Here is a 144,179-nt window from a genome sequence, read left to right as displayed (position 1 = left end):
TCAGCAAAAGTACTCGAAACTTGCAAATTGTTTCTTTGGCTCTTTTAGAGTCCAAAGTAGTCCGTTTTACCAATAAACCCATGACTTCAAGCACACAACCGCATTTCCAAATGTAAGTCATGGAAACACTACACCTTTCCACATACCGCGAAGCACCACGTACCTGTTGTATCCCCATATCGCTCGGTGTTCCATTATGGCCGCATTCCTCTTTCCCTTTGCTGCAATTGTTCTTTCCTGTGTTTCCACATGTATGTTGCGTCCGTTTATCCAATGGTGATGCTGTGATTGGTTCGCCTATTCGGCATGCAGCTCCCAGGGTCAGCAGACGACCTGGCGGGATTCGCAAATAAAGGGGTCGCTTTTTAGATGGACTATAGGTGTGACTAGACGCCGTCAAAATTCATGACTCCGCGGCGAGCAGATGCGGGAACGTTAAGGTGGAGTCGCTCACCACCTGTCGTTCGTTTTTCGCGCTTTTTTTCTTCTTTTTTGCTTACCAAGCTTCCTATCATGTCAGAACGGCTTAGTTTAAACATACTAACCTAATATAATGTCCCTTTGTAATAAAGGAAACATGTTGTGTGTTTGGTTTCCGTTTTCTGTCTGTCAGTGCCGTGTTGCACATAAGCGTGTTCACATAAGTTTTTTTGGTGCCAGTGCCATGCTGTGCACATAAGCGTGTTCGCTCCAACGAACAGCTTGTTGGGCGTCGATATTAAAGCTTGGCCAGTCTTCACGTATCAGCGGGACAGGTCGCTTGTACAATCTAGAATGTGCACTCTAGCCAAAGCTAACTTGGCCTAACTTAACCTGTGCTCTGTGTCTCGTCCTCCTCATCGCTGCCAACGCGTTTGACGAATATAGACTGTGGCTCAAAAAGCGAACACCTTTTGTCTGCTCTTTTGGTCGTTTTCGTGGTCGTTGGGCGGACACAGCAAGAAAAACGCTCGGTCTCTCGCTCTATCTCTCATTCGCTCGTTCGTTCGTTCGTTCGTTCGTTCGTTCGTTCGTTCGTTCGTCTGTCGTTCGTTCGTTCGCTCGTTCGCTCGCTCGCTCGCTCGTTCGTTCGTTCGTTCGTTCGTTCGTTCGTTCGTTCGTTCGTTCGTTCGTTCGTTCGTTCGTTCGTTCGTTCGTTCGTTCGTTCGTTCGTTCGTTCGTTCGTTCGTTCGTTCGTTCGTTCGTTCGTTCGTTCGTTCGTTCGTTCGTTCGTTCGTTCGTTCGTTCGTTCGTTCGTTCGTTCGTTCGTTCGTTCGTTCGTTCGTTCGTTCGTTCGTTCGTTCGTTCGTTCGTTCGTTCGTTCGTTCGTTCGTTCGTTCGTTCGTTCGTTCGTTCGTTCGTTCGTTCGTTCGTTCGTTCGTTCGTTCGTTCGTTCGTTCGTTCGTTCGTTCGTTCGTTCGTTCGTTCGTTCGTTCGTTCGTTCGTTCGTTCGTTCGTTCGTTCGTTCGTTCGTTCGTTCGTTCGTTCGTTCGTTCGTTCGTTCGTTCGTTCGTTCGTTCGTTCGTTCGTTCGTTCGTTCGTTCGTTCGTTCGTTCGTTCGTTCGTTCGTTCGTTCGTTCGTTCGTTCGTTCGTTCGTTCGTTCGTTCGTTCGTTCGTTCGTTCGTTCGTTCGTTCGTTCGTTCGTTCGTTCGTTCGTTCGTTCGTTCGTTCGTTCGTTCGTTCGTTCGTTCGTTCGTTCGTTCGTTCGTTCGTTCGTTCGTTCGTTCGTTCGTTCGTTCGTTCGTTCGTTCGTTCGTTCGTTCGTTCGTTCGTTCGTTCGTTCGTTCGTTCGTTCGTTCGTTCGTTCGTTCGTTCGTTCGTTCGTTCGTTCGTTCGTTCGTTCGTTCGTTCGTTCGTTCGTTCGTTCGTTCGTTCGTTCGTTCGTTCGTTCGTTCGTTCGTTCGTTCGTTCGTTCGTTCGTTCGTTCGTTCGTTCGTTCGTTCGTTCGTTCGTTCGTTCGTTCGTTCGTTCGTTCGTTCGTTCGTTCGTTCGTTCGTTCGTTCGTTCGTTCGTTCGTTCGTTCGTTCGTTCGTTCGTTCGTTCGTTCGTTCGTTCGTTCGTTCGTTCGTTCGTTCGTTCGTTCGTTCGTTCGTTCGTTCGTTCGTTCGTTCGTTCGTTCGTTCGTTCGTTCGTTCGTTCGTTCGTTCGTTCGTTCGTTCGTTCGTTCGTTTACATTGACACTTATCAACGATGGCTTCTGCAAAACCTTTTTTTAAAGCCGCGGGGTGACTTACGCGTGCACGTCTCCGGGACACTGTCGTTCCACGTGTTTCCACGGAGGCACACCAGCGTCCTGGTGTCCATCTGCGTGTCGTTGAACATATGGTCCTTGCAGCACTTGTACAGCGCCGTCTCCTCAGCGCGGTGCACCAGGTATCCCAGCCGAGGAGCCGGCGGCGTCGGACAACCCATGACTGCGAGAACCAATTCGAGCAACAGGTGAATAAGTGCGTATACCAGTCAATGCATTAGCATACAACGGTAGCGGCTGTGTATTATTTTGGCTCTTGATGAGTCCGCACACCGCAAAGGAATGGGACACGCCTGACTTAAAAGAGCAAGAAGAAGAAGAAGCATCGGTTGTGATAGCGAGACAGTAGACAGCTTTGCGAAGCAAGGATAGTAGCTTTAGCGGCCGCATAGGTTCGTGAAAATTTGCTTACCATATAAATTAAGAAGCATGGTGCCACGCGCGCACAAGCAAACAGAAACACATCTCGCTCTATGAGCGCGGACACTCGCTGTCAAAACGCTGGCGTGAGGAAGAGCGGCAGCAGCAGCGAGCGAACTGACCTTCTTGCTGCCTCTCGCTTCAATGCGAGCGAAGTGGCAAGAACATAGCACACACGAAGCTATGAGCCCTCGGCGCACGTAGCCTCTGCACTCATCGCTGATCGCTTTCAAGATGCTGTCTCTACTCATCGCAGATAGCTTTCAAGATAGGGCTTAGCCACCGCCGTAGTAGAATCCCTTCCCCCTCCCCCAGTGCCTTGCGCGCGGTAGACGGCGTGCTTTTCCCCACCTTCCTCCCTTGCGTTCGCGAAACCTAGAACGCTTTGAGTCGCACCTGCGCCATGGGGAGCGCGGCCACGTTGTTGCCGCACTTTGACTTTATACGGAACATTACGGCGACGCCGACGGCGGAAATGCGCCTGGAGTGTACGTACAACTGCTATCGCAATAAGACAGTTCTTAGCTTTCCTGAGATGGCAAAGCCGTAGGTACAGCAAGGGTAAACACGCTTGTGCACACTACAGAGCCCTGCACATTAGCGGGATGTGCCATGAATGCAGCGGCCAATGCCTTTCGGGTGGAACTGGCATACATTAGACCGGCTCATGGCTCATTGATATTCTCGTAATGCAAGCACGTATCCTTTCCTCGCGCAACGCCAGGCTAAGATGGTCGTTCACTTCTCACCGCGTGTTTCTGTTGCTTCTTGACACTGCACTTTTCAGTTTCCATGCTTTGCACTTTCCAAAGCTGTCGTGAAATGAAACGTGAATGATTAATTTACCTGTAGAAAACTACATATGTAAGTGCAAACTCTGTTCTATAGACAAGAAGTAACAAGCACAGTATTATTGTGCCAACATATTCTTCTGTCGCGTTAATAAAAAGGGGGAACAAATACCTCCGCAGATGTATGCAAATCAGAACAAACTCGTACACTACACCAAAGACAGCGATACTGCCATAAGGGAGTTTTCAATCCCTTCGGAAGTCATACAGGGAAGCTGCTTTGCCACTGCCCGATATCTATGAAAAGACTACAAACGCTTCACTATATTCAGCACGAATTGTCCGCTATACGCGAGTATATTCAAGCGATTAACTTTATCTGAGCTTAGTACTTCTACACTCTCCGCTATATCCGATGGATGTTTCTGCATTTTGCATCGGCTTCACTGCATCGGCTCCACTCTCTAGAATGCCACTGTGCCTTCTCACTTCTCGCTTCTCACCGACCACGCGTCCACGTGTTCCCGACGCCACACGAAAACCGCCATTAAACTCTTCCACGCAGCATCGCAGCTGTGTGCACTAAATATTAGGGCGAAAGCCTGAGATCTCCATGTTTCAAGGTCGCGTTTCGAGGTACAGAAAATCAAAGCGCTTCCGCCGCTGCTCGCGCGTTCGTCGTCGTCCTCTTCCCAGTCCTCTTCCTAATCGCTTCTTCCACATTTCTGCCACACTGATGCCACATTGATGCCGCTAATCATGCCAGAAATTTAGCAACGTGGAAAGTTGGGCTAGTTGGTGAGTGATCATAGTACCTTGCTGGTGAAGCAGCGCACAAACACGGACACAGTGAAGACAAGCAGGAATAGACGACACTCGCTTTGCTGCAATTGTCGCAGCGAGTGTCGTCTATTCCCGCTTGTCTTCACTGTGTCCGTGTTTGTGCGCCGCTTCACCAGCAAGGTACTATGATCATGCCAGAAATGCACAGTTAATTATTATAGAGGTAATTACGGCATTCGATCCTACGACCTTTGGTGAAAGTCGAACCCACGAGCTTTGGTGTTAATTTGGGCAGTGTTAATTGAGGCAGAGTTAATTAAGGTAAATTTAATTATGGCACTCGAACACACGACCTTTAGTGGGACAAAACAAATAATAAAAAGTAAGAACGCATTCGAATGAGAACGTCAAGTGATTCAATGGATGTCTCTTGAGTAAGCAGCCTTTTGCCTTCACCCTCTTTAGCGTATGCTAAAGTGACTGTCAATTTTTTTTAACACCCTTATGTGTGTATAAAGGGTGCTACGGTTTTCCGTACGGCTAACGCCATTACCTTTACGGGATCTTACCTACTTTTCGAGTTCCTGCTAGGGGAAATTGAAGTTTTGTTCTTCATACTTTTTGTGGCAAGTATAAACAAGAAGATAGGTGAGACACACGACAGAAAAAATAACTTCATGAAATATATTCTAATAGCTATCGTTGTCAAACTCTGCTGTCGAATATCTTGCTGATTACCAGGTGGTAAGAATTATTACAATTTTTCAACTACGGCTTCTCTCGCCGCAGGCATAGCTCGAGATCGCTGTCGTAGAGAATAAAATAATCTGATATCCTCAAAATCCAATTGCAATGAAACTTCATTTTGGCTATATTGGTTACACGTGAGTAGTATACATACTACTGAAGCAATATCGGCAAAACTTTACGGCTCGTATTTGCCCAACGTTCTTATTAGCACCCTTTGAATAGGATCTATGCAAACGTCGCGTGCCCTTCGTGGTTAGTGCATGTCACGTAAACCCCAACGCGCCGCCTCCACGATTTGTCAGCGCGCCGCGGGCTGCAACGGACGACACCCAATCTCGGAGGTCATACTGAAAAGCCGCGCTCGCTGTCAACGTTCTGGGTCAAGCGTCACTTCCAGCAAGCGGTGGCGGCGGCGTTGTTTTCTTTTCATTGCGACAGCAATTGTATGGACCCTCCAGGCGCATTTGTACCGTTGGTGTCGCCGTCACCGCGGTGGTCCAAGGGTGACAACACCGTCGCCGTGCGCTGTATGCTGTATGTGCGAGTGAAAATGTGCGAGGGTGAGCTGACGATCGTGACTAAATCTCGAGGGGTAGAAGCGCCCGTCTGCCGCCGCGCGCAAGGAACTGTGGGGAGGGCAAGTAGGGGTGCGTTGTACTTCGGCAGCAACTGCGTATAGCGCGCGTTCACGCGTACTTTATCTTGAAAGCCATTGCTTGGGGGGGGGGGGGGGGGCACAGTCTACGTGAGGCGACGGCTCATAGCTTTGCGAGTGCTGTGTTCTTGCCGCTCAGTTTTCCTTGAAGCGATAGGCAGCACGAAGGTCACTTCGCTCGCTGCAGCTGCCGCGCATCTTCACACCAGCGTTTTCAGAGCGAGTGTCCGCGGTCAGAGAGTGTGATGTGTTTGTGTTTGCCTGTGCACGCTGGCACTTTGCTTGTTAACTTAGTAAGCGAATGTTTACAAGTTTATACGACCGATAAAACTACCATCTCTACTTCGTACGGCTGTCTAATGATTTGGTATCGCAATCAATGCTTCACCTTTCTGGCGGAACTGTGACTATTTTTTTCGTTTCTTTTCAGGTATACACCATAAGCAGTGTCAATTTTTGTAAGATCTTCGTGGTCAATCTACTCGTCGTTCAAATGTAAAACATTGCATGGAGGCAAGTACATATATATGCCTACAGTATCTGAAAGTAGCTTTTTATCCCAGTCCAAAATTTTGTTGTAATTGGCCTCTAATGGAACAAATCCATTAAGGGTGTAACAAACTGTTAAGGTTGTAGCACATGTTTTTTTTTACAGTAATATAGAAGGTTGCGTGACTCTCACACTTGTACTTGAGCAGGAACCCTCTGGCCGGCACGAAGCTCCTGGTGCGGAAGCGGACCACTAGTCGGCGCCCCGTGGAACGCAGGGTTCGAAGGCTGAGCCGTGACTCCCCGCAGGCGACCAGCAGTGGCCGGCCGGACTCCAGCACGCTCAAAGCATCTTCGATGCAGTCGGACTCGCTCAGCGAGTCGAGCAGTGGTCCCGGAGCGCCGGGCTGCAAGAACCAGAGATCGCTAAGTTGCTCAGTCGAATTATTCGTGACGGCAGAACGTTATCCGAATACGCAATCTACATAGACTCAGCGTCTGTAATCAGGACTGAGTGACTGAACGATATCCCCGGTGGACTTTGTTTAATCTTTCCGTCCTCGTTTCCCTTTCCCCAGTGTAGGGTAGCCAACCGGGCACAGTCCTGGTTAACCTCCCTACCTTTCATTTATCATTTGCTCTCTCTCTCTACATAGACTCCGACCATGGTAAGCCTGATTAAGGTGAACATGTATACGTCGTTAACCTCTGAGGAAATCTGAATTGGCTCCCAGAAGCTTCGTGTTTTTATAAATTCTCTATTGAGTTGGAGACGTTCAAGAATAATTTCATTAATTATCCCAGCCAGCCAGGTTATTCGGTAAAAAAAAATTATAGCCTCCAAAACTGGCTCGTTTTGCACACAGTCTACTCACCCTGGGCGGCCTGATGGACACGTCGAGTATCCTGAGCACGATGGTCTGTCCCGGCGACGCCTCCAGGAGCCAGGAGCAGTTGGACAGCGCAGGGTAGAAGTGCGGGAAACCGGGGGAGGACAGGTAGCCCTCGGTCGGAGAACGCAAGTGGGTGCCACACTTTTGCATCAGCGAGCGCTCTGCACAAAGAAGTTGGTTTCACACGAGTTATACATCCGAGGCTAGGCTGACCGGGTTTTTGAGGACCGGGTTAGCCAGCCTTTCACCATGCTGCAGAGCGTGAGTCCGGACAAAGGACGCAAACGATCTAGTGGGGCAGACGAGTGCTACAGACAACGTCTCAGACAGACGTATATTAGTGGCCAATAGTTAGACGTGAAGTGGTTCGCGCGCAATTCAGTGCCATGGTAGAGGCCTTCGTCCTGCAGTGAACATTCAGTGCCCGCGTTTTCAATAATACAGGGTGGTGATGATGATGATGATGATGATGATGATGATGACGACGACGACGACGACGACGACGACGACGACGACGACGACGACGACGACGGTGGTGGTGGTGGTGGTGGTGGTGGTGGTGGTGGTGGTTTTCCCGTGCAACAAGTAGAGCCGTCCTTTCTGTCTAACTAGCGATTTGAGGCTTTCGGATCATTTGCCGTCAGATTGCGCGCGAAGGCGCTTGTACGATACACGACGCAATCGTCAAGGTGAACCTGCCGTACAACCAAGCACGAAATTTTTAAAACTCTATAATTTGCTCGACAACTAACACCACTCGTTTTAGACAAGCGGTAAGATTAAACGTTTTTATTTTTATAAACTGACCGATACCGCGAAGTTAATATGAATCTATAAAATATAAGTTCATGCTGATAAGCAAAGTAATGAGAACGTTGCCATCAGCATAAACTCAGACGCCAAGTAGAAAATCCCTGGAGTGATTTGCTGCATTTCCCAATTCACCTGGGCTCGTGCGACGTAAGGGTTCTTTTCGTTCGATTCTATTCGTTCGTTGTCGCCCATCGCAGAGAGCGACCGATACCAGCAGTAACTAATGCGCGGCGTCCTGCCAGACCGTGACGAAGGACCAAAAGAATGAGAAAGGACGAGAACCGTTACGCAATGCGACCACCATACCTGCGACCGTGGTTGAACTGAGGCTCCTAAATGTACACTAGTGACTTTGAAATCGCTTATAAGCAGACCACAGTGCGACTGTACATCGAACTCCCATGTAATAACGCGTATAGCACGCTTTCTGGTAAGTTTATTAGTGCCCGCGTTTTCAATCTTGTGCTGATTGTACATTCTTTGAAGGACGCGAGACCATCCAGTACAGCGGAGAAGGCGGGTCCAAGCTTGGTTCACTGCATGTAATTCTGCGCCTAGCCATAACGATAACCCTGTTATAACCATCAATTTTAGGGAGGTTTCTTCGGGGGGGGGGGGGGGGGGAGGGGGGCATCGCGATGAGCGAATTGCACTATTGAATTACCCTATGCGTGGAGTGGGAAAAAAAAGAGAGAATGAAGGAAAACGATACACGTGGCGTGACCTGGCGTTGAGGAAAGCAGAGGTCGGATTAAGCACGGGCGCCGTTTATAGTATCAGTCGGCAAAAAGAAAACCATAATACAGGGAGCACTTTGTTATTCCTCGATGCCGTTGGCGGCTTCCTGTTTGTCGCCCATGTCTCGTTTAGGCGAGCGCGGGCGAGAGAGGACGCTTTAGAGAAGTCAGCTTTTCCTCTTACTCGAGTCGGCCGCGGCAAACGTCAGCGCGCCGACGTAATTCTAGCAACTGCAATAACATGTCATGCAAAAGGATAGACAGTTGGGCGAGTTGGTACGGTAACATGATACGGTAACAACCCAAGATCACGTAATAATTTCATAGGAGTGGCAACTGACCCCTTTGTTCTGTCGAAGGGTTAACGGTTACCCCACTCTAAGGAAAAGTTTACACCCTCGGTGGGCTTTCTTTTTATTGAAATGAAAATGAAAGAAAGAGACGTAGTCGCCTTATAATGGCGACGGCTACTCCTTTTCTCGTAGCAGAAACAACAACATAAAAAAACATGTAGGAAAATAAAAAAAAAATAAAAAAGCACTTCATACGGTGAGAAAGCCACAGCACAGTCCTCTACGCCTATGAACATAACAGTGTAAAAGCCAAATGCAAGTTGCACCACAATGAGTTCGTAAATAAAGTCACAAACACACACAAACGGCCGTGATGTAGACTTCGATGAGCATATAAACAGATGAGGAATTACAGTGTTAAAATAATTCACGCACAAAAAAATGTGTAACACGTAATATACAAGCACTAATAAGTACAAATAGAAGAATGTTTTAGTGACATCGCGTGATTGTTCAATGCAATACCCAGTATTTGCTGAGGATGCCTGTGTCTTCATAAAAATGTTCAATTGCGTTCAATGCTTTTCGCTGTGCTATTTTCGATGGCCATGCATGGGCCCAGTAATTTTGCGAGTGAGGAAGGCCGGTGAGAATCGATGGAGTGTAGCTCTTGTTCTAGCTGCTGTCTTTGTATCTCGTATATGGGGCATTCGAGGAGTCGATGGCGACCATCCTCATCGTCGTGGCCACAGGAGCAAGCCGGGGAAGGAGCCCATTTGATGCGATGCAGGAAATGTTTGGTGTATGCTGTCTCAAGGCGCAGTCGGTGAATTAGTGTCTCGGTACTTTTAGAAAGTTCAACATACAGCTGGTATTCGAGTTGAGGGTCTACTTCGTGAAGTATTGGTTCCTTAGTGCTTTCATTAAACCATGTTGACATACACAAGTCTTTCTTTAATACTCTCAATATCTGTTTTGTGTCCATTGGTGATAAAGGGACGAGTTCAGTTTCTGCATCTTTATGGGCTGATTTTGCCAACGAGTCCGCTAGTTCATTGCCTGCTATACCAGCATGGCCCGGGACCCACTGTATAATATCACTTCATGTTTCCTTTCATCAGCCTGACTTAATCTGCTAAGTATTGCGTATATTATTCGTGCGTGTGGTTGGCTGCATCAATATTTTCAAGGCATGCTAAAGCCGATAAGGAGTCCGTGCAAATTACCCACGTTGTTGGTGTCTCATATCTTTTGATACAATGAGTGGCTTGGAGAATTGCCACTAATCCCACTATTGTTAGTGACGACGTGTGTCCTAGTCGACAAGCATACTCTACATCTAAGGATGGTATAACATAAGCTTTGTGGGCTTATCTTGTCCCACAACAATCAACCAAGAGAAGAGACTGTAGCTTCAGGAAGGGATATTCCACGATGAACACCGTCCGTGTCGTCAGTCGGATAACTGAGAAATCTACGGAGCACAATCAACCTCTTGAGGTGTGACTTTCACAGTACGTGAAAAGCCGTGCTATTCATCAGAGATACCAGCAGTCACTGAGGCACTGCGGAATCGAAAAACTGCCTTCACAAATGCGCATTTTTGCACTGCATAAACCCTCAATCGACAGGCAATCTGCCGTGCACTTTGGCATCTTATGGCAGCCACTGAAACAGTCAGTATTGCAGAGATGGCAGTTCTCTGACGTCCTCGACTACGCTTCCCTTCTGTTAGCACCCACTTTATAACTCTTAACAGACCACCGGTTATGTGTTCTACATGACCTGCCAAGCTCCATTTTTTTTCCCCTCCTATATCAACTAGAATGTCGGCTACACCACCTTTTGCTGCGACGTGTTTTACGATAGCACTCACAACGAACAGTCGTGTTATGGCAGCGGGGATGACGATAGATAGCGAAAGGAGTTATCGCTCTATTAGGAACAAGAAATGCGAGACGCGAATTAAAGGAAACTGATTTTACCGGTACGTTACCTTCAGTTAGCACAGCCAACCCAACTTTCATCAAAACAGAGTTAGTAGCAAGCGCTCTGAAAAACACTCCTTTCGCGTGTGCCCAAAGACCCACAATTTAGTAGTAGTAGTAGTAGTAGTAGTAGTAGTAGTAGTAGTAGTAGTAGTAGTAGTAGTAGTAGTAGTAGTAGTAGTAGTAGTAGTAGTAGTAGTAGTAGTAGTAATAATAATAATAATAATAATAATAAGCAGAAGAAGAAGAAGAAGAGGAGGAGGAAGCAAAAGAAGAAGAAGAACAACAACAATTGCGCTCTCGGTGCCTGTAAGAGCTGAGGTTTGCCGCAAAGGCCAACTTCCAGGTGTAGATTGAAAGGGTTTGCCCCCGAGCCGACGCTTCCGCAAAGTTTATACGAGCGCAATATGAAAAACATGACGAGGCATCACGTAATTCCATTTCCGGGTATCCACACAGATCGCACGTGCTGCACGTTTCCCGACAGTTGGCGACACAGCTGCGTAGCTGGGTTACGAGAAAACAAATTGAAAAAAGTAGAAGAGCGCGGTTTAGAGGGCGCGACAGGTTCATCACGTCGCCGCAGTTCGCTGCCTCTCACTCTCGAATGGCTCGCGCAGAATAACACGAACATGGCGAGTCTGTGGCACCCTTGGCAGGATATCGTATGCCTACACGCAATTCACAGCGCCCTCCTCTTGACATATTTTGTTTAGAATACTGTCGGAGAACCCCGACGCAACAGGCCTCTTTTTCCTGTAGACGCTCGCGTACCCAGTGGTGGTAAATGGGCCAAGAGGCGTTCTTGGGACAGGTTCTTGTAGCACGCAAACATGATCCTTTTGAGCAGTTTTTTTGTAGCAGTCAACAACGACGATTCTGAACGGTTGTCGGCCGGCCACTACTCATGCGCATCAAAAGATGGTTCCAGACAACCAGCGAACCTCATTACAAATATTCTCGGTGGAGATAATCCACGCACGCGGTCACTCAACAACAAATTACAACCATCACGCGGCTGCATTGAGTCAACCAGCACGGTCGAAGCAGAAAATACCATAATCCACAAAAAGGCACACAAAAATAAATAACTCGCGGCGATACAGTCACAAGGTACGCTGGACGACCATTCGAGCAATTTTCATTTTAGGGATAAAGTCGTCTAGCTAGTAAAACGACTATGCTACAAATCCGCTGCGTTACGAGCGCACACAGCTAAAACGCAACACAGCAAAGCAGCTAATTACATGCGAGGGTGTAAGTTCCAGTTTGCTCGAGCGCCACGACACAGCCGCCGCGCCGAACACGTCAAGAGTGCGTCGTTGGTTGAGAAACACCTCTTTCACCAGGGTCACACAGTACGAACGGGGGACATGACAACAAATTGGAATGTACCGAACGGGCCAGAACTAAGCCCAACATACTAACTTCCTTCTGAGGTATGCGCACAACTGGCGAATATGACACATAGTTCGCAAATGGCGGACCACGAACGTGCGGGAGTGCGTACTGGATTGGATTAACTCAGTGACCCTTTTAGCTAATTTAGCTTTATGAATGGTTGCAGACGCAACGGCACTCTTGGCACATGGTGATGTTGACCACCACTTGGCGCTGCCCACAACTCCTCTTCGCAGTGGCCACCGAGAGCTTTAGAGCAGCTTGGGGGCATGCAGTTTCTCTCGTATATGTAGCCTGGATGTTGCAGCTCTAGCGGAATGCAGCGGATTGGAGCCATTGTAGCAGTATTCCCTCCACTGGATACGTAGTGCAACTGTAAACGTGATGTTTGACATTCATCGCACTGGAGAATTCAGAGGATCCATAGGACAAGGGCGGGGGGGGGGGGAGGCGACAACCCGCTCTCCCTTCCCCCTATAGACATGCTGCTGGCACTTCAGCGGTAACAGTATGGAGTTTGACGTGAGCCCCCACCCCTTTTCCTCTCCCATTTACTGCATAGTTTGACGAGGTCCCAGCTTGAGGCTGACCTAAATCCGCCCCTGAACAGTGCAGTTCCCTAGTCCGCGTGCTCTGTGAGCTATGTGCGTATGGGGACGTTTAACATATTAAAGCACTGCTCACCTTCCATAATGCTGTAGCTAAAAATGGCGGCTAAGGGCGGCGTACAAACGAACTCCCATGTAGGCCTTCTCGCGGGGAAGTTAAAGCGAGAGGGAAAAAAAAAAGTATCGGGCTCCAGAAGGCAAGTGCGCCCACACAATGCGAAAGTGCTGCAAGTGCTAAGTACGCAGCTACCAGAAAGATCGATCGTGATCGCCATCTCCAGACTAACCAAGGCGTGCAGAGAGCCGCCTACTAATCTGACTGATCGAACATTTAGGAACACTCCGCACCCAAAGCCTCGCGTCCAAGCCGGTTTACAGATTATGGGCGCTATAACGTAAAACTATTCCAAACTTTTCTATTCCAATTCTGTTATCAGCCCTCCATGATTGGTCAAAAACTTTTTTCGACCACCCCCACTTCACCGGTCTGTCACGCGACGTCATGAAAACCGCGATACCTCCCCTTCTGATATGAAGTGTACACACTGATTATGCATGATTTGACAGAAAAAGGAAAAGCAGTTACTTCTGATTCGACCCCTTTTCGCCATTAGTCCTCGGCTATTGGTAAAAAGCTTTCGGGCTGCACCCACTTCACCTGCCTGTCACGCGACGTCACAAAACCGCAAGAACTCACCGCGTCAAAGTGACGTGTACACGATAAAGATGCATTAATATGCCGAACAAAACTGAATTTTCTTCGGAATAACCGCAGGCTGCCCCGTTCCGAAAGGAATAAAAGATCGCTGCCGCCGATCGCTAAGACGCTGGCTACTCGCACCTGCCGGAGAGCATGGTTGTATTTGCGTATAATAAAACTTCTTGCGTGGCCGTGTAACGTTTTCGAGCACTTGTGGCACATTTACCCCCTCATTCTGCCAACTCTTCTTTGCTGATGGTCCGTTTTAGCGTCATTCTTGAGCTTCCGTTGCATGCCGCCGCGATTTTCGACCAGCCACCGCAAGGTAAGTAAGGGAAAGCCGGCCAATCGTAGACGCCGGCACCACCCTCTTCATCCGGTTATCGACTTTCAATGCAGTGGCTCGGCCCCATCGAATCCCTCTCCACTTGAGCGTTCTCCTCGCCTCTTGTCAGCCAATTAGATACGACAAGCCGCTCAGTGTAGGCAATGTTATTCGTTTTTCAAGCAAACAAAAGTGATCTCCTATGAACGAGGAGAGCGTTTGATTGGTCTGTTCATACAACCCTGCGGATAACCGCCTAGTGCTTGCGTTGGTGGTTACGCAAAGTTGACGTCAGAAGATTGGAATAGAAACATATTGGAATAGTTTTACGTTATAGGGCCCTATGTCTGTTTTACACAAATGATGAATGCACACGCACAATGACCGGAATGCCTGCGGCGTTGCGAAAGGGGTGCGAAAACCTTGATAGCTGCGTATTGCCACGGCCGCTCGCATTGCGTTGGAGTAAGGCGCCTTAAAGGGAAACGACAACAACAGCAATAATAATAATAATAATAATAATAATAATAATAATAATAATAATAATAATAATAATAATGAAGGAAGAAATGCATACACTAGATCGTCAGCTGAGAAAACTCGTACTTTCTAATGGGCAAGTGCTGAACTGTGACTTCGGAGCGGAAACGTGACGCTCACTCGAGCGGCACCACGCCTCAAGTCACGTGGCTTCTACGCGCTAAAACATATTCCTTCGTTTGAAGTGCAGCTGTGCAGACGGCAACTTCTTCGGTGCGCAGTAACGTACGATAGCGCGCAATTCAACAGCGACAGTTTCTCAACAGTGCTTCACGCCATAAATGTTCGGCGGGCATAAGCGACAACACCCCTTCCCCCTCCCCCACAAAAAAGAAGCAAAGAAACACAGGGGCTGAAATTACAAATCCCTTTGATGGTTCGTAAGTGTTCGTTGCCATTGGACGGTCACCTTGGTTAATAATATGCCCAGCATCAGGATTGGCTGTGACTTTCTCTTACGTACAATTCTAACGTAAGAGCGTTCTGTCAATACGGGCCCACCAGTGGATTGATGGTGCACGATTTTTATACTTTCTTTCTTTATTAGAGTCGTCGCATATGGCAGCTGCGCTTGCTGGCCGCTGCACGCAATTCGTGCGCGGCGCTGAATGCGAAGGGCCGTAAAGCACGCGTGGTCGATACCTGTACGCGCGGAAGCAACGAGCGTCTTAATCCGAGGTCGTATGCATATATATAACGTTTCCAAAAGTACGTGCGCGTTATGTGTGCACACGGGATTTGGCCGCACGGGCTCGGCTTTGTGCACGCCAGGGGGCGCGCCGAGGGCTGATTAACGGAGCCCGCTGATCCGTTCCAGACGAGGCCGTTCGACGCAGACGACCAGGCGTTCCAGGCTCATCGACTGTCGTCTGCTCTAATGAACGAAGCCTATCTGCGGTGCTGAAGGGCTCGCGTTATCCCGAAAGCAAACTCAACCAAAAGAAGGTTTTTCTTCCCATCTATCGCACGCTTAACTTTCTTAATTTTCTTTATTAACTTGGAAGACACAAGCATCCGTTAGCGTCCGGGAAAGACCCGCCATCGCTGCTGCAGCGTTGCACGACACTGACGAGCGGCATTTTCTCAGATTCAGTGCCGAGATAATTTCTGTACGTCACACCGAGGTAGACGTCTGCTACGGAAAGGAGTTGCGTTGCAGAGGCATCCAGCAGGTGCTGCATTTTTCAGACGATAGAGCTAGCGATGGGACGCCGATAACGAACAAGCAATGAATACTTTTAGTGGCGACGTACAGTATAACGACAGGTAAGGTTATAAGCAAGCTAAGCCTGGAAACAAAATGTATGATTTTCGTCTCTTCGTGTCTTTCCAGCGCAGACAGAACCAACATTTCACGAACTCGATCCTAATGCCAGATTAAAAAGCCACGGCTTAGTGATGGCTAAGCTGTACATAGCTTAGTTATGTGCAATTCCATGGCGCACGAGCGACGCGAGGCTATGCAGGATGCATCAGGCTCAATTAAAACATATTATGGGGTTTAACGTCCCGAAACTACATAGTGAATGGAACTACACACCTTAGCGAATGGATCTGAGTTATTTTCACAGCTGCGTCTTTTTTTTCTTTTTTTTTCTTTTTTTACATGCACCCAAAGCATGGTACACGAATGCTTCTGCATTCCGCCCACATCGAAATGCGACCGCCGTGGCAGGAAAACGATCCCTCAACCTCGTACTTGGCAGTACAACGCCTTAGCCACTAAGTTAACGTGTTGGGTCACGCACAAGACAAACAATCACGCTACAACAAATATTCTATGAAGGTAATGCATATAAGACTTGGTATAGAGATGGTTGCGCACTGCTCAAAACCAATAATCTAGAATAGACAAAAGTGCGTGTTTACGAGGGAGAAACAAATGCATTTGTTTTCGATAAAACACTCCGACGTGCATATCTTGCATTCTGATACAAATTCTGAATGGGTCAGCTAAATGTGGCTGGTTGTCAACCGCTTCTGGCGATTCTCACATACGCTGTCTTCTTTTTCAATCTTCAGCACAAAATTATGCACAGGGAGAGCACGTTCTAGCCTTACGATACTACAAGGAGACTTCTGCAATACTTTCGTGGCTTTGTTGACAATTTATATTTGTGTAATACTGGTTTATTGCTACAGTCCTGCGGACGCGAGTAATGAGTCGCCGATAGGGATAATCTATGTCTAATGTGTTCCTTTTAAGAATTACCTGAAAAGACCCGATACATTGTGAGCACGATAGACACTGTGAACGCCCGGAGCGATGTTAGTCATAAACTTTCTTCAGAATATGCATCCGCAAGGAAACGTCTACTCATATGATATTCCATCTTCTCGACCTAAAAAGTCATCTCTGTACATCGAGGACGGACGTATCAGTCTCGGTTAATTAGTTTCAAGTGTAATATATTGCATGGGTAGAAATTACAGCTCTAGGACCAATTGTAATAACTAATTAAACACTATTAAAGAAGTTCTAATCACTAATTAAACATTATTAGAGCAGTTGCTAAAAAATGAGAAAAAATGAATAATAAACAAATGGAAGTACACAGGGTCAGTAAAATGGGGAAAATTACCAGAAACTTAAGACATGTAGGTCCAGCAATTATTTAAAAGATATTAAGCATGTAAGGACTTGATTGCAGGTGGTCGTTTTAAGTTTCCTGGATTAGAATCAAATTGCTTGCTTCCCACAATTTGTAGGAAGCATCGGAGGGAGAGAAAACTTTATTGCTACTCAGCAGATATTCTGAAGGAGCAGGCGACCGCAGACCAGGCAACCTCTGTCAGTGTACATGGTGATGTATGCTGCCAGGTACCATCGGAAAAAGACCACTATGACTGGAAAATTTAAGGTAATTGCAATGAATGATCGTGTCTATGACGTGCAAAGCGTCAAAACCACGAATCAGACGGTAAGCGATTTGAACGTACAGATAATAACCAATGAGGTGAATAAATGGTAAAATTTTAACTCAACTGTTTTATATGAAGAACAATATTCTTTGCGAATTCATTTAACCCTTATATGCTTTCCGATATGGGAAAGTTTATCTTCTTATTATTTAATTTATTTATGTTTATTTCTCTTACTTCTTTTTCTTCTGTTCATTCACTGCGGAATATACACGTTAATTCGCTCACTCAATGTGGGATTTCTGAAAAGAAAATAGGGGAGAGTTTTATTTTCTAATTTATTTCTGTTTATTTCTCTGGCTTCTATTTCTTCTGTTCATTCACTGCGGAATAGATACGTTAATTCACTCACTCAATTTGGGATTTCTGAAAAACAAAATGGGGAGAGCGATGTATAGGACGCACTGTGAGTGCTGATTGGCTCAGCTTGACGTTGAATGCGTTGTGACGCGAGATAGGCGTGTGTGGTACGTCACACGCCGTGTGGGTAAGTGGGTACCCACCGTTCAAGCAGCGGTATCGCACCAGCAGCGAGCCCTCGCCTCGGCAACGCCGCTCGGCCTGGTCCCGGCTCAGGCTGAACAGGCAGTGCACCTCGCCTGAACACCTGCGCACAGAGAGAGAGATATGTGCGGTTGGAAACGCTGAATGATCAGCTTCTTTCGGAGAAATGGTTATTGATAATTACTGAGATTGACGGAGACACGGATTATGACCCGAATGATCGATAGAGACAGACAGACAGACAGACAGACAGACAGACAGACAGACAGACAGACAGACAGACAGACAGACAGACAGACAGACAGACAGACAGACAGACATAGATAGATAGATAGATAGATAGATAGATAGATAGATAGATAGATAGATAGATAGATAGATAGATAGATAGATAGATAGATAGATAGATAGATAGATAGATAGATAGATAGATAGATAGATAGATAGATAGATAGATAGATAGATAGATAGATAGATAGATAGATAGATAGATAGATAGATAGATAGATAGATAGATAGATAGATAGATAGATAGATAGATAGATAGATAGATAGATAGATAGATAGATAGATAGATAGATAGATAGATAGATAGATAGATAGATAGATAGATAGATAGATAGATAGATAGATAGATAGATAGCCGTACAAAAGACAAACTGCGTGCATTGGTAGTCCCGAAATAGGCTCATATGTATACAGTGGGCAGTCAACGGGCTCCTCGGGCGATAGGGGTTCGAAGAGATATCAGTCTCCGGCACTCATACGGCACTCACCTTTGCGATTAATTGTTTACACTTGGACCATCTTACATGGACGATCCCGCGATCAAATTACTGACGCTGATCTCGATTTCTTCCCGAATGGAGCCTATATAACACGAGAGGGCTCGACCAGATCTCGGACGGTGACTATAGCAGCTTTCTGACTTGTGAATCACCTGCCTGCAGCTCTTTAAAAGAAAGGCAGGCTTGTTTTTTTTCTGCTAAATAAACGCGATGATTATACTTACGACGGCCGACAAGAAAGTTGGATGAAGTGCCCTTAACAAAGGTATAAAATAGAGAAAGAAGTCTGAAGGATAATAAAAATACCAGAGAAGCAAGCGAGAGCACTTACACCTCGAGCCCCGGCCGATCCCACCTTCGTGGGTGCGTGCCAAATTTCACAGGCAACAACAACAACAGCAGCAATAACAACAACGGACCGAGCCACATCTCATCGACAGGAGTATAACCCGTTCGGAGAGGGTGCACACTGGCGGGGGGGGGGGGAGGGTGGTATAATGTGGCATCTCACACTGAGAACGGCCGTTGTGCGGTGCCGTCGCAGGTGATTCATAAACAACGGTGATTTAAGAGTTCGTTCCACCCGGCAGCTCTTTAAAAGAAACGCGTGACCGCCACACCCCTTTGAACAGCGCCTCGCCGGCTCGGCTGGATATAGCTATAGCGCTGCGGCGGCGAACGGTTCGATTACACGCCAGTTATGCGCGGCATGCCTACGGGCCGTTGAGAGTGCTCGCTCTTCTTCCTCGTTGTGCACAGACACGAACGACCATTAACCGCGGTAATACGCCCGGTAGTGAGGAGAGCTATCGAGATCGGCGTTAAAGATACCGAGAGAGCTAGTGAACGCAAGTAAAAAAAAAGATGGATGTCAAACGTAGATGGATCGCGGTGCAGCCTTGCCAGCATAAAAGACTGCGTTGCTATAGGCAAGTTCGTTCATGTTATAAAGATTTTAAAAAACAGTGCGGCAGATCCAGCGCACCTTGTTGAAATCTCCATACAGCGAAGTTTTATTTAGATGCATAAGGAATGCTGGAAACCTGCGCTAGTTTCCCCCAGTGTAGGGTAGCAGACCGGACGTGCGCCTAGTTAACCTTCCTGCCTCTCTCTCTCTCTCTCTCTCTCTACGTTAGTTTCTACGTTATTGCAACGTCACTTCCAGGTCGTACCGAAGGCCCTCGCCCGAACCACGTCATGCACGTTACGGGATGCCCAAGAGCAACCCCTTCGCATCTGCTCGGGTGCGCGCGCATGCGCTCTCGATCACCCGTGTGACGCAATGTGGTAACACGCGACGGCCATGTTGGCGTTTGCATGATAGAAGCGTACGTGTGATTGGGGCGCGATGGTTCGGGTGGCTGTGCAGCGGGACCGAGGTCGATACCATCTTCGGTCACGTAATTCATTTTACTTTTTTTACCATAAATTATAACAACAGAGGTAGCCACAAAAAAGGTGCTACCACGAGCAGCACGATCGGGGCAGACACCCCTGTATTGACAGCAAGAGCAATCTCGAAGACATAATAATAAAGATAGTTGTGTGGCTGTTACTTTCAGACTTTTACAGACGAGATCCTACCTAACCGCTAGAGCGCTGAGTTGGATAGACCCGAACTTCCCGCAGTCGTGCTCCAAATGCATTCACGCGTGCTGCTCCTTCGACCACATGCTCTGGCTGTGCCCGTGCAACGCGGGCTCCGACTTTCATAACAAGTCCAAGCGGGACGCCTTGCTGAAGAGTTCGGATTTCACAAACCAACTACAGGCCGTCCAGAGGGCCCGCGACGTCGCGGAGAGTCACCACCTCCTTGTCCCGTCGTGGGCGGAGCCACCAACTTGATCGGGGAGCCTTCGGTCCCCCCAATCGAGTTCCTCAGGACACTTTAATAAAGTTCTTGTCACTGTCACTGCGTGCAAAATTATGTGTCGCAAGCGCTTGGCTAACATGCGAGATTTCGCAATTTTGGCTGTCAAGTCAATTCATGTATGCAAGTCAAGCACGATTAGATTCATAAATACCATTTATACACAAAAATACGTCCTCATTTACGCAAAAAAAGAAGACATCTGAAAAAATACAGGCACATCTTGCCTCATACTTGCTGGAGGGACTACTTGCTGGAGAGACCATAGCCTATTGCGAAGGTGATCAAAATTATCTCACCTCCTTCAACTGAGGCGTATTTCGTAGTCGTAGAATTACTGTATATGCTAATAAAGCTACCTTTTGTAGCAGTAGTTTTACATTGCCCCTACGTCGCATCAAGACTTGGACTCCATCAATCAATCAGTATTCTACAGCGTATGTGACTGAAACAAGCGCGTGGCCGCTAAAACACTTGCATTTTGCTTTATTTCTGTATCTCACATCCAATTTATTTCTGCATTTCGTACATGAGAAACGCAAAGAGCGGAGCTTGACGAGGGATCCCTGCAACCCTACAGGCAGCCAATGGCAGCAATACATTGACACAGCTAACAGTAGTTAAACATGTTACAACGGATGAAAACTTCAACGCTAACAAAAATGCAAAATATCACTTACAAAATACAAAAAGGAGGAGGGGGGGCACAGGTAAACGTATAGTGAAGTACAAAAAGAAAAGTACTGCCTTCCACAAGTTCAGTACGTTTTGTCCGTCTGCTCATATAACTAGCAAACGTTGTGGAAAAGCTCGCGACACGGTTGCGAGCATCCCTAATACAATAGAACTTCCTCTGCACGCCGGCGCCTGTCCTTCGTAACATACCACATACGCCTTGGAACATTATTGTTGGCGCGGTGAAAAGAGAGAGAGAGAGAGAGAAAGAAGGGATAGATGGTGTCTCGCACTCCGTTAAGGATCATTAATCAACCTATGTGACATTGTAACCCCTGCACGTTATTTGTTGAAAAAGAAAATCCACTGTCTACGCAAGATAAATGGCGTCACTTTTCGCAATACAAGCTCCCCCCCAATACATTCATGTCATCGTGTATTTGTGAACAGCGAGTGACGTCATAGCATTGAGCAGTGTGATTGAAGTGTTCGCCTTACACGCCCACTGCAGCCTACGAGCTCTTGTAACTTCTAGGAGCAAGCCAGCTTCTCGTCTTCCACAGTGAAGCCCGTTATCTCACCATCTCGTCAAAACAAACGACTGCAGAGAGCAGATTCTGGGTGAGTGAGTGAGTGAGTGAGTGAGTGAGTGAGTGAGTGAGTGAGTGAGTGAGTGAGTGAGTGAGTGAGTGAGCGAGCGAGCGAGTGAGTGAGTGAGTGAGTGAGTGAGTGAGTGAGTGAGTGAGTGAGTGAGTGAGTGAGTGAGTGAGTGAGTGAGTGAGTGAGTGAGTGAGTGAGTGAGTGAGTGAGTGAGTGTTAATGAGAAGGTGGGACTGCGGGAGTAACTGAATAAGCGAACGAATGAGTGAGTTAGTGTGTGGGAGAGAGTGAATGAGTGAGTTGGAGTTAGTGAACGAGTGAGTAGGAGTAAGTGAGCGAGCGACTGAGTGTGCGTTTGACTAATTGATGGGCTGAGCAATTTGAACGCCTTCATTAGAGGTACCTTCAATCGAAGCTGTCTTAGTTATTCAAACGCCATTAGGAGCCAGTCTCATTAAGAAAGCTTCATTAGAGACGTTCATTAGAAGTCAAGAAGAAAGTACACCCAAAACTACCACGGACGAAGAAAACTTCAGCAGTTGCTCCGGTCGCTGAAACTGGCCCGCTTTGATGCTACGCAAGCTCCGAGAGCTTCTTGCACAGGCGATAAAATCGTCCCTCTGCTGTGCCGGCGACGACATAACGTTTTCTTCACCCGTCATTCCCCACTGCTTCAACACGTATACGTACGTATGCAGGAAAGTGCCCGCCTCAACACCTCCGTGGTGAAGGGAGACCGGGGCTGGTGTAACCACTATGTCTCACGACCGCTTCAGCTTCGCCTGTGGGTGCACCGTGCTGTTTATTTTGAAACAGAGCTCGTGTTCGTTCATTCGAGTTGTATCCTTACGACGCGAAGGCAAAACGACGCGAGGTTATCAAACGCAGCTGGGAGTTCGTTGATGAAACCATGTACAGGACTGTCTCTGACCTCTACCTGCGCCATCAACGCTCAAGTCCTCCAATGGGACATCGCCGCAACCTAGTGTTCAGGATTTGCGCGTCGTCTCACAAGATCTGCTTTGATATGGCGCCGACATCCCCGTCCCCCTTCATCGCGCGGGGCGTGGTTCCACCTGCGAAGCGGAACGCTCGGGAAAAATGGCTGGCGGCAGAAGGGTGTAGAAACTAGCCTGCCATCAAAGATGGCCGCGGCGACGCTGTACTTGACAAAGCTAGCCTCCTCGCACAGAGGAGCGGGCGGATGTGGCCGAGTTCTGCATACTGGCACGTGCCCGTTCTGCCGTCGCCGTACGTGAAGCGACGTCGCCGTCTCCCGCACGTTGTGCTAAACACCGTGGCAGCCTGCCAGCCCGCTACCCTCCCCTCCCCCAACCTCACCCACCGCCCCCCTTTGCAGGTGGTCCATCACTCACCCACACCTACCTACCTATCCGCCTCTCCTTTTGTCACTGCGCGTAATAAACGTCTGTCGCTCGTTCACTATGCGATCTCGCGGGTTTGTTGGGGGGCTTGGGGCGGGAGGAGAGGGGGGTGGAAGGGGTGGGGTACGCGAGTGTCGTGCGGGTTGCGTCGTCGTGTCCGTTGGCTCACGAAAATGGAGCTATTTCACCCACTTGAGACTGGCGCAAAATAACAGAGTAAAGACGAAACAAAAACGAAACAAAAATGTCGAAAACGAATGTGAGGGCTCCGACGTTGTCGCGACAAGTATTCCCGGAAGAGGCGGAAATGCAGTATACGGTCCCCCTTCGCTCTGCGAAAAAGAAGTAGGAAACGAAAGCTCACGGAGGTGCCTGGCCAGCTTACGGCGCCACGGGGGAGGTGTGACGCCTACCGTTGCAAAACGACACCACGGAAAAAAATGCGCTTCCCAGGAGAGAGCGGAACGGTACGTCGTCGTCTACGGGGTGAGTCAGCGATCCGGAAGCAGGGGGAGACCGGAAGAGGCTTCAAGAGGAAGTGGGCCATTTGTACTGTTTTCGCTTCGCGTTGCGACCGCGAAGCGCGAACGGTAAACAAGTCGAGCATTCTTCCTGCATGCGCTCAGACGCTCCTGTCTGTCACGGCCGACTGAGAAAAGCGCCCTAACTTCCGCGCAGTTACGTCCTCTCGGTTTTTCTTTCCTTAACACCGACGGCGTGGGTGCCTGAATTGACCATAATATGAATGAATGAAGTAATGAATGAGTCAAAATTAAGGAACTAAGGAATTAATGAGAAAAAAGAACGAATGAATGAATGAATGAATGAATGAATGAATGAATGAATGAATGAATGAATGAATGAATGAATGAATGTGACCTTCGTGCTTTATACAGCGTCTATTCTGTAGGACAAACTCAATGCGACGTTAAGAAGTACTGAACGAATCATAAGTATTCTTTCAAAACTGTTTTACTTTATTTCGCGTCCTGCTCAAACGTTCTGCATGTCCTTCCATCAAAATTGCTTATTTTCGGCATAATTCTTGCGGAATCTATACGTATTACATATAAATTCCCTCTAATTCCACCAAGAATCGTGCAGAAAACATGGAGAACTGTTAGATTGGATAATGAAGGTCTCAAAGGGCGGTGAAAAGTAGTTTACTATTAGATACCAAAAATGAAGGCCGGGCGTTTCTCTTTTTCTTGAATTTCGCGCCGAAGCCTCAGCGCCGGCACGACAGCGTGACATCAGTGACCTCAAAGTATTTTTTTTCGTGTTTGAGTAGGTGGGGCGTATTATATAACGCTATCCACAAGAAAACTAGGAAGTAACCTATAAAGAAAGGAGTCGGGCAAGGCGACACAATCTCTCCAATGCTACTCAGTGTATGCTTAGAAGTACGTTCCAGTTACGTGTGTGCTTCAGAGCACAAAACGACGTTTTGTTAACAAATTAACTGGAACGCCAATGCATTTCTCCGTTAAGTTCGGGAATTATATATCTCGAAACCGATGTCATCTTGAAAATTGGTTCCAAGAGGATCCGCCTAGCGAACTCCACGGCTACTATTTGTAAATTGCAACATGGGCCATAATGTAATTAGTTAGAAGCTTGATTAGTGACTTTTTATTCATTAGTCGATTTTGCATTTCAATTTTTTGTGCCAGTATTGTCCGCCGCTTCGAGTAGACCAGTTCATAAACTGGAATTGTGATATCTGCCACTGGCAACATTTAATGATTTTCGAAAGTGTTCGCTGAAACACCATATATATATATATATGGCTGGCCGTACTTTACTTAATCACGTGATGCTGTCATTTGCCGGCGATCTCCTATGTCGACTATCTACATACGCCAACACGAACTCACATACTTACTCGCACACACATACGAACATGTGAAATATGAGTGAAAGAACTTTATCGAAAACACGTGATATGTGTACATATACACGTACATTCCACCACGAAAGTTTACGGACCACGGAATCTAAGAAAAAGCTGAATGTCTTAGCAGCCTCACAACGTGCTTGATATCCACATTTCCAGCATATTTTAACATATGCGAACAACATTACGATTCACGGTTTTACTGGCTGCTGTCACGGGCTGCTCGGAAATTGAACGTTTTCTGAGATCCCGTGTGATGCGTAAGCTTTTGCGATCCACTGTGTACCTATACATAGTATGTATAACATAATTTACGCGCACACGCACACTGACCTGCTATTTAGCGCGAGGCGGAGGTCCTGCTGGCACGGGCTTGCAGCTGAGGCTACGGATGTGGCCGTGGCTCCGTCTTCGGTAGTCTCGAAGACCGATCCGCAGCCAGGTCTCGGTGGTGGCGCGTCCGGTGGCGGTTCGCTGGCGTACATGGCGTCGTGGATCGCCACCAGCTCTCCCTCGTCGCATCGGAGCCGCATCTCGTAGCGGCTGCACACGTGCTTCGCCAACAGTTCCGCTTCCGTTTCCGGCTGCGCGGTCACGGCCACTCGTCCTTGTCCCGCTACTACTGCCGCTGCTGCTACCATTACTGCTCCTGCGCACAATGATGAAAAAAAGTGAGAAAGGAAAGAGAAAACTTTGGAAGGCGGTTCGATCTCTAGTTGACTCAAAGGTGTAGTGTCTTCCTGAGAGAGTTGGGGATGACAATACGGCGGAGTCGCGCCAAGCAGACGACACAAGAAGAGACGCGGATAAGCGCTCGTCCGCGTCTATTCTTGTGTCGTCTGTTCGGCGCTTTAGTACTTCGGTAAAATGTGCCAACTAGCCAAACAAAAAGTTATGCTTGAGTACAGTGTCTTTCTGAGAGAGTTAGCGGTAAGAATAGGGCGGAGTCACTGCGCGTCGCACTCTATCATGTCATCCCTCGCGTGAGGGGAGTATAGCAGGAGCGTTGGACCAATAAAGTTTTCGAACTGCACCACCTTCGGGATTGGCCCACGAAAGAGGCTAGAAACACGCATATATCCGACACGGGAAGTTGAGGGCTGACTCGCTAACAAAGACGTCCTTATACAAAGTGAACACGGAAATAACATCAACTCTCTAATAATGCTTGAGAAGCCACGACGTTTACGTGGACCACGTTTACGACATTCAAACGACATTGTTTCACAAAATGGTACCTTTATCCCTTGTGGCTGCAAGTATGATTTTGCAGGTAAAAAAGTACACGACCCTTCACGGCGACCATGCCACCTGTGGCGCAGAAGCGCTGGAGTTCGGTTTAGTCCAATACGCTATGCATGTGGAGTTAATAAATAACAATAATTGTTCCAAGGACGATTGTTGTCGAGCAACAGTTCAAAAGTCTAATACTACGTTAAAAAAATGTTGTCGCAGAAATCGTCAAGAATGTATAACATTTTAGCGCCAACCGACAAGCACAATATGAGACGTAGACAACACTACGCGCTTCGTGGTGCCTACATCTCCCCTTTTCTCCTTAATAAACCGCTGGCGCTAAAATGCTGCGCAAGTTCACATACCAACACATCGAACACGCAGCAGTGCTACGTCAAAGATGATTGCCGGATAAGGGAATAGCTACGCGGGCCGCAGAGGCCCAAATGGACGCACCAGCAATACTTACAAAGTATGCTGGTGACGTCGACAACAGTGTTTGATGACGGCGGCACAAACTGCCGCTCGACATCTTGGAATTCCGTAGTGTTGCGCAAACAAGACGATGGCACAAGGAGAGCACACGAACACCATTCTACGCGGACACAGACACGATCGGTATATCGCGCCTGCCGTCCTCTTTGCGATACATTAATATTCCAAGATGGCGCACAAACAAGCCCGCGTTGCAACACTAGTCGTCCACATGTTTTGGCAGGCGGCACGACAGCGTGACCGCAGCGACAGCACGACGACAAAGTAATGACGTCATGCAGGGACGACGGCGTGTCGACGATGGCATGACAACCGGCTGCACGTCACCGCTTTTTTTTTGCCGCTCGCACGCCTCCGACCATTCTCCTTAAAACTACGCATATCCCACACATATGGGAGTATAGGTCCACGCCAAGAAAGAGAGAGAGAGAGAGAGATAGCAAAGCGAGGAAAGGCAGGGAGGTCCACCAGACGAGCGTGCGGTTTGCTACCTTACACTGGGGGTGAAGGAAAGGGGGAATAGAAGGAAGAAAAGAGGAAGGAAGTGATGACTGTGCGCAGTGAAGCACCGTGACACCAAAGGTGTAAAGGGTGCATACTCCGTTCTTGAAGTTTGAAAGTTTGGAACTACATTGGAAACCACTCGCGAAACCATATTCAAGCGACTCATGAACATCATCTATAGGTGGTATGTACATCCACGCTCCAGCGAACGTTGCCTCTGAGTAAGAGAAACAGCTCTCGAACGCCATGCTTTTAGAGGGTGCACACGCCGGAAGTGATTGCGAAGCCGAAAACACGTCACAGCCGCCATATTTTAGACATCGCCTATTCTCTGGCCGCATACAATTCGACCTTGCATAAGGCGTTCACTCGGCGGTGAGACCGAATCTCTCGTCTCTCCGTCGTCTCCACCTCACGACGCCAGAAGAAGGAGTACTTCCGGAAGGTGTCGCCGCCGCCATCATCTCGCCTTTGACAGGAGCGTTCGGCCGGCTCGACAACAATAATGGCGACCCGTCTTACGTACGGTCCCGCCCTGCTCAGTCAAATGAAGGAGTGTCTCGCTTCCTTCTTCACACGGAGACAAACACGCCCCTTTCGCTCAGTTGCACGGCTGGGTCATCTACCAGACGAAGCGTATACAGTCGCACGAATCATCCACAGACAGACTCCACGTCACGTCGTGCGTTCCATGCGTAAAACATACATGGGCGTTGCTTAGGGGCGAGGTCCGTGGAAGGACATTTGAATGCTTCGTCGAGGAAACGGGATTACGTGCCGCTGACAACGGCGAGGCGTGACGCCGACAGATCTGGCAGTTCGACGTGGTCGTCGCTGCGTGGAATAGCGCCGTAGCATGCTTATGCGTTGGGAACAGTGCAGGGGGAACAAAAGAAGGAGTAGGAGAGAAGAAAGAGGGCGACATTATAGCGCATATGCGCGTATCCTGTGCAACACGCGTCGACAATCGGTCTCCTCCGCCAAATCCACCGTCGCATATCGCGTCTCCGCGTTTCCTTAATTCGTTTTCGATTGCCAGCGAACACAACTTGAGGCGACGCGAACTCGATTTGTCACGGTCTATGTTACGGCATTGATACCCAGGCAGCGGAGAGAAATAGGCCGCCCAGAGGCAGGAAAAGAGAGAAGAAAAGAATCTCGTCACGGTTGAAGCTCAAGCCTGTATTATGCGGTGCAATCCGTTCCTTGAAAACTCGCGTCTCCTTTTCCCTCCTCGCCTATGGCTGCCTACCCGCGCACTCCATTTCGAGCGTGTAATTCCGGGTCTGCCGAGTATGGCAAACCGCGAAAGCATCACCGCTTGCTGCGTTTACGTCACAGAACATGCCGCCTCCGATCCCCTTTCTACCGGCCTCTATTGTAGTGACTAACGTGTATTTGTGTATTTACTCTCTCTCTCTCTCTCTCTCCCTTTCTCTCATGAGTACCGTGCAGCACTGTAGAAGTTGCAGCTGGTATCAGCTGGCTTTGAATGAAAATTTTATTTGGCTAGGCAATAAAGCGTCCATAGATATTTCTCTCACATTATTCCACGATGTTGCTAACTGATGTGTGTACGGCCGTTACCTGCTACATAGTGTTGTTGACCTACGAACTTTCCACTCCTAAGTTGGGCCAAACGGTGCGCCTGTAAAGGTGTGTGTGTGTGTGTGTGTGTGTGTGTGTGTGTGTGTGTGTGTGTGTGTGTGTGTGTGTGTGTGTGTGTGTGTGTGTGTGTGTGTGTGTGTGTGTGTGTGTGTGTGTGTGTGTGTGTGTGTGTGTGTGTGTGTGTGTGTTACTATATGCTAGATGCTAGATGCCCATGGGCAGCCTACGGACCATTCACTTAACCAACCAATTCTTGTAAGGGCAGATGATGAGTTCAGGTGTTATATTATTGACGATTTCGTGACAAGCGCCTCACACTCCTGCTGCTTCGGCCACGGCAGCGAGGAACGCGGTCTGTCCACTCGACTGAAGCGGTTCGCCCCTAAATCCGACCAAGTGATTAGCTTACACCAGACCTTCGCACCTTGTAGAAACGCTGCACGGTTTTTTCTGTCAGACAGGTTTTCCGAGACCGCCTCTAAGCCCCGAGCTCCGTCTCCGCGTGTGTGTTCTTACTTCCGTAAGGTCGCGCAGCAGGCGGGCGGCCTGCGGAAATCAGCGCGCGCCCGTTCAAAAGCTTTCTGTGCACCAAAAGACATGTTTTTCTGCCGTTAAAGTTAAAACACACACGAAAGGAAAACACACAAAGACACAACACGGGCCGCACGGGCGGCTGCGTTGAGGGAACAGCGGGGACGCGGCTTTTCCTTTCGGCTTTGCGAAACTGATTGCGTTCGGCGCGGGTGCGCGCGCGCTCGCACGCGACCGAATCGCCAGGAACGGAGTCGGGCCCGAGGCGGGCGTCGTTCTGATTCGACCTTCCCGATTGCTGTTCGTCGTCGTCGTCGTCTTTGTCGTTACGCGTGGCTTCCCGCCAGGAATGGCGTCGCCCGTACGCCTTGGCCGCGCTTGCGAAGGCGCAACAACGCCTCCCCCTTTCTCCCCCCTAGTACCCCCTCCCCCCCCCCCCAATACGTCGGCCCTTTCAGCCGGACGCGCTCCATTGACGATCCCACTTCCCCCCCCCCCCTTACTCCCGTGCGTCCGTACGGCCCATTGGTATAGCCTTTGTCGCTTGCTTGTGCGACCGTGCGCGGCGTCTTTTTTTGGGGCGGCACACACTTCCCTCGTTGTTGTCACCGTTTCTTGTTCTTGTTGTCGCGGTTGCTGCGTCCCTCCGGCGGCGGTCTCGGGATGCGTACAAAGGTGGCCCCGAGAGCCGTTGCGATCCGTTCCTTTCCCCCTCCATCCTGGCATTTTCTTTTCCTTTTCCTTTTCCTAGGGCGACATCTCAAACGTTCGCGGTTTGGGCGTGGTCACGGCTTGTTGCGCTATGCGGATGCAGACGTGAGGTCGAGGGCTTCGTTGTTGAAGAGGAACGTCATTTCGATGAGAGAAAACGAGAAATGAAAGCATTCCTTCACGAACGCGAAGGTTGAGAAATGACTGACTCTAGCGGCTTCGCGCATACTCACGCAAGTGAGGACGTTCAGCCGTGTGTCTGGTGGTGCTGCGTGTACCGTTGTAGTTATTTCATGTCACGATGTCGCTTTATATACCAATACGAAAGAGGGTGCGAGCTTTTACGAAGAGAGGCTGACTCGATCACGTGCGTTTTGTTTTCCAAAAGTACGAGCACCATGTTTCCTAGCGGGTTTCTCACCACGTAACGTGAGCAGTTACTATGCGCAGAACACTTCGCATGCTCTTTTGGTCGCATAGAAAAAAAAATTATGTCGCTATCTTATTCAGCAAATATAACATTGATTTTATAAAAATGTAGTAGTAATAATGATACCTCAACTCCCATCCATACGATGGGGTAGGTCAGGAAAGTAAAGCTGAATTAACAGCTTGATTGCATGGTTACGTGCTCCCTCGAAGGAATAATATACAGGTTGTTTGAAGCAAAATTCTATGTTCTTCTAATAAAGAGCCCTATCTCTCTCTCTCTCTCTCTCTCTCTCTCTCTCTCTCTCTCTTGTTTGAAGGACACTGAGTGAACAACATCGAAAGCGTTATCTTTATGCGCTGGAATACAATTTGAACCAAAAGAAAACATGCGGACTATACGTTGTATCATATTACAAGAGACTCTCGTTGTGTGCAAAATGAAAGAAAGGAAGAAAGAACTGGATAGAATGTAAGCGATATGAAACTGTGCACCGTGTACACTAATTCCAGTAAATTTAACTCGAGTGTCGAAATTTACGTGTGCGAGAACAATATTTAAGAAATGCGTAAAAAGATATCTAAATATATAAGGTCAACCTTTATTCTTCATGTTGTTATTTACGACGTGTCTGCTACTTCAAGCGCTATATTTACACGTCATCCCCGCAGTCAAGTTGCGGTTCGGCACACTATTGATTTTTCTTGCTGTCCTATATATAGAGATCGCTACGATTTCATTGGCGTGAGAGCCTGTTTACAAACTCGAAAGAGAAAAGGTCGCGCAAGAACATTTGAGGTTGTGGAGAAGGCAGCCGCTCTCGTGCAACTTTGACAGGGCCATGCTGATACGAATCCGTGAACACAAAGCAAGCGGTCGCGACCGTAGGTGCGCGAAGCGCAACGATAAATGCGAAACTTTCACGCGTTGTTGACAGCCGGCCCTTTTTGAATAATGTCTCGCATTCCAATAAATTCATCGCTTCTTATAATCTCGTTTACCTTGACAGGATGTAGAATTCGTTGTATGTGACGTCGAGAAATGTGCTTTGTGGCGTAACTTCGTTCGTTCGTTCGTTCGTTCGTTCGTTCGTTCGTTCGTTCGTTCGTTCGTTCGTTCGTTCGTTCGTTCGTTCGTTCGTTCGTTCGTTCGTTCGTTCGTTCGTTCGTTCGTTCGTTCGTTCGTTCGTTCGTTCGTTCGTTCGTTCGTTCGTTCGTTCGTTCGTTCGTTCGTTCGTTCGTTCGTTCGTTCGTTCGTTCGTTCGTTCGTTCGTTCGTTCGTTCGTTCGTTCGTTCGTTCGTTCGTTCGTTCGTTCGTTCGTTCGTTCGTTCGTTCGTTCGTTCGTTCGTTCGTTCGTTCGTTCGTTCGTTCGTTCGTTCGTTCGTTCGTTCGTTCGTTCGTTCGTTCGTTCGTTCGTTCGTTCGTTCGTTCGTTCGTTCGTTCGTTCGTTCGTTCGTTCGTTCGTTCGTTCGTTCGTTCGTTCGTTCGTTCGTTCGTTCGTTCGTTCGTTCGTTCGTTCGTTCGTTCGTTCGTTCGTTCGTTCGTTCGTTCGTTCGTTCGTTCGTTCGTTCGTTCGTTCGTTCGTTCGTTCGTTCGTTCGTTCGTTCGTTCGTTCGTTCGTTCGTTCGTTCGTTCGTTCGTTCGTTCGTTCGTTCGTTCGTTCGTTCGTTCGTTCGTTCGTTCGTTCGTTCGTTCGTTCGTTCGTTCGTTCGTTCGTTCGTTCGTTCGTTCGTTCGTTCGTTCGTTCGTTCGTTCGTTCGTTCGTTCGTTCGTTCGTTCGTTCGTTCGTTCGTTCGTTCGTTCGTTCGTTCGTTCGTTCGTTCGTTCGTTCGTTCGTTCGTTCGTTCGTTCGTTCGTTCGTTCGTTCGTTCGTTCGTTCGTTCGTTCGTTCGTTCGTTCGTTCGTTCGTTCGTTCGTTCGTTCGTTCGTTCGTTCGTTCGTTCGTTCGTTCGTTCGTTCGTTCGTTCGTTCGTTCGTTCGTTCGTTCGTTCGTTCGTTCGTTCGTTCGTTCGTTCGTTCGTTCGTTCGTTCGTTCGTTCGTTCGTTCGTTCGTTCGTTCGTTCGTTCGTTCGTTCGTTCGTTCGTTCGTTCGTTCGTTCGTTCGTTCGTTCGTTCGTTCGTTCGTTCGTTCGTTCGTTCGTTCGTTCGTTCGTTCGTTCGTTCGTTCGTTCGTTCGTTCGTTCGTTCGTTCGTTCGTTCGTTCGTTCGTTCGTTCGTTCGTTCGTTCGTTCGTTCGTTCGTTCGTTCGTTCGTTCGTTGACGCCGAGGCGCACCTACCTCCACTACCTCCAACGGCCAAATGAATACATTTTCTTTCCTCGTTGATCACTGCTCGAACGCACGCAATATACTGCTACCTGAGCCCGACTGCATAGCGCAATGTGTGCTCTGCCGATGTGAGTGGTATAAAAATAAACGTATAGGTGAGTAACTATGAAAGTTGAAAGCGGAACCCTGGCGTCGGTGTCACGGGGTGCCCCAGGAGCGAGTGTGTATAACATTCACATGCCTTGTCTTTGCTAAAGTCGCGTCGTTAGCTATATATGTATGCCACTGGGCCAAGCAACCCGATAAAACGCAATGAAAGATTGGACTCATCTTCGAAACAGAAAGCGGGAAGACTCACACACTGTCTTGTAGTAAAAGCTTCTGCACGGTGAAGAATGGCAATATGACCATACATGAGCAAAAAAAAAGGAAATAAGGAACTAACAGACCAGTTTTGTGCGAATAGAGGGCAGAGATTAGAGTCAACATGAACAAATCTGAACCTTTGTTGCCCACGCAGATATCAGTGAAAAACGCACATTTTTTTGGATTTAGTTTCCTTTAAGTGCCCGAAGGTATACAAGTTTCATGCTACTTGCAGCGTGGAAATCTTATATACCTTGCCGTCGTAGTGCATTTTCCAGGTAGCCTACAAGGCATGCAGCGCGATTACGCATTGTCACTGAAACATATGTTGCCGTTGTTAGACAAAGGGTTAGCAGCGCACATTCCAGGTAGCAATGTACTGCATAATACCACAGCTGCTACAGCCTATATATAAGTTGTAGGTCTGCTCGGCAAGAAAGTTTTGCGTTAGAATTTATTTTCTACGGAAAAAATACGCGCACAGGCTTCAGCGAGGGAAAGAAGGTGAAAAGCTCGATCAAATCAGCCCTGACAAAGGTCCGTTTTCTATACATCCCTCAGACAGCATACACAAAACAAAGAGATTTCCTTTTTTACATTCAAATTATTGTTATCCAACCTGTCAGATCCTGCACTGTGACTCGGCGATGGATTCGAAGACGACGGAGGATTGAATGCTTTGCCCGCCTCGCTTAGCGAGGACGGTGACATGTACACCCCCTGTGGCTCTACTTTCGCAGCGTCCTCCGAGTCCGGCGATTGTGTTGGCGCTAGCGGACGGAAACACACAGACAAAAGCGTCTTCTGCGTTAGCCTTGTACTTAATTCACTGCGCCAAAAGCGTCCGGGAGCTTTACAAGTAAATTCGTCGACGATTCGTCTAATTCCTCTGGCTTGTTTCACTTCAGCGACGTAAGGCACCCTGTAGAGAGTGCCACGGTCGAAAAATGGGGCACACGCGGGAGGGCTGCTGTGTAAAGCTGCGCTTTGTCAAACAGGAGCACGTCGATGTGAAGGAGAAGAAATAATAAAGAAAGATGGGGAGATTCGCTCCAGCTGTCTGGACAGCTTTTTCGGCGCTCTCTCGGTTCAAGCTGCATCTGATGTAACGGTACTATCGGACGAAAGGTTTGCAGACCCCCCTACGGTCGGTGAGAGTTTACGGACGCGAAGTTTTGTCTGTTTTTTTTGTTTTCTTGTGCGTGTTTTCTATTATATCGCTGCAGAATAGACGCCTGGTGAGTACGTCAACTTCACTTCGTTACAGTATGACGTGTTCGTTTTTGATCACCATCTGAGAAATAAGTAATTGAACGATTGAAAACTCCCGGTGACTATGGGAAATGAAATACGGTGTATACTCAATCTGATGAACTTATTTTTTCTTTCCACGGCAAGAAGGTTTAAGGTATCATATATATATATATATATATATATATATATATATATATATATATATATATATATATATATATATATATATATATATATCAGACTGCAGCGGATGAATAGTCTGCCCGGCGCTTCGACTTCAGCATGTTGACTGCACGGCCTTTTCTCCTTGAGAGCTGCCAGGCTTAACGTGGTTCTTCCTGGTAACAAGGGTGTTAGAATCCTTGTTGACAGATACCTTGTTTCTACACTAAAATCCTTGAGAAACTTGTCGGCAAAGGAATGGTAGCCGCGGAATGGAAACGTTGCGCAAAACGGACCTAAACGCGATATGCGGTTAATATTCGGGGTGGATTGTAGAAAACAGTCGAAGAAGGCGGAGGTCGTCGATGCGACACAGGCAAGCGGCAGAGATGACGAGGAGATCGTGGAGGCTTGGGAGGATATTCAGGAAGACCGGGCACACGGACAGTCCATCGCGCAGAACCGAAAAAGGGATCATTGTGGCGATTCAGAAAACGGAGACGTCGGCCAAGGGCTCATTGCGAGAGAACAGGGCATGGCTCTGCAGGTAAGGGGTTCGGCTCGAATGCCTATGAGGATAGCAATAGGGGCTTGTTGGTAGGGCATATCTTATTTTGTAATAGCGCAAGCTTGACAAGGACAACAGAAGGCACATCTGACACACACCGCGCTGTGTGTGTCAGATGTGCCTTCTGTTGTCCGTGTCAAGCTTGCGCTATAACAAAAAAATGGAATGCCTAACCTGGCTGAGACATGCGCATCGGAACCGGGCCAGACGAGCAGTAAGTGAAGTGGAATGCGCCGCGAGAGCTAGGACGAAAGAGAAAATGGCTGCTCTTCCCGCGTTTAACCACCCTACCTTTCCCTCTTCGTTTGTCTGTCTCTTCCCGCGCTTACGGCCTCCCCTTTAGGGACGAGACAGCAAGCCGGGAGCGCACAGAGTTGCTGGTGACGACAGAAGCCAATGTCGGTTTTGCACCCCTTGTGGTCTGCGAGGCCCAAAGGCTTTCATTCGGCGACCCAATCGAGCGCGCATTAAGGGGGAGTAATTTTAGAATTGGGGCGCATCCCTAAGTTTTTCGTTTGTAAACAGAACATGATGCTTTTTTTCTTGTTATAGTTATTAAGGGCTTATTACTTTCGATTTCAACAGTTTCACGTTAGGCGCAGTTTCGGGGTGTTGTTTTCTTGTACGAGCCCGTTACGCGAACACTACGAGGCAGGTTTTGCGACAGTGGTGGTTCGTGGTTGCGCTCATATCTGAAGTTAAGCATTGACATATGAGGTTTGTAGAGGCAAACCATCTTTGGGTAATTCATTGCTTATAGAGTAGGTGCGCTATCGGTTACCATTCCAGAGTTTTGATTTGCTGAAGCGCGTTTGGAAAGCAATTTTTTTTTCGAGGTTTTTGCGCGCAGATAGAGTCTAGCTGTTTTTTTTTACGTTTTAAATACCACTCTATGAATTAATTTAGATTAGTGTTAAAGCGGTCAGCAGAGTCCAGTACGTGTCGCATTAGAAGCGCCGGTACTCGCGGGTAGCATTGAGCGAACGAGCAACACAGCACGCGACCGTGATCCCTTTGACCATTTAGATCGCTGTAACGAGTAACGTGGTTCAAAAGGGCGCCTTTGTTTCCTTTTTCCTTGGCGACTTGTGAATCACATCCCCGCGCAGGAGAAATGTTAGTTCGGAAAGGAATAGTTTGAAGACGCGGTACACTTTGCCGGGGAGAAGATCCCGAGTCTTTCGACAAATTGTGGCCCATCAGTACTGGGTGACAGGATCGACAGCGGTCTTGGAGGCGTTTCGAGGAGGAAGGGGTGACTGATTCAGACCCTTGGTTTATTCCCTTTGTTTATGGGGGAGGGGGGGAAGGTTCGTGCTCTATTTAGTTTGATACATGTTCATGCCTCGGTAAGGAACATAATGTCTTTTTTTGTTGTCGTTGTTTGTCTATGCTCCAAACGATCTCCATTTGTTTGTCGTTTGCCTCAAAGCTGCGTGAGCTTCATCTTTCTTGAGCCATGACTGAAACGAAATTAATCAAAACATTTAGCACGCTACCACTTCAACGTTGTTTAGGGCCGTTTGGGTTGCACTCCTCTATGGCTGCCTCTCCGGCGCTCGCGGCTTCTAGTCTCGGGATTACTGATGGGAGAGGGCATCATTACCTGGCATTATCTCGGAGAAGGCTTCCGTGCTTGCCTTGTCACTGCTCGGGCGCTGTGCGGATTTCATCGCTAATGCCAGTTCCTAGCCTACGACCTGCAGCGAACCCTTCGTCTGAGATGGCCGTTGTCCCTGGACGTGACCCCCCAGCGAGCACGATACTTTGAGCCGGAGCTGAACCTACTGACTAGTGGTGTTCTGTGGCTGAGCTGCCAAGGCATCTTCAAAGGGCACCGATTAGCTGCCTCCTTGTGAGCCCGCTTCCTGGCGGTGCACGGGCGGTTGTGATCGGTCATTTAGCCCGCGACAACAGTGGGTCACGGAGAGCATGATAATGGTGAACGGGCCGGTGACCTCGTGAAAGCCGTCCTCAACTGTGATGATTAATGGCCGCCAGTGTGGTTCTGCGATGGGAGGATCTTCCAAGACGGATTCAACCAGGAGTGGCTCTGCCCGGAGCGGACAATCCTTCACGTCACCTGTAATCAGCCCAAACTGCTGCGTCCGCGCCAGAGAAGGGATCAGTGTGTTACCCCTCCCGCCATCCCCTGTTTGGGTACAGTGATGTACGTAGTTCTCTTCTGATGGAAAGGCGTATACTAAGGTCCGGATTGGTGCGACATGACGTTCCCCGTCTCCTAACTCTGGATTGGGGGAAGGCGACTGGATAATTACAACGCAGGGATTAAAAAGAGAGACGTACACTTGGAGAGATCGGCTGCTAGAACTTGATCATGAACTTATTTTTGTGTACTTCTCGTAAAACTCTTTCACATAACGTAATACAAACGTGTGTGTTTAAGTGTCTTGGATATCGGGCACAGCCCCACGTTCCCTTACTCATCCACGCTGAATCGATAGCACACATCTTCCGACCCCCGGTCGCAACAATACGTAAAGAAGTACTGTTATCCTCCACGAGCATGCTCCGTGCGCTATTGGGTTTCTGTGGCTTACGTACGCTAACAGGCAATAGGCAGTTTTAGGTGGGCGTCCGCAGCAGCTCGGCGTACGCAGAAAACCCGCGGAGGCGACAGTGCGCATGCGTAATACGCAGGAGTACGCACGATCTCTCGCGTGTGCCCGCAGCTTTCCTAAAGCTGCGTAGCGTCCGCTGCGGTCTCCGCGGGCTTTGCGGGACCTTCTCGCGTGTTCTCGCGTGCCCGCGAGAGCGCATTTTTCGACGTGGCTCTTGCCGAAGATATGACTCCGGCTTGTGTTTTGACTTCGTGGCGGCTGATATTGCCTGCGCAGTTTCAGGAGCTGGCATACAGTGGCGCTGAGTAGCACGCTACCGTAAAGCCCCCTTAAACTTCGTAAAGTAGTGACACTCTCCTCCTCCGTCTTCACTCCTCCTCGTTTCTCCACTCTTTCACGCTCCCTCTTCGACCGTGGCACCGCCTACACTACTCGAGCGTAGTTACGGCGCCAACATGCGCGCCTCGCCACTCCGTAGACGCTTCTCGAGCAAAAATGGCGCTGATGCATGGTGGGAGGGCCCACGTGACGCTATTAGGCCAATAGCGACGCGGCGTCGGCCTCGACCACAGCGCGCGAGGAGGAGGCGGCATTCTTCAAAGCGTGGCTATACTTTACGAAGTTTAAGGGGCTTTACACTATATATCGGCTCCCTGCGCGTGCAAGTCAGCAATATCCTTTTAAACTTTTGCGTCCGGTCAACAATTGCCGTTTCGCGCGCGCTTTGCTTCGCTACGTACGCACGACCTCGCGCGCGGCGTACGTGGGTGGTTGCGGACGCCCAGCTAAAACTCACTAATGTTATCGAAAGTGGCGCCACCCGTGGCTGCCGCGTCAGTAAATGTCTCGACGGCGCAGCAGACCAAACGGTCATCCTTCACAGCGTGTGTGCAGCCTAATTATAGCTATTGGACGACTCCACATAAAAAATCCACTCTATACCTATTTCACCTGAGCGACATTTATAAAGAATTCATACGATCCCTTCGTGGATGCCTTTGACGAGCACTTTGTAAAGGCACACCTGCGCGCGGAACCGTGAATACAGTCACGGATTTCTAACGATGTCGTGCCAATCAAAGGTAAGCGACATACGCAGCAACGCATACTGTAGTACTGTCACGCCCACGCGATCTTTCTCTTTCTTGCTTGCTTCTATTTTTTATTTGTGCGAACGAACGCTCTCAAGCTCCAGGCAGGCATCGTTCAACTCCACCGGTTCGGCGGTGAGCACCCGTGTATAGAATACGCGACACGCTTCGCCTGGCGCGTGCATGTTTAGCGATTATCGTGTAGTGAGGCTCCACCGGTGCCCGTAATCGCGGCTTCCCATCACTGCGTTCGCTGCTAGAAATGCGGAAACACTCGTCCCTGCGTTCCGTGCAAAACGGGAATCATTGTAGTGCGTTTAGATTGCAATCAATACAATAATCAAAGACATGTTTTGCCATTGTATAAATACTCATGATTTCACGTTGCTGTTTTCTATGTGTTAAATGGTGTGAAAGCCTTCGTCAAGCCTTGATGGCTTTTTGGTTTCGCCTCACAGCATCACTGTTGTGACTATTGTATTGTCTCCTCTGGTGCTGAAATAAAATGATTTGATTTGATATGACTTCGTATCAGTTCTTTTTTTTATTTATTGAAGTGAATATTAGGAGAGGTTGGCGCCTTTATGGTGGCACCGGCTACTCCTTGTCACTTGGCAAAGGAAACAAATTTGCGTAAAAAGGGAGAATAGCGCCACGAATTATGGCACTCAGTAGAACACTGGATGAATAAAAAATATACACTCCAACAGTAAATCAGTCACAAAGTTCTGTGCATTAGTTCAGTCCACGTACGCATATATCCCCTACATCTTTCTGGCTTTTTTTGTTTGCGATACATTCTTGTTTCTTCTACAGCATATTTGTGGCCCTCAAGGAACCCATACAGATGGGCTTTACTTCTTTAAGTCACTGCATAGTTTTAATAGCTGTTTGTGACAAGCATATAACCGTCACATGACTGTAAACGTGCGGACTGTCTTTCTTTTTTTCTCTTCCCGAAAAGAGAACGCTGCGCGTCGCGTTACTCCCAGCTTGCACAGCAGTGCGCACAGCTTTGCAAAATGTTAGAAGGAAACTCAAAAAATTGAAAGCAGTAGCGGCGAGCCCTTCCTTTCTCCTCCACCAAATAAGGGTAGCTAACCGGACTCAGATCTGGATGAACCTGTTTTCCTTTTCCTTATACCCCCTCTCTCTCTCACTTTTTGCGAACGCACACTGACGCGGTCAGGATAAGGATTAACGACAGCGTTGCACGAAGAAGATAGCCGTGAGTGCAGACACGGAGAAACGGTCGCGATAGCCAGAGATGCGTCACCCGAGTCGCCAGCCGTTCACCTGCCCATCTGGCTGGCCGTGGGACTTAGCGAATTCAGCTTCATAATTTGTTCTTCGGCTGAAACAAAAACTCGTGCATGCGTTGTTTCGAAAAGTATATATGAGTGCGTGAGTGTGTTTAGAGAGAGAGAGAGAGAGTGCAAGTAACATTTGTGCAAACGCCTATATATGCCACGCTCCTGCCGCCACTCATTTCCTATTTCTTCTCTTTGTCCCTAATTAGCGACCAGAAATTCTTTCTTTTCCTTTCTCTCTTCCTTCCTTTCTCTCTCTCTCTCTTTCTTTTTTTTTTTTGTACACAGCTGCAGCAGCGTCACGATAGGTGTCACGGACGCCTCCAGCCGCTTCGCGCTCAAAGCACCACCGCACGTGCGGATGCTTTGCCCACAGCGCAACGGCACATAGCGGTAAAGCCGTCCACATCAAAAAAGGCGCAACGGCAGCGTTCCGCGAAGTGAGCTATACGTTATGTCCCGCGTCGTTTCATCCGCGGGTATAATGGCGCACAGCAGACACACACACGCTCGGAGGACCGTTATAGTCCTGGCCAGACTAAACGCGCCTGTTGCAACATCGCCGCCATTACCACAACTACCCCGACGTTTGTCGAGTTGCCGGCCGCGCGGGTCTTCCGCGGAACAAAATAATTAGCTCCGCTCCCGTGTCCGGAGCGGCGGAGGTCAAAGGTAATGGACGGTGTGCGCCGGTGAGCGACCACGTGTGCAGTTGCCACCGCTTTAATGGCGCTGTTGCTCGGACCAGAGACGCGCCATCGCGAGTCGAGAACGTGTTTCGCGGATACCGCATACACTCGTGTAAAGGACGCGCTTTCTTTTTCTTTTTTCTCTCGAGATTTGAAAGACGTGGAGGCGATTACACGAGGAGGGAGCAGCTATACTTAACTCAAATTTTTCATGCCGTGCGTGATCACTTCCTACGAAAGGAGCGAACGCTACTGCTTTCCCAATGCATTTCTTTGTCTACGTATTTACGCCACGCATCCGGTGCAGCGATGTAGTGTTAACCCATTTCATTTTCATCGGTACTCATGGCCAATCAGGTGGCACGCTTGTGGATACAGTCGTACTCGGTGCCAGTCATGACGTTGAATATGCTTTTGAGCAAAATGACTGCATGAACAACCGTATCTATATGAATGCAGGTCGAACACTAATGTAGCTCGGCCATTATAACTCCCCGAGAAATAAACAAAAAGCATAATTTTAAAGCTGGCCTCCTTGATAGTCTCCAGGCTGGCTTTACGGCGGGAGCGACGGAGGAGCTTCGTTAACTCCGTATTTTTTCTAGCTTCGTTCAAGGAAATAGGTCGAGACTCTTGGGTCACGAATATAGGTCGGCAGGTCATTTCTGGGTAACCTTACCGAAAATTACTAACATTACTTGAGTTGGGGCATGCGCTTTTCAATTTCTGGTCTACCTTCTTTTTTTAGATTCTTGCTTGTGAAGTTAGGGTGAAGCTCCCACACGAGCGTGGCCCTTATGCGAGTGCATACGGTATTCAGTGCTCTTAGCGGGTTCCGGTTGCGGCCAGCGCACGAACGCAACTGCTCTTCGCGGAACGGTCTGCACCAGACATTTCGTAACGAGCGAGCACCAGGACGTTGCGAGTTGTGCGTTCCCTATTGGCCGAGACGCTTGATCGAGTGGCTGCGGCGGTGTCTCGCCATGTCTACGAGTTTTCGGGCTCCCGTTTCTAACCTAACGTAACTTTTAAAGCGTCTGTCACAGTCATTTCATCAGAATCCAGTGCCATTCCACCACGTTTTTCGTTTCGGGTCTGCCGTTCCTAACTTAATCGGCTAAATCACACGAAGCAGCTGTGTGTGTGTGTGTGTGTGTGTGTGTGTGTGTGTGTGTGTGTGTGTGTGTGTGTGTGTGTGTGTGTGTGTGTGTGTGTGTGTGTGTGTGTGTGTGTGTGTGTGTGTGTGTGTGTGTGTGTGTGTGTGTGTGTGTGTGTGTGTGTGTGTGTGTGTGTGTGTGTGTGTGTGTGTGTGTGTGTGTGTTTGCGTATTTTACAGCGAAGCTGTTATTCTCTCGTTGGTCGGCATGTTTCGTGTCTGCGTTCCGTGGGAAAGAGTGTCGGTCGATCCCGGAGGTAGTGCGATACCGGGTCGATACGCGGTGGAGGTGAAACAGGCATACATTCTTCGGAATCACGCGTACAACATGCAGAACAGCATTCGTTTCAAGAAAGAACACGCCCAAAACAAGCACCCGAAACGCATATTTCATGACTAGCCCGCGAAAAGTTCATGACGGCGTTCTATGCCGCGTCTCGATGCATGCTTAATAAATTATGGATTTTTACGTGCCAAAACCACCTTCTGATTATGAAGCACGCCGTAGTAGAGGACTCTGGAAATTTTGACCACCCGGGGTACTTTAACGTGCACCTAAATCTAAGCACACGGGTGTTTTCGCATTTCACCCCCATCAAAATGAGACCGCCCTGGCCGGCATTCGATCCCGCGACCTCGTGCTCAGCAGCCTAACACCATAGCCGCTTAGCAACTACGGTGGGTCGATGCATGCTTCTGTGGCGTAATGGTTTTAATATTGGGCTTCCGTACTACAGGTCCTGTGCTCCAATCCTGCCGTCGGACAGCTTTAATAACGTTTCTTTAGTTATGACACATTACTGAAGCCCCGCAACATCCAAAACAAACATGGAGAACTTCAGGCGAAAGCACTTTGCATTGGTGAGGCAAGAGCGGGGCACACCATGCAGCGGTTATCGTCGGCGATCTTTAATGTTGACATTGCGAAAACCGACAAGAAAGAGTGGTTCCTGTAGTTTGTTAGAGACGCCATGGACTCGCATGCTACAACGACGCCAATCAATCAACCACGCGATGCAGATCGTGTTTGGATTTGAATCAGCGAAAATTGTCGCGGAACCCTCATGGTCTGCCACAGTGAACACAAAGCGATCAGCCCCGCCATTACTCTAAAGTAATCAAACGCTAGACACCCCCATCATACGGTGCAGTGCTCTTGCAACGGCTTCGCTGGACATATATCTTCGCAGGGCCGAGAGGGCGGGTCAGTTTCTTTATTTAAATTACTTCGAATTTTCTAAGCAAATTGATCCATGTACCTTATGTGTGACAGAATGGTCTATGAGATTTGAAAAGAAAAACAAATATACTACGTTTCCAAATATGAGGAGAAAAAAATATGCGGAAACCACCGGAAATGATTGTCCAGAGAGAGAGAGAGAGAGATCGAATGAAAAAGGCGAGGAGGTTAACCAGGAGTCAAACGTCCGCTTTGCTACCCTGCACTGGGAAAAGTGGCAAGAAAGACAGAAATATGAAAAGGAAAACAAAATTGTACTGATCACACGCACAGTGGCAACCGATGTTAATGGACGCATTTTGCAGATAGCTGTCTATATCCAACATCATTAGGGGTTCTTCAAAGATGGACCGACGTGTCTGCGCAAAGCAAGCATTCTGTGCGTGACGTGAGCCACTGTGGGAGGACAAAAGCAAGACGGCGGCGGCTACAACAATAATATGACGGCGACGGCAGGACGAGAGTTGCTTTTAACGCGACAGCGCGTTAAGGAGCTCGTGTCGCAGAAAAGCCGGTGTCGTCGACGTCGGTGTCGGCGTCGCTGGCCGTGAGCAATAAATCTGGGAATGCACTTCATAAATAAAAAAACAACTTGCAAGATGGGCTGGGTGGGAATCGAACCAAGGTCTCCGGAGTGCGGGACGGAGGCGCTACCACTCAGCCACGAGTTCTCTTCTTTTTTTTATTACCGGCTTGGCAAAAGAAATTACAATGTGAATATTACGTGGCCATAAAAAACAACTAGTCAATGCCAAACCAGTGTGTTCTACTACGAGTTCGATAGTTCAAATAGGGACAAAAGCGCCTCTAGTGAATGCGGTGTTGTCTTAGAAACGCGCCGTAGAAAGTTATACTGCGGCGTATAACGGTAATTATGAGCATGTAAATTACAGAAGTCGCAGTTACACGAGTAGCGAAGCACGTTTCCGCTAAATTTCTTTTTTTTTTTGTCTTGGCTTTCTTTTTTGCCCCGGCGAAGAAACGTTAAACCCTGTTCCGTTACAACCTCGGTATACTGCAAATTAATTTACACCCTTCAAAATAAAGAGGGTTTAAGTCTCTCTATAACTCTCTCTAGAACATTGGGTGTAATTGTGGGAGTTATTGAGACATTTACACCCTTTTCACTTTTAAGGGTGTAAATTATTTTACAGTGTAGGACCCGAAGCAGGTACTATGTGTCGCACAGCACACTCTAGAGCACTGTGCGTTGTGCCCGCTGGAAATATCCCTTGTTTCAAACGTTTCGAAAATTCGCAAAGCAAAGCGCAATACCTTTTTCTTTCTTTCTTTACTCCAACGAAACGAACACGACGGCTTTGTTTTCTTCTCGACAAAACGACAGCTGCAAAGACTTGGCTCTTCTTCAAGGGCAAGGCAGCTACTTAGAATCCCGTTCCAAGACAGACGTGGGAATGAGAAGAAGAGGAAAACCGCAAGACAAGCAGGCTCAAGGAAGGATGAAGAGAAACTCAATGCGATTCATGTCGCGACCAAACCAGTCTGCGCAGTGCACTAATGTGCAAATTAACTAACACGTGCCGGCAATGCTAACTAATTGGAGACGTTCCAAGACGAATGAAGCCTAAGCGCAAACAAGCCAGACTATAAAGCCCAGGCAGGCGTGGATCACGCAAGAAGGATTCACGTATGAGGAAAGACTTATGTAAAAGGAACACTGCTCGGAGTGTCCTTCGTTCCTCTATAGTGGACATGAATTAGGCTGCAGCTCCTGCTACTGATGATGAAAATAGCAGCGACAGATAGTTTCGTGCTGCCGAAATATGATTTCAAGACGCTGTCTGCGTATTATTTCGCGAAAGGAAGGTCGGGTAAAAGCGGAGAAAACAAGATACTGTAAAGATATAACACGTTGAATTTCGCGCACATACTGCGCTCCTGGTACGTCAATATTACGTAACGTATTTCAACAAATGTTCTGCGCATTTGAGCAGTTATTGCAATGTGAACGTCCGCAAAGCGTGCTGGATCTAATCTTGCGTTCTTAGGAATGCGATGCGATTCTTGTTTACTGAGCAGACGCTCTTGGAACCTCTGACATCACGGAGGAACTAGTACTGGAGATTCAATCCTGTGTCACTGCCCGTCTTTTGTTTTTTGTATCCTTTCTGTAGCACAGGCCAGCAAGGGGAGGCAAAAGGGAAGGCAAAAGGGAAGGGGAGGGGGAGGGGCACGTGCGAGGGAGTCTACCCCAAAAATTTCTCTATCACCGGCAAAGGGGCTCGGCCTCTCTGTACCGACGTGGGAGCGACCCGCATCAGTCCCAGACTGATCCCTCAGGACCTAAATAAAGTAATTCATACCATACCATACCGTCCACCAACCCACCAGCTTACATCCCTCCCCCTTCTACAACAAAAAAAACAAGTTATTAATTGATTTCCTGTAACAACAACGAAAATGAACAATCATGCTCACCGCCGCCCACCCCCGAATAACCTTGGCGACCCTGCTGGCTTATCTAGCATCCACTCAGTGTCAGACTGACATTTATCACATTCCAGAAGCGTTATCTACAAACCCAGATTAACACTACAGCTATGGATCAAATAAAAAATTTGACCCGAAAAATTGGAACATTTTAATCGGTTGACCGGATTTAGAATGTATGAGATAGAACTAATCAAATCGCATGGTTTATGTACGTAAGTTTTTAAGAAAGCAGAAAACATGCTACAGAGAGAAGACGACACTTTGCCTGAAGGGAAGGAAGGGGGGGGGGTGGCATTTCAAGCATATCACGCTCACTCAGTGGCCATCATACGTGCAGCTGCGGAGACAATTGGTTAACGCTTGACCCTAAACGTGCGTGTGGCAGCTGACGTTTTGTGGCAGCCCCGTCGCGGGCCGCGCGAGCCTCCTCTATATATACGTACAGTTATTCGGGGTGTTTAAAACTGATTGGTCTGAAGCGGCACGCTTCTTTTAGTCTGAACAACATCCGGGCATCCGGCGCTTAGCTCTTGAGTCTTGGCGTTGAGTCAGACTGCCGAGTCAGGAGAAGCTACGAAGGCCACATCGCACGCGCCAAGCACAAAACACGGCGGCGAGCCTTTCTGCCCCGTCGTCCGTGTACACAGCACGCATCGTGCCACGGGTGTCACGCGTCCAACTTCCTGGCTTCACGCTGTGCTGTATCTTTTCTCGTCTTATCTTACCCGCTGCTATGCGCGAGCAAAGGAAGTCAAGGCGGGCTTCTCCGTGGGACGGCCGCGGCCCGATGATGATCTCACGGACGGCGCCATATTGGTACGCGAGTAGCCTGTTTGATCGGATGAACTACCAGCTACGCGGACTGCTGCCGACGGGAGTGCGAAAACAAGCGTACAGACGTTCACACGTTTACCTACACGCTCGCTGACAACGCCGCCTAAAAATTAAGTAGAAGCTCCGCGCCGGAGACAAGAGAGAGAGAGAGAGAGAGAGAACAGACACTCCGTGCCTCCTCGCTCCGAGCATAGTTCCCGAACGTTGACGATTATTGAAATAGCGGACAGATCCTTCGAAACACTAGTTCACCGTTAGAGGCATGGCATCACGTTTACCAAAAGCTATCTACACAAAATTTGTCGACCTGATTAAAAAAAATTCAATTATGGGGTTTTACGTGCCAAAACAACTTTCTGATTATGAGACACGCCGTAGTGGAGCACTCCGAAAATTTCGACCACCTGGGGTTCTTTAACGTGCAGCTAAATCCAAGTACACGGGTGTTTTCGCATTTCGCCCCGTCGAAATGCGGCCGCCGTGGCCGGGATTCGATCCCGCGACCTCCGTGCTCAGCAGCCCAACACCATTGTCGACCTGATCGTCTGCGGTTCTGGCCACGCGGGAAGAGGGTGTACAAGTTGTACGTCGTCATCCTCGTACAACGGGAGCGACGCTTTTGCAGGGCGATCAAGCGACCGCCCCGGCAATTCGTTGGTCCCGAGTTCGCGTTCCCCCATACCAGGACGTTTTTTCCTTCAACCGCGAAGCTGTCTTTCCGAGAGATACGCATGGGTTTCCTTTGTAGCTTTGCGCTATACGTATACAGACGGTTCCATGCCGATTCCCCCTTTCGCAAGCACAGTCTTTCAAACCAAGTATAGCAGCGCAAAAAAAAAATCAAATCTAGCTTTCCTCGTTTCGCCCTGCACGACGCGCGCGCACCACGTACACTGCCGACAACTAGCGCGTCCATCTATGAAATTGAGATTCCGCACGCGCTCACTTCGGAATGCAGTAAGGCAAGCGTCGGTAGCGTGTGTTGAAACCGGTCGCAGTGCACGCAACTTGGCTTCATTCTTTTTTCGTGAAGGCATGCAAAGTAGGTGGCGTCGGAATATCTTATTGATGCCAGCTACTCCTGCCCTTGCCGCATAAGGAATGATGGAACGCTGCGCGGAGCAATTTGCCACTGTGCAAATTACAGAGGCGGCACTGCTGCTTTGCGCGTTTGAGCTAGCTTTTTCTTGTGCGTGCGTGTGTGCGTGTGTGTGCGTGCGTGCGTGCGTGCGTGTGTGTGTGTGTGTGTGTGTGTGTGTGTGTGTGTGTGTGTGTGTGTGTGTGTGTGTGTGTGTGTGTGTGTGTGTGTGTGTGTGTGTGTTTGCGTGTGCGTTTGTTTTTGTGTGTGTGTGTGTGTGTTCGTTCAATAATAAACGTTTAAACACACCGGAACGAGCTACTCAGTTGCCGTATCAGTCGGCTTTCCGGGGCAGAAACGTGCAGCTTTAAGTTAGAGTGGTGCCGCGTTATTTATCGTCTATGATAACCGATGAGCTGTTAAAGTAACAGGGTATGGGGGGCAAGGAAAAGACGCAATCCTTCCAGTGACGATGAGGACCACACGGGGCGACGAGACCGGAAAATTTGTACGGATATGGTGTGTTAAGTTGACAGCAGCGCACGTGGTACGTTCCTTTTTTTTAGTTTTTTTTTCTTGCGCATTGCCGTAAGCCTTGCCACAGGGTATGTGTCATTTCTCTGCAATCATCTCTATTGATGTTGTTGCTGCTGCTGTTGTCGAAGTATAACAGACTACATAGGGAGAGCCTTTAGTGTACTGCGGTTAACTTAAATATAGGCCGATTACAAGGGCATATGCGCAACGCCACTTAGCTTTAAAATACTATTGATCACGTGAAAATCACAACTAGAGCTCAAATGTTAGGTCTGTTTATTTAACGATTTGCTACATAGAACGACTAAGACGTGCCTAGAAAAGGTGATGGTCATTTTAGGCGCCGGACTCGTTCCTTTTGCAAAAGGCGGTTCAACCACCCGTGAAAGCAGAACAAACAGGCCGCCGCTACGTGCTCCTAAGCGATGGCGGATCTCGCAGGTACACAGCTGCCAAGTGCGCAAAAGTGCCACACTCGACGGGGGGGGGGGGGGGGGGGGGCAACGCCCTCTAGATTCTTCAGGACCGGTCAGGACAAAAGCTTCTCGAGGAGTTGGGGCTCTTAATTGGCCGCCGCCTTTTAACAAGACGCCCGGCCACTCGCGGTCAACAAGAAGAAAGGTAAAGAAGCCACGAACGAAGAACAGGCGCGAGGCAATGCCCTCGCGGCATTGAGCTCTTCAAGCAGTGCCGGCTCCTTATCTATAGATAGACAGTTTTAATTACAAGACCTCACGTGCCGCCTCCTTAGAGGCTGTTAACAGGCTTCCTACACTTGCACTGCGTTACAAGCGGCCTTGCTATATAAGGGAGCAACGTGGTTAGCGTTCATACACGTTTGGCATTCGGCGATCAGGGTACGCGAAGTCAAACCGCCGCGGCTATAACTAACAAGACGAGTGTTCGCATTAGCAGAGTTGCCGCTTTCATTATGGCAGCGGCGATGACCCCAATATATATAGTCTATAGGCTATACCTCATTTTTGTCTATGGGGTCTATTACCCGGGAATAGTCTATAGACCATTAGCGCGAACGCTTATCTCCCAGCTTCGTACAACGGCGTTACTATTTTGCTGCCCGTGCCCATAGACGAGAGGCAGCTCCATACTTTACACAATGTATACAGCAAGATGCTTGGTCAATCACTGCGGTGCGCTTGGGGCTTCTCATATAGTTGTCTCTATAGAAAAACTTGGAATGCAGCAAGTTTTGTGTCCAGCTGACTGAAGTGCGAAGCCAGGTAAGCTTGTGCTCGGCTTCAAACTGTTAAGCTGAACAAAACATTGTAAAAAAGAAAGAAAATATCACCGCCTTCTCCGATACTTCCGCACAGAGAAAGTGCCCGCGTTAATGACGAATCGAGGTGACGCCCTGAGAGGACTTCTGATTGAAATTTGCCCACTACAACGCCCGCTCTGGCATATTTATTGCGCCGGGCTTAATGAGAAAAGAAATATCGAAGAGGCCCACGCTTGGGGGTTTGAAACACGTGGCAACGGCCGAGGCACTCAGGACCGCCGCTTTCGCCAGCAACCCCGTCAGGTGTACCGTGTAAAGGCAACGAGGCGCGTCGTCCTACACGTGGACCTTTGATTAAATCTGTCCGCGTAATAACGTCTGGAACGCAACGCATATTGCGGTAGCCCGGCCTCCTATGTCGAAGCAATATCAGACCCGCCCTTCGCTTCGGCTATATGCATTCTGTCGTAACAGGCCATAGTTTTTCCGTACTGAAACCACTGGGGATTAATCTGGTGCTATAGGTGTGTGGCCGAATAGGCAAGTGAAATGGTTGCGCCAGCAGGAAAATGATGACCGGTGCGTTCATCTACGTAAGTCTCGTTCTTTCTGGCTTCGATCAGATTTGCAGCTTCGCGAATTGATCGTTTTTTTTTTTTAACGAAATATCGCGTTACACAAACGCAGAACGCTTAACAATAATTATACATGTGCGCGGAGACTTATGCCTTCGCGCGTCTAGAAAAAAATGTATTTGGCTAGAAATGCGACAAATGTAAAGCGTAATAAATACCGCCACGAGAACGTCTGAAGCCCCAGGCATAAAGGTTATAGACAAATATACCGGGTCTTTCTGCGAAGGCTTTTAGGAAAATTAAGAAATCTGTGGCAGATTGCGCAATCCTAGTCCTTGAATTAGCGTACTCGAAAAGGCGCGGGAATTACTTGCACAAGAAATCGAAGTGCCTGATCTACTAATTAAGAAATTTTCAATAAAAATGTTTTAACTAATTGTCTTACATCCCATATTGCAATTTACAATTTCTAGCTCATGAGACTGCAAGGCATATCCGCTTGAAAAGGAATTCTGCGGATGACATATTTTCGAGGCATGCACCATCAAACTTGCTGTAAAAATGCACTGTCATTCCATCTACTTTTTTTTAAAAAATAAAACGCCGCTTTATTCACAGAAGCGCAAAATATGTGGAGCACCAATGCATTTATTCGCAAAGTTCGGGAATTGATATCTCGAAACTGGTGCGCCATCCTGAGAATTCGTTCCAACTGGATCTATCTTGCGAACACCCTGGCTATACAATTTACAAATTGTAATACGTGCTATAACGTAATTAGATAAAAACTTCATTAGCGTGTTTTTGTTAATCAGTCAATTATACATTTCGATTTCTCGCCCAGATGATGTCCGCCAGTTTGGGCAATCCAGCTCAAAGATTATAATTGATCTATCGGCCACAGATAATTCTTTTTTTTTAATTACTAAATGCCTTCGCAGAGACACCCAGTATATGCAGTTGAAGTTCATTGTTTGAGGCAATACAGTAGTACTTTCCACTAGCCGAGGCCGAGGGAAAACCTAGTCTCCTGACTGGGTCTTCGTCTCCGGCATATAGGGCGTGACAGCAGCGTTGACTTACAACAAATGTACAAAGGTATGCCCAATACCCAGCTACATACAACAATGCTAAATACAATGCTATATACAATTCTACGTGCAGTGGAGTTCTAGCTAGCTCTAGCTAGCCGGGTAGAGCCCCCGAATACATTCAGCTCTGCACCCAGCCTGAACGTTCATGTATACCGAAGCATTCCAACGACAACTAAACGCTCGCAGCACCCGAACTTCTTTCTGGTAATCTTTGCGAGGAACTTTGCGTATAGGCACGAGAAAGCACTGGTCCCGTTCGTCGGGCACCACCGCCACGTCTATATAAGGATGACGGCTTGTCCCGTTACGCAATCCCCTCGCCGGGCCGGCGTCGCCGACGGCCACCCCTTGGGGCGAGGCCGAGGAACAAGTTTCTCCGACGCCACCGCCTCTTCGTTCTTTCTTTCTTTCTTCCTTTCCTTTTTTCTTTCTTTCTTTCTTTCTTTCTTTTCTTCCAAGAGGTCGTCCATTCAGTTCCGCGAGAGGCCGTCATTACGCCGCCGACGCCGCTTGGCACAGCGCTTGCTTGCATGCGCAGTGCACGTATACGTACGTGCCCGGGAGAGCGGCCGAGAAGGCTGGCGTGACCGAAGCTGTACGCGTAAACGCTAGGCGCCGCTCTCTCACGGGATCTGCCGCAGCGACGACCAAGCCGAGCTATGCGGTGTGTGTACACAATTAACTACACACGCGGAAATCGGGAGTTGCGATCGCGCTGTTCCTTTCACGCGACGAGAGCGCCGGGTCGCGCGGAAGGATTTTTCCCGGACGGGCACGGCGCGGTTTTCTTCGCGCTTCGGCTCAAGGTTAAGGTTGGGAATGTCGCCCCTTTCTCGCTTATAAACAAAACGAAACAGAAAAAAGAAACGAAATGAAACAAGAACGCGGAAATGAGATGTGGAAGACGCGAGCGCTGAATGGCAAACTAAGAAGGCTTATTGGGAAAACAAACTAGGCCCGATCACGGGACAGGTCGCGGGAAGTTCAGAGTCCTGAAGTGACCGACAGTGAGCGAAGGAAAGAAAGGCTGAGCATGGAGCCAACGCCTCGGACCCGAGAGTCGGAAGCCAAAGTTTCAATAAGAGAGAGAGAGAGATACAATAATGAGAGCTAAAAGTGCTTGCCTGGTCATACGCTTTGCATGTTACTCTAGATGACAAAGGTTACGCATGAAATGACCAACGCTTTCGCAGTACGCAAGCAAACAACATGCACAAGTAATAAAGCACAGGCAGTCGTTGTAAGAAGCCACTAGAGTGCCTGCATGATTCAGATTAGTGCCTCAGAACAAGACTCACAGTGCCTTCGTAGCGCTCAAAGTGCTTACAGTAGCGCTGCTTCAGGGTCAAAGAATGTGTTGCGACATACATACATACATACATACATACATACATTCATACATACATACATACATACATACATACATACATACATACATACATACATACATACATACATACATACATACATACATACATACATACATACATACATACATACATACATACATACATACATACATACATACATGCATGCATGCATGCATGCATACATACATACATACATACATGCATGCATGCATGCATACATACATACATACATACATACATGCATACATACATACATACATACATACATACATACATACATACATACATACATACATACATACATACATACATACATACATACATACATACATACATACATACATACATACATACATACATACATACATACATACATACATACGTGCATACTCATAACGTACGCACATGCGCGTATGTACGCACGTAAGTGCATACTTAAATGCACAACACATGGAAAATACAACCCGCGATATTATATAACAGAAAACACCTACCTTCGCAAGTTTGCGAAAAAAGTTGCGAATTGTCAACTTGTAAATTATACTTTCTGCTGATATAAATGTCATATGTACCTACACACCTTGCTTCCCTATGACGCTCAGACTTTCAGTTCGCAGCTCTATCGCCCGCTTTTATTGCTTAACTGCGTGCGCGCTGTTTGTTTCGTACGCGTTCTATACGACCTCGCCCGACTCACTTTGTTGCTTAGGTCGCTCCTCGTGCGACGACAAACGCGCGCGCAATGCGCCATGCACGGCTCTGAGATCCAATATTTCGTGCTGGAGCGATGCGGACTTGAGTCATTCCTGAAATCAGGAGACCCGTCTCTTTCAGTTCATTTAGCGGCTCATGCAACAACCGTTCCGTCCTTCCTTTCTATTTTCCCCTATTCACATATTTCACTTCGTTTGAGGAAATGTTCAAGCGAGCCACGATGCTGTATGGGAGGCATGGGGCTTATATGCCCCTGACAGCAGTTGTATATATATATATATATATATATATGGCTGGTGTCAATGGCAGCTGCAAGCCCACATCCAGCGCGGAAACGACGGTTTAAGACATGGATTTGCCTGAACATCGTCCTTTTCAACGACTTTGTGACTTCGCAAATCGATAACATTGAACAAAATATAGCATTATAGATGCAACAATTAGCAATGATTATTCATGTGACCACTGACTTACTCCCTTCGCACGCTTGTAAATACATAAATGCTTCAAAATTTGCAGCACTAGAGAGCAACAACAACAACAACAACAAAACACAAGAACGTTTGAAGCCACAAGCACGAATAAATTACAAATCCGTGTAACGCCTAATATGCCGATGATAGCTGAACGTCGCAGCTCTAAAGTTCCCTTTAGCAATTTTAGTAGGAAACTCCATGTTACAGGCAATAGGCCCTCCTCACTGAAAGATCCCTGGGGGAAGCCGCAGTAGCCTCTCTGGGCTGTTGCGAGCCCACGTGAGAACCAGTTCAAGGGCACTACAGTGATAGTCGCTGCCCGCACACTTTGTACCCACGCACAGAAGTTCAGAGAAAACGTGCCCTGACTACCCGATGAACGGACTATATTACAACACGGTGTAGGCTTTGTTTTAAGTCCGTATAGACCAAATAGATTCCCAGTGCACCCCCACTGGTTGGACACTCAACCGATGCCGAAGCCTCCGATAACGGCTTCGCGCGAGCGGCAGAACGCGGAAGAAACTGATTGAAAATCTTAAAGCAGTTATCATTGCTAAATGTTCGGTGTGAACGAACATTTTTCCGGACACACAAACGGTGAGAATATCAATAACTTTCTGTTCTTTTTCTTCAAAATGTAGCTCGATGCATAGTTCACCAAGGAAACTAGCAGCTTCTTCCTTCTTCAAGAGACTCGAGATATAGTAGACGCAAACGGACTACGCCTACAAACACGTTCTCCCGAAGGCTCTCTTCCTCCGGAGCGAAGCGCGTGGGAAGACGGGGTTGCATATAACGCCCGTGGAAGGCGGCGAGATGATAGGGCCGAGACGCGCCCGCGGTCTGAAGCAACAAAGTATACGTACGCGTTTAGCGAGATCCTGCTGTGCCTGTGCTTGTGGAACAGGGTGTGTATCAGTTGCCCTCTGAGAGAGCTAGCACACCGCCCTCTTCTGGTCTTTCCTTTTTTTCGACCGGCGGCAAACTCTAGCAGACGAGAAACGTCTCCGACCTTCAACCCGACGGCCCTCGGCAAACAGACGACAACATCCAGGCAAGTTCAAGGAAGCTGCGGTCGCTTCCTTGAACTACGTCACTCGCCGCACAGCTTAGTACATAGCTGTAGGACTCGTGGCACGACCGCGTTTTGCAAGTATCCCCCCCACTACAGAACATCATAAAACTCTGTGTCGCAAACCGCGCGTGCCCTTTTTCCTCGAGCGTGCATTTGCAGCAGAGATAGGTGTATGTCCCGGCTATACGACAGCTGTGACCCCGTACAACGTGTTATCTTCGCCGCGAAAGCAAAGGTACGTATAAAACCTGATGTCGCAAAGGCGCGCGACCTTTGCCTTCTTTCGCTGGCACTCCCCAGAACAGCCTTCGGGCTCAGCGAAGACCGCTTCGGCGCCATGCTACCTATCTCACCCTCTGTACACGCAAGAAACAAGAAAACTGGATGTCAACGAGTCGTATGCACTCGCGTTCCCCGTGTACCAAGAGTCCATACAGGGCGGCAGGACCTCTTGAACTACAAAGTTAGTTGCGCGTTATACAGGTCATCTGTACGAAAGCAAGAAAAAAAAAAGGAAAGAAGTTGCTACTGCAACCGCGCACGTTTTCCTTCTGCGCTGTTCGTGTCGTTTTAGGACAACCCAGAGAAAGACCGGTCGCGTCCCCTTGAGACAGGCGGCTTGACTGACCCCTTAGGAGACCCCTCCCCGTCAGCCAGTGACATCGCTACGGGGGACACCAAGTGGCACTTTGGAGGAGTGGCCGCTGTCCTCGAGTACGGCCAAGAAATAATGTCTTGCGTCTGTGGCCTGGTGCGCACTCTACACTGGAGAGAACCGACTCCAAACTATTCGTCCTATGTCGCGCCCTCGATTCATCCACGAAATGTGCAAGGTCTGCGAGCAGCACGAATGGATAGACACGTTGCCGTGGGACAAAAAGGAAAAGAAACTAAAAAGAACAATGCAGGTCTTCTGCAGGTATTTCAAAGCAGACCTCGCAAGACTAAAAAGGCAAGCTGGACAAGAACAATTATCATTGGGGCAATGTGGAGTAGATGGGCTGGGGGTCCGCAAGTTTCTGTAATCAACCATGGTTCTTTTTTTTTTTTTTGCGTCCGAAGACAGGTTCGTTCCGAACACGTGACGCTAGGTGAGCGAACTCAAATGGAACGGTTGATCATCGCAGTTGACTCACAAATTGCTTCTTTCCGGGTGGAGTTGGTTAAACCTAACTTGTTTTGTATTAGCTTAGTAAAGATGACAGTCCACAAAAAATAGAAGGGGACAGGAGCTGAAAGCATTGATGCGACAGAACTTATTATGAGGTTAGTCACCCATCAACAAATTTTCTCGAACTACGTTTCTATTACAGCGGGCTACTTTATAGTTGCATCAAGGACTGCTAAGGCCAACACGAGTCTCCATAGCAACGCAGGGGCATAGAAGTAGCAATAAAATGTTTTCCTAATCAGTACTAACAATACTATCTTGTGCCTCTCCCTCCTCAAGGAAAATTGAGAACCACAAGAATATGGAGGAGAAGTTATCAATATCGGATCAACAACGTACGTCGATTTCTATAGCACCATTCTCTATAGTCAGCGTTGCGACAAAATTGGTTTCTCTTCATTGAGGCAACAACCTCAAAGCAGACCAGCGCACTCGTCAAAAAGTTGGCTCCAGAGATCGTCATCCTTTTATCTACCGCTGTTAGTCATCGCGCTTTCAGGGTGTCACTATAGTACTTGTCCCGTCGTTTTCCACGCATGTTGGCCTTTATTGCGCTAATATATATCGAGTGAACTCTACATGAAGTGACTGTACGGTCCACATAAGTGGAAACGAGAATTACGGTCAAAGGCAAGCAAGAATATCTGATTACCTAGTTACCTGAATACCTGATTACCTTTCCACATTCCCCGGTAAGTGTGAAACTGGCAAGCATTATACTCATGCTTTGTGACAGGTTTAGCGACAACCTACGACTTTGGCACGACTCTGCCTTCGACTCTGCCTGTACAACTCTGGCAGGTTTAGCGACGCCGTGTCTTCAAGAACAAACTCTGTTTGAGCCCACTGCTTAGTTCAGATATTCAAGGCGGCGAGGTTGTTGTTCCCTTTTTTCTTTTGCTGCTATAGTCTTCACGGTATCGTTCGGTGACGAGGTCCCGAGAGGATCTTCACCAGGATAAACTCGGCGCACTTTTCTTCACCTTGCTGATGCCATGTCTTCCAGCCTTGTTTCCAGCCGTGCTTATAAAGCAGCAACGTAATGAGTACAAGATGCACACTGGTCCGGGCAGACATGCGTTTAGCGTCTCCGCGGGTGATTAGAGGGCAACGAGTGCGCGCAAACGCGCAGCCCACGCTGAATTTTTTTTCTTTTCTTCTCTACCCAGTTCGTGCTTCTCGAGATAACGGAGCCGCGGCGGGAGAAGCCATATGTGGCACAGTAGTGGGTTCCAAACTAAACAAAAAGAAACGGGTTGAGAGTCAGTGCATCGTAAAAGAGGAAATACCGGTGATGATCGACTGTGGGAATGTGGGAATGCCAGATCGTGAGTGTACGCGCGTCCTCCCAGCATGCGCGAAGGGCGGCCGCCGAGCACACCAACCCACGCTGGCGCCACCGCGCGGCGGCTGTTGACCCCAAGCGTAATGGTGTGCACTGCGCAGACGTCATCTGACACTGCATCTCAGCGCCGTCTATACGTGCGGTCGTGGCGTGTACACCTTTCTTTTTTTTTTATCATTACCGCTTCACGTCAGATCCATTTGGTCGACCCATTTTCACGCTCTAAAGGGAACCCTGGACACCGCACGCGGCGGTCGGGAGAACCCGTATGAGTCGGCATTTCAGAGGACGCAGGACGATTGTACCTCGACCTAGATAGCTGAGCAAACGAAACAGAAAAAAAAATACATATATACAAAAAGGCATATGGGCAGCGCGAACCAAGTGAATGTGGCGCGGCGTTAGCGTATATAGCGAAGCTCGTGGTCTTTTCAATCAACAGAATGTGCCGCGCAAAGCTAGACACCGACTTTGTATGTTTATACTTTGCACGTAGAATATCGTACAGTGTGGCCAAAGACTAGCACGCCGCGCGCACGTTCGCGTTCAGAGAATCGTTAGCGAAATGAAGGGAAGTGGGCTACGGATTGTCCGGGACTATATTAGCGCTCGAAACTACCCTCAAGTTAAGTGACTGTTCTACTTAGGATCAAGGTGTGGTGTTACGGGACAAATAGGCTCACTTAAATTTAAAAACAGAAAACATTCCAGAATCTCGTGGTTGGATAACGGTCACCGAAGAGAAAGGATACGGGTATATCTTCCTAGACTCTAAGGTGAGTTCAAATTTGCGGCCATGTTACGTGCCTTCTGTACCTGTGAAAAATAACTAAGCTGTTGTGGGACACGCTATAAGCAGCTCCAGTATACCTAAACTTTTTATCTTGAAGAAAGAAAGAATCCAGTAGAAACACGTGGCGGGTTAACATTTACCAAGGAAAACGTACAGGGGAGATCTTCGGAGACTACTCATATTGAATCTGCAGTCGAGATACCACCTGCCGCACTTACGAACAAAGCTAAGCGTTTACGGGGCACAATATCAGCAGCGTCGGCGGCTAACGCCTTAATCTCGAAGGGAAAACATTCCCGAAGCTCGTGGTCAGATAATGGTTACCGGACGGGTACGTATTCAGCGAATCTTCAATGTGTTCGAAACTACAGTCAAGTTACACGCCTGCTCCACTTTGGAACGATAAAAAACAGTTCATGGGACACGTTCGAAGCAGCGCCTGCGTCTAAGCGGCGTTTATCTTAAGAAAAAGAACAATGATAACAAAATAAGCGTTTTTGAGTTCGAGACGATGCGGTTAGGTGCGTGCTTAGCTTGGGCGCAACGACCGGGCAAGTGCTCCCAACGGTTGTCGTCCTCATCTCCACCAGACCGTCATAACTCTCTCATCACACACTCTTTCGTCTACGAGAGAGATAGACAGAGAGATAGAGAGAGAGATAGAGAAACAAAGAAGTTAGCAACAGTCTGGAGTCAGCGGTACATGTTCCCCTCGGCCGTAATGGTTAAGAGGAGTGGCGCAACGCAGCAACGTTCCGTGGCAGTTTCCTTCAAGAAACAAACTGAAAAAAAAAATGGAAGCGAAGAACCCTACATGCACTGGGCACACGCGAACACGACCGGCACAATGCAGGTCGCCAGACGACCCGGCATGCTCGCCTGTACAGAGTCTCCGTGCCCCACCGATACTGCACAACACGCCCCGGCCACACACGCGCTCTCCACCAAGACGCGTCCTTAGCTTGATAGCGAGCCTTCCCATATGGTTACTGCAGACGTCGAACTTCCGCTTTAGAACGTTTTTTCTTGCTTCAATTCACCTCCCCTTTCTTCTTCGTGGGCCCTATGCACCACTCGAATCAGCCGTTCGTATCTTCTCTTCCAGTTTCTGCTTGCTCTCTTCAGCTTCCTTTTCTTCTTTTATGTTTTGATGTTGATTCTTCGAGCGCCCAAGGCGTCTACTGAGTTGATGTGCTCCGCACGCATTCTTTCCAGCCATCCGGGAGAGCCCGGTTAGGCGCTCTCCGACGCGATGCTCTGGAAAGAATAGTCCTACGCTCTCGCACCCCCTTCCCCCCCACCACCCCTGTGAAGATGGTGCAGAAAAATAAAATCACAAATGAGAGAAGAAGCTGCCATGGGTGCTGCGATGTGTGCGCGGCGGCCTTGGCAAGCCCTCGACGGCCGGCGGCATCTCGGCATCTCTCGGCAGGACAGCAATGAGATGCTCGAAGCGTCGGCTAAACGGTCGTACGTGCCCAAGGACCGGGCCTGCATGCAGGGGCGAGGACGCTGTTTGTCGTTGTTATCAGAGGCAGAAGTGACACTGCGCGTATATCAGCGAAGGAAGACAAGTCAGGCATATATATAGTCGTGACATCGCCAGTGAACGGCGTTCCACAGATTAACGTTGCGCAAACACGGAAGACGAATGCAGGCATGAAGTCTGCGCCCCAGTGCAACTGAGATATATGTATAACAGTAATGGTTGTAGAAAAAAAAAAGAGTGTATACAAACACGACTTGCAATGGCTCAATTGTGGCTGTGGATTCACGTGCAGGCGTTGACAGAAGTCTTTGAAAGATCAGAGGTATGCAGAAAAATAACGCAATAAGACGGTTCGTCGAGAAAACGTTCTTAGAATCAGACCCGTGGAATTAGATATTGCTGCGTGTGGCTTAGCTCTTGATGGGCTCTGTGCGGCTGGTGCGCATACCTAGTGCAATCGATTAAGACCAGGGAGCATGGAAATTCGACTTATTTTCAGACTATGTATTGAAGTGACTTACACCACTAGCGGGGGACATGGTTTCTGCGCATAAGTCACGCTGTTCGCACACAATACATAAAGAAAGAAAGATGATAGAACAGTGTGAGTGGTTCTAACATCACAACTTTTGTGATGTCAACTTCTGACAGGGATCGAAGAATGAGAGTGCAAGAACGACGATATATAGTGTCATCTGCTGTTTCAATTAAGTTGCCTGACAATAACTGTTTACATACGTATCGACTGATAGGTTAAGTATCGACCTAGAATGAGACCTTATTAAAAATTGGCGGAGCACTTTTATGAATTCGAGTTGTAACACTTTCCCTCTGCAGAGAAGAGGAGAACGTGCTCAAAGAGATTCAGCATCCTCTTGCAGCAATTATTTGACGGCGTACACCAGAACGCGTACTTATGCATGGAGAGGCCAGGCAGCGAATTTTGATACCGATTCAGTCTTGTTAACATGCCAGCGCCCAACTGCAGGGAACACTGACCTTGTATAGTTATTACTACATTGTTGTAACAACGTTGTTATTGTTGACTCCGGTGAGGATTTCATGAGCCCGACTGTTTGAGCAACACAGGGCCTGTATTAGCCAAATATTTTGCAGCGGTAAATGATAGGTATACTTGAAATTTTGTGACATGCAGACTTTCTGGTGCATGATTACCGGGTTCATCACTCTCTTGTTTTTGGGGGGGAAAGAAGGTAGCCGCAGCAGAATAACAGGTGTTCTCTCGCCCAGACTTCGATGCGTGGTTCCGTGACATGCGAATCGTCCTGCCCGGTCATCATCATCATTCCTTTGTTGTCCGGCGAGCTGTCGCCTACGATATATCCCAAGTAGACGCACTTGACCTCCTAATTCGTGGTTCAAGTGCTCCCAACCCTCTCGACCGACACAAGATGGTGACCCGATCTGCACCATGCATTCCGGGATACCCGCGAAATAACTTTTATCTTTCGACTTCCGACAAGGAGCAGGAAGACAAGATGCACGCGTCGGCGACGTTATAAAGACGTTTAGGACCACAAAAAAAAAAAAATTACCCGGCTGTTTCAAACCCGCCCCCTCACCACAGGCGCTCGAAACGCTATAGGACCTCGGCCCGCGCCAAGCGGAGAGTGAATCGTGAATTCGCCTCCGGTTGTATCGATATTTAATGGGCCTCCAGGTGCCACTCGCCGCCACTGCCTGGCGCGCTTGAGACGTTTCGCAAACACGCCCTACGGGTGCAACAAGAAGGCAACGTCTTCTTCTTCGGCGCGGCAACAGAGGCGCGCAGCTAGCAGCGGCAGCCAAGCGAGACATTTTTTTTCCTCGCGGGGCAAGCAGACAAGTAGGCAGGCAGGCCTGACCGGGAAACAAAAGCGCCGGAACGGGTTTCTTCTGGTCGCGAAGAAGCGCAGGACACGCGTCTTCCTCGCTTATTCTGCGGACCCGCGCGCGCGCCGTACAACAGAACATCTAAGGGCAGCGCCTCATGCTTGCTTTTCCCTCACAAAGATGGCGGGTATGCCACTGACTTGCCGCCTCGCTATGATACCCTGTAGTCCTTCTGTTCTGCGCGGGGTCACTTCTTTCTCGTCGTCTGCGCCGCGTCTGTTCTCTCCGCGGCCATCTTGCTTTCTTTTTTTCCACACTTCGTTGTCCTCGGCGGAGCAGAAAGAAAAGAAAAAAGACCGCGCCCCGCCGGCTGGCCCCGCAACAGCCTTAGCTGTCATCGCGCGCCTACCATGCGTGAAAACTTGTGTGCTCGCCCGCTATACGGCGTAGAGATTTGCCCGGAGAAAGAAAAAGGCCAAACTCGGCGGGAGCGAATTGGGTCTTGTCCCTTCGCTGCTGCTTAGAATAGCCGCCCAAGCAACAACCGCCTCCTGCCGTCGCGGCGCAGAGAAATATAGCGCAACGCGCGGACTGTACTACTTCTGCCGCCCACTCTGGCGTTTGAAAAAAAAAAAACGCTCGCTCCTCTTCCCGGTATACAGGTATTTCTCTCGTAAATCATGCAGATTGCGTTGGCGACATACGCGGGTCTGCTAGGGACCCGGTGATCCCTTTCGTCTTACCGAGGCGAGCACAAGCTTTTAGTCTCGAGTCGGCAACGAAGAGAGCGGAAACAGCGTTTCAGGGTCCGGCTTCTTGTATGCATAAGCTATGCGTAGGTCCTGCTCAGGAGAGAGCCTTCGCTCAGAAAAGAAAACTGCTCCTCTGCGTTCCGCTTTTATCCCGCATGCAGGAGCTAGTTATGCTAAAGCATGACATCACGCGTAGCTTCAACTTCTTTCTCGAGTTTGCAGAGTGTGCAAGCGTGCGTTGCAGCTGTTGCGCATTATACGTGTATACAGTCGTCGCTGTGCGCGCAGCTGCAGTTGTAACACGTAAGCCCTCCCTCGCCGGTCTGCCCTTCCGTGGTGCGCAATTTTATGGCTTCCGCTGGGTTATGTAGCCGGCCGCCAGGGTATAAAGCTCCCGGAGCCTGCAACCACCTGTTCTTCTCTTGTTGTTGTTTCTGTTGCTTTTGGTCGTGTTGCGACGAAGTGAAACCGTTTCGCTCGGCGGTTTCAAACAATAGAGTCGTCTTCGATTGCGAAGGTCGAGCACGCCAAAGGTATACCGCGCGTCGGCGCCGTGTATCGGGGCAGCCACGCCGAAAGGAAATGAAATATCGTGGTTCTGCGGAATCCTTGAGACTTTCCTCCTCCTTTCCCATCCGCCACCCCCCCCCCCCCCCACACACACACACCCACCTGTCCGATTGAAATCGAGGTCGCACACTTCACCCGAACTACCCAGGAAAGGGTTGAAAAGGCGGGAACCGTGCCGAAGTCATATCTGTTATGAGGTCTATAACTGTTGCGTACTCTCCATTGCGAGGCCTACCAAACATTTCTTTTTCTTTACCCTTTTGAGCCTTCGCAAGTAATAAGGTCTGTTCACACAGACCACAGCGTTCCGGTTCTGACTTCCATTAGAAATGGCGTGTTCCCAACGTATACAGTCGCAGACTCTTTTTTCTCTATAACAAACTTATTTTGATCTTTTACGTGTTGCATGTAATCGCTCAAACGAACAAACAAACAAACAAACAAACGGCCTGTTGTTCAACGATAGATGGTGTACAGAGTAAGTCGTTTGTGACCGCGGCCCGGGACTCTGCTCATTCTCGCGAAAGAAGCCCGTAGGTTATCAAAGCTCTAATGTGTGTGATTGGTAGCGCAAATTCAAAACTAAAGAGAACAAAAAAGAATACTTTTTAAAGAGACCCCATAAACAGAAACACTAAATCAATTTAGAACGATAAAGTATTATTTCAGAAGTTCAAAACTCTATGTTCCTGAACTTCGCGGCAATAGGTTGATAATTAGAAGATGAAAAGAATAAAGGTCAAAGTTTCGTTTTACCGGTAAAAAAAAAAGAAGCAACTCGACCAGATGACGTGGGTATCCATGACGTCACAGCGATCGGGTTCGGGAAATTAGCTGCGTCATCGCCACCGGTCCTTCGTTTTTTTTGCATTTTTCCTGCGTTACTAAGCCTCCGCTCACGAGTGGATTTTTTCAGTATAGGTGGTGTCCAAAGCATGGCGACCATGACGTGTTTCCGGATGCCGCAATTACTTCCGGCACTTGCAGTACGCAAGAGCTTCACCTCCGGTATTGACTTCTGTTACTCCGATGGAGCCATCGCTAGGGTTGCCATTTGGACATTACCTATTTTATAGAACAACTACAACAACAGCAGCAGGCTTTCAGTTTGTCCGTCGTCTATGTTTTCTAAAATCTACAACCAGGACAAATGCGACCATTGAGCACGTGCTCAAACTAATTTCGGAGAGCTGTTCACAACTTGTGAATGGTTGTTTTGTTCCACACACAACTTACAATGCGAAATAAATATCGAAGAGACAAGACAACTTGGCCGAAACTACATCAGAGAACACACGCATAAAATTAGAAACAAATACGAAAAAAAGAAGTAATGTTTTCAGATGCTATGTTCATCTCTCTCAAATATGTATGTATACACAACTTTTCACTAAATGCTGCTATCGCTTTGTTACTTTTCGCCGATTTTCCTGTAGTTTTGCGTCACTGCGTGGATCGGGTAAAAACCGCGCAATAGCTATGTCGTACACCACCCGCCCTCCTCCCCACACGCCAACCCGGTGGAAAACGAGGCCGCCTCTCCACGTCGTACGATCCCTGTACTTTATATTTAGACTGTGGCATATGAAGATTTTTCTGTCTCCATGCGACTGGCGCTCTATTCAGCACCACGTTGCCGACGGTTGCTTCAAAAGAAAGATCTGACATTTAACTCCTAAGTGCGGTGATCGCGTGCGCATGTTTACGTTCGCTGGATTTTGCGTTCTCTCTCTGTTTCTGTTGTGTGCGTGTGTGTGTGTGTGTGTGTGTGTGTGTGTGTGTGTGTGTGTGTGCGTGTGTGTTCGTGCGTGCGTGCGTACGTGCGTACGTGCGTGTTTCTGTGTGCGCGTTCGTGTGTTTGGGTCTGTGCCATGCTGTTTCCTGTGTCGCTGCCACCGTAATCAGGCCCCTATTGATCGGCCCGGAGCCGGACGGCGACTTGTTAAGGCCGGGAGAGTGGCGGGGTGGATAAGGGGGGTTCAGCAACGCGCGTCGTTTCAGAGAGGTAACGGGGACGGCAAGCCAAGCGATCCCAAACTCGAGCTCGTAAAAACCGCGCTCGCAGCGCGAACGAGATCGCGGCGACGCAGCGGTTCGGGACGAATCGCCGCCGGACCGCCCCACGCAGACCAGTTGTCGTCGTCGTGGTGGCCCCGAACAGTACGGCACGGGACAGACAACCACGCCCCCCCCCTTTCCCTCCCCCACAAACTTTACCCTCTCCTCTCTCAGGTGGGGGAGGAGGCATCCCTTCTCCCTATGGACAAGCACTCGAACAGTACGGCACGGGACAGACAACCACGCCGCCCTTTCCCTCCCCCACAACCTTTACCCTCTCCTCTCTCAGGTGGGGGAGGAGGCATCCCCTCTCCACATGGACAAGCACGGTCGAGGCGCTGGCCGGAAGACGTGCGCCTGTCAAGGGCGACTCTCGGGCGGTGTCACTGGCCTCTCCGGCAAAGGGGCCACCGCCGGTCCGCTTCGACCGCCCGAGCGTTCCACACAGGTTTGGCTGCAGCGCACGTGCCGCAGGAGGTGTCCTGGCAACGGATCCACATCGACCGGGCAACCACGGGACGGCTGGGAAAACATTCACGATTCGTAGTATGCGAAGTCGTGACGCGGCCGCCCTGAACAGTCGCAGCCCGCCGGAACGACCCAGACGTTTTCCTTATACGAAGTTCGTGGGGCCAGTAGCGTGAGACTCTAAAACTTAGGAGAGAGACTCGGGCGTGTTGGTGATTCTTTGACGAACAAAAAAAAAACTGCGCATACAGGGAAACGGAGACAGCAGCGATGTGGTGTCGTCACTGCTTCTGTCCCCGTTTACGGGTCCGCGCAGTTATTTTTTTTTTGTTCATTTTAATCTCGTGGTCGAGGGCTCGAGCTCCACGCTGGGCGCCAGTGCGGGGAAGTCGTGTCGCCGGAGTGCCGGCAGCCAGGCCCCATTTATATGGTTAGACGTTCTTACAATGTGTGCATACATCGCGATGTGCGACACCTAAGCTGGCGATATTGTATAGTGATGCCTTCCGCTCGATTCTATGCCACTCTTGTCATCTTGCCACCGTTCACGGCCGTCTGATCCCGCTAGTAACGCAGGTGGAACGTCATCCCTGACAACTGACGAAGCACGAAAAGAAATAGGATCGAAAAAGGCACCGCTACAAAATCGTAGTGCCGCAAGCGCAGAAAGCCCGCACGATTTAGACAGAGAAGAAACCATTGCGATCACCGAGAAAATCAACGTGTAAACGACAAGCCATCTCGGCTCACTTACGTGTTCCTCGGCCACTATATCGGGGACCAGCGCGTGGAAACCGCTTTTCTTTTCATGACTTGATGTAGTGAACGAAGACATGATAGCAGGCAAGTTGCCACCTGCCCGACTGATAGTTCGCAATATTGTCACCACGGCTTGCTCAACTTATCTGACACATTCAGCTCTACGGGCAGCTGGCGAACTTTCAACAAGAAAGATTTGTTCTCCGTAGAAACGTCTATAATATTTTGCAGCCCACAAACAGCGCTAACCTCTTCGTCAGCGGCATGCACCGACAGCCGATAAAAATGTGCCTTTTGCTAAACAAGAGTGAATGCCGTACCGCTAGCTGTTCAAGCATTAACATTGTCATGACAAGATCCCCACGTTCGTTCATGCCTTCTTCCGCTATGCATAGTGGATGTATATATACACGAACGTACGAAGGACAACAGGGGTCCTATAACGTAAAACTATTCCAGACTGTTTTTATTCTAATCTCCTGACGTCAAAGTTAGGAAACCGCTAACGCAAGCATCGGGCGGTGACCCGCAGCGTTGTTTGAACAGCCCAATTAAACACTCTCCTCGCTTATAGGAGGTCACATTTGTTTGCTTTCAAAGCAATAACACTGCCTACCTTGATCGACTTTTTTATCTTATTGGCTGACAAGATGCAAGAAGCACACAGAAGGGGAGAGGCTTTCTGTGGGGAAGAGATAGGGCAGCAGAACTAGATATAACCGGATTAGGAGGATGGTGCCGTCATCTGCAGCTGGTCCGCTTTCCCTTGCATAACTTACGTTAGCTGCGATTGGTCCGCTTCCCCTTGCCTGGCTTACGCTGGCTGGTCAAAAATCGCGGCGGCGTGAAACGGAACGTTAAAAGTGCCCCTAAAACGATTATTCGGCGAAGGTGAGTTGGCAGATGATGTCGCATACACGCCGCAGTGGCTCGACAGTGCTACACTGCTACGCGAAAATTGTTATTACACGCAAATAAATCCATCATCCCCGGCACCTCCGAGTATAGCCATTGTAAGAGTGGTCGGTGGGCAGCCATCGTTTATTCCTTTCGGAAGGGGGCGGTCTCCAGATATTCCAAATAATCATTTTGTTCGTCAGATTAATGCATATTTATTGCTTGCACGTTACTTTCACGCGTGAGCTTTTGCGGTTTTGCCACGTCGCGTGAAAGACAGCCGAAGTAGGTGCAACCGAAAAATCTATTGACCAATATCGGTGGGCGAATGCCTGAAAAGACGTAGAATCGGAATTTTTTTTCGGTCTAACCGTGCATAACCAGCGTGCACATGGCGTATCAGATGGGGACTTCTCGCGGTTTCCATGACGTCGCGTGACAGACAGGCGCAGCGAGTGTCACCCGAGAAATATCTGACCAATCGTGAAGGGCTGATTGCAGAAATGGAATAGGAACAGTCTGGAATAGTTTTACGTTACAGCGCCCCGGGACAGGACATATGTTAATCCATAGCGTGTGTCCTGTCGTCCTCTACTCGCTCGTCCGTGTCTTTCTTTTTTTTTTTGAGCTATAATACAACGTTCAGCCTCAACCAAAACAAACTAGACGCACTATTCGCTCTTACAGCTTCTTAAATCATTCCAATAGCCACAAATTAATGCGTAATGGTGATCTCACTGGCTCGCTGTGAAGACGTCTTTTAGCTACGCGAGCGCTGTGGCGTGAGGCTCTTAAATGAAGCAACGTCACGTTTCTCGCTCGCACATCACATTCAGTTTATTCTGTATAGAATGTAATAAGAAAAAACAAATAAACGAGATACACGCGACAGTTTCCCGATGTATACGATGCAGTGTCCGACGCACACGGACCGCATGACACGCTATTTCCGAACACGTTATATATACGGTGCTCGAGTGACCGGTAAGCACGCTAGCGGGCAACCACTCCACTATTCGGCACCTCCCCTCACTCACATGCCCACCTCCTCTCTCTCTCCATCTCTCTCTCTCGCTCTCTCCCTCCCCCCCACGCACACACACATACACACTGACGTTCGATACACTCGACGGTATCACGGGCACTTATGAGAACACGCACCGCTCTGCTAAAAATACGCGTTCTCTTCATAACGGGGCTTCTATATACCATACCGCTGCCACTTGTCGCACCTGCATGGTGCTGCTGTTGCTTCCACATCCGATTACCGACGGCCACTGACTCCTGTAGTCTGTAACGTCTTTCTTTGGCCGACGTACCCGTCTACACTGGGCTTCCGTGCGAAGCTGTATACGGTTATGTTGCTGCTAACTCGATATCGTGGCACGGCGAAAATGTGCGTTCATGGATTGAAACCAGCAGGCAATGCAGCCAGAGGAAGCATGGGGGAAATCGGCTGTTCCTTTGTTCAAAATTGAATTGAATTTAAAATATTCGATTTAATTGGTATTTTTAACTGAACAACGAGGAAGGTATAGTGGACGAGACAATAACTTGCCGCTAGTGGGAGCCAAGCCCACATCTTTCCGCGTTACTCATGCGGACATTTAAAATTAAGCAATGCGGCCGCCGTCGTCCCATTTACTTCATTAGATATCTGTTTTTGAGTACTAGACCTAACCATTATTATTATTATTATTATTATTATTATCGATACTCTGGAATGGCATTTCTAAATCCAACACTGACATTATAGATGGGATCCAGAAAACGTTTCTAAGCATATATCACCACAGCTTTGCTAACACGGACTCTTGGACGTTGTTCTAGCACCGTTGGATTATTGCCACTGCCTTCACTTCGCTCCCTACGTAATCGCGCTGGCCTTCTGTCTCCTTTCGAACTCCTTAACGGTATCGTCACCTACCCCGAACTCCTCAGCTGCATCATGTTTGGTATTCCGGGGAAGATCACCAGAGAACATAGACATTTCCGTGTTCCTGTCTGTCACCACCAACACTCAACGCTCCACAGAATACTGCGACCTTAGATCACGTATTTGCAAGATCTCAAATATTTTCATAACTCGCTGTCACTGTTCTTTTCCAAACATTGCGTTGTTGTGGCATACAGTTTCACAAATTGTTAAACTGTCCTTCTCCTCCTTTTTCTTTTATATTCACCTGGCGCCTTATTTTATGCACTGATCTTTTTTTATTATTGTTTCTTTATTGTATGTTTTTTTTACTTATATTTCCTTGCAGTTTTCTTCTTCGTTTTGTTTTTTAGGTTATGCATGCGCCAGCACTAAAAACTTTTTATTGTTCCTGGGCACGGCAATAAATGATTGATTGATTGATTGGTTGACATCCCTTTTGAAACGGGGCGGGGACAAATAGTCACCTAGACTGCTTGATAGATTTTACTACCTCTATCCCTATCGAGCCTTTTGTCTATCTGATCTCGACTTTCTCTTTAGTATTTAAAACCTCTGTCAGTATATTGCACCATTAGCTACGCTTACAATGACTTCGGTTCTATCAATCTCTTCTCGGTTTCTTTTTTCTTTCCCTTCTATAGTCTGATGGTCTCTTACTTATCGGAACTTACTTACGGAATGATTAAGTGCTGAGCACTTAATCATTCCGTCTTTTTTGAATTCCAAGGCTTCTGGAAGGTTGACTGGGAGTAGAATTAATGAATATGCTGCAGCAATATGCATTTACGAATATGCATTTACAGCAACTCTAACTGGGAATATAAGCCACCGCCACTCACCGCCGCGGCGGTGAAGCGCCCTTCCATCCGCAGGCATCACGTCCGTCCACACATGGCTTAAATGTAGAGCTTGCGTGCGTGCGTGCGTGCAGATCCCACGCACTTCAGCGATCGTTGCTACGCAAAGCAATTCGAGGTTGACGCATGCCGGTCTGCCGTAAGATAACGCTAACGCTCGTGCATCATTTCGGCTGTTGCGCAAAAGTAGTCTAACGGGCTGGTACGAGAGTAAACTGAAAAAAAAAAGAAGTACAATACGCGTAGCTAAATAAGGACGTGTGAAACTTAGAAAAGTCAGATTTCGGGCTGTAGAAAGGGCGAAATAATAGGTTTCTTTCGCAATCCATCAGTATTGACACCAGCTTCAACATCCGGTTCCATTTTCACCGTAAGGTGAATGTGGAACGCTATGGAATGCTGTAAAGAATATGGAACGTTATAGAATGCTATAAAGATATTTTCTCAATGTACTTCGCTTGCTGCTCGCGCGACCTGCTGCTTCAAGATGAACGCTTCTTACGACAGTTCCTTCTCGACCAGTCACGTGATAATGGCGCTTCCTAGTGATCAGACTGCTCCGACATAGAAAGGCAGCCGTTCCGCCCCCGACCATTCCAAGCCTTCCTCCAAGTTTCCTATCCATGGAGCTCGAAGCACAAGACTACTTAAGGCAGCGCGCCCACGTGGTCAATCGTGACCACGCCCACACCACAGACAGAACGATGACACAGGATTTCGACCATCAAGGCTACGGCTATCACGGTGTCTGTAATTGGCATTGCAATGTAGTGATGCTTTGGTCCTTTCTGTTTCTTATGTTTTGCGATGCGAAAATACCGCACTGGAAGTGACTGTCCGAACGAACAGCGGCTATTCATAGGAGTGCCAAGGGGATCCCTCCCTATCCGCTGACTCCAAGAAAGCCAAGCTTCCCGGTGATCGACCCCATACACGCAATCGGGGTACGCAACCAGGACGTCGCTGTTAAACACCTACTCACACAGCTCCCATTGGCCAGAACGAACCGAAAGTGCTGCTCAGGCACAAGGAACGCCGCTGTGCCGCAAGACCCCGAGATATGTACGTGCTGCGTGTCATTTCGAAAACACGTATTCCGCGTTGGTTACGCATGTGACCGCCTTGAACCGGCCGTGGAAATCGAAATGACGTCGTGAGGTCCCCGGCGTGAGGTGAATACGAGAGTGGAGTGTTCGTACAGCTCAGAGAGAGACGTGGGAGAGCAACCAAGAAAAAAAGAAAAGAAGGATCGTAGTCTCCGGAACCTGTCGTCGATCGCACCTGCGTATTTCGTTGGCGTTCGCGGACAAGGTACGCAGCACGCTGGGCATGTAAATCGGTGCGGCGTACAGCTGTACCCCGAGGATGCTATGCAGGCATGAAGGACCTCTTAAACGTGGAGGCTAGGTGGTTGCATAACCGCAGCTGTGGAGAGGGTGCTGACTTTGAGTGCAGAGGGTAGCAGTGCCAGACACGACGGACAGCAGACGTCAAGCTCCGAGCTGCTTGCGATTAGTGGAGCAAAGGAAAGCGTTGTCCTTGTTTTTATTTTTTTTATTTTGTTTTTGTTTCCTTGTTTTTATTTTTTTAAATTTTTTTTTATTTAACCTGTCGTCTTTCTTCGTCCCCATAGCCTTCCCTCAGTGCAGGGTAGCAAACCGGACGTGCGTCTGGTTAACCTCCCTGCATTTGCTGTCGTCTATTCTCTCTCTCTCTCTCTCTATTTCACGGGCTCGCACACGCTGCATGCATATTCCAGTGGAAGGGAAGGCAACTGACGCGCTCTGCTAAAGTGGCGCGCTGTCCGCAAGGTTAATGCTATGTAATTGCAGTGCTCGTCCTTCTTTTGCACTGCAGAGGGCGCGAATGGGCGCGAATTCGAAGATTGCCCACTTCGGCACACTGCAGGCCCGCCGGTGCACCGACCGCAGTGCGGAGCGTAATAGTCCGTAATTCGCGCGAGCGGTGCGACTGCAACGTGTGCATTCGTGGAAGGCGAGGGTGTTGATTGATCGACTATTTGCTTAGTCGAACGGAAAAGAAATAGAAGATGGCATTTCTGACCTTCGTGTAGATGAATGTGTACATAAAGCCGCAACGCTGCAAAGTTACATTACGTTGAGCTAAAGGTTTGAGACGGTGCCACTTATCAGTGCCATTTACTTCTCTTCAAACACTGTGTACTGACGTTAAATAAAACGAATGTGCTTTGTTTGGAGAGTAGAAGACCTTTAGTCCGGGGCACTACGACGACTGGGGCTGTTGCGCCGCTTTAGACAACGTACTTTCGGGGCACTGATGTACTTTCGAAACTTAGATGATGTGGTGTGCCCTTGACACTTCGCGTCGGCCTTAAAGGAATGTCCAACATATGCTGTGGCGATAATCCCGGTATAATTTAGATGCATAAGCGTTTACCATAGCGTGTAGGGCCAAATATCCGTTTCCCTATGCTACATCAGTGCGAATTGTTGGGCTGCGATGCTAAACGTCAAGCGTATGCCTAGGCAAGCAAATGGCGTAATGTTTATTGGAGCTGCTCGGCGACCTCGACCGTTTTTACTTCACTAGCATCCGCGTCACCAGAGGAACGACACAAAGAGCGGAGAATATGACAGTCAGCTTTCAACTCACTGGTGATCTGATTAGACGATGCGTCGCCAAGCAAGAAATCCCACAGTTCACACAGGTAGCCACACTTAACTTACTTTTTCGTCGTTTGCCTCGTAAATGTTCTCTCTCTCTCTCTCTCTCTCTACATATATATCTATATATCTATCTATATATATATATATATATATATATATAATTAAGTACAGACCCTTGTCAGCAGGGATTCCTATATTTGGCAGAACCTAAATTAGCAGCTGTCTGCCATGCCTAAAAGTAAAAGAATCCGAGACGAGTTTGGACCCTAAGGATGCACAGTGCCGAAGGTGCTAGAGACCTTTATAAATGGCGTACCCAAAGTTAACGCACGTCAGCCACCTCCCTTGCAAAAGACGCTAAGACGAGCTTGAGGACTTAGCATAAACATTTTGGCTGACTCTACACTACGAGTACGTTAAGCAACTTTGGAGCGCTAATTCTAAAACACTCTACTACCTCTTGGCTGCTGCGTCTGCCCTTTCCCAAAGCTTTCCAAGGTCACCTTTATCACTCCGCGCTCGAGGTTTGCGCATTCACCAACATGCTTTGATGCTTTCATTTCTAAAATCCCACTCAAAATAGTGATGCCGGTCTAACCACGTCAACCTCGTCCACGAAACAAGAGACTTCCTCGGCCATGACGACATATATTATGTCTGTCATCACCCTACAATAATAAAAAAAAATTGCGTTATCCCACTTCCCGTTGTTTCCACTCTTCGGGATACACGCGAATGTTTTGCAACGGATGTTTGGCCGAGTTCGCGACCGCGTACAGCGAGGAACCGTGGTCGCCAGCGAGGGTCCGCGCTCCATCCTGGGAGCCCGCGCAAACTCCAGACACGGCGCACGCCGGCGCCCTATACAATAACAACGCGCGAGCCCCACGACAGCAGGCGTTCCGAGTTGAGGAGACTGGGGAAAAAAAAAAGAAACGAAAACGCATTGCCCTTTCTGTACGAGTTATTGTGCTGTCACACAATGGAAAGGCCGGGGGCGCCTCGGACATTTGCCGCTCGCACGCATAGGTGAGACGGCATTCCTTCAGCCGCCTGCTCTTATCGTCCGTACGGCTGCCGAAGCCGTTGCATAGCGGGGTAGCGCCTCTTTTTTCTTTCATTTTATTTATATAAGACCGATATCACCAAAAAAGTGCGTGATACGACGGCAATGAAGAGAGCGGTCGATTTCCGTGCGCTTGAGTTATACGGGAGACGCCAACGCTGCGCAACTATTTCATGCACCGATTGTCCGTTTCCAAGAGATACGGGGTGCACGAATAGTAGCTGCGCTGTGGAAATGGTGGTCTTAAAGCTGGAAGCTCTACCTATGGCAGTGCAGCGATCACTTCAGCAGATGCTGAGAATGGCCAACACCAGTTTTAAGACGTGTCTGCGAACGACGCTGTGCCGCCTATTGTTGTACACTGGGTGGAGGGTTGCTGTAGTTATCTGTGCAAGTGTACTTGGTAATGGCTGTCTGTAGCTGATGCAGCGTGTGAGAATTGTTGTCGTGCACACGCATCCTTTAACTGCGCCCCACAGAGGTTATCCTACGAACTATCACAGCCCATTACATTTGGGCTGGACTGCATCAACTCAACGTTCTGCGAAACCCTGCGAAATGATTTTGAACGTGTCCTCATGATGGGAGAGCAAGAATGCAACTTTTGCACTGCTCACGCTCATGTTGGTGATGATGATAATTTATTTCGGAATATCACGCGTTAACTTGACATTTCGGTGCGCGAAAAGCATCCCATATAGTTGTTGTCGAGCGTACACCGAAAACGTTGTTCTTCCTTCAGGCCTGAGCGCTCACCTGCACAATCACTGCTGTCTCGAATCGAAGGAGATAAGGCTGCAAAACAATGAAGATTTAAAGATGTGCACATGAACAGCCCCTATATATTTGGCAGATAGCGGTGACAGGTGAAATAGGTAGTCATTGTTAGCTGCATGGCCGAATGCGGAGAGTATACCTGCAGGAAGAATTGTATAAAGTGAGCTAGCTGTCGACTGCAGAGCGCTATACGAACAGAAGCAGACTGCCAACCTAGTTATTGTGTCTTTCAAGTCTCACTAACTATAATTTCATGAAGCGCATTACCGACTAATCCGCCCCTCGAAGCTGCAGTAGGTTACAATGCAGCAAACACACAGTTTGTGGACACATCGGGCTGTAGTGGTCCCAGTGAACACGGTTCAATTTGGGCTGTAGGAGAGAAATTTGCCTTCACCGGTTGTTCAAGCATTGTTGCGCGCGAAGCCCAAAACAGCATTTGAAACATATCAGCGCAAAATATACATACACAGCACGTCAGGGTGTCTCGCGCGCACAGTCAACACTCAAATCCCGAAACTTTCTATCGTCACAGGAACACCATTAAAGTTGAATCTTTCAGTCGTCTCCATAGCTGTTGGCGCGTCTTCAATCTTGCGAGAATAGCACGCGCGACAGACGACCTTGGCCTGTCCCGACACGACAGAACCTTTGCTCCAGAATGCAACGAACAAAATTTGAACCTTCGAGCCCCCCGCTTCTGCACGTTTTTGTGCTCTCATTCCTCTATCTGTCCTGGTGTACACACACAAAAAAAAAGGAAACGCGTAAGCTAAAGGAAAAGCTGGAGCATGCAGGCCGCCCGCACCATCAGCACCCATGAGTCAGCTTCGGTCCTCGAATGTAGCGTTGCTATATCTTTTGAGTTATATAAGCACGTGCACAAGACTGGATCACCCAACCGCGCGCGCCTGTCAGCAAAACAATCCCCTACGGGCGTCCCCTCCCTCCCCTTCCTCCCTCCCCGCTGAACCGAGCGCCTGCATGCAGTGGAAAGGCGGGCGCGAGACAGCATCACAAGCGCTGCAGTGGAGCAGCGGAAGTGTCCCCTGCATGCGAGCACAGAGATTCGGCATTGACGGCGAGGGAGCACGCTGTTGTCACCGCAGGAGCGCGATTGCCTCCAACCACGTCTCAAGGTTCCTTTTTTTTTTTTTCTTCAGTCATCGCGTGCCGCATGTTACGCTACGTTTGGCGAGCGTCACTAAAGATGACGCTTCAGAGGCCCGTTTGTGTACCGCGCGCGTCGCAGCGCGTCGTCCCGCCTCTCACCGCGGATTCGCTGGCTGCGAGAGTTCTAAACATTTGACAACACACACATAGCTTGAGTTTCAGTTTCTTAGGAAAGAGGCGACACACGTCTCTCGGTGGGCGGTCACCTCTAGCTCGCCGTATGGGTGGTGAAAGTGGGAGGTTGAAAAAGATTGAGGAAGGAAGAGTGGGACAGAATATGGGGAAGAAAACGCACGCTAAACGACCAACAGCTCGCAGGTGCTGCATGCGAGATCTGAGTCACAGAGAGAGAGAGAGTAGGGGGGAGGGGGACTGATGGGAGATTCCAAGAACTTTGGAAGCGAAGCCGAACACGCACCGTTTGCGCAACGACGGCCAGAGAGCGGCGCGGTTTCTCACCTGGCCTCGACGACAGTCCGCTCAACGACGACGTTGACCACAGGGCGACGACGAGCAGAGCTCCGAAGGCGAGACGCATGCTCGCCTCACATGGTGCACCGGGCCCGCCGCGCTTGTCACGGGGCGTCCCACCACACGAACCACGCGCGCGCGCGCACACACGCTCACGACGACGACGCGTCACCAGAGCAACAAGGAGCGCAGCGAGCCACGCACGCACGGCGGCGGTCAATGCGCAGCTAGCACGCGCCGCCCGCGAGTATTGGCTTCGGGGAGAGCGCGGCGCGTCGCGGCGCTCCGTCCTCCTCCAACGGCTCTCTCCGCCGAGCGCGACCAGACGCGTACGGCGCGCGCCGGCCGCACGGGACACAAAGCTCTCCCCGCGTGAGCGCTGCCTTTGACGACGGACGTCGGCTACTATGGCCTGGCTCTCTCTCTCTCCTTCTTTGTTTCTCTCTTGCTCTCTTTCGCCGTCGTGTGGCGCGCGCTCTCCATTTCCAGGTGGCTTTTAAAGGGACTCGGGAGCCGACGCCATCTGCCGGAGAGGGAGCCAGGCAAGCCATTGGCGCGTCATGTGGTCGCGCTCGGCAGTACCGCGCAGTGTGCGGCGGCGGGGTTGGCTCCACGGCCAATAAGTGACAAGATGCACGCTTTTGTTTTTCGCTTAAGTTTGTGATTAGTCAGCGTCTGTACGATCTTTACAAAATCGCGACGACCGAGACACCGGCCAATCACGGGCTTTTCCGATGCGCGCGTACAGCTGCGCGAATACGGCTGCATGATTACTGCGAGCCTGAGCTAGAATACATGGCGCTGCAGGGTATTGATGAAGCGGGAATAGAGCAGAGTAGGGGGTTTGGCGGGAGGCGGTTGACGGACAAAGCGGATAGATGTGAGGGCAATTGAGAGGGGGGAGAGAGAGAGAGCGAGAGAGAGAGAGAAGGCGGCGGCTTTGCGTAACCCATAGAGCACAGAGAAAGGTGACTTCAAAAGACGGGGTTGGGGAACAACAGGTTAGCCGCCCTTGGTTGGTAGTTGTCGCTAGTCGCGCGGTCATCAAACTCACTATAACGTACTGCGCGACACCTCAGCGGTATTCCAAATGACTGCGCGGTGACGCTCCTTACGCGGTCTTGAGCGACGTTAATGAATATGAATTAAGATGTGCGCTTCGTTTAGAGCATCCAGCGAGCTTTTTTGAATGCACCAACCTAATTGACGACCGAGGTTGACTCCGGTTTGTGACGGGGAAGATTGATTGCAGTCCGGGAGGGCGGGAGTTGGGGCTTGTATGCCATCAGGTGCTCGTGCTTATCTTATTTAATCTCTGACTAAGAAGGAAAGTGCCAGTGGGTGGTACGCGTGTCCAGGCTGAAATCCAATGCTAGTCCATTGACATGGAGGAAGCAGGCAGTTAGGCACCAGTCAGTTTGGCCCCTTTCAAGTATAGATACACTCCTGAATGGCAGATGTACTCAAGCAGAACCGCATCGCGCCGAGTAGGGTCAACTGGGCCAAAGTGATCTGACACGCTTTCCCCGTGTTTTACCAGTTCACTAGGGTCAAGTGCCTCACTCCTCACGCGCCTTTCTCCTTTCGCGTCAAAATGTTGTCCGCCACACAATGACCAGTCGAGACGGCATAGTTATCGCAAGATTGACTTTGGCATACATACTTGTTTCCTCATTTGCACAGAGTTGTGGGCTTTCATTGCGGTAAATACTTCCACCGGAAACCCAAAACATTGGCTAGAAACTACTTGGTTGAATCTTTTACGGTCTTTTAGTTGCTCTGCTTTTCAGCATACAAAAAAAAAAATACGCTCTTTGCAAAATTCTGCCATCTGCATGAACTTTTCGAACTTTTCACAGATAAAAGTATGTCATGCTCATTATTAAAGTAAAAGAAACCCTTGCTCTCTTGGCTTGTTGGTGCTCTTCTCAAACTGTTCACTTTTCTTGTCAGTCAAACATTCAGCTGTCTCAATCACACTGTAAACGATGGTAAACGTGGGTCTACAGCAGCAGACGCTAGGCAGCCACTAGAAGGCAATTGTGTTTCCGTTCCTGGTCTTCTTGTGTCCTTGTTTCCGCTGCTATACACTGCATGTCATTCCATTATGATAATCCGACAGGCCCCCATCGCCACCCTCGTAGCAGGCTGAACTTCACCAGAAGTGCACAAGAAAGAAAGAAAGAAAGAAAGAAAGAAAGAAAGAAAGAAAGACGCGCAGATACAAGGAAGCATTCGAACATAAACGACGCGAAGCGCATATCAGTTATCGAGGCAGCAGCGATAGTGAATGACACGTATCAAAAATACTTTTTCAGTGTTGGTGCATTCACCATCTACGACTTCTCAATAAAAAGGTTTATCTCTCTCGTATCTTCACCACTACGACTACGTGTGACTTTCTGACGCATTTACTCGTTTTCACAGAACCAATTAAGCCCCAGTTGCGTAAGTAAGGTATACGTTTCCCGCAAGACAAGACCGTACATTCAAACAGCCATAACAACTTAAAGGACGCCGCATTGCGCTGTGGGAAATCTGAAATCGCTAAGCTGCAATTTCCGGCTCAGTACCACACGATGCGGCGAAGACGTCTCGTGGAAGCACTTCCTCGAGTATGTCGAGAAATGAATTTTATATCTTCAGTAAGAACGGTGTGACGTTACCGTGTGAGCGAATCACCAGATGAAAATGCCGCTAACGTTTAATTCAAAGTTATAAGAGTTTGATCAATCTGATTAGCCATAATCGCTCAGTCGAGTACCTACAGTAGTCCCTGTCTAGCGATTTACGCTGCGACATTTCAGGAGCGCCATTTGCGACATGTACTACGTACGGCAAACGACAGAATGACCCGGGCCGATCTAATTTGGGCGAACCGTTCGGATTCGGATGAGTGGAAACTCATGCGGTGTGTCAACGACGCCGCCGACTCGCAGAGGTTGATCTCACAACCGCAGTGTTTACTCGGATGCGACGTCCGCGAACATGTCCTCACAATTGGCGTTTGAGGTGCTTTCATGTGACGCCACTTCCACCTTGATGACGTCCCACCAGGGATTTTACGTCGACTTCGAATGGCCGAGGCTGACGTCGCTCTCATTAGCCTAATGAGCCTGCTCATCTGTGCAAGGAAGGGAACTGACCTAGATATATACCTGGCCAGACGGTCCTCGGCGTTAAGGGACAACTTTAGGGTTTATCGTAAGTGCTTACACGCTAAGCAATGGGGTGATAACGATCGGGTCGCTTAGATGCAGGGTATACCATAAGTGACTCACCCTAGGTAAATTCTTATTTATTTTTTAATTATCGAGTCACACTAGTGGGCCGACGTTGCGTCCCTGTTTGCTTTTGTGGGTTGTCAGCTCACTAATGCGATGTATTGACTCCGATTTGCTACGTCACGGTGATGAGCCCAAGTACTGTCCCCTTTCCTCGTATGACGATCTGTGTAGTATGTCATCACGGCTTTGTCATCTGTGTCATCTTCGTCATCTACGTGGACGAGAATGTGGTTTGGGAAGTGATGACAAGAAGTTTTTTGTTCACGGGCTGCACACGTGATGGTTGTGGTGCACATACTGTGCTTGATGCACACCCGCCGTGGTTGCCGAGTGGCTCTGGTGTTGGGCTGCCAAGCACGAGGTTGCGGGATCGAACCCCGGTCATGGAGGCCACATGTGAATGGGGGCGAAATGCGAAAATACTCTTGTGCTTTGATTTAGGTGCACGTTAAAGAACCCAAGGTGGTCCAAATTTCCCGAATCGCCCACTACGGTGTGCCTGATAATCAGATGGTGGTTTTGGCACGTAAAAACCCATAACTTTTGTGGTTGATGCGGGCCGTGCAAGTACCAGCTTAAGCACAGAAAGAACCTTATCCCAGCCTTTGGTACTGGCATTTAATTACAGAAAACCAAGAAACCGACTGAACCTAACTAGGTTTCCATTCCGAGCGCGCAGGTACCTAGTTAGTTGTAGACAAACACATTTACGTTGACGTTTATTTCTTGAATCATCGTACGTTGTTTGGTTGGTTGGTTGGTTTTCCCATAAATATGGCTCATACACCAACAGGCCTTGGCCAGGAACCGGATGGAATTAAAAGGGCGACACTCAAGTAAAAAAGAAAGAGAACATTAATGAAAAATTGAGAGATTAAAGTACCATAAAATAACGTAGTCGCCCAGGAAATTAGCAAGGAAATCGTTTTGAATCAAATAGATTTTTCTCAACGGCTGCCCAGAGATCCCTATGACAGTGTTCCATAGAGAAGTTTCTCAAAGAAAAAAACGTTGGCTGGAAATATTCTGCCCAATAACGTTGAAACAGTGGTTCTACAATAATTTTCGGTACCGTTATAAGAAAAGGTCACAAAAGTAAGAAAAGGTTATCTGTCGTCTTACCTTCACAACATAATGGGCCCGGGTGGGAGTGCGTCAAACCAGCTCTATGAATATAAATGTTCGAGGCAGGTAGGTACTCGACAACACAATTTAGTGGAAACAACTTGCATTCTTCTAGTACGACAGACAAGTCTACTGCAAGGGAATAGGAAGTGTGGATACTGAGATATCTTTTCTAAAGATGAGTTCTGGCAATAATTGCACGCCTCCCAGGCCTATAGCAGTAATTATGTAAGCTGATGCATGACAATGACAGAAAACGACATCCTTGGAAACTGACCTACGCGAACATCAGCGCGATCCGCTATGAAGGCGCAGCTGCGGTACTTCAAAAACGTGGAATTTTCTGACAAATTCTGGTTGTACACTGTCTGACCTAGGATTGTACTGTGACACTGCGTGACACTAAGAACGCCTCTGTGGGCTGCGTGACAGTGCCCACAGAAACGGTTCGTGTGTATCTTGTATATGTGTGTGTTTTTTTTTCTTTCATTAATTTCTTTTCATTTTGTTATACTTTTCTCTCTCACCTATCGCATCCATTTGCCCCTCCCCCACTACAGTGTAGCCAACTGGAGATAATCTCTGGTTAACCTCCCTGTCTTTCATTTGCCTTTCTATCTCTCTCTCTCTCTGACGCATGAAGCATAGAGAGGACACGACCACTAAGGGCCTCTCGGCAGGCTATCTGTTATTTCGGTCATAACTAATTCTCTTTGACGAGGGTCTTAGACCAGTCTCATTAAGCTTAAGTTAAAGGGTATTAAAGAACGACGTGTATGTAAAAGCTGGGAAACACTCTTTTCCGTGAGAAATGAGCATAATAATAAATAATCAGTTTATGTAGCAACTCCAGAAATCGATTATTTGAACAATTCCTATACATTCTAAAAAGTTTCACGCAGAAACTCCTCTGGAAGTTGTCCAGCTATCCGTAAGCATTATGCTACTTGCCCATCTCCACGCAGCCCAGTGTCGTTAACAGTGTTATGGAACTTGATCCGACCAGTATAAAGCCTTATCGATTCTCGTCGGTCGTTCACTTATTATGTTCGATTGCGAACATGATACGGCATGTTTAATTAAGATAGACTTAATTACGGTGCACGAACCCACGACCACTGGTGTTAATAAAGGTTGATGTAATAAGCATAGTTAATTATAATGTAGTTAATCAGGGCACTCGTGATAGTATATCAGTTTTATTGAATATGTAAAAATCTCTAGTTGTAGATAATATAAGTCCTTGAGGTGGATTACTCAGAGAGGCGGACATTACTTGCACGAGAAATCAAAGCACTGCTTCAACTCCTTAACAAAAATACACTAATTATCTACTGAATTAATTACTTCACAGCACATGTTGCAATTTACGAATGGTGGAGCCCGTGACATTGCAAGCCGTATCCACTTCGAAGGAATTTCCAGGATGACACTAGTTTGGAGATATGCGCCATCAAACTCACCCTAAATATGCACTGTTGTTCCACTTATTTAACGAAACGTTCTTTTATGCATCGAAAAACAAAAGTAAGTGGAACGCGCTTGTATTTCGTCCCACGCTTCGGGAAATATCTCGAAGCCGGCACCATCCTGGAAATTCATTTCAAGTGGACACCTTTTGCAAGCTCACCGGCTACAATTCGTAAATTGCAATGTGTGCCGTTAAAATTAATACGTTAATTAGCTAATTCTGATTAATTAGTTGAACATGTTTCGATTCCTCGTGCTACTGATGTCTGCCTCTTCCAATAATCCAGCTCGAGGACAATATGTGTGCCCTCTGCCACAGGCGATTTTTAAAAATCCAATAGAACTTAAAAACGATCAGCCCGTACATCACAGACACTATCAAACTGGACGCGGACTGAAAGCTGTCGCGGGATCGCATCTCCCTGCCTTGTCAACGTCGTTACAAGCCAAGGGCATCACGTGACCTTCGGTCGTCGGAGCGGTGCGCCGACCTTTGCCGTTTCACATCGCGTTCGTGTCGCAACGCGATCGCCTATAGCCGCCTGCTGTCACGTCTGTACTGCGCCGCAACAATTCGGTGCAGTACAGCGAACGCTATAGGACTCCTGCCGCACGGTCGGCGCCGACAGGCCTGCAGCCGCGTGTTGCCGAGAAGATAGGAATGATCGCCCATTGTGCTCCACTAATCCCGCCGTGAAACTTCCGTTCAGTCGGCGTCGGGCTATAGTGTAGTCTAGTACGCTATAGTCGCGCGAAAAGGCCATCACATATGGCGGCCATTAGAGGTGCGCTTATTCTCGTTCTGTCTTGTGGTTGGCTAACTGTGGCTCATAGCTTGCTCTGCAGTGTACAGATTTCACGAGGTACAGTCCCTGCGGTTGAGAGACAGCGGGGAGACAACACAATGCACATCGAAAGTCGATACCGTTTAATCGACGAAAACAAAGGGAGAACGTGCGGCGGCGCGACAAAGGTCGCGGGCGGCGGTGACAGTGTGGTGGTGAGGGCGCGATCCCCGCTGTGCTCCATTCGCTCGTGACGACGCAGCCGCCGCGGGACTCGCACCCGCGACGCCTCCGCCGCGCAAGGCTTGCGTGACGGTCCAGAATTCGAAGTGCCGGTTCACAGCCGTATGCTGAAAGAGCTGCAAGCGAGTGGCAAAGCGAGAGAAAGAAAAAAAAGTTAGCAGGCATCGCCGATTCCACTGGTGATAAACACATTTTACAGCGACGTCCGCTTAATGTTACGCAGGAAGTAATTTGTATGTGCGTATACGCTACGCTCTAATACGTATATATACCTATACGTATATACCTATACGTACATACGTATAATATACGTATATGCGTATAATATAAGTATACGCTATAAGAAGTTTGCAGGGACGACATGGCCACAATTAGTACATGACTAGGGTTGTTGGAGAAGTATGGGAGAGGCCTTTGCCCTGCAGTAGGCGTTCGCAGGCTGATGACGATGATGATGATACGCTACGCTTAGACGAGGGAGTACGGTGCACTATCACGCCTTTCAAGTCTCGTGCCGTAGCAGTGCAATGTTACGGCGAGAGATAGCCCGCTTAATCCGCCATCGCAACTTCTTCACGCTCCAAAGGACCGTCCGCGCTGAATGTCCCTCAATGATCGCAGCTTGAGTTACAGCACGTACTTGTAGCACGGACTAGGGCCACCTGCAGGTGTGTCTGGCGCTACGAATAAACTTTTATCTTTTCAGCGAGACACTGGTCTCAACGAGATACAACGTGATGGGACTGTTTAGGCCATACACCCATCAGGCAAAGTCCATCCATCCATCCATCCATCCATCCGTCCATCCGTCCGTCCGTCCGTCCATCCATCCATCCATCCATCCATCCATCCATCCATCCATCCATCCATCCATCCATCCATCCATCCATCCATCCATCCATCCATCCATCTAACTAACTAACTAACTAACTAACTAACTAACTAACTAACTAACTAACTAACTAACTAACTAACTAACTAACTAACTAACTAACTAACATATCTTTTACCTACTAATCACATTCTTTCAGTCACACGACTCGTTAAAGGGACACTAAAGTGAAAAACGATTTGTTCTGCATCAGTAAATTACCATTCTACAACACCAAAAACACCACTCTTACAACGATAAGACGTTACAACGACGGCGCGAAATTCAAATACATACACTTAGACCTTCATTTTCTCATCTAATAATCAAACTATTTTTTGAAATGACTGCCTGCAGCGTTCTCAAACAATGCTTCATTAGTATAAACTGATTTATTGTTTCGCTTTAGTGTCCCTTTATACCTAGGTACCCCTTTGTTCCGTCAAATCAATTACACACGACGCGATAGCTTGATACCAAAATCTTCTCTAATGAATACTAATATTACCAAGTTTGCAATAAATAGGAACTTCATTTTACCCACAATACATACCAATTATGGCAAGCAGAGCGTCCATTTCTCATCTATCACATTCTGGAACACACTACCATTAGATATATAAACGCTTAAAATTCACGAATTCAAGAAATAACTGAAAGATTACATTCTGTCAAATACTGATGCCTAGTTCGTATACACAACCATTCTTTCAAAGTGCCTTCATTTCATTTTCATTGTCATACCATTAGGTTACTGTTTGATGGCCTTGCCTTACATATACATTCGTGTTAGCAAATTATACTGCGTTCATCACGTCACTTATGCTGTTACTTTATTAGTTGTCAACGAGGTTATGTTACAGTGCTTTTTTTTTCATGACATTTGTACACATGTAATTCTTCAGTCATGCAATTCATACAAAAATCTGTAATTCTTCCGTGTCTACGATTTGTTGAAACTGCTGTTATTTGTGTTTTATTAAGCTTACTTTGTAAAGGAGGTCTCATTGCAATCTTTGATTTCGGGACCTCCTGTATATTAACATCTTGTAATCTTTCTAATCATATCATCAATAAAACCGATTCTCATTGATATCTAATTCGCTGAGACAGCTGCAGGCTCTCGTTGTGGACACAGCCATCTTCTCAAGAGGCATCTCCATCTCCCTGGACGCCCCCAACTCTCCGACTCTCAGAATCGAAAACTTGTGAAAGTCACCAACCACAAATGTTCCGCGATAGCGCTTCCTGCTCCTAAAGACACATTACCGCACGGAGATGAGTTATCTACCACGCAGCTGTGACGCGGCTAAACAATTGTATAAGCCGGAAATAAATGCGTTTGCACTCATCGTGTATCTTTTTGTGTGGCATGTAGTCCAAACGATTTGAGTTAGCTTCTCTTGGGGACGTAGATTCTAACAGCTGCTGCTCCCCGATCCGTCATACGTATTTTCCTCTTTTTTTTTACGCCGTCAACTGCTAAGAGCGCATTCATAGAACCGACTATTTTACGCCTTGTCTCGTCTTTTCCTACTTCGTCTACCGCATTTTGTCGCTGTTACGATGATGTACCAACACCAACTTGCCCAACTTTCAAGCCTACTTCCGCCATCACTTGCGTCCTCCGTCCTGTGGTCTGTATACGAACGATCTCCAATGGTTGTCACAGACATGCAATTAGGAAGTGGCTATCGTTGTGAAATCTCGGCAAGAATCCAACACACCCTTGCATACAGATACTGTCGAAAGTATTTTAAAAGAGTGTTTAGTCAAATTATCAGACCACACAATTACAAAAGTTCCAATAAAGCGATAAAGGACCTTACAGGCAAAGCTTAAGCGATTACCATAGGCAGGCGAGATCACGTTTATAGTTGAAAGAAGATCAAGTACTGAGCGAATTAATTCTGTGTGCATAGTGAACTAAGACCAAACACCAGTGAAAAAAAAGTACACAGACAAGAAACAAGAACTACTGCTTGTGAAACCAGCGTTTCATCGCTGGTTCTCGTCGTAGTTCGAGTTGAAACCTTGAAGGAAATTGGTAGACTTCGCGTGCGCTGGCGAGTTCCTTAAAGAGAGGGCAAATAAAGGAAATGGAAGGTAAAGACTTTAACCAGGTTTCGCCTGGTTTGCTACCGTACGCTGGGAGAGGGAGAAGAAAAATGAAAAGGGAGAAGGATAGGGATAAGAAGTGATGCACACGCGCACACACAAGCGATCACAGGTTAATAAAGAAGTGAAGCAGTGCTCTTGTGGCTTTCTGTGTAGATGACGGTAGAGTCCAAGGGCTCTCGATCTCGTTTTATATATATATATATATATATATATATATATATATATATATATATATATATATATATATATATATATATATATATATATATATATATACGTCAACGCTTTGTCGTCCAGTCGGCTTAAAGCAGATGCAAAGAACGTTTTTCATCATCTATAGAGGGGCGTTACACACATGCATGAAGATATGTTTTACGTGATCTTGTTGCGAACCCATCTGCACGAGGCACTGAGTGTTTTAGAGCGTGTGCATCAAAGTTCCCAAGCCCGTAATAAATTGCTGGCTTTGAAATGAACATGTTGAGCGGCGTGCGGGCGCCAAAAGAGCCGGCGGAGAGTTTTGCAACGGTCTTCAGGTGAGCTTCTCATAGGCCGGTTTCTGCGAAGAGTACAGCAAGGGCCAACGACTGCAGTTCGTGGGAGGTCCGCCTCGCCGCTTACGCTGTTCTTGCCGAATGCCTTAACTCAGCTGCAGCATTTCATGGTAACTTTGCCACACACACAAGAAAAACCGAATCAGATTCAAACCCGTGCATAACAGACCCGGATACTTGAACTATTTTACTCTTCATCGGACGGCGCGAAACTTGCAAGGCGATGCTCACGTAACATAACCACCCTGTAACGATGGCGACATAATATGTAATAATATTTGGGGTTTTACGTGCCAAAACCACTTTCTGATTATGAGGCACGCCGTAGTGGAGGACTCCGGAAATTTTGACCACCTGGGGTTCTTTAACGTGCACCTAAATCTAAGCACACGGGTGTTTTCGCATTTCGCCCCCATCGAAATGCGGCCGCCGTGGCCGGGATTCGACCCCGCTCAGTACCTCGTGCTCAGCAGCCCACCACCATAGCCACTGAGCAACCACGGCGGTTGGCGACATAATATATATATATATACATACATACATACATATATATATATATATATATATATATATATATATATATATATATATATATATATATATATATATATATATATATATATATCGGCTGTTCTTATTAAAAGACACACAATTTAATATAATTCCCTGTAGCAGACAGCACAATTCTGACCATTGATCTAAATTACTGGATGCGGCGGCCATTAGTTTTACGAGAAATGACAATCCCCAATTAAATAACTAACATAATTAGGCTAATTAATTGCTTAATTTATTACTTTACGACATATACGTAAATCTACGAATCACAGCCGGTAAGTGCGCAAGGCGCATCCCTCTTGGAGCGAATTGTCAGGACTGCGCCAGTTTCGGGATATTAACTTTTCAATGTGTCCGAAGAAGTGCATTGGCGTTTCAATTGCTTCTTTTAGAAAACCGCTGTTTTGTGGATTGAAGCACACAGTTAACTGGAACACGAATGCATTTCGTCGGACACTTCGAAAATGAACATCTCGAAAGCGGTGCAGTCTTTTCTCCACTGGAGGAAATAAATCCGTGCATAACGAAGGCACCACAACAGCTCGCTTAAGTTGGTTGCAGGCTAGTTTAGTCGAAAGCGAGTACGACTGTATTGCACCTCCTTCCGCTGTGCCAAAGCCAAGACATTTATTTATTTGATTATTTATTTATTTATTTATTTATTTATTTATTTATTTATTTATTTATTTATTTATTTATTTATTTATTTATTTATTTATATTTACACACACACACATACAAAGCATAGGAAAATAGAGGTGTATGAGGGAACAAAGCCGCACAGAAGCGGCTTGAGGCAACCTCGCCCCTTATTATATGATTATGATTGTCATTTTGTGAACCATTAGTTAACCTAACCGGAGAAATTAGCATGTATGTTCGCAGGGTATTAGTTTATTGATCAACGCAGACGGTTGGGGCGAGTTGGTTGAACATTGATTGCGCTGTACCGTGTTCCTCGTCCTTTCCTTTCATCCACGTCTGGTAAACGCGTTTACACGCTGGCAATGCCAATTTATCGTTCCTTGAAAAAAAAAATCAGCTGTATAAAGAAGGCGAATAGGAATGCAAAACAGAATCCAATTTGCGTCCAACGAATTGTAACGTTGGATGTGGTCCGCTAGCGAAACGTGCTGGCGACGTAGGCCGAAGGAGTGCGAACCCCTCTTCCAGAAATGCCGCCTTGGGCGACAGCTCGTTTTACCTACAACGCGAAATTATAGCGCCTGCAAGGAAGGGTTCGAGCACACCAGCTAAATGCATTTTACTAGAATGAGGAAGGAATAAGAACCATGCACATTTTTGTGGGAGCAACGCCTCCCCCATTACCGATCACAGCACTTGCAAGAACTGGATACAAAACCATAGAGATGACTGAACGGTGATGTAGCATAAAAAAAGTCCCACACGCACTGCAACCACAACCAAGTTAAATACGAACGTGTTACCAATATCTCAATTTGTAGATCCATCATAGTGGTTCCGGCCATTCGAGAGGTCATTTCAAAATATTTGCGTCAACTTCAGAAAAGGCATCGGTTAAAAAAAAACGATAATTATGTATTTCGCTCGGAGTGCATGCCTGTTATCCGACAAGAACGTCAGGTAATTGACAACTAGTGATATATTGGTATTTCTAGCGTATCATTGTGCAGTCATCTTAAGGTGGCGTCGGCCCACGCACATTGAGATCGCACCGAGAGTAGGTGGCCCTGCGAGTGTCTTGCTCTTGCACTCCGTTTCGTACATCAGGCGCAACACTGTGGAAGCTACGCAAGTAGTGCGGTCTCCAAATTGTATCGCTCCGCACGTTCCGTCTGTGCTTCGCTGGGCGCTAGCGGCGTTCGCTCGCGCGAGCATGCACGTGAGGCTGCCGCGACGGGATGCAAATAAAGAAACAATGAAAAGCAAATTGACGTAAAACAAGGCGTTAGTATCCAATTAAGCGCATGGTTTGTCTCCTTCTAAGGGTGAATTCTTATTTTCCTTCGTAACTGACCTTATATAAAGAACATTTTCACAAAAAGCGGTCAGAAGACACCGAACTATTTCTAAGCACGAACGCAGCCACGGCAAAAAGCATCTCTAGCCTCCACAGCGTTGCACCTGATGTATGAGACGGAGTATAGGGAGCCTAAATGCCAGTCTATAGATGCAAGACTTGCATGCAGGCTCCCTACTTACGCTTTAAATTGAGATGGTCGAAAACTAGGGAGCCTATTTGCAAGCACTGTTTTAAGGTGATGAGAGAACCAGAATCTTAACCGCCATTTGATACCAAATTTGGCAAGCTCCCATTTTAGTGTTCAATCTCACTAGAAGTCGCGGCGCATTCTTGCACATGTACACATGTTGCCGCGTGATTTGTTAAATTTATTTACATTAGTTCTATAACAATGCGCGCAGGAAGCATGCATACATCTTCAATACATACGTTGCCGTTTTTTTTTTATTTCAACACATCAAATTTATTTATTTTCAATTGCACGTCGCACGAAACGCATAAGACTATAGGCTATATGTTGCGTTATACGTATGTTACTAAGAGCACGATGGCGTGCTGTTAGTAACATACATTATCTTAGTGACATTATCTTATCTCAAGAATGTGAAGTGCATTGAGCAATATGTCGTTCACCTCCACTTCTATACTTAACACAAAGGGCACTTTTCGAAGTGGGCGTTAATAAATCGAAACTGCTTACTTGCCAGTTTAATTCTAGGGTAATAGCGGCGTGTACTGTGCTCACACGCGCTGCATATGCATTTGGTGGCTGAGGCCAAAGTTTATTAAAAAAAAAACTTGATTACTTTCACATCACCGGCGATTGCAAACCACGGGGTCTGCCTGGTTGGTTTCGTGCCACTTTTTTTTGGGGGGGGGGGAGAGGGGAGAGGGGAGGGGCGGAATCGCACAATTTATTGGAAAGTTACAAGTCCCAAATTACCTACACTCACAAAGGCTGTCGCCACCCTAAGACGGCGCTTTATGCTCCCTACAGTCGAAAGCAGACACAATGGGCAGTTGGCCCAGGGCTAGTCTGTGCAAGGGAGCTTTCCTGTATATATGGACGCGTTCAAGCGTTGTGCAATGCTCCCTAGTCGGCGCGCATTGCAGGATTGAAACCTTGTGATGGCATGCACGAATACGCGTAGGACGTGGAACAATATGGACGCGGGACTGAGTTGTTTCCTGTACCTACGTCGATCTAATACCCAGTCCATTTGCCATGTGCAAACAAACTCGAATCAAGTCAGTTGCCCCAGCTTATCCTCCACAGGTCCTCCACACAAGTCCTCCCCAGGTGCCTAGTCTAAGAAAGGTCACAACGGCACGCAGAACGATCAGTCAGTCAACTAATCGCGTAGGTTTTAAAAAGTGGGGTGGAACTTTTCGAATCATTCATGCTAAACTTGCTTGATCGCCTAGGCTGGCGGGAGCGAATTCTTGGCTATATAGAGCGCAATAGACGCGTGAACGAAAGACGGGTGGCTATACGTAACGTAATGTTAAATATCCCGCGCCCGCTGCCCATGAGGCTAGTGTTGGACATCGGCCACTCGGAGAGAGAGAGAGAGAGAAAAAACAAGGATAGGAAAGGCAGGGAGGTCAACCAGAACAGCACCCGGTTTGCTACCCTACACTGGGGGTGGGGGAAATGGGAATATAAAGAGGAAGAAAGGGGTAGAGTAAGCACTGAGTACGTGTGGGAGGGACACTATACACAAGGACACTATAAACAGTCTCTTAAGCCGGTACACTTCAAGTACTGCACTAGTGCACGAATCACTTTTCGAGACAGTGAAAAGAACTATTTCCCGTTGCCGAAAGACAGAGACTCGGGGCGACAACTTTTACGGAAACCCTTATGGCCCAGCACAAGAATGACTGGTGCAAATCCTAAAAAAAAAAAATCGCGAATTCCATGACGTTACACTTAAATCAGTGCAATGGTTTATGCACTAAACTAAAGGAGGACCGTGAACACTACCTTAATAATAAATCATTTTTTAAACCAAAGCAATTGGAGTTTAGAAAGAACAATCATTGAAGTTCTCCTACGAGCTGCACTGTTGCTGTTGTTGCTGTTGTTGTTTAAATGATAAGATTCTTGTTAAAATAAGGCGCGAAAGACCCGGCTATCTGAATTATGAAAAATAAACTCCAGCGACTAGGGAGCAAGAAAGAAAATCGAGAAGCAAAGACAGAAAGAAAAAAAAAGGGGAGGTATTAAATACCACATAACGCGGTCACATCCTGCTGCTATACATAGTGTCATTTTAACGCGCAATATTTTTACCTACCGAAGGCAGACATTTCGAAAGACCATTATATATCCATTCTCCAAAGCCGTCCATTCGCCCTTACGTTTATCTTTTTTTTTCTCTTTCTACTTTTTCGCTCGTTCTCTTTGGTTACAGCGAAGGTCGCAACTATAACGCCAAGAGGCGATGCCGCCGTCACGCAGACGGTGCGAAAATTGCAGCCGGAGGCGGCGCCCGGTAGTTGTCACCGGAAGTGAGGCGAGAGCCCTCCCACAGCACGGCCAAGGTCAGCTCAGCGAAAACGTTTGCTCGTAAAACACGTTGATGAATTGCGCATTGTGAGCTGTATACAGCGCGCTTTGTGCGTGTTAAGTGTACGGCGCTGTGGAGTGCTCGAATAAAATGCACTGAATCTGTGCGACAACTTAGTCCCCGTGACATTTTGAGTGGATGGGCGCAGTGAAAACACGCACGCATACACAGGAGCGAACAAAATTAGCTCACATTCTTTTTTCCGGTGAACACAATTCTATGCCTACGTTTTTGAGCTGTCGGTTGCTTTCTTATTGCTTTTCTGCTTTTGCACTATTGTCGAACAAGATGTGCACTCCTGCCACCAGGGGGACAGTCACAGCTAATATTTAGTTTATTACCCGTGCTATGTTGCTCAACTGTCCACTTTGTTCATTTCATGGTTCTCACCGTTTGTGCGAGTGCATGCGTATATCTGCGTTTTTCCTTTCTCTCTCTTACGCCCATCATAAATCAAACTATTCATCTCACAGTGATAAGCAAAACTTTTTTTTATTATTAAATATATGTAAGGCGATATCAGATGACTACTCTCATGTTGGACAGGAAACTGTCCTCGTGAATATCTATCAAGCAATTTCTATAATTACTTTCCACAGCAGCAGTTCTAACACGTGAATAATGATGCTATTGCAAGGCAAACCAACCAATTGATTGTCTCGTTTATGGACCCACTGATCTGCCGATTGATTGAACGACTCATTGGTCGACTGACCGACAAGTTGATTGAGTGACTCAAATCAACCTAGCGTAACGCTGTACTAAGATGCACGCTCGACCTTCCGTCACTTGCATTCCGTCGCCTTACATCTCATATATGCCTTCTTTATTCTTACTTCATTCCTTCATTCAAACCACCTTTGCGAACTTCGCTCGCCTCACTCACAGTCTACCGCTAAGGCGCATGCCTAACCGAGCCATTAGCAACGACAAATTCATTTTTCCTACACGTAGTAGCCTTGTGGAATTCCCCCCTGATAACAATGTCACATGCAGGAACCGAAATTCCTTTCTTGATAAAGTGTTACTGTACATCGCATACTTGTGCTCTCTCTGTCGCAGATGATTCACAGTATACTATCACTATCACCAGAGTCCTTCAATAAGGACTCTGCTATCACTGACCCAAACCACACGGGCAGCACTTCAGTGAAAAACGTTGCATTCGCTTGGCGAAGAGCATTTTATAGGTGTTGTTATCGCACTCTTTGCTGTTTTCAACAGGTCTTGTAAGGTCACGTCAATCATTGTAGACAGAAGGCAGCTCTTGCCCAGAGACGCCAAAGAGATCGTCTGCTCGCAGATGCGTACGTGAACAAAGAAGTGATATTTGGATTCAAATAATCCTGGTTGTCGCTTACTCCCAATGCGCTGCTATGTGAGCAAATATTTATCAGTGCTGAAAAGTAAGGTAAGTACGCCAAGCAAACGCATCGGCTCGCAGGTGCTACTACCACCTGCGGTAATTAAATCAACATATGTAGTCGGAAAGCGTGCGTTTGTGACCTTGGTGTTGGTAGCTTGACGAATACGTTCGGTGGTCCCGCAACCATCTTATAGTACGTCTGTTCCTAAAGCAAGTTTCCACACTACCACATCTTTTCCCTCGTGTTTGACCCCACGAAGGGATCATGGCGTTGTTTGTCGACAAAACAGCTTTTTCTCGTCGTACGACGTGTTGTACGACGAGAAGCGGGCCGCAAGAAATCAATTTGCGGGTGGTATTCGATCCGCGGACCGTATGTAGCGTAGCCCCTCTGCATAAATTTCAGTACAGTATGTTGTATAGGCGAGTTGGCTGAAGACTATATATTGACACGTGTATTTATATTTATCGGGCGACCAGGTTTCACCGCCTAACAAATCTTATCGCGCAGCGCGGGACGCGCTTGCATGTATCCGAAGTTTCTGGAAAGTTATCGATGCTTCTATCCGCGTGTCTGTTGTCGCCGAACCTTGTGTTATCAGATTTCATCGCGTGACACGAATGGTGTAGAACTTTGTGGAAGACATGCGGGTCCCATCAGGTAATCTGGAACATTCGACGACTGATCTATAAAAGCCGACGCGCTTGACCCACTGATCAGTTTTTCCGACGATCGCCGACCGTGTTCGCCGCTATCGTTGTGCTATAAGTGTAGCCTGTTTTTGTGGGCACAGGTTCGCCCAATAAAAGTTAGTTTTCTCGTTCACAGTATTGCTACTGTGTTATTGCTTCTTTCTTCACCGTCACTACCACGTGACATCTGGTGGAGGTGCTTTTCGTCCATGTACAGGACGCCCCCGACAAGCCGTGATCCCAGCCCAGAGCGCGAACAGAACACCAACGTAATCCCGGACCACCGAGCAAGCCGCCGTCTTCAACAGCTGCCCCCGGAGCACGGACTTCTACCTGAGAAGACCAAGAAGATTGTGGCCAAGGCAACCGCAATGGCAGCCCCAGCGTCCCCCATCGTCCTGCAGCAGCCCAGGGAACCACCGACGTTCCGCGGTTCCACATTTGAGGACCCGGAAACCTGGCTGGAAACGTATGAGAGGGTCGCTACGTTTAACAACTGGGCAAGCGACGACAAGCTACGACATGTCTATTTCGCATTGGAGGACGCCGCCAAGACGTGGTTCGAGAATCGAGAAGCCACCTTGACGACGTGGGACCTCTTCCGAAGCGGCTTCCTGAAAACATTTCAAAGCGTCGTGCGAAAAGAGCGAGCCCAAGCTCTACTGGAGACAAGAGCGCAGCTGCCGAATGAGACGATCGCGATTTTCACTGAGGAAATGAGCCGTCTGTTCCGCCACGCCGACCCAGAAATGTCCGAGGAGAAGAAAGTACGTCTACTGATGCGTGGCGTAAAGGAGGAACTTTTCGCCGGTATGGTAAGAAGTCCACCGAAGACCGTCGACGAGTTTCTTCGTGAGGCGACGAGCATCGAGAAGACACTGGAATTGCGGAACCGGCAATTTGACCGACGCACCAAGCCAACAAGCTACTCCGGAATTCAATCACTGGCCACGGACGATTTATGCGAGACCATCAGGGCCATCGTGCGCGAAGAACTGCGCAAGGTCTTGCCATCGTCGCAGCCTCAAGTGGCCTCGATCGCCGACGTCGTGAAAGAAGAGGTGCACCGATCGCTTGGGGTTAGCATCGGGACGATGCTTTTTAAGAGGGGGGTATTGACACGTGTATTTATATTTATCGGGCGACCAGGTTTCACCGCCTAACAAATCTTATCGCGCAGCGCGGGACGCGCTTGCATGTATCCGAAGTTTCTGGAAAGTTATCGATGCTTCTATCCGCGTGTCTGTTGTCGCCGAACCTTGTGTTATCAGATTTCATCGCGTGACACGAATGGTGTAGAACTTTGTGGAAGACATGCGGGTCCCATCAGGTAATCTGGAACATTCGACGACTGATCTATAAAAGCCGACGCGCTTGACCCACTGATCAGTTTTTCCGACGATCGCCGACCGTGTTCGCCGCTATCGTTGTGCTATAAGTGTAGCCTGTTTTTGTGGGCACAGGTTCGCCCAATAAAAGTTAGTTTTCTCGTTCACAGTATTGCTACTGTGTTATTGCTTCTTTCTTCACCGTCACTACCACGTGACAATATTTATGTAGACTACTATGTAAAATATTACATGAACCTCATACCCGCGTTCTCAAGCTACCCAGCGTTTGTATTATTAGCTTTATTATAGGTTTATTCATACTTCTTCTTTCCAATACTACCTTTAATAATTATTTACTGCTTTTTCCTGCTTTTTTTCTAGCTTGTGTCGTGTTCTCATGCAAGCAAAGAGAACATGCAATCATGCCTCTCCTGATGTAATGGCCTCGGACATTTGAGGAGAAATAAACAAGACGAAATCTATCAAATCTGATTAAATGATTGCTTGTTTGTTTGACTGTTCGATTGATTGACTGTTCGATTGATTGATTGATTGATTGATTGATTGATTGATTGATTGATTGATTGATTGATTGATTGATTGATCGAAAGCGAAAGCGAAAGCGAGAGAGCGGTAAGGCTGCCGCCACAGTCACCTCGCGAAGTCGGGGTTTTTGAGCATGCAGTGCTGGAACTCCATGAGCGACATGTGGCCGCTCCGGTCGAGGTCCGCCTCAGCGAGGATCTGCTCGATGATCCGCTGCACGTCGGGCGTCTCCAGGCGGCAACCGGAGTCCCACGACGTCAGCCGCTTGATGACCTCCGCCAGGTCGTCCTCGCCCAGAACGCCGTCGTCGTCCATGTCTGCGCGCGCGTCGTGACAACAGGCATCGTAAGAACGTCGTAAGTGACAACATCGCAAGAGCATCGTAAGAGCGCTTCTACACCCACTCGCGATGACGGCGCAGTGAATGCGCGAACAGGTGCTACGCCTGCGAACTCGCAACGTACTGTAGCAGAACTGATAGTTGGGCGAGTTGGTACGAATTCATAGTAGAATATTCTTGCGCGCACAATTGACAAGGACACAGTGAAGGGGACACACGAGCGCTTTGTGTCCGTGTGTGCGTGTCCGTGTGTCCCCTTCACTGTGTCCTTGTCAATTGTGCACGCAAGAATATTTTACTACGAAACGTACTCGCCGTGAAATACCGAGCAACACCAGCCCGATCTAACCTTCGGCTGCCGGCCGCGCATAAGCCGGGGGATCCACAGGAGGACTTCTCCGTCGGCATAGTCACTGAACTGTACAGGGGCAAGTGGGCAAACAGGCAGGCAAGTGCATAGGTGGCGTACTCAATTATTCTCACACTGGTTTCACTTGTCATATCGTAAGAAGCCAACTAACACTGACACCAAGGACAATATAAATGAAATTACTTGTGCTTAGTAAATGAAATAAATAAACAAGAAATTAATGGAAAAGAAAGTGGATGAAAAACAACTGTGGGAATTGATCCCACAACCTTCGCATTTTCACCTATGTTCTCCTTGGTGTCAGTGTTTGTTTGCTTCTTGTGATATGACTAATAAAAATCGGGCCCCTCGGTTAACCCCCTTTCTTCTGGTTTACTTGGCGAGAGCGCGAGCGTGTTACAAAGTTCGTGAACAGAAGCAAGCGTCGGCGTACGCGAGTGAGTTGGCCCACTGAATGTGAATTGATGCGAGTGTGAACGTCAGTTAGCTGTGCGAGTGTGAGCACTGGTGTAGGCGTGAGTGGACGCGAGCGAGTATACCGCGCAGTGCGGGTAATGGGCACGGACAGGTGAGGTGTGCGCACTCACCGAATATCTGGAAGGCGTATTCGGCCTTGACGTCGACGGGCGCATCCTCGCAGAGAACGCTCAGGAGGTCGAGGAAGTCCTCGAAGGACATGCGATCGTCCTTGCAGGACGAGAACACCCGCAGTAGCCGGTCCCGGAAGGGGTTGCACTGCGCACGTGCGTAGAACGATGAGAGCGTTCCCCCGACAGTTCTGTCTAAGGCGTGTTACAGTTTTTGTTGCAATGTCACAAGAGGAGAATATGGCGCGACAATGTTACGTGCGCAATTCCTGCAGTGCCACGACATGAGATGAGACAGCATTTGAAATAATTAGTACGCGGATTTGCCTGAAGTTCTAACTTCTGGCTTCGAAAGTCTTAATGGCCTTCTATATCAACTTGCTTTAACTTAATGTAGCCAGGAGTACGTTTAGTGGTAACGATTAGCGTAATTTTGCCTCTGACCTTGAACCTTCAACCGTTGCCACTCACTAAGTATTCGTGTGTGATTAAAATAAATATATAGCGAGAGTGATACAATAAATTCTCGCGCGTTCTTTATTAACTACAGGAATTACACAACGAAATGGCTCAGCGGAGAATGCAAAACGCTTCACTGCTCTAAAGAAACAATGCGGCGGTGTGCGCAATACAGTTCAGCGTCACAGAATAAATTTGTAGACGACATGTTTTTCTCAACGTAGCCGCGCTAAATCATGAAAAAGAAATACCATGTCTACTACCCATGATTTCTGCACTAAAGTGAACGACTCCTGCCCCATATTTCCTTCTGTGGCCAGGATTGTACGAAGCTCTATACGGGACATGGCTGGCCGCGACAGCTTATCGTGGAGGAAAAAGAACGAAGCAGGAGGGAACCTAAACGCGACAAAATTGAAGCCAGGAAGGGTTGGACCAACACGCGACCGTGTCACGGTAAGTTTTAGTGTCTCCCACCGCCAGCCTACGTGCTGCGGTTGGTCGGTGCACGCCCTTCCGAAAATTATTATCATTACTTGTTGTGAACACACATCCACAATTACACAATATACACAAAGGCCCACTGCAGGCCTTTGCCCGGCAGTAGGCGTAACCAGGCTGACGATGATACACAATTAAGAACGGGTGCGACAGCAAGACGTTGCTGTCCCACTCGCAAAGTACGCCGAATGTTTTACGTTTGCAACAAACGACCGAAGTCCCACGAACACATGTCGACAGAAAATGGGCGCAGAGATAATGGGAAAGCACCCGAACGAGTTCTCATCGATTAAAAGCTACCGGGAACCGAGCACACTGGGCCGAGTCACCGTGTTGGATCTACTTTTTCTTCTTTTTTTTTTCTTTAGCAGGAAGCGTGGAGGGGTGGCTAAACGGAGAGTTCTCTGGTTAAGACTGTCTGCGCGACATAACATAGCTCCCTCCTAGTTTATTTACTCTCCGCATGCAATTTAAGTACGTCCCAACGCATAGATATGAACTCGTCGTTATCTACACTAAAACAATGAGGAGGCCTCATCGTAGGCCAACTAAGACCCTTCCAGAGGCCGATAGGAGTGTGTGCGCAACTACGCGGTCTTTTAACAATGACAAAAGTTAAAGCGCCGTCTGCCGTGCGACTTTGTCCCGCGTTTTGACTGCCTTGTTGCCACGGATTTCTCGCGGCTCCGAACGGTAAACGGCGAGGCCTGTTGCTTCTTGCAGGGTGGACTGGCACTGATGCACGTGACGTCACAGCGCGCGACGTCGCGCGGGTAAACGCGAACGCTTAGAGTGCAGGATAATTGTTAAAGATGATTGCTAAGCGAGCCTCATAGATTGCTTGCGCTTAATAAGAAAAAAAAAAGTGGGAGAGGTGGGTGGGGCATTACAAATGCTTTTTAACCTGTAAGGGGCCTGTAAGGGAAGTAAGGGGCTGAAGTACGAGCTTTACCAACGCTCGGTAATTACGCCTTCCCGTCGTAACTGAGTCCGCAGCAATCCTTTTACACGAGACCACTTCGTAATGACGCTCTTTAGAATGCTCTCCGAAGCGAATAATTGGGAGTGTGCGAAAGCACCGTACTTACACGCGTAAAACCCGCGCCTTTCATAGGATACCTTGGCTGAGCGGATCTAGATAGAGCCACCGACTAATGTACATGAGCACTCGCCACTTGTCTTATTATCATCATCATCCATCCCACTTCTTTCACTCCCCTTCCCTCTTTCCCCATGCAGAGTAGCAGACTAGCGTGCACTAGCTCAGGTCAACCTTTCCGTCTTTCATATCACTAAAATCTATCTATCTATCTATCTATCTATCTATCTATCTATCTATCTATCTATCTATCTATCTATCTATCTATCTATCTATCTATCTATCTATCTATCTATCTATCTATCTATCTATCTATCTATCTATCTATCTATCTATCTATCTATCTATCTATCTATCTATCTATCTATCTATCTATCTATCTATCTATCTATCTATCTATCTATCTATCTATCTGTCTGTCTGTCTGTCTGTCTGTCTGTCTGTCTGTCTGTCTGTCTGTCTGTCTGTCTGTCTGTCTGTCTGTCTGTCTGTCTGTCTGTCTATCTATCTATCTATCTATCTATCTATCTCTTTGCTGAGGCGCTAGTCTGACACCAGCCTGGTTTATAACATAGTAAACCAGGTGACGCTGGTACGCGGCTACTTCAGGTATCTTAATTACCCTCAGCGTTTTCACATTACAGTGGGGAGGGAGGTGTAAACACGCGATAGGAAGTGCAAAATCACTAGCACAAGTAGTAAAACCACATCAATTAGGCGAACAACTAAAACAGGTGGAATAACAGAACGTGGTTATAGAGAGCGGGGGGAGGAAGGAAAGCCAGGGAGGTTAACCTAACTTAGTCCAGTTTGGTACCATACACGTGGAAAGGGGGAGCGGGAGTGAAACAAAGAGAGGGAGAGAGAGAAGGCGTGAGTCTTGATCGCACTTAACATGGCTAGCGGAGGTCAAGGTTTGTCGATCTTTGATAGATACAGTGGTTCGAACTAGGAAAAAAATATCAATAAACAGTGCATATCCAGTACACGTCATAACTATAGCCACAGCTACGATATAAAAACAAGCTGGGACAAATACAAAAGTATAAGCACAATAATTTAGTGGCACTCGGAGACATACGAACATAGCACAGAAAGGCGTTCAAATTTAAAATGTATACAACACTGTTACAAATAATACTAAACAACTCATGCGGCTCAGTAAACGAAAAAAAAAGAAATACATTAGCAGTCAACCCCTTATTATTAGCTAGAAAACCATTTATTCAATAACATTCCTCGCTTTCGCTGTCCCTAAACTAATAAATGAGTAGACTATAGAATCTAGAATGGCTCGCGCAAGGTCAAATCTCTCCCCTTCCTCACCCGCTTAAAACTAAATTCTGAATTCCAAAGTAAGGGGTGTGAGCCGTCGACGTAAATTAAAAGTTTTACCTGTCCAAAGCACAGTGGGCAGGTAAAAGGGTAGGCATGTCATAGCGGAGAACTCCAGATTAATTTTGACCCCCCTGGGGTTCCTTAACGGAAGCCAATGCACAGTACACGAGCGATTCTTTTTCTTTCTATCTTCTTTTATTGCATTTCGCAGCGTCCCCCCCCCCCCCCCGTTCCCTCCCGTGAGAATGAGGCCATCGCGGAAGGGATCGAATTCGCAACCTCAGCCTTCTTAGCAGCCCAGCACCACGTATCCATGCAAGCCACCACGGCGGGTCATAGACGCAAAGACGCGGGCCTTGCGCGAGTAAACACGGTACGCGTACGCAGCCGCGCTACGCGAAACATTTCTCCGAGCACGTTTCTTTTTTATTTTTTATTTTTTTCTAGAACTGCACGCGGCTTTGCGTGCGTGTGTGAATCTTCTAAGGCTTCCGTGCAAGAACTTCAAACGCGCCGCTTTTTCCGAGGGCCGTGGTGCATCACCAAATAGCCGTTTTCTATCTCTATCTTTTCCATTTTTTTTTTCTAGCGCGCTCTTTTGATCCCACTGATAAATCAACACTTTGTTCGCGAGAACTTCCGAGGGAGACAGAAAAAAAGAAAGAAAGGTCATACAGGTTAGAACTTCGCAACGGAACGCAACACTCGTGGACACACTACGTCGCACGGTTGAAACGGACCCGCCGTGAAATGCTGCTCCGCAGAACAGCCAATTTAGCAACGACCCCCGTGACAGGTCGACCTAGAAGCGACTCCATAAATCGGGCTTGTGCTTGCGCAACGTTCACAAGAAGCTCACGTTCGCAAATACTGCGCCGTGTTTCGTAACCTTGTGCGAATTGCTGTACAGCTAACAACAAAAGTTTAAGGGACGCAGGTTCCGTGACCAATGCGCGTATCTGCCCCTCTAACGCGCTGCTATTTTAACGAATCGCTGTGTAGGTTCACGTAAGTACTACATGTTGCTACATCTAAGTGACAAATATGGAAATTTTCATTTATCTGTACAGAGCTATTTTGCGCACCTTATGTTAGTGCTTAATTCCTTGCCGCATTGTAAATTGGTTTAGGCAATCATGGACCGCTACGCATGATGTGTCTGCATTAAAAATTGTTTGCATTTTCGTCGTTCCATTGGTTGCGCCGTTCGCTTGTCATAGATTTATTTATCTTGATTGTGTTTCGGAGATGCAAGAGCCTGTCTGGCATCTCCAAAACATTGTATTTTGACTGGGTTCTCTGGCTCGTTTGGCATAATCAACATTTCTAAGCGTCTGTTTCATTTAGCTCACAGTGTTTGAGTGATACTGAAGTTTGTTTCTCTGTGTTCGACCACATGGCGCAGCTTGGTATATACTATTCCGATATACAGCAAATATATGGTCACTTCAGGAGAATTTTCGCCGTCCGCGTTGCTGTGAAGCTCCGAATATACTGATGCATACGTATGCCATATATTTATGCGTGCCGTATATGGAAGGTACATTGCTTTATTATTCAACCGCCAAAGTTGCTCAAACCAGGTCTTACGATCTTGACTTAAGTTATTTCTCAGAGTGTTTAAAATGGCAACCCGCAAATGTCCTGAAACTTAACATTCACACTGCATAATTTTTATCTAAAATCTTCTCAGACAATTCAAAATTAGAAGTGAAAAACAATATCAATACTCAAACCTGAAAGTGATGTAATTTTATACTGCCATGGCTCTTTACGAGCAGCGTAGTGGAACTTGTGCGATGTCAGTATACAGGCGCCTAGTACGTGGCGTGTTAAAGCTTTTAATGGTGCTAGAAATTTTGGAGCGCCCGCGTGTAGAACATCGTCCGAGAAGTACAAGTGCAGCGCAAAACCTTGCTATCGCAGTGAGTGCTCCGCCGTTTTGGCCAAATTGCCAACTGGTAGCCTTTGTGAACTCTGTTTTCGCGTTTCTTGTCACGTCAGCGTCGCGAATTGCTGATTTCTGTTGTAATAGGTCTACACCAACAGCAGCGCGAGCCGCTGTGAAGGCGCTGCTGCGAAATTTAAAGGACATCAGACTGTGTGGTAAGTTGTGACTTTGCACTGTGTGACGTATAGTTTAATAGTGGGGCATTGACACTGTATAACACTATGTAACGCCTTCGCAGACTGTGTGACAGCGCCCACAGAGACGGTTCTGTATTGCGTGTTCGTGGTTTTGTTTTCTTTTCGTATTCTTTTTCTCTCATCTGCCGCACCTCTTTCCCCTCCCCGGTACAGGGTAGCCAACAAGAGAGATTCTCTTGTTAACCTCCCTGTCTTTCATTTGCCTTTCTCTCTCATTCACAGTTCATTTCATTTGCTCTGTGAAGCGCTATTAAACTCCTCTCCGTTTTTTTTTTTCAGTGAGAAACGCCTTGCTCAACATGAAATTGTCGAGCGCGATCATGGGCATGCCACGCATGACGCCCATGGTACAAGCACGACGGCATGAAGATGACTGCATGAAAAATGGAATGACAACGACGACATGATTACAATGACGTCTCGGTAACGACACGGTCACACTGGAATCACTATACGACAGATTAACTACGACGGTACGACCATGATGGCAAGACGAATAGAACGACCACGGTGGCACGATGACAATGACGTCACGGAAATGGCGTCGCTACACTGAAATCCCTACCACAAAATTACTACGATGATGGAACGCGTAGTAATTGTGCGTACCGCTCATCAGTTTATGCCACCGCTCATTAGTTTACGCCAACTGTGCTATTTAGCCATGTGCCACTGCTTATGTGCCATTCTTCAGTAAACCTCGTTCACCCAAACTGGGATCACCGATTATGTGAAACTTGGCGTGTCACACTTCAATGAACCTCACTTATGCCACTTTGGGTCACTGGGTGTGTAAAATTGGTTATGTGCCGCTCTTCAATGAACTCTTTGACACTAACTTGGGTCACTGGTAAAGCTGGGCATGGGCCGCTCTTCAATGAACCTCTTGAATAAAGTTTATTCTCTCTCTCGCTCTTTCAACTTCAGCTTTGCTCACTGAATATATATGACACTCTCCAATAGACCTGTTTCACGCCAACTTTGGTCGCTGAGCATGTGTCACTGGGTTATGTGCCGCTCTTCAACGACAAAACAAATCTCTGTGGTGGTGGGCAGAGTCGAACACCCCCTCATATTGATTCAGACAATCTTGTCTCGATAGACATTGACAAACGCGCCACGCGGATACTTTCCTGCGGCGTCGCTAGGTGGCGCGACGTGTTCAGAGCGAAGGGCGAGAGAGCCGCCGGGCTGCGTACACGCTTCATACTCGACGGGCTTGGCCGGTTGCAATGCGGTGTGTCGACACATCGCTTCACTGTTGATGGCATTAACGTCGACATTCATCATGAGATGGTTTGTGTCGGATTTCTTAGTTCTTTGTGCAAGGTGGGTTCCTTCGTTGCGACACCACAGTTTCTCCTTGCGCGCACGCCGAGAGAGAGTTTTGATTGTCGCTACTAGGAGCTGGGGGGGGGGGGGGAGGGGGTGTTCTGTAAGATTCCACCTAGTGAACATGTCCATTTCGTCGGCTGCTGAAGTGCTGATTGGCTGGAGTGCCTTCCTCCTTCTGACGCGTACCCCAGCGCAGCCAATCAGCACCCCAGCAGCAGACGAAACGGACATGTGCATTAGGTGGACTCTTACAGTATACCCCGCTGGCGGTGAACGCTATGCGCGAAGTCGAGCTTTGTGGTAGGAATGCGGCGTGGGCATCGGATGTGCGGAGGCGAGCGCTACGAAATGGTGTTGCAAGGAACCGGGCACGCCGCTCTACAAATGGCAGAATAAACGCTGGAAAAGAGGTTTGTGTTTGAGTTTACGCGTAACAGAATTATGTTTTCTCGTATATTCAAATTACAGTCCTACGCTACCGGGTATGTAGGTTGTTTTGAAGTCGTACTTTACGATTTTGCTGGCGCATTTTACTTTGGGAAATTCAAGTAGTCGGTAACGCCTCTGCCTACACGGATGGCCTGCGTGGTTCGATATGCGTGATTCAAAATGATTTTTCGCTCACGAGACCATCGGCGTCCACCGGATTTTCAGCGACACCGGGCCGTTAACACTTTCGAGTTAAAATGTTAAAATGCGTCACACTATACGATGAGAGTCGCGCAGCGAATTTCGGGAATGCCTCCCGTATACCTTCCTTCTTCATCGATGCGCGCGCTCACTTTAAAACTAAACGTTAAACGTTGGCTTGTACGAGTTTATACCGCCTTTTTCAGGCATGCGTCCGTGGTCTGACGCTTTGAGAATCGAGTTTCTGTGCTGGAGACCAGGTTGTAAACTGACCATCGGACATTTTCATTTACTTCAAGTGGCAACTACAGTGACAGTTAGCGTTCCAAGTTGGTCACAGTTGGCCAGAAGCATACAAACCGCAAAAGGGGAAAACAGACAAGGAAAGCTGTTTTTTTAGAACACTGCAGACAGTCGCGTACCACGATCATTTGAGTAGTTCGGCATGCCAGTAAAATAGGGCACAGAAAGGTGCAAAATGACACTAAGAAATACACCGTTGCCTAAACAAATCGAAGTGCTAAAAATAGCCTCACGTTTCGCAGAAGAAATGGCTGACATGTTTACACGTATCTAGTTTAACAGCTTTCACCTGCCGTGAGCGTGCACAATGATTCTCCTCTCCTTACCTTTCCCCTTCCCCGCCATGTGACGTAGCAAACCAAGCGAGACTTTGGTTAACCTCCCTACCGTTACTTCTCGTCTCTCTCTCTCTCTCTCTCTCTCTCTCTCTCTCTCTCTAACAAAACAAGTATACGCACAAATAAATCAGACCTGAGCTTGTTCGCTTACCCTGAATTCCGGCATCTGTTCGATGTACCTGACGGGAATCCTGGTGTGCTTGTCAGCACCCACCTGCCCTTCAGCGATGGCCTTGAATCGTTTGAAGGCGCTGCATACGTGAAAATGAGAGTAAGGAGCTAGATGGAGCCATATGCAAGTTGGAATCCCCCCTCTGTGTGCATGGTCGACAGTTTTTTATTTTATGAAGTTCTTGTGTTCGCTCTGTATGCATTGCTGCATGTGCTTCAGTGAGTGTGTGCTCTTTTGTTCGTGATTGTTCTTTTTCTGTGACGAATGTGCGCCTCACATGTTGCTGTCTGCCGGAAAATATGTTCTGTGCGTTCACTCCTCGATCCACAAATGTATAACAGGTCCGCAGTATAAATAAGTAAATAAATAACTAAAATCTTGGCAACAGGGTAGGGGGCATATGCGGCAGGCACCGCAACTGCACCGCTGCCTGGAATACCGCTGCCTGGAAGCGGACGCCTGGAATATTCCCCGACACAACGGAAGCCATCAACACGGCGCTCCCAGAAAACAACTGCTTCCCAAGGGCTTACCGAACCATTTGATGCTTATGGCATCTTTGGTTGGGCATTCCATAGCGCACAGACGGTAACACATAGGCAGCGTAAGACAGCACTTAAGGATTATATGTATAACTGCACCGGTTAGTACGTAAGTACGTGCACATAAACAGCGTGGAAACAGGACACAGATAAGACGAAACTACTAAGATTAAGTTGTTTATGCAGCATTCGTTCGAGCTGCTGGCACACCTGTGTAGGTAGTCGGGTCATTGATAGAATTACCGCGGGGTGAATGAGCATGCGTACTCTCTGAAAGAAAGTTCGAGAAGTCACTTGGCAGGGTGTTGTCTAATGTTCGTATGTTCTCGACTGTTACATCGCTACAGTAAGCTCAAAAAAGATACCGGTCAGTACTGGACGAACAGCGGAAGCCCGAGGGTGAAGTCAATGTTTCTGTAACGTCGTCGTCAGGACAAAGATTGCTTTCCTTGGCAGCGTTTCTGTAAGTAGCTAGCGCTTAACCAAGGAATACAAGTTTACAAAACGTTTACAGGATGACGGAGGCTTGAAGGGATTACCAGTGGTCAAATAAGAAATTTTGCTGGAGATGAAGTTTAGAGACAAAGCTTCTTATTTTCTTCAGGGCCCTAACGAAGACAGACACATCCTTGTAGAAACGTTATCTCCAGTGGCGTTCCTCCTTCAACCACTGTTGCTCTTTCTTTCTTTTCGGGGGAATCGCCACAAGGAATATGTATTTAATTTTTTTAATAATAATAAACGCACGTATGATGCAAGTACCGCAACAATGAGTTCAAGCACTCGCTAGCCTTTATCCAACGGGTAAAGTCACCTGAAACACTGGGCCTTAGTTTAGTCTCCCTGAGTATCTTGTACTTGATATCCCGAGTACCGTGACTCAGCCATAAAAGGGAATCAATGTCCGTCATTACAGACGCAGGGGCCAGGCACTTAAGACGTGTTCCACGATTGTCAGCAGATTCCCAGGTCCAAGTGACAGAAAGTGTCAGGGTCAGCCCTAGACCGGAACCTCTGAAGACAAACTCATTCATCAGATTGCGAGGAAGGAAACAGATACACGGGTGTATAAGCGCGCACGCGTGTCGCTTCGGAGAATGGACTTCTGGAGTTGGAAAGTATCTCGGGGATCAGAAGGAAGTGCGGCTGGAGGGCCGTTATAGGCATAGATGGTGAGTGAGCCACTTGGTTGGCCAAGTTGTTGAACGGGCTATGGCTATGTCAACGAATCCAATGCGTTGTATAACGCTGAAGTATGACGACTTGCCTCGCTTGTGTATCTGCTGGCAGATTCGGAATGTCTCGGTAGCTCTCTTCAGATCCTTCAGTGTGCCGTGTGGGTCAGTATAGATACTAGGCTTCGTATCGTTCGGTATAGTATCACGTACGGTATTTAGTTCTATGAACATGAAATCCAGCGTTTCGGTGGCATATAGACGAATAAGAGCCGTCCTCCTTGTGGAGTAGCCTCAGCATCCACGCGCACCAAACAATAGTCCTGAGCAACGGCAGTCTGAGCTGTACAAGTGGGCCGATCATGTCGGCGAAGACTGGCCTATTTGTTTGTGGTAACAGATATGTAACACCACGGGCAAAAGGCCTACCTGTGCAGTGGTTAGGAGACCCACCATTGAAATGGCTAAGAGCTGTGGCCGCCGCAATGCGCTGTCTTTTAAGGATTCTGGCATTATCTCACTGAGACATGAGCTCCAAGATAGTGCTGATCACAGCTGATCCGTTCTCACTTACTCCGTGTTCTCAGCCAAGTAGCATATGTGGGAACAAAATAATAAAAGTGATGGAAATGTGAGCGTTCAAGCTGAACAATTATATTGTAACAATTTTTTTCCCCTTTGTACGTCCTATTTTTTTTAAAGGAACCTGCAGCACGGGCAAAACCATTCACTTAGCATCCCTATCAAACTAACAGCTCCCTTTGAACACTTACAGTTCTCTAATCCTCAGGAAACACTCGGCACCCGTATGTGCTCTCCGTCCTTAGGAGGACAGTGATCTGGCCGCATCAACGCTGTCAAGAAGAGCAGTTGTTGCTCTGACGAATACAACTCTCATTGATGAAACGCCCGCGACTTCCCCTGTACGCCCAATGTTTTTCACTTCGTCTTCACCTCACAGCAAAACCCTCTGCCTCTTTTATTTTACCTATATATTTATTTACTTACAATACATCAAGGACCCTGCAGACAGCGTTTTACATGAGGGATCGGTGAGTTAAGTAACGTTAACAAAAATATACTGAATGGCTACCTAGGAGTAAGCAGGGTTTTCGACGCGAAGGATGGCACTCGTGGGCCGATTGTTTCAGTCGATAGCTGTCTTGGAAGATAAATTTATAAAAATCCAACGCGCATATTGGAATCTATTTGAAGCGAAGCGTCCTTAAGGCAGTAATTTTAATTTTAATTTTAATTTTAATTTTTTTTAACACGTCTTGCCGCAAAAGAGATTACGTGCCACGCTCACCAATTAGGCCAGAGGCGGACCCCCCCTCAACTACGCGACCCACCTGATCCACGCGACCACGGCTTACTTGCATTGCCTCCGAGATCGACCCCCCTTTCATCAGGCCATCTCTCGGTTCAGTCCACTTTGCAATCGCGCAGTACCATAGTCATACACGGCAAGAAGCCGACCATGCAGATGCGCCAAACCCCGGGTAAGAAGGCATGGAATGCTCCACTATATAAAGGAATGATACGCTTGATTGGATATGCTTGTTGCACCGAGGACACATAGTTAGGTGCTGTTTGCCATTTCACTGCGTTATTCCGTAAAGAACGGAGTCGGCAACCGGCACATCTGCAGGAGTCGCACAGATGTGGCTATATGTAAACCTAATCGTCATGTGAGTGCTGTCCTCTGTGTGAGCTATTCGGTAGGACAGCAGCTACGGTCGCAAAGTCCCGGAGAGTTCGCAAGGGGAGCTTCGTTTTAGAAGGACTGAAGGTGTCCGGAAATTCCGGCACGGGAGGCGCAGTAAACAGCGCTTGCGTGGCTGCTTCGAGAGGTGCGATAACCTGGACTGACAGGAGAACATATGCATGAGGCATGAAAACATTTAATGGAGAGAAAACCTTACAATTTCGCGTCGTACTTAAAGACTAGCCAGACGTGTGTGCCTGTGCTTTTTTTTCTGTTACATGCGTAGTATACGATTAATCAGTATATTTGTATCTATCGCACGGTTTTGTATGGGTTCAATATGATCGGTTAAACTCAGTTCGGCGGAATCCCAAACAGAGCCTAATTTAGGTCGCATCATTGTTTTGTAAGACAGTAGCTCTACAGAACTAGCAAAACTCAAAACTACTGTGATAAGAGGGCACGCACGTGAAAATTATGAAGTTTATACGTTAATCATACGCAAGGAGACACGTTCGTAAGTGCGCCTGCCGTCGGCATCATTTTCAGAAGCGAAATAATAATAACAGCCACGTTGAGTCCAAACTGCTATCTGCTGTGGGCTGAAGCTCGCCTTTTCTTCTCCTGTTGTTTGAACAACGTGTCGTTCTGATTGGCGCTCATGAAGCGCCTTTTGCTTGCGCTGTTTAACCTCCTGCGGCAATAAGTCTTATGGGGAATCCATAGTGAGCGCTAAAGTCGATAATCAAGAAAGATCCTTCCTGTTACACTGGGCTTATTATAAAGTAGTAGGTTTACTGCTGCCTTACGCCACCTTTGAAGTACTGCCGGATCACCCTGAAGAGAACAGCCGGAGACATCATTAGCTTCGGTAACATGACGATAACTAGAGTATTTATTTAGCGTGACAGCAGCTGACGTAGTTATGAGGTGACACTCGACATGGCCAGCAGCAACGCGAAGTGGGGAACCCGCCAACTCTGCTGCACGTTGTCAACTTGGCCCCGAACTGTTTTGTCCGGGCAGGGACGTCATGACGAGAAATTACAGCTGTAGGCAAACACAGTTCGGCCGCATCAAACCGTTTGGGCGAAGATAAAAGAAATGCCGACCTAATATTTTGTTTGCAGACGGAAATGTTTGTTGCTGTTACCGCACGTAAGTTGTGACCATTTAAACTATTTGGAACACGGTGAGTAACATGTGGATAATCACAAATGCATGACTTTCTCACGGTTGTTTCCCTTCCTTGAAAAACTATACCATGCAATACGCGCCAAAATTTAATATAAATAAAATAATATAAACTTACTGTAGAATTTCCTTTTTCGTAAGGAACGTCAGCTCCTGTAAAGAAATTCAAGTGCTCAGTGGTAGAAAACTTGCGGAAGCTGTAGATTAGTTCATGTAAGTGATAACATGCATTCAGGGCGCGTGATATGAAGGTGATATGAAAGGAATGCTAGTTGTATCTGACACACAACAGATCATGTATTTTTTTACGATCACGTTTCGTCAAAAGCACGCTTGCTGCAAACGGCGCAAGACACCTCAATCAATCAATCAGTAGAATTTTTTTTCATCTTCAGAAGTATGGGTATAGAAACTAAAATGTACGAGTCGTGGCATGAATTACCGCACTAATGTAGACTATTGCATGAAGATCGACGTACTAGTGTCATATTTCATAGCAGTTCGTATAATTTTTCCAGCGTTTGTCTTTTTCTTCACTGGCCCGCGAACGCTGTCGCATCGCCATGGGATCGGCGACTCAATGTGACGGCTGATGAATGAGTCGGTACAAAAGAGGGTCCACAGTTTCGTATAGAAAAGTAGCACCTAACAGTACCTGCACTGGTACGGCAGCTATGTACAAAGAATTTCAAAAGAACGTGCAGACTGTAAACCCACACAGCTATACTGACAGCGTATTAATGCAATATAAACATAATATATGGCAGTCTAACGCACTCTGTAGTCCCGCAGCTCCTCAGCTGTCAGCTGGCTCTGGCTGGATCCCATGGCTTGCCTTGTGAGGGTGCAGGCGCCCGGTCACCTGACAGAGCGGAAAGACCATCGGGACAGGTCAAGGCGCAGCACGTGATCCTCCAGACTGCTCAGTGGGCAATGTAACTGAAAACTGAAGGGCTGATACCGATGTATTTTTCAAGCTGCAGCGATTGCAAGAGCACACATGTGTTTCCTGACACCGTACGCAGATAACGGCACAAGCTTCTCGCACGAACGTGTAAACGTGATCGACAAACACTTATACGGCTAGAAAACGTATCCGCTTTCTAAACGATACCTACCGCAGTTAGTTCCTTCGCATAAATCAAGCCCATATATCGCGGATAAGAAAAAGAAACAAATAAAGAAAAGCAGAAAGGAAAAAATTCTCTGTGCGAAAAGTACTTCTACCTTAGTCATGCCCGAACAGATCAGCTTTCAAAACTCTACAGGATTATATAATGGACAAAGACGCGATTCATTCTATGTCAACAGTAACATAATCGTTTTTAATTTTCTCAAATTTCTGTGGCCTGCTCAGGCTTATGTTGTTCTTGGACTAGTACATCGGTCACGGCGAAACTTCAGTATCATGTTAAAAATATAGTCTTGTACTTAATAAATGTGACCGGTGCGCAGCTGTGCGGCAGGATTACTGGGCCTATGTTTCCCGGATACGTGAAACGAATTGCTACGACACTTGAACAATGCACACCCTTAAAATCTGCATTCTTAAAACGGCGCAGTACACATGCAGACGCACAGAGTGAGCCAGTATTAAGGCGAAAGCGTTAAGTGGCCCAGACCCCCGATGGCCTTCAAGTAAGAACGCGCCCTCCGGTTCAATGGTAGCAAAAATATCACCATCAACAATGACTCATACCCCATTGTGCAAGCAAAAAAAAAAAAAATGCGTAATGCGAATGCGTGGGATCGTTCCCCACCTACGGCAAGTTGTTTTTTCACCCACTTTCATTTCCATCAATTTATCATTTTTTTTAAATTCTATTAGTAAGTACAACTAATTTCACGTGTGTTGTCCTTGTTGTCTTTGTCGGCTTCTTATAATATGACTAATCAAAATCGGGCCCCTCGGTTAGCCCCCTATCTTCTCGTTCATAAACCTATCTCGAAGGATATGCTTTTGCAAACTGCATACGCCATAAGGAAACATGTCATAGCCGCCACGTTTTCACGTTTTTTTTTCTATATGGAATGAAAATCCTGGATGCAACGTCGACATTCTGACCTGTGATTCGGAAGTTACTACGGCTTGATCTGCGTGCTCAGACGAAAAAGAAAAAAAAAACTTATTTTACCATGACAAACATGAGGCGATCACAATTTTGTCCGCGTGGAGACACTGCTTTCAGCATCAAACCGCAGTACTTAAGCAAATAATAGGGTTTCCCTGTTCATAGCATATCGGCCAGTAAAAATAACTGGCTTACAAGGCCACTGAAGAAACTGCCTTCGAATTTGAGGAGCGTATAACACAATTCGGCCTGCAGTTCAGGTGGATTAGTGGAGGTGTACATTATTTCGATGACAAATCGCCATATTCGGACACCCGACAAACGAACTTCCTTTACTTACTTTACTCACTTTATTTCACATTAAGAAACAGGGTGAAAATACCAATATTGAAGCCAGGAAGCTGTCATGCCACTTCTGCCGAGCAGAAATTCTAAGACTACCGCCACTTTCGAGATGACCATTCCCTTAAATCTGCTAAAATATATACACTACAATAGTCCAATTAACAATTAACAGAATTACCAATTACCATCGTCCAGAACTTCTAGAACATGGTCTTTCGGAAATTGCTTGATGGAATGGCTATTGGAAGCATACGTCAAAACCAATAATACAACACGCCTGGGCTAGTTGGTTCATTCTTTAATAAGTATCACCATCTGAACACCATCTTAGCATCCGCTAACCGAGAGTTCAGACATCTTAAGCGTAACCTCAGGCGCGCACCCTTACACTTTAAAACATGCTTGCTTATATCACGCTAATCCACCCAAAAATATAATGTGCTTCCGCCATATTGGTTCCCTATCAAGCATACGTCATCAACAACACTGAATCGCTGCAAAACCACGCTGTTCGCTTCATATATTCAGGTTACTCACGCTTCACCAGCCTCGCAGCATTAAAACAACAGTGTCGCGTTAGAACCATTATCACGTCGACGCCACTTCCCTCGCCGCCTAACCTTATTTCATAAACTGTATCGACGACTTCTTTTCGCCACCCACTGCAGTCTTCTCCCACCGTGATCACATAAACAAAGTAAAACGCATAACATGCCACTCATCTCTTTACGCAAGTTATCCCTCGCACACTAATAAAATGGAATAACTCACCATCACGCGCAGCTGCTGAAGTTACCTTTTTTCCAAACATTGTTGCAAGAGAACGCTTAGAGCTAGCAGGTTTATAAACATTTTTGTTATGTTATGTGCATATCAACATACTGTGTATCAAGCGTCTTCAGATTTTAAGAATTCTTGCACATACCCCTTGTACATCTCTATTTTGTGCTCTGTGTCTGTCTTGGTGTGTGCGTGTGCGTTTGCGCGCGCGTGTGTGTTACATTTGATGTTTGAGTTATATTTCATTTTTCTGCTGTAAACAATGTATTATTAGTTTTATTTCAAACGCTAGTGCTGCATTTTTCATGCATGAGCTAGGGCATCCTCCCCCCTCCCCCATGTAATACCCTCTCATTAGGACAGTCAGGGGTTTTGTAAACAAATAAAATAAATAAATGGGCAAGGCAGCGCGAAAACAAAGCACTAATAAAGTAGACTAACAACACAGCCTTGGAATAACTATTAAGCAGATATATGGCTTCACTGCTGACCCGCCACGGTAGACCAGTGGCTGTGGTGTTGGATTGCTGAGCTCGAGGTCAGGGGTTCGATCCCAACAGCAGCGGCCGCGCTTCGATGAGCGTCGAAATGCAGCAAACGCTTCGTGTACTTTAGATTTACGTGAACGTTAATAAAAAAATTACCGACGATTACGTTACTTCCTAATGCGAAATTTGAGCGCAGCAAATAAGCTGTTTCACCTTTTCGATAGATTGAGGCAAAGAAATCGAGCAACACATGTATGCGCTATCACAGAATTTTTTGTTTATTTTTCACACGTATTCCTTTAACAAAGACTCCACTAACAGTTCTTGACAGTCATGAAGGAAGCTTTGTGGTCGGAGAAATAGACTGATATATGTTCGACTTGGTACACCAATGCTTGATTCTCAAAGACGAGATCTATACAAGTGCCTCGCGAGGTTGTCACAGCCGTGGGACGCGTTACGAGCGAGAGGAACGGGATGTTCTCCCGCATAAGTGTTAGGAAATTGCTGTTTGTCTTTATGTCAACATTAAAGTCCCCCACTACTAACATCGGTTTGGATCGATGGACGGTTAATGCGAGTTGCAGGAAGTGCACGACGTCTTTCGTGAGTGCGGTAGCGGACTCACGAAAGCGGTATCAGTCGGTCGCTGCTAGCGCTGGGGGGATGAAAGGGGGGCGGAGCTGGTTACGAGGCCGACGACAACGCCGACGACGACGCGAAACCCAGGAACGGACGCCAAAGAGCCATTTGTGTAGCCAGCCCTCCTCCACAGTCTCTCCTCCTCCCTTCCATCATCCTCCCTCGCCCGGAGAGCCGACAGCGCGCATGCGCGGCGGCGGAGCAGGTTACGAGGCCGACGACAACGCCGACGACGACGCGAAACCCAGGAACGGACGCCAAAGAGCCATTTGTGTAGCCAGCCCTGAACCACAGACTCTCCTCCTCCCTTCCATCATCCTCCCTCGCCCGGAGAGCCGACAGCGCGCATGCGCGGCGGCGGAGCAGGTTACGAGGCCGACGACAACGCCGACGACAACGACGACGCGAAACCCAGGAAAGGACGCCAAAGAGCTGCGCTCTAAAACTGGCTGTGGCTTAGCTAAGGTTAAGCCCAGGATGCGAAGCATACTAGCCTTTATTTTAACGCGACAGCGTTAAGGAGCTCGTGTCACAGAAAAGCCGGTGTCGTCGGCTCAGGCGTGCGGTGCTTGCTCAGGCGCACATTTCGTTGTCGCGCCGAACGCTGCGTTGCTCGACGCTCACCGCGTCCGATGCGGGGGGCGACGCCGCGAGCGACGGCGCGAGTTGGAGCCCCGTTTCTCCTCTGTCGTGACGTCACGGTGTCACGTGGTATTGAAGGCGACACCGCCGCGCCTGAGGAGCTGGGTTGAGCTCTAGTAATATGCTTCGCATAAAACCAAGGTGGTTCGAAAGTAAGCTGGAGTACCGCACTACGGCGCGTCTTGTAATGAGATCGTGGTTCTGGAACGTAAAAAAAAAAACCGGAATTTCCTTTTGTTTACTTCACTAGTGCTCGGCTTCAATATTATAATGTTGAACACGCGTCCTAAAGTGTACAATTACAATTTGAGGAAGTCAATCGTTTCTAATTAGCTACCAGGCTATTGCGATTTAAAGTACGTGTGCTTCGCGGCTATTCCAGAAACCGATCTGAAAATGCAGAACAGCCGCGATCTTTTGCACAAACGTATTCGAAATACAATAAAACACCCGCATACCCACAATCGCGGACTACGTTCTCTGGCGATAAAGAAAAAGCTAAAGGGGCGGAGTTCCCGCACGTGTGTTACTGCGCCAAGTATTGACGTCAGGGACATACGCGTGGCGCCATCTGCTGGAATCTCTCCGTGATGTAGAAATCGGCATCACACGTGATAGCGCCTTCAAAGTGTTCGGCATCTCGAACGGTACAGCCACGGTTATTTCCGAGTGTTTACATGTTTTTAAGCGTGACATGTGTGTGGCGTCAGGGCTACAAAACAACCCGCACACATTCCAGTCTGGTGCGCATACGACAGCCGAGGTTTTTAGCCAACGATCAAGCGATCTGATGTTTTCATATTGGTTATTCGGTTCGCGTGATCTTTCATAGAGGTAGCCATACGCACTTTTGCCGCATTACCAGTACTGCCCACGGCGTCGAGAGTGCGGCCTGCCACTTTTGCCAGAATTATCGCGGGGCAATGATCTATCATCCCACGATGCGCGTAGCTGCGGGATGATAGATCCCGCAGCTGCTGTACTGTTGCGTGCGATACTTTCGCATTTGTCCAAACGCCGGAGAACAGCATAGAAAGCAAATTTATCGCTCAGTGGTGTATTTTATCCTACTTTACTGTTGCAGGTAAGATGTTAGTGCTTTCTGCGAGAATGTGCGACTTTAATAGCGCTCTTGCTCGCGCTTTGCCTCCGTAGATTGCTACAGAGAGAGAGAGAGAGAGGTCACAAGGCAAAGGCAAAGAGGTTAACCACGCTGAGCCCGGCTGGATACCTTGCACATTGGGATCGGGAGAAAGGGGACAGATGTATAAGGTGGAGGAGAGAAGTTCAGACTTTGCACCGACACACGCACAATTAAGCGTTCATCGTTCATCACCAGCGGTCATAGATGACGATGCATCTGAAGCATCGCAGCAGCACTTTAGCGGCTTTGCGCATCGCAGCCGCAAGAGGTCACGGTCCCAAGATCTCCTCTGTAAAAATTAAGGCCTACCCGCCGTGGTTGCTCAGTGGCTATGGTGTTAGGCTGCTGAGCACGAGGTCGCGGGATCGAATCCCGGCCACGGCGGCCGCATTTCGATGGGGACGAAATGCGAAAACACCCGTGTACTTAGATTTAGGTGCACGTTAAAGAACCCCAGGTGGTCTAAATTTCCGGAGTCCTCCACTACGGCGTGCCTCATAATCAGAAAGTGGTTTTGGCACGTAAAACCCCATAATTTATTTTAATTAAGGCCTGTCATCCACGTGCCCTAAAGCTGCCCGAAGGAGCAACTGCCACAGAAAGTTGCCAGCCAGTACAGCACAAAAGGTGACGCGTCATGCTCAAGCTTCGTTCGATCGTCGAACCACATACGGCGCACATGCGCCTGAGCAACCCACCGCGAAGATCGAAACGAATCTCGCCCGTCCGCTTACCGTGCAGCGTCACGTCTTTTCCTCGCAGTCGTCTCTTTCGAGCAGCTGCAGCTGCGACGAGCCCTCCTGTGCGTGCAGCATACGTGCGTCTGTGCAACGAGGCTGGTCAGCAGCGCAGCTGCGCGCTTTGTCTCGCCGTGCGCGGGCGGATGTCTCGAAGAAACGCGTTCGGAAAAAATCCAGGGCCAACAATGGACCGGCCTCCCGCCATTCGTCATCGGTGGGGACGCGACAGCGGATCGGGGCGAATCGAGCCCCGTGCAGTACGCGGGTTTCGCCAGATAGTCCCCGTGATGGGAACGTCGGTGAGATGACATGTACTACGCCTCTCGAGAAGCCTCCTGCGCGTTGCGCTGCAGTGTACGACAATTGCCGAAAGCGTACATATATAGGCAGCGCGAGCTAAGTGGTCGTTATTCCGTTGTAAGAGTTGGTTTATAAGTTCTAACACCTGCTTCTCTCTCTCTCTCTCTCTCTCTCTCTCTCTCTCTGTGTGTGTATTTATTTCTAACACCTGCTTCTCTCTCTGTCCCGCTCTCTTCGTGTATTTATAGCTCGGAAATGCATTTCATTACATCGTTTCATTGTTGAAGCATTCTTCATTGTTTCATTCGTACGTGCGCTAATATGACTTAATGCGCTAATAATGAACTTGAGTTGCGAGTTAGCTTTTATTGCCTTTTGCCGTCCTCCGTTGTGCATGTTGCAGTTTAAGAACGCACCATTCTATCGATCTGACAGACCACCTTCTCTTTCTCCTTCTTTGTAAGCTGTAAAATAAGTTAACTATTAAAAATTAAATTATGGGGTTTTACGTGCCAAAACCACTTTCTGATTATGAGGCACGCCGTAGTGGAGGACCCCGGAAATTTCGACCACCTGGGGTTCTTTAACGTGCACCCAAATCTAAGTATACGGGTGTTTTCGCATTTCGCCGCCATCGAAATGCGGCCGCCGTGGCCGGGACTCGATCCCGCAACCTCGTGCTCAGCAGCCCAACACCATAGCCACTCAGCAACCACGGCGGGTTGAAGTAACTATAAAGATACGGCGCGAAATTGAAAGCAAAATCGACATTTTCTGCCCAATCTTTCGGATTTGCCGAAAAAACACTGCATTGCTAAATACACGGTACAAGCAATTGTGGGAAATACGCCCCCGCCCCTCCCTTAAAAACAAAGTATTAAAAAGTTAAACTGCGAGTCATGCAGTGCGCACGTACGAGTGCTTTGATAAGTATGGGGCCTTGTCTCCCAGAAATAAATTAGGTAGCTGCAAATTACCGCGTATATTGACCAATACGTCGACACTCGATGGAGCAAGAATCAGCCACCTTTGTTTTCAGCTTTCCATGCCTAAAGTGAACACAGCAACATTACCTTTAGAAGATTTCAGTGTGGACGAACACATATTCATAATTAGGTTCCCGTCTCTCCAAGGCAAAGGTGCGAAGCAGACCCATGATGAAATGTCACAAACTTTAGGCGACAATGACCCTTAATTCCCATGCTACTGTTAAAGGTTGGGTTGCCAATTTTAAAGCTTGTCATTTCGGTGTCGAAAGTGAGAAACTCTGCGGAAGGTCTGTTTCTGTCCCTGTGCCTGCAAATGTGAAAAGCATAAATGACATCATCCCGCAGGACCACCGAGTGTCAGCCAGAACTATTGCTGCACATCTGGGAATACCTCGAGTGACGTTTGGTGCAATTATCTGCGACTAGTTAGAAAGGAGAAGATTGAGGCAACGTGAATTCCAAAGCCTTTTGACAACTGAACAAAAGAGAAAACGTGCGGAGACAGCGGTGACTGTTTTGGAACATCTTGCAAAAAGAAGAGTCAGATTTCGTGAACAAACTGCGTGACTGGTGATGAGACATGGATCCACTGTGACGATCCCGAGGCCAAGGAACAGTCTAATTAAAGCATGGGATCACAGCGCTTCCACCATGCCAGATAAGTTCTGTATGCAAAGCTCAGTGCAAAAGCAAATGGCAATAGCTTTTTTTCCTTTTCTTTTTTCTTGGATACGAAGGTAATTCTGCTAGTGGACTGCCTCCAACAGGGTCCAACCATCAATACAGAATATTGTTGTGCTTTATTGACGCAGTTGTGGCAAAATATGAAGAAGACTTCCAAGAAATGTACCTAAAGGTGTCAGCCTGTTGCATGTCAATGTCTCGTCACACAATGCAGGTGGAAGCATGGCCAAACTGACCTCCTTAGGCTTTCAAATGATGCCCCATCCACCCATTTCTAGCAACCTGTCTCCTGACTATCATCTTCCCATCACTTACGCCCACGATAAAAAAAAATAAGAAAAACTATAGGGGCAATGACGTGAGAGTGTTCTGGAGACAACTAATGCTCCAAATGAGGAGTTGCACCAGCAGACAGAATAACTCGATTTGGAGGGACTCAGAAAATGCAGGACAAATATCGCAAGTGCATTGGCTTTCCGGGAGATTTATAAACAACGTAAGTACAGCTTCCAAGCTTAATTTCTTCTGGATGACGCTCAATACTCATCGGCATCCCCTCGATTGTGGTAGGATACTCGACAACTGCTGCATGCAGGACGAAGGCCTCTCCCAGGGACCTTCACTTCCGCTCTCCTTGTGTCAGCTGACCCCATCCTCTGCCGAAAAATTGTCTAATTTCATCGCACCACGAGGTTACTTGCCGTCCTTGACTGCGGTTCGTCTCTCTTGGAACCCGTATTAAACGTAAATAAATTTCGGGAATAAGTTTGACAACAGGCGGGGTTCTTTAATGTGTGTTTTAATTTAAGTACACTTTTTTTGTTGTTCGTATAGGAGCTCCACCGTCGCTGCAGGTAATCGAACTTACGCCCTCGTGGTCAGCAGCCCAATGTGTGAGCCACTGAGGCCTACACCAATGGGTACGCCGCGCGTGTTCAACAACGGACGTGGAGACAAACGAAAAGCAAAATCAAAAAAAAAAATCTACCAGCAAAAGACAAATGAAAGGCGTACGCGAATGAAGGCACGACATTCTCAAGACGCACGCAAGCCGATCCACACGCTCGCTTAAAAGTCCCGGAATGCGGGAGACCAAGTTGCGCATGATTAAGTATTTAGTGTCTTTCCACAGAGCTATTGAAGGCGCACTGGCAAACATTTCTCAGGTTTAACGCGTACTATAATTAATACCCGAGCCGTATTCCCGCTCGATTACGTTCGGACATGTTAATTTCGGGGCCCATCGATTGCCTACACGCCTGCGGAAGCTGAGACGCCCAGAGGAACGACACACCTCCCACCGGCGCGGCGTTATTTTCACTTCGCTTTACACACCCGTATACGCACTTCACAAGTGCAGGAGCCACAGGACTGCCTGCCGTTCCAGATACATAATTTAGCGCTAGGCGCCACGAAAAGATGAAGTTAACCCGAACACGTCCTCCCAAGTAATTCATTTAGAACACGCCTTATAGGATCGAGACATGGTTCAATTAAAGCCATCTTACTTGCCCTGCAAGAAAACATATCCACACTCAAACGATAGAAATGGTTCAAGATGGAAACGCAGCGACCAACAGAGGGCAAAAAAAAAAAGTGAGGCTTCACATTGTAGCCAGCGCTTCGGCAAAGGCGGAATTCTGTCCCGTCTTCGGCAAAGTGCCCCGTCTTCGTCAGGGCAGCTTGACAAAAAGAAGTTGCCTTGCCGAAACGTCGGCTCCCGTGTCAAGCAATACTCGTTCACCCGCTATCGATCGCGTCAGCGTTTGATTGACTCTAAACAATTAGCCGCGCCAGTCACCAAACGTAGCCCAAACTTGCACGTTATACACCAAACTAACTAATGCACGCGTCAACGCGTTATCCACGCAAGCGCAGTCCAAGCGTGCAGAAGGCGGACCGAACGTGCAGCTCACCTGCTTCGAAGAGTTCGGCGTCCGAGGCGAAGCCGCACTGCTGGCCGCGCCCCCACCGCAGCGTCCGTCGCGACGTCTGCTCCCGCTTATCGCTTCCAGCTATCTCCTATCAGCCCGAGGCTGCTATCGGCGTCCCTGCTCTCACAAAAGAACCCCGCACACTGTATATATCGACGGTGTGCATTACGCGAGATGCGCGCAGGCGCATTACGCGACCGAGGGCATCGCTTATCGGCGCGATAACAGCAGAGGTCAATCGTTCTCGAAACATTATAACATGCCCTTGCACTACCGACAGGTTCGTCGGGGCGCCGATAGCGGGTTAGTTATAAACGGAAGGGTGCGGAGCCGGAAAGGACAAGCCCGCGCGCGTAGTAAGGTCAGTCGGAAAGGCGTTCGTTCCGGCTGCTGCGAAGGCTACACAGCCGGCAGCTGCAGGCTATATCTGCTCACCGTCTGTGTTGACACTTATCTAGAACGCACGAGCATGCAAACGTCTGCACGTAACCGCGCGTTGCGCAGAGAAAGCAATTCGAGGTCGGAACTGTTTAACGCGCGCATGGAGCCGTATAGGTATATATGCACACGGCAATGGCACAGCCGGCCGCCTATAGCGTCACTCAACCTTCATTTTCTTGTTCGCCAGCCAAGTACAGGATCTCGTTTCTCACGTTGGATGACGACTACGATTGTTATTAATAGTAATAATAATAAAAAAGAAGAAGAAACCGTATATACAATGCAGTGTTGAAATCTAAATGACGCAAACTTTATTTTCTTCCTTTGTTTTTTGTTGTTGCTTTTTTGTTCGCGAAGTAGCAGATATATATAGTGGATGACAGGCGCACACACGTCTTCGTCGCACGTGCTACACAGCTGCGTAGCTGTTAGCCCTCCATGACAAGACGAAGAAGGCTATGTATTTTGCTTTTCGAGGGTATAGAACGTTAAGAAGAGTATGTACACAAGTGGTACGAGATCAAAAGCTTTAAGGAGGGTCGCAAAAACAAACGAATAGAAGAAACTGCGAACCTGCTGATATGCCGATTCGATAACGTCGCGCGTTCGTTCGGTTCCGCGTTCACGCACTTTCACCCCCTGCCGAGGAGGGCAGGGTCGGCCTTGGCTGCGTGCGTGTATACACAGAGCAAACGAAGGTGGCGCTGACTTGGAACGCGGTCAAAGTTCCCGTACACCACCACTCCTCGAATGTGCGCGTCACCGTCGTAAGTTGGTGCCGACGCGAGATTGATGGCGTAGCAGGCCAGACGCGATCAACACGCCCCACGCCTTGCATTTGCTATTCCTTTCTTTTTTTCACGCTTAATTACGCAACCTACACGAGTACTCGGACACGGGCGCGCCCTCGTTCACATTGCCTCTCGACCTGCCAATCGCTTTTCGGTTAAACTTGCAAATCGGGAACATAAAAAAAAAAGAGTGACTAAAGGTATGGTGACGTTCGCCCTTACGCGCGGGCTGTTCACTAATGATCGTGGCGCAAGACTAAGGACCTCGGCTAACGCGTTTCACGGCCTCGCAGTTTCCGGTTATACGGTTACTCGTATTGGTGCTCGAAGCGGCGAATTACGCCCGTGACGATACAATGCAAGTGCGCAGCACACGGTAGAGTTGTACAATAATTATCCATCGCCCTGAGTGCCAATCTGCTAGACTCCCGGTTATAGCTCGCAGTAAGGCGACGCGCATTCATTTCCGTGCGACAGGCGTTCAGACGTGCGTTTGTTTTAAAGCAACAAATCAGTCATTGGGGACGTCTAACTATACCTGTACACATATTCTCTGCCTAAACAAATTCGTTGTACGAGTACACGAGAGTACTTCCTTATACAGGTAATTTCATTGTAGGTGTGTTTGCTATGAGGACGCCTGGCTGTATATATTACAGCGTCGGCTGTTACGAGAACCTCAGTCCTGTAAGGATTAACAACCTTGGGATCACGTGCCGGAGCTGTAAATGACGGACGATGTTTCAAAACGATCGCCGCAAAAGGACGAGAAGGCATACCATAGTGAAACTTAACGGTAAGCGAACAGACATTGTGTGCATACCTACCGGAGGGCCCTAAGATATCCGGGGTAAATTACTCACGCCCGCAAGAAGTTTCAATGCACCTCAATTGAGTTGGCGAGGTCCTTAAACGTTCACTGATTTTCATGTAACCCGCCGTGGTTGCTCAGTGGCTATGGTGTTGGGCTGCTGAGCACGAGGTCGCGGGATCGAATCCCGGCCACGGCGGCCGCATTTCGATGGGGGCGAAATACGAAAACACCCGTGTGCTTAGATTTAGGTGCACGTTAAAGAACCCCAGGTGGTCAAAATTTCCGGAATCCTCCACTACGGCATGCCTCATAATCAGAAAGTGGTTTTGGCACCTAAAACCCCAAATATTACTATTATTATTATTTTCATGTAGCTTCTGCAGGTTTGGGTTATCAGTTTGAAAAAGAGTACCCAGTGATCGCATTTAGAAATCAGTGCGCACCTTTAGCTGTCCGCTTTGCTACTGCGCAAGTAGGTAGGTTGCAAGCACGTAGGCAAATAGGTAGTGGTAGTAGGATAGGAGGGATAGAGATAAGAAGAAGGTAGGGAGGTTAACCAGAATCACGTCCGGTTGGCTACCCTACACCGGGGGAACGGGAAAGGGGGAAAACAAAGATAACAGGGAGAGAGCGGAGGGAAGGAAAGAAGGAAATTGCAGTGAGTTCGCTGACGTGTGTGGCGTGACAGAAATTGCAATTAGAGTCACAAATGGTCGCACAAGCCCGTCGTCCTTAAGAAGCACAAAAGTGCCTTCACCGCTTTTTGGGCCGACGGGCGATGGGGGCGGTGTTCCAGCAGCACCTGCACAGAAAGCGGCCGATTGTCCAGTTTTTGAAAAGCTTTCGCAAGTTCTTGTCTCTCAGGGGTGTATCGCGGACAGTGGCACAGCAGGTGGTCGATGTTTTCTTCCGTGCCACAGACCTCGCATGCTCCACTGTCAGTCACTCCAATCAATGTAGAGTATGCCTTTGTGAACGCAAGTAGGTAGTGCAGGTAGGTAAGTAGGCAAATAGGCAAGTAGGTAGGCAGACCTGTGTGACCTACAGGTACGTTTCATTCTGCTAGATTGTTCTCTTCTTTCTGTTTTTAAAAGTAGGTTGCTAAAACGTCGTCCTTATGCTTCGCGACATTTCAGAAGATTAAGGGGGCGAGAAATAAAGCGATTTTATTACATATATTATCTCGCACCGTTGCCGCATTTCCGATGTGCTTAGATAAAAGTTTAGCTAAAAGTTAAAAGTATCCGTTGTGTAATATGACGCTAGTGTCCTCTCTAGCACACCAACAAACTTTCTCGGCTTGATTGATTGCTTGCTTGCTTAAGTTTTCCTTGCTAGACCACGTGAAAAATGCATCGGCGAGGCTCTATACTGTGTATCGAATGGTCGCATGCAGACAAACATGAATAAATAGATTAGAAGAGAGCAGACCAAGAAGAAATATTCAATGGCACCTAAGCAATTCTTATGAGTTGCGAATGCGAAAGCATTAAAATGTCCAATTGAACGCCACTGAGTGATCCTGGGAGTTATGAATTCCTCGCGAGCAAGCGAGTGCGTTGAGACACTTGGCCAACGCCTCCTAGATAGCACAAGGCCGGTGCACTTCGATCTGTGACGTCATGCTACATTGCCCGACCACCATAGAATGTAATGGGGATGCTCCCGAGTAGACCGCGGAGATTTTGACGTCACCGCTTTCGTCACGCCTGGCTTGGCAAGCGTTTCCTTTCGCCCGCTCTGCTCCGTCGAGGCGTGCACGTGACGTGGCGTTGCAGCCAATGGGAATTTAGGTGCCGTTTCGCTGCTACAGACGCCGTCTTTTTCTTTAAGTGGGTCATGTGATGCTTTCGCATCAATAAGAACGTAAGCGTGGGGTGGGCAGGTGGAATCCTATGGACTTTACGTAGGCTCCCATGGAATAAAGACCGGGTTCCTGCGACGCAGCCCCAACAAAAGCAAACGATTCGTTGCGCTGTGTATACACAAGAATTGTTATGTCGCTTAGTGACTGTCTGTAACCATGCGCACTTCCGCATCTGCACGCAACCAGCGTGAGCCTTCAACCCTGTTCATTCTTTAGGGGTTTGCGAATACCGAAATTCGAGACAGAATCGAATAGTGCCAGAAACGAATCGAATTTAAATTAAATTATGGGGTTTTTACGTGCCAAAACCACTTTCTGATCATGAGGCACGCCGTAGTGGAGGACTCCGGAAATTTCTACCACCTGGGGTTCTTTAACGTACACCGAAATCTAAGTAAACGGGTGTTTTCGCATTTCGCCACCATCGAAATGCGGCCGCCGTGGCCAGGATTCGATCCCGCGCCCTCGTGCTCAGCAGCCCAACACCATAGCCACTGAGCAACCACGGCGGGTGAATCGAATCGAATGTTGAATACTCATCGGATAGTTTTAAAATAATGAGCAACCACTTTCACCACAGAGGTAAAAGAATCTTCATATTGTAGAATATTCACAACCCTAGCAAGTTGATATCATTATAGTGAACGTTATGAAGTGTCAGTCATTAAAAGCGCAAATAAAGCACTAGACACCAATAAGAACTTTATTCGCAAACTAAGCACTCGTTGGTGAATGCTAGTGATAGTAATTTAGCCGCGAAAGTCTGGCTCCCTTAGGGACAGAGCGTCTTCCATGACGTCGTGTTTTGTGTGTACCGTGGAAGCCGGGATGCAATAGCAACGCACTTTTGCTACAGTTTAGGCTTAAGTGTGCACAGTCAGCTATTTCAAATATTGTAAAGAAAGGAATATTCGGAAAATATACGTGTTTACAACCAGTGACTATTCGATTTGGTCTTCGAATCAAATTCGTTATTTGAACGTTTAGAATATCGGCAGACCCCTACGTTTCTTTTAATACCTTTCTCACCGCGTATAAGGTAGCAAACCGGACGATTGTCTGGTCGATCGGCTGTAATTTTATCTCTGTGGATTTCAAAAATCACTGAGTTACGTTTGTCCCGCGTACACAAAAAAAAAACCCTACCTAAACTTTCTGTGAATTTCCTAATCCCATCACAAATCGTCTGCAGTTCTCGAATGCGCTTCCGATCCCCCGAGCACCCGTTCTTTATTTTTTATTTTTATACTCATAGTATTACAGGCCACCGGTTATATGTTCTATGCACTGCACGAGCAGCCCGTCTTCACTTCTTGCACTTATACAGTAGTCGTCAGAACTAAAGACCATTCAGCGACGTAGGTGGCTTTCAAGTCAGTTCTTTCTACTGACCGGTACGTTACGATCGTTACTCCCCTTACTTATTCTTTTATCCAAATATCCCGGTTAAATGCTGAAGGCAGCATTCATTTCAATGTATGTTGAGAATGTAACTGGTTTCCCATGATCTCTGTCCTTAACCGGTTGGCCAATTCATTCGAAGTTCCGAATACGAATCGAATATTCGTGTTCGTATCCAAAAGAAAGTGTTCTGTTTCTTCGGATATTCGAAACTAACGAGATATTTCACAACAACCGACTTCTCATATGTGGCAACTTTGTTTCTGTATACTGAACAAAGTATCGCAAATTATCAGAAGTGAAACAAAGAAAAAAGTGCCGGAATAAAAGGGGCAATGCAAACTATGCTTTCCCTTTTCTGGCGAAAGTCTACATGTTGTGTTATTTTTGCTCGCACGCTATCATTTGGTGGAGAAAAAAACTGGTTCACTTCGCGAACCAGTTTTACCTTGTACGCTAGAACCATGGTGTTTTCCTTGTAACAGGTGTCTTTGTATTTTACAAATCTACGGACCACAACTCGTTCAGGAGCTACCTGCAACCTCCCCCCCCCCCCCCCCCCCACACACACACACACAATTTCTTATCTTTTTTTTGGTCACCATTTATTTAGAGTTTTTGGAAAGCTTGTTTGCAACAAGGCTTATAATTTCAAGAAGCTATTCCTACAGTTTTGTTTTTGTTAGTTCTTTTAATGGCTACCAGTGACCTTAAGTTTAAAACTGATTCTTTGTACCTGATAGTTATCTGTCTGTTTTGCACTACTCAGTACAGTAGTGATCCATAATTATACCTAAATCAGTATTCATGTTGTAAATGCATGCGTCTGTACTTGAATGTTCGATTCGATATTCGATACTTAGTATTTGTATTCGATACATATGCGGAAAATGTTGTGTTCGCCCACCTCTACTCCTTTTCAAAGTTCCGCCTTTTACTTGCCATTCCATCGCTATTTGCCCATAGTTCATAATAGCAGCTCGTACGTCGAAAACTTCGCCGATATATCTTTCGTTCCCGGGGACCAATGATGACTGCGGCCCGCCGCTTTCTCAACGACAATTGGCGTGTCGCGCTGATGACGTCGAATCGCGGGGGCGTTGCCTGGTTCGCCTTGTTAGCGAATACCATAATGGCTGAGTTCCCTCCATAACGGCGCATCATCCGTGTGGTGCCGGCTGTCCGCATTTCTTTTGTGTCCCACGGAGCTGGACGTAGCTAATGACGCCTGATTAGTGACCTATTTTCGTTCTGGTTCCTACAATAGCGGCCCGTTGGCACACAGCGGAGGAAATAGGGCTCTTGAGGAACAGAATAGTCGTAAGAATGACGCGATCTTAACAATCACTTCGCGACATAGCCGGCAGTCTACTCGTAATTGGGAAGCGACAATTGTGGTGTAAGAAAGGGCAGAAATCTAGGGTTATATGGTGCTACGGGAACGTGAACAAATGAATGAATGAATGAATGAATGAATGAATGAATGAATGAATGAATGAATGAATGAATGAATGAATGAATGAAGACAGGTCTTACGGGAATCGAAGCGCGCTGCGAAGGGAGCTGTCGAGAATAGTTAGGGCGAAAGCTTGTTGAGCAAAGTGGTTTGACAAAAAGTAACCTCGTTCGGCGGCCAAAGTTCCTCCAACGAAAGATGAGATACTTCACACTCTTAAAAGCGAAATAGAAGGTTTGTTCTATAAATAAAGTCAGCTGACGAAGGTATAGGAGGAGCCTGTGTGCGCCGCTGTGCAACGTCAGCTGTATATTGACGATAGTACCACCCTTATTAACGACGAGACATAATATACACAAATCAGGCCTAACAATGACACAGTACGCTTGACTGGCAGAGCCTGGCATTCAGCGGGAAAAAAACTCGAAGTGTTATTTGAAAAATACTAGGCCGAAAGTTTAGTAAAACAAAGAGTGTAGGGAGACAGTCAGTGACGTAGCAACAGGGGCGGCCGGGGTACCGTGGGCCCCGGATGCAAGGGGCCAGTGGGGGAGGGGGGGGGGGTCATACACGTCTGAGGACACCCCTCTTTCCTCCGGCTACACCCGTAGGGGGGGGGGGGGGGGTTGACAGAAGACCTATGGGCCCGGGTGCCAGACGACCTAGCTACGCCACTGGAGACAGTACAAAAGTGTGGCGAAGTTAACAAGAAAAAAAAGTTACCCAGTTATTGAAAACTTACACTGACGTTTCACTTCGTGAACGTGGGGTACGCGCAAGCGTATGGACGCCGCGAACGTCCACAGCTAAAGCCCCACGGCGTCGAAGCCGAAACCTTAAGGGCGCAAAGGCGGTCGCAACATTGATCGAGACGTATACGACGCCTGATGCGCCACAGGGAAAGCGCATGTTGCGACACATGCAAATAAGAGACGTCGCGAAAATGCACAAAGAGAGAGAGATTGTGAAGAGGAAGAGGCGCCGAAGGACAAACAGAAAGGGCGCGAACGCGGCGATTCCCTTCTCCCCTTCCTCCTCCGGCGCTTGTTACCCTCTCGGCGACAAACATAATATCGCCGATTTCTAAACTATGGGGCTTTACGTGCCAAAACCACTTTCCGGTTATGAGGCACGCCGTAGTGGGGGACCCCGGAAATTTAGACCACCCGGGGTTCTTTAACGTGCACCTAAATCTAAGCACACGGGTGTTTTCGCATTTCGTCCCCATCGAAATGCGGCCGCCGTGGCCGGGATTCGATCCCGCGACCTCGTGCTCAGCAGCCCAACACCATAGCCGCTGAACAACCACGGCGGGTAATATCGCCGATTTCACAGACGGGGCATGCAGGCTTGCGCGTAATTATGCCGATCCTACGCACTGTGGGAATCGATGTGAGCTAAGCTTTCTGTGCCGTTTTCGCTCATTGACGATTTTTTTGGCGGCGACGTTGGCGGCCAACGAAAGTCGTGACGTAATGTTAAACGTCACCTCGCGTCACCACCGTGCCTTGTGAGCACCATTCGTGTTTGTCTACGTAGTACACAGAACACACAGCGAGGCGTGTTTGCTCGAAGCGTTGTTGCGCGCGATATTCTTCGTAGCCTGCGAGAAAGTTGGCACTGTGATTCCTTTCACGTGAGCGCATCGCATCGTGGCTGTAGTGTCCATTTGCTGGACAGCCGCTTGCGTGTTGTCGTCAGTTGACGCTGCGCTGCTTCAGTGCAGCTTTGCTGCAGCACGCCCTGCGTCAGTTGTCCGCGTGTACAAACTTGCATGGTGTTTATTTTTTTTTCAGAAACATAGCAGAAATGTGCTGTATCATACCTTGGACATACAATTTTTTTTTATTTGTCCCCAACTGTTGCCCCGTCCAGTAGGAGCATTTCCTTTCTTAGAAAGTTTACCTCAAATCACATATTACTTGTGCGAATCAGTGCTTCCAGTACAGGCAACGCACTATATTTTTGGTCGCGAGCGCCGCTGATGCGCTGCGGCCGCTGGCTGCACAAACACGTGTTCACTCCGCTCGTTTGGGGATAAAATAGTTTCAGATCTCCGACGCCTTGCCCGCGATATAAATACGTCATACTCTGCGACATAACAGCCTGAGACTCAATTTTACATCGAACTGCATGGCCGCGCACCTAAACCACTAGCCTTCTTTGGAGTTGCACTTCTTTTTATTTGTTGGTCGTGTATCTGCGCAAGGAAAGAAGACACTCTAGCCTTTACAGCGTTGCCATGCTATGTATGAAATGGGAGTATAGATAGACACAAAGTGGGTGAAGTAGGGTAACAATGCTAATCGCATTAAAACATGGTTCCTTACCCGGACTGCAAACTTGGCAATTCGAGGCGCACTAGAAAAATAATCGGGGACAATGTATAGTAACGATTCATTCCACTCTATTTTATTTATTTCTTGTGCATCCCTAACGGCCGGCCAGTCCCGGTGGTAAAGAGGGCGGAGCGCCTTCCGGACCAATGAAAAAACCGCGAAAAGGAATGGCATTGAAATAGAATTATCCCGCTATACCGGCATAGAAATCGGCGATAATGTGTGCTTACTACTAGCAGCATGTGGGTCACGGAAAAAAATAAAGAAAAAGATGGTTGTTTGGTTTTATTTGTAAGAACACTCGAGCTGGTAGAATGTAGTGTTGTATACCGTGTTTTCTATATGCGTTCGTGGTTTGGGTACACTATTGGGGTTTTTCAGCTTTCATTGAAAGAGCGGGTCTGTAGGTGTGTTGGGTGGGGGAGGGGGGCTATTGTCGCCGGAGTCCTGTAACATATCTCGATTAACACCAACCAGAGAGTTATGTGCCATACCAGAAGCAACGAGGTTCATCTCCGAAAGGGGACACGCCCGAGAAATTGGTGCTTTGCACGGACTCGAAGTAGGCCATATGTAGTGCTTCCGAGGCAACAACACGGCAAAACATCATGGCGTGAAATTAATGTTCAAATTTCGCGTACCTGATGTTGCATTTCAGTGTGGTTTTCCAGTGACATTAGGTAAATTATCGGGGAACGACCGGGTAGAGGAAAAGGCAAAGCGGGTCAATTATTCTTTCTTATCTTCGCCGTGACATCAGAAACGTCATGAGGAAATTCTCCCTGGAATGGTCTATGACAACACAATTCGACGGTGAAGTGAAGAGAGTTATTCTTAATGCAGTGTACCCTATACTCCCCCACCACCAGTGTAGGGTCTATGACAACACAATTCGACGGTGAAGTGAAGAGAGTTATTCTTTATGCAGTGTATACCCTATACTCCCCCACCACTAGTGTAGGGTAGCAAACCGGGTGCTCGTCTGGCTGATCTCCCTGTCTTTCCTGTCCTTTCTTCCTCTCTCTCTCTCTCGCTCTCTCTCTCCTCCTCCCTAAACTATAATTTAGACTTTCCGGTAACTTAACGAGAGACGCAGAAACATTCCTTCGTCGGTTGCGGCAAGGTGTGGCCTTCACCAACAACTTCCTACATGAAAATAGGGTGCGAAATCAGCATCATGTGCTTGCGCTGAACCAGGCCCCCCGAGGACATGCCAGACGTGCTGTTATCAATTATCCGCTTTATTCCCAGAAGAAGAGGGAACTGTGTGTCAAATTTAACACAACAGAGAGTTTTGCGATTTCTCTATAGGCGCTATACTTTGACCATGGCCTTCTCCGGGGCATTGTACCATATATAAGCGAAATGTAATAGCAGGAAGTATATGCTTCCAATCATTCCATCTGATCCCCCGGCTAAATCTATCTATTGTTGCGAAGTGTTGTAGACACGAAATATTATTTGCATTGTCATTTAACGTATTGTCATCGATTGTTTTCTTGGGAACTCTTCGTAAGATCAACATCCGGTTAGAGATTAAGGATTAGGATCAAGTTCATTAATTCATCGATCTCTCTTTCTTAAGGCTGCGGAATCAAAATTTCTTCGTAACCTAAGAACAATCCGTAAACTTCCGTAAATCGAATCGCAACTACAAAGGCACAAGAGAGCGAAGTAAGACGAAACATAGACCCAGCTATAGCTAAGCATATACTGGATTTTTACATTATTTTTTCTTTCTTTTCTTTTTTGTGAGTTGTCAGAGTTGCTGTTGGTCAGTGCACGGAATGGAACTCTGACCACACATGCAATTTGGTGAGGCTTCAGTTCTGGCTTTAAACGGCTTCGCTATTATGCAAATTGATAATTTCCTGCCAAATTGAGTCGCTTACTTAATAACAAATTGACATTCGACCCGGCAGTGTATGCAAGTCCTCTAGTAACGAGATAATAATAATATTTGGGGTTTTACGTGCCAAAACCACTTTCTGATTATGAGGCACGCCGTAGTGGAGGACTCCGGAAATTTTGACCACCTGGGGTTCTTTAACGTGCACCTAAATCTAAGCACACGGGTGTTTTCGCATTTCGCCCCCATCGAAATGCGGCCGCCGTGGCCGGGATTCGATCCCGCGACCTCGTCTCAGCAGCCCAACACCATAACCACTGAGCAACCACAGCGGGTCTAGTAACGAGATCACTCGCCAACATCACCAAAATGCACTAACCCCCTATTTTGCCCGAACCAACCTATTTAACTACTCTTACTTTCCACGCACCATCAATGACTGGAATGACTTGCCTTTACGAAACTTGTATCACGATTGTTTACTTCTTGTATCAGCATTATTGCCATATTGTTGCAGCATTTTGTTGTATTTACATTGTTTTACTTCTTGTGACCTAATATTGTATTTCCACCCTGCATGGACTTCGTGTCCGCAGTATGTATTAAATAAATAAAATGAATTAAATAATACAAATATCGCGTTATATAACTAACGATTCGCGAACAGTATGCATGTGCATCAAAATTTATTACTTTCACGCGTTTAGAAACATATATACATGCGTTCTTGAGAGCCTATAAAGATAAACCATACGCTTGCGATCATTTTCTTCTTCCATAACGCGATGTTTAATGAAGACGTCGTCCTTCCTACAGATGACGTCACAATCAGGGCATGCACGCCGCCTCCTATATATGAAGGATTGCAGAGTAGCAAGAAATTACAGACGCTTAGCACGAATAGCTTGTACGCACGCCCTCTCGAACAAAAATTGTAAGCAGTAAGAGAAACAGACTACAATAGCTCGGGGTCGCATACCTATATATAGGTTTGCTTAGAGAGATGTGTATCTGACTAATACTTCTTGGTGCTAAGCAATCTATTTGTACTACGATAACCGAGTGCGGACATCAGCACAAGTCACACGAGAATATACATGACAGGACAAACGCTCATCCTCTCCACTGCTTTCTTGCGAGATTGTGTGACATTGTACACACAACGTGCCCGCGTCGATGTCACACGTGTCCGTACACGACACGCATCCTTGTGTGACACGGACAAAACGAGCGCTCGTCCGGTCCACGCTTTTCTCGCGCGGTTTGCGCTTATGCACAGAGTAAAAACATGCCGAAGTACAAGCACTATCGAACAATGGAAACGAAACGTCGTCGGCATCGTTATCGCTCACCGTGCATCCGTGTGCCGACCACTGCCGGCGTCGAGACCACGATTATGCCGCACCCGGCGTTCTGTCTCTCCACTACCTGGCCGTACACCAGCGCCAGCACCCGTCGTAACGCAGTCTAAAACGCAGTCAACTACACAGAGGCATTCGAGTCGGACGCCAGTCTGGCCGCTACGGCGTCGTCGGCCGAGAGCTCGCCGTTCTCGTATCCAAGACCCGTCGCCTACGTTCGTCGTCGCTTCGGCGGGCCCTCGGGAAACGTCGTCCCTGGTCGCACCAGATACCGTGCACGGACGACGAAAAACGCCGTCTGTCTTTTTTGCAGACGCCGTGGCATGGATTTGGGCGCTGGCCAATATACGTAGACTCAATCGCGCGGGACAATGCCGGCGCGCGACGGGCTCGATCTTGACATCGAGGAGGCTTCGGGTGTGATGTGCACTCGCTTGGCGCGTAACTAGAGGGGGAGAAAAAAACGCGACGCACACGCGTGCGTTGTTAATAGAGCCAGGCAGAGAGCGCCGGCGCAAGTTTTCGACGTCGAGGCCCCGACGCCGACGCCAGCACGTGCCTTTCTTCCGCTACCTCGCACGTCACGTACGCGTGGTTGCGTTCTTGCTTCTTTTTTCTGTTTCTTTTTTCTTCCGGCCGCGTGGCGGATAGCGAGTATCCTTGGAACGCGGCGGAGCAGCTCTCCACGCTCGTCGTACGCTCGGTGAAGGAAGTGCGCTGCAGATAAGTCGCAGGCGTTCATGTCACCGGCTTACGTAACAGATATGGCGACTATCGACAAGTCAGATTGTCGCATGTTATCGAACGCTCTGCACTGAGTGCCTTTGTCATCGTGAAGGAGTCGTCGCTGTGCACACAGAAGCAACTGAAGGCAGCTGGGATGCCTTGGTACGCTGTAGCCGGTGACAACATGATAATTACAAGGTTACATGTACGCTGTGCAACTCGAACGCAATTTGCATAGATGACAAGAAAATTTATTCACTCGTAGGCACGCGGGCGACTGTGGTATGAACGTAGAGTACAATATACGATACGCCAGCCAACTACAAGTTTTCCCGCTCAATTTAATCAAAGCGCAAGTCAATTTAATCCAGTGATTTTAATCCGAGTGCCACTCAGTTTAATCCAAGCATCACCCAATTTAATCCAAACGCCAGCCGAAATAATCCAAACGCCAGTAAATTTAATCCAGGCATAACGGAATTAAGAATCTTTGAATTTCAAGACTTCTGAAAATTTGCGAACATATGAGTTAATTCCTTGAAAATGAAAGAGCGGGGTAAGAGACCAATAGCTATCCTGCCACGTGACTAACGACCACTTTTGGAAGTTTCATTTTCTACTTCATTATGTGAGCGACATAGCAGGTGACAATTCCCGAAATAGATTGAGAGGTAACGTCAGCATGAGTACATTGAGCTAATGATACACATGCGATTTGGTCACGGCTATCAAAGGGAACAATAACGAGTGATTCGGTGATAATCACTATGCCCTCGCCGGTAGGCTTCTGTCCCTAGCGCATACAATTCACTATTCCACTGCGATATCCGAAGCTTCTAATCGAACACCTTGTCATCGATACCACTAAGACACTCGTGAATAAAATTTTATTTGCATAATACGCCTAACTGATGTGGTTGAGTCACTAGTGAGAACAAGTGAAATATAATGCGCAGTTCGGAGTTCTCGGTGTTTTGCACAACAGAACTTCATATATATCCAATGAAATGCGGTGAAACGAGTGACTCCCTATGCCTACCATAAACTCGTATGCTTAAGTCACTGGTGAATACTATTCACCTATTTTACTATCACTGAGGCAGCTCTCACTCGTTGATGCCGCCAGTAGTATGAATCAAGCTGTAGCAAGGTGATCACTTTTGTGTTACCACTGTTAACGGATACCGCCGAGTTTTTAGTGATCACTAGTGATGCGCTCACTGCGATGTTCTCCAGTTTTCATGCAGAATAGCGTCATAGATACAAAATGAAATGTCATTCAGACGGCAGTTCAATAACTATTATTTATTAACTATAGACTATATATGCTATTCTATTCACTAGTGATGGAGAATAACTTTGTGTATTGTTATGGTCACAGCGATCATTCATGCACGGCGTCAATGGTATAATGTACGTGTCAATAAATGAGAGTTTTAATCAGTCAACATTGTTAATTGACATCACAGAGCCATTAATGATTACTAGCGATAAGCTCTCGCTTATCGAGCTTAGTTAACGTCAAGGGTTTTCGAGTGCATAAATTTTCTTCGTATAGATCGGACTTTGTGTCACTGGTTTCAGGGTGAAACCTGAACTGCTAGTGAAACATATCAGGGCACCTTAATATCCCTGTTCAGCCATACTTAGTATTTTAGCTTGAACCAACAAGGTTTTATTTTCCCATTAGTCTACCGTTTATATTAGCTGAGCAAATTCATTAAGCGGTGAGCGGATTCCAACAGGCTCGACTCCTTTTCAGAGGTGGAGGGTACAACTGCACTACGTTCTTGCGCGAGGAGTTTGTACTTGGGCTGTCACCGAGTCGGTGGAAGGAACCTGCTCAAGTGAGAATAATTAACTGCCCTGTTGAAATGATGATGATGATGATGACAATGTATTTATTAAGGGATGGCGCGAAGGCCTATAATGGGGAATAGGAAGGGGAGGGGGGAGGCGTACTCAGAGCCGTCCTAGGAGCTTCGCGTCCTTGGCGAAAGCCAAGAGTGAGTCCAGAATGGCCCTATCGGAATCCATCGAGCCAGTTGCCGGTCTAATCCACTCCTCGTAGGACGACACTCGCACCGCCCTCAGGTGGTGGTCCCGCTGTTGAGCGTGTCGCTGGCACTCCCAAAACAGATGGGCTGCGGATGGCCGTGTAGCCATGTCGCAGTCAGGGCACCTGTGTGGCGTCTGGAGCGCTTCTTGGTCCGCGGAGGCTGTGGGATGGCCGGGTTCCTGCGATGGAAGGGAGTTGGGAGACGGAGATGGAGGGCGTCTTTCCCGAGGTGGCCGGTACTGTCGCCACCGCTGCAGCACATCCGGTGTGAGGACGAAGCCGGAACGGAGCCTATGCAGCAGCACCTGCCCCGACCTGGGAAGACCCGCTGGAAGGGGGTCTGGGTCTGAGGGCACACTCGCACGGAGTTCCCTCTTGCGTCGGTTGGCTGCCGCTCTCAGAGCTCTGTCTGGGTCATACGGGGCTCCATTTGTCGTGTTGCTTGTGCTGGTTGTGAGGGCTTCTGAAGGATCCCGGGAGACGACGCGGTTGGAAAGAAGGGCGCGCGCCGCCTCGTGGGCTCTCTCATTTCCCTCGATGCCCTGGTGACCAGGGATCCAATGAAGTGTTGCAGTGACCCCGTGGGCCTCCGCACGCCTGAAGGCCTGCTTGACGAGGAGTACTACCGATGATGATGTGTGGCGCGACTTGCAGGCGTGCAGCGCATACTGAGAGTCGGTGTATATATCGATGTGTTTTGCTTGCGTGGTGCTTGAAACTCTATCTAATGCCCAGACTATTGCGCGGAGTTCAAGGTCCGTTGGGTCGTCAGCATCAGCAGTTGTAAAGGTAGAATGTGTCTCACAAGAACCCACTACGTGGTAGGCGACTGCTCCTTCGCTGGTGCGTGGGTCGAACCTGTTGAAATAAATAAGACTGGTGTAACTCAAAGATTACTCTTTGACGGAATATTTTCCATTCTTATCATGTGTGTGCTGCAGTAAAAGTCCGCGAACGATTCAGCACATCGTAATGCAATGCCAAGAAGATATTCACCAAAAGAAGGAAGGAAGGAAAAATTGGAGAAGGAAAGGCAGGCAGGATAACCAGTTTAGCTCAACCGGTTTGCTACCCTACACGTGGGAGCGGGATATTCAAAGAAGATGTGGGGCAGGTAGTAAAAATTTATTTAGGCGTGCACTTCGAGCAGACACCTTTTATGAAATACATAGGCACTTTATGAAGGATTATATAACCTTAGACACACCAGCAACACAATTTTTATTTCACGGTGGTTTTTGTAATCACCATGCTGTTGCCGATGTGTGTATATATATATATATATATATATATATATATATATATATATATATATATATATATATATATATATATATATATATATATATATATATATATATATATATATATATATATATATATATATATATATATATATATATATATATATATATATATATATATATATATATATATATATATATATATATATATATATATATATATATATATATATATACTTGCGACAAGGTTTTCTTTGACGACTTCAGATCGACTTGCCGCACGTGGGATCCGGGTATTTGACCACTTCTGCCTCTCAAAGTAGACAAGTTGAGCCCGCCTAGTGCGCGCAGGGCAAGGAATAAGGCGCCAAAACTAAGCGTGCAACAAAAAGGACGCACCAAGTTCGCGTAGAGCTATGTACGCAACAGTGATGGTGCATAAATATAGCGAAAAAATAAAAAGGGGGCGGGGCCGAAGTGAAATCCGGACGAGCTCGTTAAAACGGCGCCTGCCGATAACCAGGACAGGAAGCGTGGCTTTACTCAACAAAAACGTGTGGGCCGATCCCGAAGATAGTGCAGATTTTAAAAAAACGAAGAAAGTAAAGCTAAATTATGCGGTTTTACGTGCCAGGACCACGATCTGATTATGAGGCACGCCGTAGGGAGGGAACTCCGGGGATAATCGGGACTGCCTGGAGTTCTTTAACGTGCACCTAAATCATACACGTACGCGGGTGTTTTAGGATTTCGCCCCCCATCGAAATACGGACGCATCGTGGCCGGTATTCAATCCCGCGACCTCGTGCTTAGCAGCCCAACGCGACAGTCACTAAAGAAAGAAGTAAAGAAAAGGTAAAGGTTAAGTAAACGGCTCTATGCAAGAGTAAGATGTTACTAAAGCAGGCAAGCGTGGCGTAGGTTAAGTTAGAGCGGCTCAACAGCGGTTGACATCGAAGAGAAAAAAAGTATTTTGGAGGAAGCATCTCTTTCCTCCCGAATATCAAACACGGAGAAATATGCAGAAACATCGAGCAGCAAATCACGTGGTACACTAAAGCGCCCCGGAAGCCTTCTCTTTCTTCGATGTCTCCCGCTTTTGAATCGCCTTTGCCGTTTCTTTCTTTATTTCATTTATTTATTTATTTATTTATTTATTTATTTTGTAATGGCGCCGCCCTACCCATGTGTACTTTATAAATATATATTTATATATTGCATAATTTTACACTGCTGTATTACGTAATCATTTTGTGCCAATCTTCTTGTTAACCGAGGATTCCGCTGCAGTCATTTGACTTTGAGACTCTCGCCTGCATACTATTAACAACCAACTATGTATCTTGAAAGAATAATAAACTGAAACTGAAACTATTTTTGAGGATGGGACATGTTTCGAGATATGGGCCGTCAAACTTCCGGTGAAGTATGCACTGTTATTCCACTTATTTTTTTTTAAAGAAAGCGCTGTTTTATGCATTGAAGCACAGAAGTAACGGCAACGCCAATGCATTTTGTCGGACACTTCAAAAATTAATATCTCGAAAATGGCAAAGTCTTGCAAATTTGTTCCAAGTCAATATGCCTTGCACAATCACTAACTGCAATTAGTAAAGTGACATATGCGCAGCAAAGTAATTAATTTATGAAATAAATAGCGTGATTATGTTGTTTGTTTGATTAAGTATCTTGATTTCTCGTACAAATAATGGCCACCTCAGCGAGTAAGTTAGACGCATTAGAAATGTACGATTTGAAACAGGCAGTTTGTAAAATTTTGGTGCAGCTATATAAAGATACCCTGTATAATGGCAGAGAGAGATGCTCGGAAATCACGTGACTAACCCATCTTGTTAATTAAATGAAAGCTTTAAATCGTGGGCTCCTATCTATATATACATGGAACAGGACTAATCGCTTTTCTAGACAACCGCGGCACTAAATTTTATTAGGTTTGTTGCATTTAGAAGAAAAAGATAAACTCTAGTTACTATGGGTAGCGAATTTTTTATTTAAGTCGTCAATATCTTTATAAGTATTGTCGAAAGTCGCAACTGTTAAGAAAACGAAACTGTCATGTCTGCGACTCTGTAACTGAGCAATGAAAAACGATATCACAATTCTGTACACTGCATGTATTAGTACACTTAAGGCAGACAAAAATATTCTATTATAGATGGCTCTCAACTAGAGCACTATTATATAAGTAAGACTTTTGCGAAACATTTGTAAACAATTTAACAAATTCACGTGAGATATAAATTAGTATATCGGATTTGACCGGATGCAGTTTACCAAACTGCGAAATCTGTTCTTGGTGCAGAGCAACAAATTTGCAGACTTGGTGCTTCTATTTTGTTCAAGATCACCAATTCCTGAAAATTTCTTTGAAGAAATTCACGTTCTAAATAAAAATTACGCTTCCAACAGTCACTAGAACTTAACTTTCTATCTCGAATGCCACAAACTTAATTAAAATCGGCGTAGTGCACACCTCAGAAAAGCCGCGTTTACATGTATTTGAATACGCGGCATCGGAGCTAGTTGGGCCCGAGCTAAAGCTTCCTCTTAAATTCTCGTTGACAGGCATTATTACTATATGTATTTAAAAGAAACAACATTCACAAAAACTGCAACTGTAGAGAAGGTTCTGGCTATCTCTTTACTTCGTTCACCGCACTTTTTAACCAAGAAAAGCAGTACGAAAGGTATTGCACACGGCCGGCCATGCTTCACTTTCACTTTATAGCTTAAACACACCCACAGTGGCGTTAGTACATAAGGGGTTGGTGTACAAAAGACGACAAGTTGACCATACCAAGACGAGTAATGAGCTCGTACAGCTTCAAAGAAGATTTGCTTATTAGAGGGAAAGCCTTTCCAATCTACAGCAACGCGTGGGGAAAGAGAAAGGACGCAGAAAGGCGACAGTACGGGTTTGAGGGCAAGCGTATGACTTGTACGAAGTGACATGAGAACGTGTGATGATTTTCCTTATCTCCCAAGCTCTTGTTGACGCACTAGTATTATCATACGCTTTGGGAGCATTCCTGTGTCGATCCTACAGACCTATCGGACCTTTCGCCCTTGCCTGTGGTGTTAATTTTTTACTGGTTATCAGTATGCGCTGTTCCCAGGCACGTACCCAGCGGGGGTGCCCGTGCGTACCCTCCCCGCCCACGCCACCACTCCTCACACACATTCCCAAAGCGCCGACAAATCAATCTATTCGGCGGTCAACAGTTTGCTGCCTTTGACAGCGAAAGCTGCCATATATGACTAACCTTACGTAGTTTTTTGGCCTCCGTAAACAGAAAAAAAACACATCATGTGGGCCGATCCTGGTGATGTGAAAAAACAGTCCAAGCCCAATGGCACATACCCCTGTGGGCTCGTGAACCTGTAACGCGCCCTTCGATATCTGCGGGATGCACCCACGTATGTTGAGTGCTTAACGCCTACTTCAACTTTGACGCGGGTCAGCCCGGCATTGCACTACCTTCGTGTCCACCCGCGGCGGAGGTGAAGCACTTTGCTTTTCGTTTGACAGCTTTGACTGTGGTCAGCTCTTGCTGCCATTCTGTCTTCACAGAGTGGAACGGTTGCTTTTGGATGGCGGTACTTATCGGCATCTCCTGGGATGTGAAGGCCAGTTTTCTCATCGATTGGGGTGCCCGCGCGATTAACTCGACATGAGTTCAGTTGTTACCATCTATTCAACGATCACGCGCATCGCTGTTGCTTCGTTAGTCCAAGCTTCTTTGTTTAGACTGATCTAGGGACCAGGAAAAGGATTCCCCTCGTTGTCAGCTGGTCTGTATGCTCGTGGAACGAGTTGCGGCTGGAGAGATTGACAGTTGCGGTTACCTTTTCCTTTTGCTTCATTATTTCCTCCAGTGACGGCTGGTCGCGACGCTGGCGGATCCTCGGAAGCACGTACCCGCGATATGGGTTAGATAACGTGGAAAATAAGATAATTTAGGACAGCGCCCATCACCAGACGCTGCAATAACCGTTAAACTCATAAGCAACATGACTGTCCCCCGTTACCTCTTCTGGTTTTTGCCTAATTTTAAGGCACTATTCGTGCAAAATTGGCAACTGGAAACAAGAGACACAGGGAGTTGAGAAATTAAGCGATCTACTAAGGGAGAAAGCCAAGGCAACAGCCAAACAGGAAGGGAAATAAAAAAATTATCGAATTTAACCGTTGTCTGTGAATACATTTATAGATAAACATCTTTTTATTTAAAAAGGAAGTAGAGAAAACTCTGCGGGAAGAAAACGCTGCCCGAAAAAAAATCCTGGGTACGTGCCTGGCTGTTCCAATAAAATCAGTGGAATACCGGTCAACTTGACCTATCAGCAAACCTTTGGACGCGTAACGCAAATAGGTAAACATTCTCCCAGCGTCACAGCTACCGCGCGTAATGCAGGGCCACGTCAGAGCTGCGTTAATTGACTTCCCAGCGCATTAACGTGGTTCACGTGTATGCAACGTGCCGGAAATGTGATGCCGATGCGTCATTGCCGTGTTCAGTTAAAAGCCGCTACTAAAAACGCAACAAGATTTCGTTCACTCAACACCGGAAGGCGATGAATATATTATATTTTTAGCACTGCCATTTCTTGCCGAGTGTTAAGAGGGAACGGGACATATTAACATATTCATATATTGGTATCATATATATCGTTATTAATATTATTAATATGACCCTCTTGACCACTTGCTCATAAAAGACGGAAGCGTTCATTAGTTTTGTAACACCTACATTTATTATAATCCTTTACGAAAGGGGCATATACCTCGGGGAGAAATCGGTTTTAACCCGATGTCCATAAAATTTGTTCGGGGCGCAAGAATCATAGATCATTGAGTTTTCCCCGAAGACAAGGGAACCTATGTATACGGCATAAATAGGCATCTGGCAAACGTATACATGAATGTTATACGGAACATCACGACAACGGCGAAAATTCGCCTCCAGTGCCCACATAATTCCTATCGCAGTAAAATTCGGCACAGTTGGCTGGTCAACTTTTCACACTCGTGCATCGTCGATATTGCGAGAGCGCCGTGTTGGCGAAGTCGGGAACGCGTCTCGAGTGTCCTTAGCTGGAAAAACTTTTTAAGGCCTTAGCATTAGGAGCGTCAAAGTTGGGGGGGCGGGGGAGGTGGAATGTATGTGTGTGGTATGTGGGAAGCCAGTCACGTGGTAGAAGTAGAGAGCGATGTGAAAGTTTAGAAGAGCAGTGTGTGTGTGTGTGTGTGTGTGTGTGTGTGTGTGTGTGTGTGTGTGTGTGTGTGTGTGTGTGTGTGTGTGTGTGTGTGTGTGTGTGTGTGTGTGTGTGTTAAACGAGACGAGAGAAAACCGAGGGGCCTGATTTTTGTTAGTCACATCATAAGAAGCCAACTGGCAGGAAGAACAGCATAGGGGCAAATATATTTAGTTCCAAATTGAATTAATTTCTTTATTTCAATTAGTAACTACAAATAATGGCCCCCTTTGTATCGCCCTCTGTTGGCTTCTTATGATGTGACTGCATGTATATTTACATATAGTCTGACGTTGGCCTGCTTCAGACCACCGCAATTTGCACTTCGCTCCTCGGAGAGGCAGGACGAATGTCGAGTGAGCTCCTGAACGACACTTTGCAAAATGGTGAACGCGGTTTAAATCATGAATCCGACACCTCAATGACGTGCGGCGTAATGCTAACCATTTCTCTAGCATTTACCAGTTAATTTCCACAGATTTTTTTTCTTTGCTATTTGGAGTAGTCTACCTTAACTAGTCTCGCGTGCTGGTCAGCAGACTCGTGTTTGTTCCCGCTGCTTCTTCATTTTTTAATGTTTAATTGCTGAAACAAATCAGCCCCATGTTAGCAATAGGGATGTTTACTTGGAAACTTTTGTATAAAGATATCTTTATACAAAAGTTTCCAAGTAAACATTCTGACACGCCCTATTTCTGCGTCCGTCTTGTATACCTCGCTGCGCTTGCGAAGCGCGATGCGGTCGCAGATGCAAACCCGTACAACGTCCGCAACTTACGCACCGAGTACCGAGCAACCGTATAAAATCATCAGCCATTCCACTCTGTGGAGGCTGATGACCAGCGAAGCTGTGTAGCACACGACACAGAGTTGGTACAGAATTTCGAACTAAGGTACGAACTCACCTTGGCGTTATTTTTATATACATTCGCGTGGACGACGGGACCGCCACCTCGAGGAGCCGGAGGAGACTAGACACGAGTGTCGTTTTGACGTCACCACAGGAGAGCGGAAGGATAGGAAAGGAGATACGCAAGCGCTTGGAACGCCGACAAAGAGAGGGCGGTGCGAACGTAGACATGGCTGACGCGGGTCAAAGTGTAGTGTCAGTTCTTATCAGCTTAATATCTGATACGGCTTCTATCTGGACCAAGATCTTAAACTGCGTGGAATTCCACACCCTCATACATGTCTGATACACAGACTGCGATTAGGCGTCGCCTTCACGCGCAAATATTTGCACATTATTGGACGGACAGACCCCCCGGACTGTTCAGTGTGTGGCGCTGTAGAGACTATAGAACATGTGCTCGTGGTGTGCCCTGAGCATGCGCGCGAAAGACTGACAATGGCAGATACATTGAGACATTTACACGATGGACTACTGTCGGAGGACCCCTTGCTAGGCGCATGGCCACAGAGTTGGCAGACGACAGAGACAATGCGTGCACTTTCACGTTTCCTAGGTGACACGGGCCTGGACTCACGCCTGTGATACCAGTTGTGTAATGTGTCCTTCACCTCGTTCTTCCCATTATCATCCCCCATTGTGACCCTTTTTCTTCCCTTCTTCCCCTTCCCTTACGTAGAGTAGCAGGCCAGATGCTCCATTATCTGGCCGACCTCTCTACATTTTCCAATCATTAAAATACTTCTTGTTTTTGCAAGTTGGCGGATTGCTTGAAGCCGGCTTCACCTCCGCCGCGGGTCGGCCCTGTATTGCACTATCTTCGGGATATGCCCACGGTTTTCGCACACGCACACGAAAAATGCCCCGACGCCTAGCCACAAACAGCTTCGCTGTAAAATAGCCTGACAGCTATAGGAATGGGACTGAACCAGTCAGTGTATATGTCACAGTAATCACAAAGATATCGCCATTACCATTACTAAATGATGAAAATAAATGTTTACATCTCACGTCAGGCTTGCATTTGTGTCGGCACTCCGCATGGCGACGCCCGCTCTATTCATTTTCGATGACGTATTCTGAACACGCCTACAGCTGTACAGTCCAGCCTAGCGGCGTCATAGTTGAAAGGGTCCCAAGAGAATGAGTGGACTGCTAGAAACGCATTGAGATTTCAGCTGTGATATCGCGTGCTGGCTCTTTTTTGAAACGTGCTGGAGATACGTTGAACTAAAAGGCTTTTGTAGCTTGTGGACTGTTTCGAAGGGGGCACTTCTGTAATTCTTGGTAGTCAGACCAAAAATGCGTAGTTGCCAGAAACTCGCAAATTTTACTAGAGCAA

The 144,179-nt window shown here is 47.6% G+C and overlaps 2 protein-coding genes across 4 annotated transcripts in view; both read right to left on the bottom strand.

Annotated features, from left to right (window-relative positions):
• LOC135907797 (uncharacterized) overlaps positions 1–76,162 on the bottom strand; it is a 90,487-nt gene extending 14,325 nt beyond the window's left edge. Inside the window, exons 1-6 of the mRNA XM_065439542.1 lie at positions 75,764–76,162; positions 25,392–25,707; positions 17,843–17,946; positions 6,995–7,173; positions 6,313–6,526; positions 2,215–2,394 (exon numbers count right to left, since the gene is read on the bottom strand). Of these exons, the coding sequence (XP_065295614.1) occupies positions 2,215–2,394; positions 6,313–6,526; positions 6,995–7,173; positions 17,843–17,946; positions 25,392–25,707; positions 75,764–75,842 (1,072 nt within the window). The 5' untranslated portion in view covers positions 75,843–76,162. The remainder of the gene's footprint in view (positions 1–2,214; positions 2,395–6,312; positions 6,527–6,994; positions 7,174–17,842; positions 17,947–25,391; positions 25,708–75,763) is intronic.
• Positions 76,163–82,568: 6,406 nt separating this feature from the next.
• On the bottom strand, positions 82,569–133,142 carry LOC135907820 (calcium and integrin-binding protein 1-like). 3 transcript variants are annotated; one of them, XM_065439579.2, is made up of 7 exons: positions 132,613–133,142; positions 110,320–110,404; positions 109,661–109,695; positions 104,903–105,002; positions 96,601–96,748; positions 95,413–95,620; positions 82,569–82,801 (listed from the first exon to the last, which is right to left on the bottom strand). In XM_065439579.2, the coding sequence occupies exons 2-7, from the start codon at positions 110,368–110,370 to the stop codon at positions 82,780–82,782; spliced, it is 564 nt and encodes a 187-aa protein (XP_065295651.1). In that variant the 5' UTR covers positions 110,371–110,404; positions 132,613–133,142; the 3' UTR covers positions 82,569–82,779. The 3 variants fall into 3 exon arrangements, with proteins under 3 accessions (XP_065295651.1, XP_065295649.1, XP_065295650.1); XM_065439577.1 differs by lacking the exon at positions 132,613–133,142 and adding an exon at positions 120,285–120,558; XM_065439578.1 differs by lacking the exon at positions 132,613–133,142 and adding an exon at positions 116,390–116,535.
• Positions 133,143–144,179: the final 11,037 nt, after the last annotated feature.

The sequence above is a fragment of the Dermacentor albipictus genome, chromosome 6 (genome assembly GCF_038994185.2).
Source record: "Dermacentor albipictus isolate Rhodes 1998 colony chromosome 6, USDA_Dalb.pri_finalv2, whole genome shotgun sequence".
Classification (NCBI taxonomy): domain Eukaryota; kingdom Metazoa; phylum Arthropoda; class Arachnida; order Ixodida; family Ixodidae; genus Dermacentor; species Dermacentor albipictus.
The sequence above is the reverse complement of the archived record's forward strand: the minus strand, read 5'-3'. Positions and strand labels throughout refer to the sequence as shown.

What these genes read in the sequence shown, in the direction of transcription:
- LOC135907820 (XM_065439579.2), bottom strand. Translation starts at nt 110,370, where the DNA reads ATGGGATCCAGCCAGAGCCAGCTGACAGCTGAGGAGCTGCGGGACTAC. An exon ending in AGGAGCTGCGGGACTACAGA is followed by an intron (nt 109,696 to 110,319) that starts GTGCGTTAGACT and finishes ATTTCTTTACAG; the next exon opens with GAGCTGACGTTCCTTACGAA. An exon ending in AACAGATGCCGGAATTCAGG is followed by an intron (nt 96,749 to 104,902) that starts GTAAGCGAACAA and finishes GCACGTGCGCAG; the next exon opens with TGCAACCCCTTCCGGGACCG.